Raw genomic sequence first — 130,073 nt, 5'->3', positions numbered from 1 at the left:
GGGCCAAGGGGTCACGTGACTCTCTTGTGTCATGAGGCCGGCTAGAGTGCGGCCCGATAACCAAGCGGCTAGCACAGCGAGGGGAGACATCAGCATTATACCGAGACTGTCCACCATTAGCTGGAACAAAAGAATATCTTGATTATAACCCTAAAGAGTGTGAACGTGGATTGACACCTTTTTAGACAGTCTTTCGATGAGATTGTCTTCCATCAGATAGTAAAACAAATCTTGGAACTTCAGTGATCGTGGAAGTCAAGAATTTTCATAAATGGCTCGTGTTTAGTAATTTGTGTTGGTAATTTAGGTCACTTCAAGAAGTTCGTGTCCAGAGCACACAGTGAGGCTGTAATCAAATAGGCTTCATGCCTGTAATAAGCTGCAAATAGTATAGCAAAACTATGCTAACCCAAATTGGTGTGATTTGACCATCATTCACAAAAACATGTAACGACAGCAATAAAGATTTATTAGAACGGATAGGGGGCAGTATGATGTTGTTTACTTTGATTCACGAGTACATACCGAGACATACTTTTTAGGACAAAGAAATTAGGTTAATGGTCCACTTTATGACCAATGAATAAAACTACGAAAAATAAAATCAGTGGTACAATATTATACATTGAAATAATTAGGAACATAGTTAGCGACATGTACAAACAAACAACATTGCGTGGCCGATGGAAATAAAGATGGTTTACTTTGGGCGTATAAGTTATTATAAGTAACTCTGTACTTCTAAGCTTATAGTAGTAAAACTCGAAATGTTACGAGATTATGAATGACTGTATGAAATAGTAGCTGGTGTTCTATTTTTCTTTGTCCTTGATAGGAAGCACGATTAAAGTAAGTAGTGACAACTGCGGTTTAACAGAATCTTATCTCTGTATTTATATGTATTGGATAATCTGTGAGTGCCTTCACATCTAACTTAAAATTAATAACGTAAAATAATACCAACCTGTTTAGCATTTTGGCTCAACACCCACATGACCAGTGCCCTTGGCACGCCGTACCTATGCACGCGCCGCGTCACATACCTCGTCCCACACAACTCGCACCTGGATTTCCCCGACTCAGTCAACCATCGCTCCAAACATTTCACATGGACCCTACCAACTGTGCCTCGACACGAACACGCAGATATCAAACGGCCAAGTTCGGGCGACAACGCCTCCCCACTGTGACAAATTCGGCACATAGAGTCCAAAGAGTGATTACTGTTTCTCTCTTCAAGTTCATTCGTTTCTATTACAGCAGTAACGTTTTCTGTACTAGATAGTTCGTATTCTGTATCCCAATCTATTGCTGCAGTGGCTGCTGTTCTTCGACAGTTGTCCACGGCTTTGTTCTGCTGTTCTATGATTGCCATCCGGCGTTTGGGACTTCTTACTTTGATGCGGTGTTGACGCGGGTGCTTCTCTCTTCTTAGTGGGGTCCTCTCTCTACTCAGTTGCCTCTCTTCTCTTTTCTTCTGTGTTTCGACCGCTATAGATGTTTTTGATCGGTCAGGGTTTTCTTGTATATCTTCAGCGCTTCTTATTGCGTTCTCAAGAGCGATATTACTTGAACTGGCAGTGACATCTTTGTCTACTGTTGTGCATGATCGCTTTTTGATAGTTGCTACTGATGATGTACTTTCAACTTCAGCAACTATTTCTAAGGTTGAGTTTCTCGAGCTGTTGGCATACACTTTGGGTTTAGCTTTAGCGGATTTTGTTGCGCCAACGTTGGCGGCCACTTTCAATTCGGAATCGGGGTCGGAGTGGCTGAAAAGGGGAAAAATATAGAAATAAAATGTTTGATTGAGAAACCTCGCACCATTTCTACTCGTAAAAAAACAGAGTGAGTTTTTTATAAACCTTTCCAACCGAGTTACTTTTACATTAACAATATTAGTGAGGAAGTAAGGATTTCCGTGTATAAACTTCATAACAATATAAAAAAGCCCTTTTCCCACATTTTTACAAGTAATCCAATATCAATGAGTAACTCTGCTCCATGTTGAAGTAAAAATAGTCATAAATATTTTTATAGTAAAAGGATACACTGGTAAGGCTATAAAGGGATCATGCTCTATACAAAAGATTTTATTATGAAATTCAAAGAAGGTTACATTCTCCTGGCTTTGTACTTTTTGCGGTTTGCCCTTTCCGCATAACTGTCCGGTTGTTCCGCATAGCTATCAATTATTTTTTTCTGCCAAAAGTATTACACTTGGAAAATTTGGTAAGGATCATTATTATGATGTAAATACTCAACTAGGTAGTTTTCATTTTTATTAGGATTTGAGCTTGCATCAGTTTATAAAATATACCTATTGCAGTATTTATCTTTGTATCTAGTGTGACAATTGATGGTAGATTTATTAATTTTATAGTAAGTAAAATTAAAACAAAATTATGCTAAAAAGTACGATAAAGCTTTCAACAGACATTACAAATATAGGTTTAATTTTAGGTTCGAAATCACCTGCGCCACATAACAGGTTTTGTCTACCAGGATATCAGACAGCTGGGATGCCGTGCCTTTTGGAAGGCACAAGGTCAATGACTTTTCAGGTTGATCTCTGTAAGAAATGTAGGTATGTACTTACCTGGGTTGCAATCCATTTTGCAATTTATTTTCTCTATTTGCGATCTCATTTTGTACAGAGAACCTCCGACGCCTCGTATTGGGCATTTCACTGGTAATTTAATCAATTTTTTGAGTTTTTTTAATTTCGAAATTTTTTTTGTTACAATTTTTGACACATCATTTTTGATAACTGTCAGTATAGTTGACATTGTGGTTTATTTTTTACTATTTTATGGTTTTGATTATTGATACGACGCTTTGAAGCTCTATGAAGTTTTAACTCACTTAAAATAAGTCTTTCTTTACGAAATAATTAAAACCTGCAATTACCTAATTTTTAGTGTCTTCTCGGCGAAGTAATGCATGATTATGAAGCTTAGATTCACACAACCAAGTTAATGCTTTATCCATTTTAAGTCAAGTCAAGTCAAGTCAAAATCATTTATTAAAATAGGCTAATACGATTAGCACTTTTTAACGTCAAAATTTTACAATGACAGCACCCCCAAAACGCCCCCCTTTCACCACTTCCTAGTGTTATGGCTGGAAAGAAGAAGCGGTGAAGAACAAACTTCCCAGCAACACAGCTGTCTTTTACAATTTAATTATTATTAATTTATTTTACAATTATACAATTCAATTTTATCAATTATTAATTTAAAACACCGAAAAATACAAAATAAAATAAAGCACTTTTGTTCCACTTCAGAGCTGCCATCTGCGTTTATCTGTGAAATAATCATTAACATTATAATATGCCTTTTTAACAAGAATTTCTTTGATTTTGTTTTTAAAAGAACTGTCCGTTAATTCCAACAGATGAACCGGAATCCTGTTATAAATGCGTACACAAAGCCCCACAAATGAACCGTGCACCTTATGTAGACGATAATTAGGTGCGGTTAACTTATGTTTATTTCTAGTGTTAAAATGATGTACGTCGCTGTTTTTACTATATGAATCTAGGTTTTGCCTTACGTATATTATATTGGCATAAATGTATTGAGACGCCACAGTCAGAATACCAATATCCTTAAACCTTTCCCTAAGGGAGACTCTAGCACCAAGTTTGTATATAGCACGGACAGCACGCTTCTGTAGTACGAAAACATTCTCGATATCGGCAGCATTGCCCCACATAAGAATTCCGTAAGACATGATGCAGTGAAAATAGCTAAAGTACACTAGACGCGCCGTGGCTACATCGGTGAGAGCTCTTACTTTCCTGACAGCGTACGCAGCAGAGCTTAATTTACCCGTGATGCCAGTTATATGCTCACCCCATTGAATTTTGGAGTCTACTGTTATCCCTAGAAAAGTCGTAGCATGTACCGTTTCAAGTTCCTCATTGTTCAAAATTACACCGGGACCGAGATTTTTTACATTAGGCAAAGCAAATTTAATACATTTTGTTTTCTTCCTATTCAAAACTAAATTATTGGCTGTAAACCATTGCGTTACTAGTGAAAGACAAGAATTCACGTCATCAAAATCTACTCTATTCCTATCAACTTTAAAAATTAGAGACGTGTCATCAGCAAACAATACTACATCACACAATGATTTTAAATAATATGGCAAGTCATTAATGTATACAAGAAACAAAAATGGACCTAAAATCGACCCTTGCGGTACGCCCAAACGAACGGGTAGATTGGAAGATTTGACACCATTAACGTCAACACATTGCATTCTACCGCTTAAATATGAGCTAATAACACTAAGTGCGCTGTCTCTAATACCATAGTACTTTAGCTTCTGGGTAAGCGTTTCATGTTGGACGCAGTCGAACGCTTTAGAAAGATCACAGAACACCCCGATAGCATTCTGTGACTTCTCCCACGCACTAAATATATGTTTCAGTAGAGCAACTCCGGCATCCGTTGTGGAGCGACCCTTTGTAAAACCGTATTGTTCCGAATGAAAATTATTGTATGAATTAAAATGCCGGAGGAGTTGATTTAAAATTAGCTTTTCAAAAATTTTGCTCAACGCGGGCAGAATTGAAATCGGTCTAAAGTTGCCTAGATCGTTCTTGCTCCCGGATTTAAAGAGAGGTATAACTTTACTGTATTTCATAAGTTCAGGAAATGTACCTGAGTCAATGCACTCATTAAATATACGAGCTAAATAGGGCGCAATATCGTCAATAATACAGTTTAAGACTTTAACAGAGATACCCCATAAATCACCTCTTTTTTGAATTTAATGACTTGAAGGTTCTTACTATGTCATAAGGTGAAATATAACTAAAGGTAAATGTGACTTCACATTGACTAACACTACTACGTAAAAGTTTTTCGGCGTTGGTGGCAGAGGAGTCTAAGCCGCTAGTGGTCTTGATTGGAATATTAGAGAAGAATGTGTTAAATTCGCGAGCTACATCAGAATCTTTCTCGTAAACTTGATTCTCATTAATGATTTTATACTGATTATCACGCTGTTTGATTTTCCCGGTCTCGCTATTTATAATATTCCACGTCGCTTTTATTATACTCTTACTATTCTTAATTTTATTACTAAAATACATTGATTTTGCCGCATGACAAACTTTTTTAAACAATTTAGAATAATTCCTAACATATCTAATAAAATTTTCATCAAAATTATAATTTTTCATTTCATACAACTCATACAGCTTAGCTCTACTCTTGTAAATGCCGGGGGTAGCCCACTCATTGAAGTTAGCCGTTTCTTTTAGTACGAGCGTTTTGGTTTTAAAACTAGAATTAAATTCGTATTTTATTATATCAAATAGTGCTCCGTACATTAAATGGGGATTGTTTTTATTTAATACTAGCTTCTGCCCGCGACTTCGTACGCGGATCCTGTCCCTTATGCCAGCGACTACGGGGTCAGCAAAATCAAAGATCTGAATAGTCGCAATAGACGTGACCATAGGGATAAAAGTAGAGATTCTAATTAGTCCGCATTTAAGTTGTGTGAGGTAAAAATATTACACGTATTATTACGTAAAAAAAACATGAAATAGATGACAAAGTCGTGGTGACTTAGTGGAATTCGTTGTGGTTTAGTGGGTAGAGAACCAATCTCTCAAGTATGAGCGTGCGTCTTTGATTCCAGGTCTGGCAAGTGCCTGCCAATGCAACTTTTCTAAGTTCGTATGTACTTTCTACGTATATTTTGGATACCAATGACCGTTATTTAGAGGGGATGTTAAACTGTAGGTTCCGACTGTCATTGAACATTCTTGGCAGTCGTTATGGGTAGTCAGAAGCCAGTAAGTCTTACCAAGGGGTGTTGGGTTGAGCGGGTAACCGGGCTGTGGAGGTCAGATGAAATGAAATGAAATGAAATGAAATGAAATGAAATTGTTTATTTTGCAAGTTGGACATTACATCACTTTTACACGTCATTTTAAGAACGCTGAGGCCGGCATTTCCTAACTGACTGATCCCTGAGAAGAAACGCCGAAACAAACTCAAGGGTCATAGTCTCTTTTAAAGTCCAAACATGTTATAAATGAAATAATTATGTGTGAGTGTCACCATGTACGCGGTCTGGAATGGCCTTTTGAGGAAAGAGCCACATCAGGCTGGAGCTGACCAGTCCCAACAGACGGCACGCATGCATCAGTCGTCGTGTAGCTCAACCATATCTTAGGGAGCTCAACGACCTGTCACACGACGATACCAGATCTGCAGAACATTTGCGTAGGCCATTCAAAAATACTCAAACCCGCCAGACAGTATTTATGTTATAAGAATATATAATGTTGCTCGCATACACGATACTCACATTCACAAAAATAATAATAAATTAAAAAAAATAAAATACAATTATAACATATAAATGTCAATAAAAAGAATGTCATTAATAAAATGTTATCAGATGATAATAATATTTAAATGTCAAAAGTAACAATACACAGCATTTAAAAAGATATCACTCACTAAGCGAGCAGCTCATTCCCAAGCTTCTTTATCATTTAAATAATCAGATATTTTGTAATATCCTTTTTTCAAGAGTTTGGATTTTATATGATTTTTAAATTTCTTGATAGGCAAATCACGAACCGCTTTGGGAAGTTTATTGTAAAAGCGTATACATTGACCCATGAACGAGTTGCTTACTCTGTGGAGGCGAGTAGCATGTACAGCAAGATTATGTTTATTCCTAGTATTTATGCTATGAACATCAGACATTTGAACAAAGTTAGAAATGTTTTTAATGTTTAGATAAGCAGTCGCTCCTTGTAAAACACTGGTACTCAGTTGCATCGTGACTGGATGTCGACCCTAACATAATTGGTACAAAGGCTCTTGAGATAATAACGACAATAATAATGAGATATAGGCACCGCAGAACATCTGAGGCTGATGACGGGGAGTAGCGACCCCGCGGGGCTATAATATATACTGAGTTCTCCATGGAGTGGATACTGTCCCCCATCTCCGGCCGGTCGGAGTGGACCATGACGGGGGTAGGTCTCACGCCTCTGGCTTGGCTTGGCCGTCCAGAGTGGAGTCGCTAGAGCAGGATTAGTAGCCCTGCTCGGAGGGTAGGTGCCTCATGGTAAGCACAGGGAGCGCGTAATCTGCGTTTAAAGTCCGCCGAGGTATCCTCACCCTTCAGCCGCTCATGGTTCCCGGGGGCCCAGTAAGTGAGGTGGCGAGTCTTCACCTGCCGTTTTTACATGTACCTAATACATTGTCATCCACTAACATCCCATCACAATAGCCCAATTAGTTTTCGTCCATAGTTAGCAATAGTTTAGCACAGAACCGGTGATTGTCTTTTTTTTAACGACGTCCCTGGGATTGTCCTTGGGTTCATTTCTATAGTGTTAAAAGGGATAATCGTCGGTTTTGTGTCACCATTTCATTAAAGTTGTCTCAAAAGGGCTTCAGCGTGTTGGCTTCGGCCCCACGTTTGCTAAAACGTCATATCTTCATATGCTTCATATAGTCTAGCAGGGCTCCTGGAGTTCCACTTCAGGTATATTAACATCTTCAATTTTTATAAGTCAACAGAGAATGCTTATCAGATTGAACAACTTTTGCTAAAACGTGATACCTCTATATGCTATAGTCTAGCTGGGCCCCTGGAGTTCCACATCAGGTGTTTTAGATCTTCAATTTGTATAAGTCAATAGAAAGTGCTTATCAAATTGAACAACTTTTGCTAAAACGTCATACCTGTATATGGTACAGAGAAGCTGGGCTCTTGGGGTTCCACATCAGGTGTTCCAGATCTTAAAATTTATTATCTCAGCTGAAAATGCTCATCAAATGAAACAATTTTTGCCAAGGCACCATATTTTTATCTCTTATAGTTTTATTGGTCTGTTGGAGTTCTGCACCAGGTCTTCAAGTTTCGAAGATAAATTATAGCCTATATGTTGACCAGGCTTAATACTGATACAACAAAGAAAAAATCATTGAAATCCGTCCAGTAGTTCCGAAGATTAGCGTGTACAAGCAAACAGACATACAGACATACAGACATACAGACAAACAGACAGATTTTTTTTTGGATTTGTGCTCCATTACTGATTCTAAACCCCACCCAATTACTATTTTTTTAATATATTCAATGTACAGACACAGTTTTTTTACAGATTTATTATATGTATATGTCACCGTAAGATTACAAACATCGTTAGATTACAATCTATCTCGAGAGATTGTAAACTGTCGAATTATTGTGAACCGTAACATCTGATTGCAATTTAACGCATTATTTTTCGCTATATTATAATCTATCGATGAGAAATTGTCAAATTGTCAACTGTCCGAAAGCTCTCCCTGATTGGTCAGTCTTTTTGTAAGATCGACCAATCACGACCAGCCGTTCTGTTGCCATGGAGTTCCCGTAGAGTTAGGAATGAATTTGTGTTTGAAGACAAACTACCTAATTATTTTGTTTCTTATAATTTTCCAATTTCATTTAAATAAAACTACTTTTACGGATTTTATCGCGGTCGTTTTTAAACGTCGGGATTAAATAATATAATATAACCGCGATAAAATCCGTAAAAGTAGTTTTATTTAAATGTCTAATATTCGCGTAAGTGTTAGAAATCAATATGTTTCCAATTTCAATTTGTGTTTGAAGAATAAATATTTCGTTACAATTTGTTCTCTCCATATGTCAGGAATATTATTTACATACTCGTACTAAAAAATAAATACTTGAAGAATTTTTGAAGAGCATTTATTTTATTTAACTGACACCTCTACTTCATTCCTAACTCTACGGGAACTCCATGGGAACAGAACGGATTATTGGTCGATCTTACAAAAAGACTGACCAATAAGGGAGAGCTTTCGGACAGTTGACAATTTGACAATTTCTCATCGATAGATTATAATATAGCGAAAAATAATGCGTTAAATTGCAATCAGATGTTACGGTTCACAATAATTCGACAGTTTACAATCTCTCGAGATAGATTGTAATCTAACGATGTTTGTAATCTTACGGTGACATATAGATTTCATTGTCTAGTTTCGCGTTAATATTATTTTTAAAACTATTAAAACGACTGGTTGTTGTAACGTTGTACGTTATATTTTGAATATTTAAAAATACTAGACTTGCTATATCTCAGCCGCGCGCCGCGAGCCGTGCGCCGTTGACGGGTGACGGAAACCGGTTCGGCGAACTATCCCTCCTATGAGGCGACGCGAGCAGAGCCGGCGGTCAATCGCGAGACGGTCACTAGCTCGACACCGCGAGCCGATACAGTACTGGTCTATGTTGGTCTTTAACTCGCTGGTATTTCGCATTTAATTTTATCCTAAATTAACTATTGTGCTTTTAAAATCACTATTAGAGTCAGTGTATACCCCAGATCGGGGTTCAAGTACCTGACTACCTCCAGTCTACTAGTCTAGTCTAGTGACTGTGCCTACCTACGTGCCTGTGCCTACCTACGTGCCTGTGTCTACCTACGTGCCTGTGCCTACCTACGTGCCGCGCCTATCTACGTGTCCTGTATCTACCTGCGCGTCCGGCATCTACTAGCGCGCTGCACACTTACCCCGCCTGACCGCTGCCGAGCTGCCTGACTATACAGGGTAGTAGTGTTCTATAGCAGGCCAGAACTTAACGCGAGCTCGATATTTCTAAACCCACTCCCGGCTCTGCCGATCTTTTTGGAGAATATACTTATATACCATTTACTAAATTTATTTTTTATTTTCTACCTATTAGTCTACCTACCACTACACTAAACGTTACAGTGGCGCCCAATAAAGGTAGAATATATCGAGCCGTGTTTAGTTCTTGTTTGCTAAGCATTTTGTAGTTGTCCTGGTGTTGGTTGTCTGTCAGTTGTGTTGAATTTAATCACAGCCTACCAAATGTGAATCTACCCACATCTTTTTAATATTTTTTTTCTCTCTAATATTTAAATTTAACCGTCCATTTTTACTTGACCTACCGTCAATATTTTTCTACCCCCAATTTTTATTTTTACATTTACCTTCTAAATTAACATACTTAAATATATTTTCACATATGGTTAGACTGACCACAACGTGCTGATTTTGCATCTTTATTTTTTTTGTCTTTATTTTGCAACACACTCCTAACTGCGGTTTTAATTTTCTATAATGTCTTACCCTATTAAGTTTTTATCACTACAAAAAGCTGAACTAGAGTATGAAGTTACTGTTCGTGGTGGTACTGGGGGAGATTCGGTTAGCGAACTTCGGAAACAAATATATAAATTACCTCCTATAGTACAAATAACAAACTTATAATTTTAATCGTAACTATTCTAAACACTATAATCACTACACTAAACCTAAATTTACTTCTAATAGAACCCCACAAGACAGTCACAATTTATACGTTAATAAAATGGTACATAAAGTATTTTAAACTATTAAATTAATTAACTATAAAGTATAACTTAAACTAATTTTATCAGAATGTTACTACGGCTAGGTAAAATAATTAAAATTGTTGATAATTAAACTTCGTTGATTATAGCTAAATATATTTTATTTTAAACAAATTTTTAAAAAATCACCTAAAACTAAATGCACTAATACATAATATAAACTAAACTAAATAATAAAAACTAAACTTAATAATATAAACTAATAAGCTACAAAGAATAAATTATTAGTTCAACTTAAATTCTATAACTGTAATTAAAATTATATAACAAATTTTAAAAAATCAATTAAAACTAAATGCACTAAATATAACTAAAACATATACATAATATAAACTAAACTAAATAATATAAACTAAAAAACTAAATTAAATAATATAAACTAAAAAACTAAACTAAATAACGTAAACTACACCCACTTACGACTACTACCCATAACTATTCCTTTTCTATTTTTCACCTATTGGTTTACCCCAATAGTGTATATGATGGTGGTCTACCCCATACATCGTATTACTATCGTATTAAATATATTATGACTATCGGCCCTACACCGATGGTTATAAACGAAACTTTTGATCGTGGTTCTACCCCATAGATCCCTTCTGTATGCTAAAGGCCCTACACCTTTGGTATTCTACGGAGCGGTGCAACTCCTTAAATAAGCCTTTGCAAGAGCGGTTGATTACTCTATAAGTAAGCCTTAAAATCACAAATATAACTTATGTATTTATCCTTTCTAATATTCAATCTATCAATTAATAGTTATGTGTAGTTAGTAATCGCTCGGTTTCAGCTTTATCCTCTACCAGCCATGACTGAACTGGGTGAGTGTTCTGTGCACTGTAAGCGGAATACTCAGGTCGAAAGGACGCTGACGCACAGATGTCTAGTGTGATGTCGGCTATTTAATGTAAGGAAGAATGAAAGGTGAGGGATGATTACATTATGAATGAAGACGAATGAAAGAGAAACTCAGATCAGTTGTTAGCAAGAGCGAAAGCAGCGGATTTTTCCTAGGAAAAATCCTACGCTAAAAAGGGGGGTACTGTAACGTTGTACGTTATATTTTGAATATTTAAAAATACTAGACTTGCTATATCTCAGCCGCGCGCCGCGAGCCGTGCGCCGTTGACGGGTGACGGAAACCGGTTCGGCGAACTATCCCTCCTATGAGGCGACGCGAGCAGAGCCGGCGGTCAATCGCGAGACGGTCACTAGCTCGACACCGCGAGCCGATACAGTACTGGTCTATGTTGGTCTTTAACTCGCTGGTATTTCGCATTTAATTTTATCCTAAATTAACTATTGTGCTTTTAAAATCACTATTAGAGTCAGTGTATACCCCAGATCGGGGTTCAAGTACCTGACTACCTCCAGTCTACTAGTCTAGTCTAGTGACTGTGCCTACCTACGTGCCTGTGCCTACCTACGTGCCTGTGTCTACCTACGTGCCTGTGCCTACCTACGTGCCGCGCCTATCTACGTGTCCTGTATCTACCTGCGCGTCCGGCATCTACTAGCGCGCTGCACACTTACCCCGCCTGACCGCTGCCGAGCTGCCTGACTATACAGGGTAGTAGTGTTCTATAGCGGGCCAGAACTTAACGCGAGCTCGATATTTCTAAACCCACTCCCGGCTCTGCCGATCTTTTTGGAGAATATACTTATATACCATTTACTAAATTTATTTTTTATTTTCTACCTATTAGTCTGCCTACCACTACACTAAACGTTACATTGTTAAGGGCCGACATGTTATTTCCCGCTTGATTTTATTCTTTTTATCAGGAAACCGCGCCAGTTGACCACAATGATCGGAAGTTAGGCCATTGGTAATCAGAGTCTCTGTGGCGCTACAATTAGTAAATATATTATCTAAACAGGTTGACGAGGTTGCCGTAATTCGTGTTGGTTCTAGAAATAAATTTACTAAGTTAAATGATTTAAATAAGTTTAGCAACCTTGTAGTTAAAGAAGATGATTCTAAAATATTAACATTGAAGTCACCGCAAACTAAAAGTGATTTACTAGTGGAATTAAGTTTAGAGAGAGAATTTTCCATTACTGATTCAAAAGTGTTAAAATCACCTGAAGGAGGCCTGTATACACAAATTATAACAAACTGCTCCAGTTCAACACATGATAATTCTACATTGCGCTCGACTGATAATTTTAATATATCTGAACGTTCCTTACACTTTAAATTATTAGTTACAATTATAAGAGAGCCACCATGGATGGCTTCCTTTCTAACGAATGAACTTTGTACTGTATAATTACTGTTATTAAGGAATATTATTTCACTATTTCTGTGCCAGTGCTCAGTTATGCACATAACTTGTACCATATAATGTTCAATGAATAAACTTAATTCTAAATCCTTGCCGGAAAGGCCCTGAATGTTTTGATGTACAACATTCAGTTGATGTGGCCCACCCTTTGTCGCACCATGTAGTTTAAACTATCAGGTGTATCAATAGTTGTATTAGTAGAACTACTAATATTATTAAAAGAAGAAGTTACCGTAGTAGAACCCGGGTCAATTTGTATATTATTTGCTATCAAAATAGCAATTTGTCGTTTATAATAAAAACTAAGATACATTGTATCATTTGTCACTACAAAATTATTTATAAATTTATTTGTATCAAAGTACATTATTCTATTATTGTATTGCCTAGTTATATTGTACATTAATAGGTTTAAATTAAATATGTACTGATTTTGTTCTATAGTAAAATTTTTAGAATATGGTAAGGCACAGATTATAAACTTGCAATTTGTTGTATTATTTAATTTTATCATTGATTCAACACTTTCTATTATATTTTGTTTTTTGACTGCTAGACTATCTCCAAAAAGCATAATGGCAGTTGAAGTGGTATTAAGGTTTGTCAATTTAATTGTTTCTATTATCTCATGGTAGCTGGCACCGGGTGAACAATTGTTTATTATTTTACTTTTACAATATTGAGAGATTAATTTACCAAAACCAAGACCAAATCTATCAGAAAATATTTGTGATATATTGTTTTGATTTTCCGAATTATTATTATATGAAATGCTTGATGGTGGAATATTGCATTGAACATTGACAACAGGTGGTATTATGTCACTGCTCACTGCTGACTGCATAGTACTAGGCGAAGTTAACTCTGGGTCAGCTTGTACTGCTGGTTGTGAACAAGTACAGTTGGTATATTTATTTTTAAGAGAATCAAGACGGTCCATATTTTCACTACCTAACTGGAGCAGCTCATCGGTAGCCAAAATATGTGCCTTTACTTGATATTGAGCTGTCTCATATTTGTGTGTAATTTTTGTTAATTCGCGTTGCAGTTCAAGCATTTCCTGTTGCAGAACTAGTGTGTCTTGGTCTTACATTAGCCTACTTTGTAAAAGTTGGTTAGTGCACAAATTTAACTGATTTTTTAAGTCAACTTTAGTTTTAAGTAAATTATTTAATTTATGTGTGGATTTATGTTTATGACACACTTTCTTAATTTTTTGTATCAATTTGTTTATTCTTATGTATTTTTTAATCTTTTTGTGACTCAAATTATTAATATGAAGTGGATTTGAAGTAACAAGCTCACTGAAAAGGCGGTGAGTGTCATCACTTTCCTGTTGTTGTTGGGTTTGCTTGAAGCATATTATTGACTTGTGAGCATCATTTAAGCTTGTCTCCAGTACCTTAATGCGACTCAAAGCCCTCTCATGAGCATCACTACATTCACTAAAAGAACCTACAAAATCCTGTAACCTATCCCGCTGATCCAGCACATCCATATATTGGATGTGTAACTCTGCAAGTTGAGACTTCAATCCAGAGTTTTTACTAATTATTTTCTGAATTTCTTCCTCGCTGTCATCACGTTCCCTTAACAGTTGTTGACAGAGCTCTTCGGATGTTTTGAGCTTTTCCAGGGCTAACTTCAGTTTCACCTCCATGTCCTTGGCAGTGGCCTTCCTTGTCATAACGAACATGGTGTCAGGTATTTACTGAAAGCGTGGAGTAAACAAGATGAGAAAGACAGAAAAGAATAGTTTTAGGTAATAGGTTTAGGTGTTGGATTATTTAAAATATGAATTTAGTAGTTTAGTAGTCATTAAAATTGCAAGTAATGTATTCTGTTTATTTTGCTATCACAACAACACGTTGACAAGTTAATCAGTTATACACTGAACACTCCAGACAGACTAACTTTGATTGGACTGTCAAAATAGTCATACCTAATTATATTACTATTGTAGTTTGTAGCTAAACACACAATTATTATTATCAAATCAATTGTATCCACACTAATTATTGAATACTGGGTGATTAGTCTGAAATTAACTCTGTCAATATGTCAATACTGCTTGATGATGTCGAAATATAGGTATTTTTAAACTACAAGCAAGGTAAGGCATAACAAGGAAACTGGGTTCTGTACACGGATAAAATCTCCTCTTTCTCTGTGTTCTGTGTATAATTACTGGGTGTAGGTACATATCTCAACATCTGCCTAGTCTTTTCCCAACTCTGTTGGGGTCGGCTTCCAGTCTATCCGGATGCAGCTGAGTAACAGTGTTTGACAAAGGGGTGACTGCCTATCTGACCTCCTCAATCTAGTTGTCAGCAGCAACGCAGCAGTGCCAAATTTCATTCCAAGTGTTTGAGCCATTTTACCTTCCAAGTATTAAAGGACTCATTATTAAGGATAAGGATTTTGATTTAGATGGTAGTCTAGTTAGTGGCTGAACGAATTAGGATATAACTTGAAGGACTACCCAAAATATGGAAACCTTTTTTAATAATTAAGGTCTGATTTTATTTTATACGTGAATTTGCTACAGTAAATCTTTTAATTGTACCTTCTTCCAAGTACTTATGAAAAGGTAGAAAACTCGACATTGCCTCTATTTCTTCGAATTTATTTTATGTATGAGTAAATACGATTTATACCTCAATCAACATTTATTCCTGAGTATTTTGGTAGAAAATAAAATTATCAACGTTTAGGTCGGATTTCTTTTATATTACTGTCTAGTAATGTGAAATAAATATATGATTCTTATGTCAAAACGTCATCAGCATTACAAGAACATTTTCTTCCCAGCAAGAACACGTAGGAAGTGGTGAAGTGTTGGCGTTTTTGGGGGTTTCTTTTGTAAATTTTGACATTCAAATAGTGCTGTTTTGGAGCCGAGTTTGAGTAAAAGATTTTAAGTTTGGTGTTATTGTGTATCCATAGATTAATGACGATAAGTGAAATCAAACGACAAACAATTTTTTTTTTCGTTTAGAATTAGCCACACGTAAAAACTGAGCTGATTTTCTTTTCAAGTCATGTCAGAACTTTTTGTACTAAAGTTAATCAAAAGTAAATTATAAAACAAAAACAAAACAAAAGCTCTTTGATACAAAATAAATGACTATTACAAATACAAAACAGACACCCATGATCACTAGCGGTTGCAGAGTGGAATATAATTTAGTAATGTAAATGTACTGATGTTCGGATGCGAGCAGCCGAAAATCGATCTCAGTGGCGTGCACTTGGAGAGGCCTATGTCCAGCAGTGGCTGCGATAGGCTGATGATGATGATGAAATGTACTGAAACTTTAGTTAGTATGTCGTTTAATCACACTTTTGTCTGTTTTGTATTTGTATGTTTATTAGAGAAATATGAATTAAGTTGCAGAAAGAGAGGTAGTGTGAGAGATGACTATGATTTACGGTTTGATGATGGAAAAAAATTGGCTTTAAACAATAACCTTTAAAATATCTACGGTTTCACGGAGTCTTTCCCCCATCCTGAGGCAACTTCGCTAATTATTTGTGGAAACTCCTTCAGGTAAGATTTACAATACCTTTATTCTTACTGGATTTCTTCAAAGGCGTTTGAACAGTGAAAAACAAAAAAAAAACAAAGCAGCCAAACATAGCATTTTAAATACTATATACTGACGAATAGGTACATATGTATATTTATTTCTGTGAATCCCTTATATAATAATGTTTTAAGATGCCAACGTAATTCTGGTGTTCAATGGCCCAAACAAAAAGTTCTGAAAAAGTCTAAACTAGTTTCTAAAATGGAATTAAGTTGTATTTTTCAAATTGTCAAACAAAAGAGAACTATTTCAATTAATCAATTGCTTTGCGTAAGTTTCTATTTTAATGTTACAATGAAATTCTTTCTGAGAATTTTAAATTCTCCACAAAAGAATTAAAATCTAAGAGGTGAAGCTTAATTAATTCTTCACTGTTTTAATTTTCTACCATGAAAAGTATGGCATGACCTTTTTTTGAGAAAAATTCAAGGTAACGGTCAAAATGATGGTGGCCTCAGGGATTTCTGGTCGGATATCAAAGAACATTGTAAAGGTTTGTGTACTTATGATTTCCTTCCTGACAGCCTGACGTTCCTTGAAAGATAGTAGGTAAGTGGGAAATTCCACTTAGGTGCTCTACGTTACACTACTAAATACAGGGAAGGAGAATTCTTCCCGTTTCCCGTGAATGGAAAAGTTGGCTTGTGTTGGGCACGCTCCGTGTGGCAAAATTATTAAGCGTGATTATGATACTAAATAGATTAGAAAAAGTCTAAAACTCTAGAACACCCATCGTTTCATAACTTTGACCTAGAATGGAACCCGAAAGAAACTTGAAAGATAGGTTTTTTAACCCCTAGGGCACAAAATCTGACTGATTAATTAACTTTCATTATGGTGACTTTATCATCATCATATCAGCTACCCATCGACACTGCTGAATGCGAGCTTCCCCCAACGATCGCCAATCATCCCTATCATGGTTAGTGACTATTCAAAAATAACCCTTAACTGAACTAAGTAATTTTGATATCTTTATTCAACACAATTTTTCTATTGCATTCTTTCAAAGTTTTAAAGAATAAAATCTTATTAGCATCTTCACAAAACAGCAGCAGACCTCGGCAGACTGTTTGCCAGAAAGCTAGGATAAATGCAAGACTACCTAATTTCAGTAATGCAAGTCTGGCATAACAAGTGCTCAGGGATCTGTTTCGCGAAGAACGTCGTTTCTCTTCTCATTATTATCTCAGTTTTTATATTTCATATTTTCTTGCATTTTTATAAAGTATAAATTCTTTTTAATATAAACACAACCTTATTTTATCAAATATCATGCAAAGATAAATAGCATTTACATGCGAACATGCGAACATTCGAAATATTTTTGAGCTTAAAGCATTACACTCTCAGCAATCGAGTAAAAACCACTAAAGCGTAAATATAAATTGATAGAAAGTATTAATAAAAATAACTGAACATATAAAGTATTGCGTGGGCTTTTGAAAAGCTTCAACATACAGAAAACAAAGCAATTATCACGGCTTAATGAGTCGGATGATAAATGCATGTGATATTAATGAATTCACATTTTATAGACAGGCTGGGAGTAAATTAATAAACAAATTCGATATTTAAAATTTAATATCGGATGCTGTCACTAAGTGTGTTAATGATTGAGAGTTTCTCGGAATGGTTTAACAGTAATGAGTAAATACAGAAGGAACAAACAGTAAAAAAATATGGTGCCCAACGTGGGACATGAACACAACAGCAAAACAAAGAAATGAGTCTTTTAAACTTAAGGTGAGCTACACTATAAAACTTTAACCGAACCATTTTCAGTTCAAATTGCCGAGTTGAAGGGATTGCAAGTATATCTACGGCTACTTACGGTTTGGTTCTCGTTTTAGTTAAATGGTGCAAACAAGGTCTGAGTATCATAACTATAACACTATAGTTAATTCAATAGACTAGGATATTGAGTATGTTAATAAATAGGTAGGTACATCTGGATCAGTCAATGTTAGTTCGCGGTTGTGCTGCGTCACAGTTTCGATTTCCGCCTGCAGAAATTAGTTGTTTCAGTACTGGGTAGTGTGATTGATTAATTATGTTCGGTCTACTTACAGGATGTACTTGACGCAGGCAGGACTTACTTAACTTTAATAGGTAATAAATTGACTTGATTACTACAAATGAAAATCAAAAATTGTAGAGTACTAGATGGGGATGTATTTCTTTCTAAGCAAATTCAAACTAACACAAAGAATCATGTCAAAAATTAACAAGCTTTCAAAACAAAGAACACAAATTGTTCTTGTAGCTAACAAAGTACTCGGTTGAATAATTGGCACCCAACGTGGGACCAATACTCATACACTGTAACTAGCGGAGCAAAGCATCGTAGAAACTAATCAAAAGCTTTACATACACAAAACTAACTACAGCTTAGTTCGCTACTATAATTTTTAAGACTAAAGAAAAAATATAAAAGGTGGATGCACTGCAATAATCGTATAACAGGGTTATAAAAAGTAATCGTGCACCGTTAAACTATTCAACAATGAATATAAGAAACCAACAAAATTAGTTTATTTTATAAACACAACATATAAAAACAAACCAGTCTAACCAATGGGTATCTGGTTGCCCGGGTAACTGGGTTGAGGGGGTCAGAGATGGGCAGTCGCTTCTTGTAAAGCACTGGTACTCAGCTGAATCCGGTTAGACTGGAAGCCGACCCCAACATAGTTTGGGAAAAGGCTCGGAGGATGATGAACATATAAAAACAAACAGAAACGAAAATGCAGATACGAAGGTATTTTCATCTCCTTTTAAACAAGTATACAATAAAATATACTGAAACACTTAACTATGTCCCTAATTTCTCACAAGCATAAAAAATAAAATTAAGCACAATTATGAATGAACAATCATGAAACTCTTAATAAAAATGAGCAATTAACATTATGTTGAATCCGACCATAATAGCTTAACGCCTTACTTTTCTCTTATTCTTAATTAAAGAACGGACAATGATCCATTACAGACGTTAATGAAGTACCGAATTCCATAGAACTTCAAAACTGAATTACAGCGATATTTAATTAGAAATTATCTAATGATTCTGCTTTTCATTAAACGCCAAACTGACTGAAAACGTAATTTAATTACTCACAAATTACTGAAATTCATCAACTGTGAAGTTTGTTGTCGCCATTAGGCACGCAAATTATTTACTATACAAAACATAGACAAAATGTAAAACCTTTTTTTTAAATTTTCAAATGACCATAAAATCTGCAGGAATAGAACGTATCACAAAATCGAAAAACATTTCGATGACATTAAAAAAGTAGGAATTTAAAAAAAGAACATATTACTACGCGCCAATATACAAATATTGAGCAAATATTTCTAATCAGCCATTATCTTGTTTGTATTTTCAAAATAGGAATAGCAGAGGTTTGCCAGGAAAAGGTTCTCGGCGGCCAGTCTGTGCGTTGAGCGTGGAAGGAACGGTTGTCCCGCGAGCGCCTTCCCCAGACGACTTACGATAACTTTGGAACGTTTCGAAATTCGAATACAGTGTTCTATTTACAAAATAAGTATGAATGGCTTGTGTTATTAGTGAAAATATGTATGTTTGACTAAAAAAAATATTTGTTGATTTATTAATCGATTGAAAGTTTGGTTTGAAAACAAAGTTTGGAATTTTTTGGATTAAAAGTAAGTACAAAAATTAAGAATATATTTGTTTGTTGCGTGTTAAGGGTCATTGTTTTTAAATATTCAATGCCATATTTACTGGTTTATTTGATAAAAAAAATATTACAAAAATATTAAAAAATATTGTAATTAAATCGATAAAAACAAACTTATTATTTTACTCATGATCTTATTCAAATAATATAACTTACAAATTTTAAGATTTTCTAAAATATAACTAAAACAGTTTAAGGGAAAGAAGGATTTATAAAAGGGATAAGTAAATTAAACTTTTTTACGTAATATCGTAATTAGGTACCACACAAAAAAGTAATTATTTTGCTAAGACCTTCTACTTGAAAGATATTGTATCCGTTCGATACTTTTGTTTTTTTTACAATACTCCAAAAAAAATCACTAAACAAGCATAAGCATCCGTAAAAATAATTTAATTTATAAAAAAGGTAAACTTATTAATATAACGAAAACCCAATTAGAACGATAATCGTCACAGATTCTGCAAATTTTAAGTAAAGACAAAAAATATGAAATGTATCTAAGTATAGGTATGACTCAAAATTTCACAGAATATCAATTCATTAAACTATTCAAAAATTAAATCCTCTCTAAACTTTACTTAATAACTCACCTGAAATATTATAATTTTACAAGAATTTGTTAAAATAATTGAAGATAAGTTTTCAAATTATTCTGATAACTTAAAACTTTTGTTAATCTACAAGAGCTTTTTGGAAATTGCAAACCTTTCGAATAATTTCATGTCAAAAGGGATGGTAAATAAATCGATTTTCATTTACATCAAATAATTGGATTGAGAATACTTTTATTTTATATATTTATATATAAAATATAAACGGGTATTGATGAATAGGTACACCAAACTAGCTTTCCTTAGTAGTTTCACCTGCATCCCATGAGAAACGAATCAGATAGGCAGACTAAAGCATCGCATAGTGAGCTTAAATGACAATGAGATATCAAACACTGAATAAGAAGCAGATAAACTCTTTATCTAAGTACGAATTAGTGTGAAAGATATGCTGAACGCTCAGTAGGGCCCACCAAGGCCGCCAAGCCTACCGTGGCTGCGGGATTGTCCGAAAGAGTTACCGCGCCCCTTGTACATAAAGAGCTTAAGAAAGAACATGTTGAGTAGTCTGTAAGAATCTGACACTTCCTCACACTGCAGTTACAGCGGGAGGGATCATTTGATGATTTCCACAAACATAAAGATATGCTATACGTAAATATTAATTTAGTGCACCTGCAATAAGCACTTAGTACCAAGAAAGACAACATCAATCCAACAAAAATAATATAAAACCAAAAAAAAGTAAAACACAAAACAACTCAAGATCTGTCGACTATAAAATACAGAAGCTGATGTTTTCATACAAATATTTATGTAAACACGTCAAAACATATACAACCTTCGCGCCGAATTTTGACAAGCAACTCATTTTGACAGCTGCTTGCCAAATACTCGTACATCTTCCTGGTCGCTGGTTTTAGACGAAAACTTTTTGGAATTTCTTGTTCTAGAATGTTCTATGTTTGGTAAAATCTAGTGTTTGAAGTTGGAAGCTGTCCGTTTTAGTTAGGTGAGAAACTTTATTGAACATTTTAGTTCCTAGGAAAGGTTTAAGGAATTTTGTACGCTGGGAATTTAATTGGTGGTTCGTTCTTGAGAATTCGTTTGTTTCGTACTAGGATATTTTCTATACAGTTCCCACTAAATCACTTCACAAATGAGAAACAATGAAAAAGAAGCAAGAGTAGGTATGTACTGAAAACCTTTTGAACAAATATTGTTTTTAAAAAATCATATTTTGTGATTTTACGTTTTATTTCGTAAAGTTTTGCACTCTGTTCACACACTACTTTGTATTCCATATACCTTTTAGAAATGCTTTCATTACGCCATACGTACTACAAATATTCTATATTAAATATAATTTTCTTTTTTTTTATTTTAAGACCAAACAAAAGAAGTGAACTGCATTTGTTTGCCGATTTCTTTTGTTTTGTACATAATACTTATTTGCTAGGCACGTAGTGTAAATCCACAAACTAAATTGAAAACATTTCTTATATATTCAACCTTTAGACACAAAACGTGTAAATTCCGAAGAACAAAAGTGTTTTACGTAAAAAAAAATATTCAAAAAATATTTTTTTCATTCTTTTCCTTCGTACAATGAAAAGAATGTGTGGGTGTTGAACGAAAAATTACAGTACATCGAAATATAATTTTCAAAACGTGATGCTTATAAGGAAAGTTTGGCACCCTTATTTTATGTGGGCGCCATCCATATAGATTTGGAGTGCTATGTATTCTGGTGCGTTCGTAAATATTAAAATATTATATTCTATACTGACATGATTTTATTTTTATATCTTATACAAGAAGGAAGTGTTTTCAAGTATATAAATGTATATTTAGAGCCACAGATACAAGCTGTGCTTAGTTTGTGGCTCAACGGTAACTACCACAATGTAAAGTTGCGTTTTTGACAATAAACATTATTTTATTTTTATTTATATTTTTATCTTTGTGTTATCTTTCTTCTGTCGTCATAGGTGCTAAATAGATGAATCCATTTGCATGGTTCCATAAATATTTTACAAAACAATATGGCCAACAAATTATGAGATGATTAAAAACCGCAAAAAAGACATTTATTATTTTTGCATTTTTCAGGAATTTTTCTACATTACATTTTTTTGATTAGTTTTGGATTTTCATAATTTACTGGATAGGTACATCTCTCTTCATTGCTATGTTAATCACCAGCCTATCTTTTAACGAATATGAATAGAATAATTTCGGTCATTGAACTTTGCTACGACACCTGACGTTAGGTGTGATTGTTTGAATAAATTAACAAGGTTCAGTGAGAGTTCGTATGTTAAAATTCAGCGGTATGTAAATGGCGACATGTCTAAATATATTGAGCATTTATTAAGCCCTAAGTTCACCGAAAATATAATCTTAAGTTTTCTTATAAGGCTCAAGTTACCCGAAAATATAAACGCCAGATTACTTTAAACAACTGTTTTCTGTGCATTTTCAAAGTTGCTTAAAGATAAACAGACGTTTATGATGTGTCAGTGACAATGGGTCAAAATATACCCGAAGAATAGATTATGTATGTGTAGAAATGATTATGAAATGTCATGATTTAAACTTATTATTAAATAACAAAAGAATGTTGCCATTACTTGATAATTATACCCTTGTACCTACTGCTAATGAAGTAATCAACAGTCCGTTTTAATTTCAATCAAAATATGAATGACAATTATGTACAAATGAGGTCGCATACGCCACGAATTATCTGAATTTAACGCGTTGTTTACCAATGTACGTTTTAACTTCACATTAAATTAATTAAATGCCTCTGTAGATTATTAAATTCTTCCATCACTTACATATCTACGTATTTCATTAAACGCATACTTCATTTGAATTATGAATAAATCAGCACTATCAATGTATTTTGCATCATAAAACTGCCAACTCAGTCTTGGCTATGACGTCACAATTGCATATGGTTCTAGGAGAATCACAGGACTTAGGTAGGAACCACGTAAAACGGAATGCAATCAGCGTCAATGTCAGAGACCCCCTGTACCTATGAGATTTATTAGTGCACTGTCGATATGAGGTTTTGCCACGGCATAAGGAAAGGTGAGCGGAGATGCCATAGTGCAGGTAGGACAGGCGCCTCCTTCTAGGTTAAATAAGTACATAGGCATGACCAAAACGGTCACTTAAGAGTAAACTAAGACATTCTATCAGACTTCTGTCAATGATTTTTGGTATTACAAAAAATGATCGGGTCCAAAGAAGGCCTTTATAAAGGCGAAAACAGTAGCGTTCCTCGTCCCCCGCTTACCTGCATTTTGGCGTGCTATTTTCTTAGGCGATTTTCCGTTACGGCACCTCTGTTAGTAATTTGTTCTCCATGGGTTCTATAGACTAAAGGCACTATCGTATACAAATCGAGTTTGAAACTTAGGCATCGACTTGACTTGCCTACGGAATCAATAAGACTACCTTACTCGGAAGAAAGATACGTATCGGTATATTGTGATATTGTTTTGAGTTGAAGTAATATTTTTCGTTTAGACGTAGGCAGTATTAATAAGTAAAGTTAGATGGATATTTGACACGTGCTCAAAATAAAATCGCGTGTGTTTAACACGTATTCCTCGTATTCCCTTTAAACTTAAGGGGAAAATTTACAAGAGTATGGTCAGACCTGCTGTCTTGTATGGATCAGAGTGGTGGCCCACAAAGGCGACGAATGAAAGACAATTGCATGCGGCAGAGATGAGAATGTTAAGAGGTATCTGTGGAGTTACGCGAATGGATAGAGTGAGGAATGAGTATATAAGAGGAAGTTTGAAAGTAGCGCCGGTATCAGAAAAACTGCGTGGAAACCGGCTGTCGTGGTATGGGCATGTGATGCGGAGGAATGAGAGTCATGTTGTGAGGAAGGTGATGAGTATGAACGTGGACGGATATAGTGGAAGAGGAAGACCAAAGAAACGATGGATGGATTGTGTGAAAGTAGATATGGTACCTAAGAAAAAATGTTACTTGTGAGATGACGGCAGATAGAAGTGTATGGAAGAAGAAAACATGCTGCGCCGACCCCAAATAAAATTGGGATAAGGGCAGGAGGATGATGATGATGATGATGTATGTTTAACACGTGTCAAACGTATGTCAAACTTTTTTTAATCACCAAGGAGGCTAACAGACTGTTTGCCTATAAAACTGAAGTGACTGAAGTAATTTATCTATGTAAATAATTTTGTAGATTCATACTATGCAAATATATAATGCAATATGCAAAACAAAGCATTGTAGACTTACGGCCATTCCCAATACCCTTTATACCTGTTGTCTAAGAGATAGGAATTGGACAGTTAGCAAAAGCAAATCAACAGTTGTATAAAATATTGGAGGGTCGTTAGAGACAGTTAACTTATGGAAAAATGACAGTAAAAGATCATACTTAGACCAGCACTCTTGTACGCCATTCAGTTTATCTTATCCCAATAAGTACTCGAGCCATCTGAATTTCGATATTTGAATTTACCTGAAAGGTCGTTTCTCTTCTGTTTTAAAGAAGTATTTTAGTCACGTTTGAAAATCTTAGCTTTTATAGTAATAGTAGCTTTTTATACGTTTTATAGTGCTTTAATGGCTGACTTATTAGACAGCTTACTTTTATTGTCAACCAGCATTGGAATATAGAGGTGTCTTATCTTTTATAGGTACTTGAGGTGTTAGTTTAAATACTATGTTTTAGTACTATAAGGATAGTTCAAGTTAATGCTGAACTGTGACATTATAAAAACAACTATTGTTTATATGGGGACTTAATGTGTTATGCCTTTTAAACGGTCTATGTATTTCTCAGCTATATTTTTAAATTGTGTTGTTTTTGTGGTTTTTGTTGTAATAATATAAGTTTTTTTTTCAATGTGTGTTCTTAAGAGACTTTTAAAAGCGAAGTTAACTGTAATCACAACCAATATTATACCAATGCTTTTTGTATATTTTTTGGGTTGAATAGTTTATTTGAAAGGCTACTTATTGCGTACGCGTAACTCCTTCAAGAATGAAAATTGATAGTCTTGAAAGAAAACAGACTTTTTCAATGGAGTCAATTTCGAAATAGTTTACTGAGATAATAATAGCTTTCTTATCAGAGCATTATCATTACTATCAAGATAAGTACTTAATATAACTAGATAGATATAGGTACATATGAATGTTATATAAACATAGCTAGGTTTATGTACCAAAGACTCTGTAAGGCAAACGTTTTCTAACAATATTCCTCGGTGCGTTTGAGAGCTCGTTAAAACTGTCAACTACGGCTGTCAATAATGTCTGTGACAATCTTTAGTCAGCAATTTTGTTAGTAACGGCTAAGAATTTTATTTTTACTGTTTTTTTTTTCAAGTGCAAATGAAATCGGTGTGTCCGTTTGTAATAACAACATTACTTTTTAAGCGACTTACTTACTACTACTTACTTATGTTCTCAATTCGTCGGAACATTTTATATATATATTTTTTTATTTAAATAGTTTGTAATCAAATATTTTTAATGTCTTATTATCTCATTCTAATTTCTTGAACCAACTTCCCAAAAAGAAGAAGTTAAATTATTTCCATTGCAAACTCCTAAAACTATACAGTGCCCCAGATACCAACTGATTTACCTAAATATTTTCATCCAAAAAATAAGTAAATACATTGACAAGTATTTTATGTAAAACTCGTTAACTAACGAGTAATATTGGCGCGATGTCCAGCTACTCTGACAAACAAAATTAATTTAGCTTTGAATTGAATGAAAGGCGACCACTCTGACACTTTACTCGTGTAATCCATTTGAGAACCGAAATCACTGTTTATTGTTAATTTGTCAATCAGAAAAACTATTGATGGACGTTTTATTTCTGTATGTAGCGACTGTCAATTGTATATTTATATGTATGAACTATGTTATTTCCTGCTTAGTACAGAAACACTTTTAACAAGTTTTTTCTTTGAAACCCCACAGTGATATGGTTACGAATCACAATAAATTTCTTTTTCTCGTAAATTTGCTTACTACACACAAGGATCATGACTTTGAACCACTTCTTTCCTTGCGATATACACAGAAGTAGTTACCCATATATCCAAACATTGACCCAGTAGTACAAAAAGTTGTCACACAGCCGAAAATAATCCTATTAAAATGACATACCTAACGTAATAAAACTGCTTCATAAAAATGCCTAAAGATAGGCAGGTAGCCAACAAAACTTACGAATATTAACCACAATCGCTGTAAGGCTAAACCCGATTTTGTTTGCAGAAAACTTTTGAGTATATGGGTATGAAAAGGGACTTTCATTCCTGTTGAAGCTTTAATCACATCAAAGTTTTCTACAAACAATGAGAACATTTTCTACAAAATTGAGGAACATTTTGGGTTTAAGTTAGGCGTAATTATGGCGAACAAACCTTAGAAGTTTGGATGGTGAGTCAGCATTTTTGAGTACTGAAGTATAAAGTGGTTTCTGGTATGGGAGAAATTACGATCCAGGTCAGTGGAAGTCAGTACGGTCGGTTTATGAGAAATTTGTCTTCCTCGACATGAGACTTTTTGTCGAAGTAATTGTTAAGTTTTATAAGTAGAGAAACCGCTCATCTAAAAACAACGGTAAGTATTCAAATCAGTTCTGCCATTCAGCAGTTACGGTGCCACAGGCTGCATAGGTACATAGCGGTCAAAGTCATGACACCCCTCTTTTTGCATCGCAGGTTAAAATGGTAGATGTTTTTACATAGTTATGTATTTGAAATTGTGAGGTGTTGATCCCACAATCGCCTTTTTTCACCCTTCTGATTTAATTGGGGTCACCTTTCACTTTTAACAAACGAAGCTAGAATTGAGTGGACATTTTCATTCGCCTGTCTGATTTCTGTAACCCAGTTACTGGACAATGCGATATGCTTTAAGACTAACTGTGAGACTTTACTAATCTGTAACCTGAAACATTGTATAAGTAAGGGATTTAGTTTGCAACTGAATATGCAAATGGTGACATATTTATTATATATTTTTATTTTAGTTAGCTATATACTTATCTTTTCTCCCTTCATGTATATAGGTATTATACTTAACTTACTCTCGTCCATAGTAGTATCTAAACCTCGAGGTTACGATTTCCTGCATATTTAAATATAATGTTGTGCAGGAGTGTTTACTATAAGATTTCATCGCCATCCATTCGGCATTTCTGCACAAAACAATTACAAACATAGGTACATCTATACATTTAAAACAATTACAATATTAGTATGATATTAAAATGGTCTACAGCCTAAAGGAAAATAAAATAATAAGAGCCTATAAATGCTAACTTTCCTGAAACTGCTTGCGACGTTTATTCACACCGGCTGGTTATAATGGCTTCAGGTTTCAGCTGAGGTAATAGTCCGCTAGCTTATTAGCTGATATTCCTTTATTTGTTATTTTATATTATTTGCCTTCAGTGACAATATTCGTATAAAAAATATTAAAAATATAACTTATGACCTCAAAGAAAACATAGTGTTTACAAAAACAAAAAAAAAATGTGGCACCTAAATGTTAGTGACAGGCTATTATTTATTTTATTGGGATGATTTGTGTTTGTGATAATATCTTTTATAAAAATGAACTGAAATAAAGCTTACCACATATTTTTCATTCTTATTTCAGTAACAAAAAATTGACAATAGACTTTACACTGAAAAAGTTTATCTAGTACATTTTACTTTTAAAACAAAACAAATATGTCTCCAACACATTGGAACGAAATCATAAAGCTCAGCTGAAAATCAGCTCACACAAAGGTCAGCTGAAAATAAACAAACAAATACAAAAAGTGCCAAAGAGTGATTTAAAGTCCAAATAATATCGCAGCTAGATTGATTCACGTGAAAACGAAAGGCAACTTCATTTACAACGTTCACACCTGACCCTTTTAACAGTTTAATTGGAATCAGAATTTACGAGCTCACGTAACTTTGATGTTCATATTTCACTGAGTTCATGAAATTGCTTGCCTTTTTATTGAGGACTAGTCTTTTCCCGCTATTTCACCTACGTCCGTACCGGGATAAGATATAACTTATGCTACTCAGGAAGAGCTTGCTGCCCAACAGTTACAGAATTTTGCAAATTCGTTAAACAGTTTCGAAGCCTTTTGGATACAAACAAAGAAAATAAAACAAAATCCTTTTAATTTTCTTTGGAGTCACTTTTTGTACGTTTAGAGTACCACCACACTACAACATTTTTGTCGGCTAACAGTTTGATGTAGAATGGCAGTAGACACATGACAGCGATCAGGTATTTAGCCGGTATCTGACCGACTGAAAACTTTGTTGGAATCAATATTTTATTGTATAAAAACATTACTAACTGCCGACTATTTGGTCAGCAGTGTGCAAGTACTCTTAGTGTCGCTTTCCGCACGTTTGATAATGTGGGAAATGCTACGTACGCGGTTCTTGACTGAGAGTGCTAAATTCCGGACCCTTTGTTCTATATGTGAATATAGCTACTCTTTTCTTTTCTTCTGATTTTAGGGGTCATTCATCTTCTTGTTCTGGTGGCCCTCGACAAGAGATTAGCTGTCAGAACAGTGCATATATTTATAGTCCATTTTCGGATGTTCCTCAGCAGCGCCAAATACATCTTTTGTTTACCTTTTATTTTGCCTAATATTATTAATAGCAGTACTCACTCAGTACTTAGACGGGTGTAAAAGTAAGTTAACAATCCCTAATTATAGCATACCTAATTCTGTACCAAAGGTTTCCCATCGTAGCCTAACTCGAAGTTTTCCTTAAAAAGCAAGGTTACCCGAAATCAAATTGTATCTAAACTAGTTAAGTAACCTAATCATTTATCGTGAAAGCGAAACAAACAAACTTTCACATTAATATCATTAAGAAGGTTGAGCGTTAAGTTGCCCTTTCTCGAAAATTGCCCTGTACACCTATGTTCAATTCCTACAACTTATAATACGTAAACAAAGAAACATTGCTACATTATTTATAACTACAAAAGCAAAGGATAATAATGCTTGTTATTTCCTTTAAGACACATTGCATCTTGGAATTGTGTCGCGCTAACGTTACAACGCCTTCATAAAGGCTATGGTACATGACACTCGACACAATATAATGAATCTAATGAGTTCTTAGCAATAGTCTTCGTGGAAGCTGAACTTTAGCTGTCGCAAAACAATGTTAATATAAATATAACTTTCGTAAAGATTAGGTTTCATTGTTTTGTCTCTTGGAATAGTGTTGTTCTGCCTGTGTATTTACGTATCTCTTCTAAGCCAACGTTACTTTGAGATTTGACTGGCCTTTACTTTGTAATAATATGAGCGTTGAAAATAGTATTTTTTGTGAAATAAGCCAATATTAAGGTTCATTTTCAATTCTATCTGCCGACTGCTCTTACAACAATCCCATTGTCACATTGATTTTATTTTTACATTACTTGTTCTGAAAAAAGTTTTCGAAATTGTTCTACCTTTTTGGAAGCAGCGATGCAGAAGCAAATAGAATAATAACTACAATTTTTTTTAAATGCTAAACTGAAAATGCACGACCACAATGAAATCACAAAATATGCGTTACACGTTTATCAGACAGCCTACTCAATAGCGTCATGCCGCGTGAATTTGATAAGCTATTTTTATTTTCTTCACTTAAGCCTTTATCAACATAAAAATAAGCGGTTTAAAAATGTCTCAATAAACAACCTATAAATATCTTCAACAAAAGGTTTTACTGAATATCTTTCCCTGTTGAAAAAAAAATGCAGATCGACAATTGTAAAAGATGTTGGCTTCATACATCCTCCTCATCCTTTGAGCTTTTTTCCCAACTATGTTGTTGTCGGCTTCCAGTCTAACCGGATGTAGCTGAGTACCAGTACTTTACGTTAATAGCATTATATAATTTCAGAATAGGGCTCATCTTTAGCAACAAGTTTCACGCCTGATTGAGTAAAAATCCGTTTAAAGTTGGCTTATACATCGAAATATTATAATATGTAATATAGGCTACTTTTTATCCGGTTGTGTGAAGTATGAAGTTCCCTCGGGACGTGGGTGAAACTATAGGAAATTACTATTTGTTCGATAAGACAGACAGCATTCAAATAAAACAAATTTTAATAGTTATATTTCGATTCATTTAATTACTTGAGAGATCTTACTCCCCGTTCAGGATTTGTAAAAACTGTCCCTGTTTTTCACGAGAAAAAGGTAGATACTTAAAAAATATGCAAAGTTTTAATTCGTGTATGTTAAGTAATTCCCTCTGTAGAAATACCTACTCGAAACCATATCTAGCTTCAAAACAAAATCCATTAATTTAATAAAGAAAAATAATTATCACGCTTGTCTCGCATGTTTATCTAATAGTACGACACACGATACGTTTTACATATTAATAATATTTTCCTTCCATACGTCGGAATAAACTAAACATTACACAAGATACTCTATTACTTTATATTCTGCGTTGCCTAAAGAAATAATTAAACGCGAAATGTAACACAAACATTTCATTCCATATCACGTTATTCCGTGTTCGAATAATTTCGTATAATTATGCGAAACTGAGAACAAATTTTATTACGCAGATATTATGCGTGATTGCGTACTGTTTGTGGTGAAATGAAATAGTTTAAATGCCAATTTTATATAGTAATACTACAAAACATATGCTTTATTATTTACACAAGCATTTATTTACTTATTATTCTTTGGAGATTTGAGGCATTGTTATTGTACTTTCAATATTGAGTAGGGTTTGGACCTTACCCCGCCGGACTGGTCCAGTGGTTGTTGGCGGGTCGCCAGAGCCTCGTTTGTCGAATGCAGGGTGGGCTTAAGTTCCTAGGTTGTTATTGGGACCTTCTTACACCTCACTTTTCTGTGTTGTCTTCCATGTCTTTTAAACAGTAGTCAAAATATAGGTAAAGATATTTTTGTTCGTAAAGATAATACTTATAAGAGATTAGAATATGTATTGTATTTGTAGAATCAGATCTAGTACCTAACGCTACAATTCCGTGTGTAAAAATGTCAAATTCACAATAGATAGTACCGGTGTTGCAATATCGTTTATTTATTAAAAGCATTATCTAATAAAGATTCCGAACCCTTGTCAAAAATATAAATATCACTACACATTATACTACCTATTTATATGTACAGATGAAAAGCTATTTACTAACGATAAAAGTCATGTTATCATTAACGATCCATTCATCTCAAGCTCTCAAATAATCCCAAATGATTGTAAAAATGCCTTTTAAGTTATTTATAGTTGAAAAGAAGCATTAGTGTAATACTGGGATTAAACCTTTCAATTGTTGAGTTTCGAAAGGTTTTAGCTCGTAAGAGACCTAAATCTCTTAAGATTAACTGGTAGATCATTTGCTACATTTTGATGCTTAATGCATATACCTACTAATATTATAAATGCGAAAGTCTGTCTGTCTGTCTGTTACGCTTTCACGTCTAAACCACTGAACTGATTTTAATAAAATTTGGTACAGAGATAGACTTGACCTTGAGAAAGAACATAGGATAGTTTTTGTCCCGGACTTTTGACGAATTCTCATGGAAACGCGATATAACCGAACTCTACGCGGGCGAAGCCGGAGGATGCTAGTATTCCTATAAACAGAAATCCTTAGACTTTATTCTAACTGATCTTTGGACTTTAATCAAATGATGCAGAAGTATGTAAGCTTGTAAGCTTTACAATGATTAATCTTCGCTATATCAATTTGTTTTCAGCAACTTATGCTTTGTTGAACTTATGAATTATTTAGTAGACTAGTCCTAATCCTTTCTTATTATTATAGATGTGAAAGTGACTCTGTCTTTCGGTATGTCGTACTTTCATGCCAAAACTGCAATACCAATTAAAATGAAATTTCTCAAAAGAGCATGGTTAAGTATGAGGTTGAGAAACGAAATCGGCTATTTTGTGTTAAATCCTTCGGGTTGGGGTGAACCGCGTATAACAGCTAGCCTACTATATTTTTTTGTCAAAGCCTTGTTTGCCCCTATAGCACTTTTATCCGAATTAAATATTATATGTATTGTGATATTCTTTCTTGTTTAAATAGCACAGCACACATTGAATTTGGCTACGGAACTGTATTAAAACTGTCCTTTCCTTAAGACTACAAAGTTCAGAAACATTTTATCACTCGAACAATCTTCGTAGCAAATCTTCTTCAACTAAAGTCTGAGTCACAGAAGGCGTTTCCTGGCAACTACAGCTACTACAACACAGCTTTAGGATATCAACTACAATTCATATTTTCGATCTTCATCTTCAACTAAAGTCCAGAATTTCAGAACACAGAAGGCGTTTCCTGCCAACTACAGCTATTATAAACTAGGCGCTTTAGGAAAGCAGAATACAATACACAGACTATGCTAAAGTTTAATTTGGACATTACAGCCGCTACGGTTGGCCGTTTGGATTATATAAGCGTACACTGAAACTGCGAATAATAGGGATTATGGTAGGAACATTGGAGGCCTTTATATTGCGGAATTTTGTAGTCATATTTATACACAAATAGGACTTAATAGCGAAGTATTAGGAAGGTACTGTAAAGGTAGGATATATTTTTCTTTAGCCAAAGTTTCGACCGAAATATACGGCCGACCGCGGTCACGGGAGGACGCGGGTACACACCGATTGAGTTCCGTTTGTGTATAAATATATGCACAAGTCTTGAAAGTTTAAAAACTCTTATGTATATTGAAGCCTAGCCCTAGCCTTGCGTTCTAGATCCTTTTCAAACAATCTTGGAGCCTCAACAGGTTTGCTTACCTACCTGATTATTTTATTGGTCCTTTAGTTAAATTGCTCGCCATCAAACTTTATGAAGACAGGTAAACAAATATATAGTCCGTCAGGTGAGAAGTATACGTTACGCCATCCATTAACGTGTGTAGAAACTAGAGCATCAGATGCTTTGTCGCAGATTGCTGAAATGTCTCTCCTAGTTGTAACAACAAAGACACAAATGACGCTAGCAATCAGTGTGGGTATGTGCACTTGTGTAAGAAGTTTGTTGTGAATAAAATAAGTACACGAAGAGAGAGAGAGAGAAAACTTTGAATACGTAAAACTGAAAAGATATAGAGTGTTATCTTTTTTTATAGAATACCGCGTTCAATCAAAAATATTTTAATTCCTTCTTTCCTTACGGCAGCAACTAAGATTCTACCTACCTACCTTTTATTTTCATTACTAGATATAGGAATTTCACACATCTTGCGTGGGGCAAAATTTTCAAAAACTCAAAAGATAGGTAGAATATTGTTTCCGGCCATTAGTAGTTAATTTCACAGATTTCTATGCAAAAGACCTATGAATTCTCGCAGGAAGATAACCCTTGACCACCCCTCCAAACGACAAAAGGACACGATTAGCTAAGGACCTAATTTCACTAAACAGCTGTTCAGAAAGACCCAACGGACTAAAATGTAGGACATGAAGTTTAGATAGTCTGATAGTGCCCTATTATTATAGTGCTGCTGTGAAATTATCTTCACAAAGGCTAAATGCTGCTGCCGTTTTGCTAAGCAAGGAAGATAAAAATATGAGAGGACTTTATTAAAAGGGAAATGTTTTGCGCAGCTTAGCTTCAAAATGATAGCTTAGAAATATTCTTCAGTTCTATGTTAACTGATAAAATTTTTAAAAGCACAAAAAAAGTTAAAATTATTTATACTAGAAATTATACTTTGTGAGCTCTTAAGAAAAGTCACAATAATTGGACGGTTCCCATACGTTGGTCCAAAAGAACAGGCAAGTTGTAAATATGGATGTAGGTATGTACCTATGTAATTTTTACAGAAACACACACATAAGTATCATTTCTCTATGAGCAGAACTTAATTATTTTAATGTAACAACACAAATGACCCTAAAGACGGAGATTTCCCTAATCTGTAGTACATATACCAAGTCTTTGACAAAGTCTCTTAATTACGTATTAAAATGTTGTACATAGCATATTCAGTAGATTGCATACGTAGTAACTGTTATATGGCTTACCGCGGTACAACTCGCATCCTGACGGAATTTTCGATCTGCATAAATATTTACTCTATAAACCGGGTTTTATCGTGAAAACGTAACAAACAAGCAGTTGATTTCGCATTTATAATATTAATTAGATTAACTACTTTGAATGGTATAGTTATATTATTATGTAGGTATTCAGGATAAGTTTACATTTGAATATTAATTAATCATTTGTTTAAATTATATTACGAAATTGGAGCAATGAATTTGACTCAGCTACAGAATGATTTAATCTAATCATCTTTATTTAACCCGATCTGTTTGACTCTATTAAATAACATCTTACGTGCGAAAAGAAGAATATTTTCTTCAAAGTTAAAGGCGTGATTATCTTGGCCGCCTAATTAGGCGGCCAAGATAATCACGCACACCCTCACCACATTTATACCTACAGTGATAAATTTATCACTGTAGGTATTAAGGTAGGTTTCCAGTATTAAATCTTATCTCTTAGCTACTTACATAATCTCTCATCCAATTCAGGTTTTCAGTATTTAATTTTATGCCAATTACTAACAAATTAATACTCCATTAATTTCAGGTTCAGGGTATAGAAAATTCTAGGAAAAAGTATTTTATGTTATACCAGCTTATAATGTTTTGCATTTGAAACAATTTTGTAATATTTTCCTTTACGTTACTATACAATAAACATGCTCACCACGTAGTTTAAGTGCCTAACAGTAAATGGTCACTTTAATAAAGAAATTGATTCAGTCAACAAAACAAATCACAACTCAAGTTCCTCATAAAGACAATTATTATAAACGAAACAAAATCTTTTATTGTTGTTCTGCCCAACTTTACTAAGGTCAAGAGCACAATTTCTATAATTTATGATTTCCTACAACAACTAGAGTAAAACAAGTTCCTCTAAGGAATTAACTTTATCTAGAGTCAACAAAGCAATAACTAGTGTAAGTTAAAAAGTTTGGATTGTCTTTGATTAGACTTTATTGTAATTACTATTGAATAAGTGATCTTGTCTGTTTGTGTTCTTACTAACAAGGTTAGTATTATGGCAAGCTAAAATGTACTCTGTGGTCCTAATTAATAAGTCCTTTTTGCAATGTGTATGTAGGTAGGTAATTCATGAGAACTTTTTCAGACTCAGTGTTGAAAATACACTAAACCTTAATTTTAACACATATTATGTGATCGAAGAGATTAGAATTTACATTCCTTTACACAAAAATGAATAATTAAAATTCGATATTGGAGACACTTATTGATTTTTCTACTAAATTAATGCGATAGAAATGAGTAGTTTACAAACAATAACCAATAAATACCAAGAAGATTGTTTTGTAATTACAAGACAGACAAAAATAAATACCCTTTCAAACTCCTTACTTTTAATTAATCACTAGATGGTACTTCAAAGAATTTTTTATTTCATTAAGTTGCAATAAAATGTTTTTGAAAACTGCTAAGAGTGGTGGTTCTTATGGAAAATTCCAGTAGAAAATTCAATGATTCAAAACGGTTGACATTTCAAATGTATATTTTTTAATTATTTTATTAATAATTGCTTTCAATATTTCAAATCATTCGTGATGATTTTGAATGATGTTCTTATTTATTTGAATTTCAAATTCCGAATGGGCGGACTTATGGCCAAGAAGTATTTTAATGATTTTTATTTACTTTCCTGATAGCTCTGAACGTTGAAAATAACGTTTTGGAATTATAATAAGTAGTAATTTATATGAACATACTAAAGTCGACCTATTTCGCCGAAGAAATAATCAATTGATATTTATTTATCCGATTATATTCAAGTCTATGAGTGACATAAGATAATGTGTTTTACAAGGTTAGGTTGACTAAAAATATCCATTGTTCTAGACGAAAATGCTTATTATTCTAGACTATGCCGACTATTCTAACTCGTTCACGATTGCAAATTACCTTAAATCATGCGCAAATCAAATTCGGAATTTTACGAAAATCGTAATTTTAGCAAAAAACTAACATTAGCTTCTGCCGAATAATAGCAAAGACCTATATTCATGTTCACAAATAACCATAAAAAAGACTTTTTATGTCAACATCAAGTTGCGTGCTTCACGGTACTATTTTTCGTAAACTAATACTACGGGCGTATATAAAAAAGGGCTTATCTACATATTGAATGTAAAGGATTTAAGACCTTTTTGTCAACTGCGCAGAATATAAAATGCCATGCCATTTTCACGGAATAAGTAGGTAGATGAGCGGAGATGCCATAATGCAGGTAGGTCAGGCGCGTTCTTGTAGGTCACATTCGTACGGCGGGCATGACCAAAATGATAATTTACAAGTGAACTAATAAGGTTTGGGTTCTTTGAGGCATCTGTCAACGACTTTTGGTATTCCAAAAAATGGGCGGGTCCAAAGAAGTTTCATAAGGGCGGAAACAGTAACGTCCCCCGCTCTCGCGCATTTTGGCGATTTTCCGTTGTGGTTCCTCCGCTAGTCATTTTGTTCTCCATGGTCATTTACGTCAGTTGTATAAAAAGGATTTATGGCGTGACGGTCAAGGGAACTTATTTGTCCTAATCCCGGCTGTTAAAAGGATAGCTGCAATTCCGGCCCAAATTAATTCTGATAAGAACAAACAGGTGTAAATTGTAGACGATTAATTTATTCATTAACTTTATCTTTAGGAAAGGAATGTTTCAAAAATAGAATAATTGCTGTTCCGTTTGTAGGAATTCGTACTTTGTGATGACTGAAATAAGGTTGCTTTTCATTTGTTTAAATGTTTGTTTATTTAGGTTGAAGCCTGATGTTGCCCTTGAATTTTACTTCGAGTAGTTTACGGCCTACAACGTAATTTTCGGTTTGTAGAACATGCAACATAGTCTTAGTAAGACTATTTTTTTTAAATTATTAATTAGTGCTATATTTCCTACTAAATAATTATTATAAACGCGTAATTAAATTTTGTGTGACTGTCTAAAGCTTTAAGCTTTAATAAAAGCTTCAAATTCAAATAAAACGTTTTTTTTTACAGTTATGGAGGTTATTAGGTTGTTCATTAAATTAAGACTTGGTTAAAATGTCGGGAAACCTAATTAAGACGTAAATACATAGCTTTTTATTCGAGGAATAACCTTGCTTCAGGTAAATACGTGGGTCTAACGTTTTCCTGGAATGTCTTTCCTACCTACACTTAGATCTTCCTACTTAAGTACTTACATGGGGATAAAACCAGCAGTAGGTATACATGCCTAAGATCTAGACTAAATACAAATCTTTAATCACTCCAGCTTTCTAAGAATACTAAATTTAGAGAGTTTAGAGAGTTTAAGATAGGAAAAGTTTTTCGATTTCTCTAGAAAGATAAAGATTTATAATTTGGTATCTTTGGACTTCGTTAGGTTTAACTAAAATTAATTGCTTGGTGTATCTTCGAGTGGTTATAGCGTTTGATATCATAAGTTTTGAAGACTTGTTAAGGAGAAAATGTTTATTATCTTAGTAAGTCAAAAACATTATAACAGTACTAGCTTCTGCCAGCGGTTTCACCCGCATCCCGTGGAACCCTCTGCATGAACCCGGATAAAAATATATATAGCCTATAGCCTTCCTCGATTAATGGGCTATCTAACACTGAAAGAATTTTTCAAATCGGATCAGTAGTTCCTGAGATTAGCGCGTTCAAGCAAACAAACAAACTCTTCAGCTTTATGATATTAGTATAGATTTATTTATTTAATACTTATTGCCCTACAATGTACAGTAGCAGACTTAACTCCTCAGGCGTTCTTTACCAGTCTACCTTGGGGTAGTGGAGGGAAAGCATTGGTGCCAAGAAATTTAAAATAAACATTATTATAACATATTTAGGTTAAGCAACGTTTGGCGCGGTCAGTCCGTGGATTGGTGGCTCTCTGTCTATTCATGACGAAATTTTCCGTGTTTCGGAAGAGTGGCTCCCGGCTGACATATTTATTTTAAACTAGCTGTTGCCCGCAACTTCGTCTGCGTGGGCAATATAGAATAGTCAAAATACTACTTATCCCGTAGGTGCATTCTTTCACGTGACAGTATAATTAGGATTAGCACTTAGCAGTCGCATAGATTCATTGATCAAGGTTGTATTGTGGATGTGACCATTTATCTAAACAAAAGAAGTAAAGTTTGTGACGTTGTGGAAATCTCTGGATCTAGTCAGCCAATTTGGAAAATTATTACGTAAGTAATTTTCACAGGAAACAGCTATAATCTATGTCTATATGCTTTGAGTCTGACAAAGCTGTCATTTGTACATTTTCTGCAGCTGCTGCGACTAATCAGAAGCCAGAAAGTCTGTCAGTCTTACCAGGGATATCGTCTTGTGTAGTTGACTGGATTGAAGATAGGTAGATAGGTAGTCGCTCCAAGCAAAATATTGGTACTCAAAAAGATTCTATAACTGGAAGCCAACACCAACATAGTTGGGGAATAGCTGGATGGATGATAAAATGAGTCATCTTCATCAGCAGGCGCATAGGGTAGGATAGTTTCACTACTGGGGAGAAACACTTGTATGACTTGGGGATTTTCTGTGCAGACAAAAAACGCACGTGTATGTGTGTGTGGCTGTGTGACAGAAAATTAGGCGTGCGACATTAGGCGTGCGTGATCCTCGGGCGTGTGAGTAGCACGGGCGTCGCGAGCGCGCTGCGTGAACGTCGCGTTTTGTTGCCCTGCGGCATGTGTGAAGCGTGCAAGCGACGCGCAGCAAGTTGCGTTCTCACCCTTCGCCCGCTATCCGCCGCCCGCTCAGCAGTTAAACGCACGTTCGCGACGCGCTGCAAATGCCGCAGGGCAGCAAAACGCGATCACGCGCATGCCTACCGCCGGGACTCCACCGAAATGTTTGCATTAGTTCACGAATAGGCAAAATGTACGTATCTGTGAGAGTCCACTTCATGTGTTCGTACTTGAAACCTGCAGTTTTGCCAAGATTTTCAAAATGTACGCTCGCAATTTGTCATTTCTTGGTGGAGCCAGCAAATCAAAAGAAACATAAGTGTTGTATACTGTGCGTCACTGCCGCACACCGGGAAAATTTCGCTCTTGCGGAGGACGTTTATATACCATATTTTGTGTCACACGTAAACAGGACGACAGTAGTATCCACCGAAACACTTTCAAAGATCTGATGAACGAACAAATCAGACCTGACTTGGTCACCTGGGGCCAATCAGAGCTCTATGAAGCGATAATACGCTTTGGCTCCTACTGTTATTGTGGTTTCTGAAAATTTATTCACCTCATTCAACGATGAATGTAATTCTGATGGTACTATTAAGAACACTTGCTTAGCGCAGAAGCTGACGTTGGCAGGTCAACTCTTTTGACTTCTCGAATAGGATACCATTGGTTTTTGTGCAATGCACACCTGCAATGCATTCTGGATTAGGATAGGATATAGGTGGATAGGATTTGCAACAGAGAACGATTCTGTCTTTGTGATTAAATGACATCAAACGTAGTTTTATATAAAAGGTGTTTTTTTAGACTTGGCTCGGGTCTTACTGAGACTGTTCGTAATCGTGAACAGTGTATTTGCGATCAGAAGTTGAAAGTAAGCATGTCTCTGGTATGCGGCGCGTAATTTGTACGTTTTCAGACGCATAAAGCATTTTACGTGTGTATGGTATTAAATAGAGAAAGCTGCCATTTCTTATCTGCACTTTGTATCTGGGCTTGTTTTTAAAGCTACAGAATCCTACATTACCTACCTCACGCTTAGCAGCGCTTGCGAGAGATAGATCCTCCTTTCTTCTAGGATTAAGTTTACATATTTTGCATCAGAAAAAATAATTAAGGTTTACTTAATACTACTCACTCAAAGTAATTTGTTTTAAGGCCACCACATTAGTGGAAGATAAGCTAAACTATGTTTATGAAAAAATCCTGATATGAACTCCATCTGTAAGTTTAAATGATAATTATTTGTTCCACTAAAGTCATCATTTTTGACATAATGTTCAAAAAATAATTTAGATGGCACCGTTTTAAATTTGGCTGAGAACTATTAATTTTCTTTTCATCAAAGTAATAATTATAATTGGATTTTGATGTGGCACGGCAAACTGACAAACACTATTGAAATGTCTATCGAAAAATTACACTACGTGTTAAAATATGGTGAATTACGGAAAATACACAACTCCATCTGTTGAAATAATAAACCTCTATAAAGAATGTATGGTAATTAATTGCCATTTACCACCTCGCTCCTTTGACAAATTTTATGTATTTTATTTAACACAGATTACCACAGATGGAGCTACTTTAACCTTGGCTAAACAAAATTTTCATATTTTTTTTTTCTTCCGAAGTTACTTATGAAGGTGTGATTTTCTGTGTAAAGGTTAATAATAGGCCGATCAACTAATATAAGTACAACATTCAAATGCTCAGTTTTGACGAACAGATTGCTTGTCGTAATATTTTACATCTTGAATTCACAAAATTAATCATATCTTTTGATAGAGTGAATCGATTTCAATGAAACAAAAACTAAGTAATACCCCAAGTTACGTAGAATTTTTGTATATAAGCATTGTCTGCATTGAATTCGTAGATTTTACGTGAATCCCGAACGAACAAACAGACAAACAGACAAAAATGACAAAAATGATGGAAATGGGTTCTGTTAGTTATCCTTTAACATGCTGGCTATTTTTCTTGTCAATTTCTTCAATGTACAAAAATTACTTTTCTACAGATTTATTATATGTATAGATTAATATACTTTTCCTTCTATTCGTAACAAAAAACATATCTATCCACTAATATAATTAAGTGTAGGTGTAGACAAAAATAAAAAGGCACGTGTAACATTAACAAAATAAATATAATTATATGAGACAGTTAGTAACTAATAAATTAAAATTCCGTTGATATATTCCTAGAAGTTATTGAAACTCATTTTAATATTATTTTGTTTACCTAACAGATTAAATTAAATGTTTCACAGTATTCAATGTAGGTTCTAGCAACGTTTACATAAAAATTCATGAGAGTCAAACCCTAACCTTTTCATGAATTGGAATCGCAGGTTTAGGCTTTATTTACTTGGTCAGTATGATAATGTTATGTAGAACATAATAGGGTGTAACTTTTATTTTGCGTAATATTTGCATTTGAATGTTCTTCTAAATTAACCCTTTCCACCTTATCATAAAACGTGGTCATAAAAAAGTACCGGCTTTAGTTCTAGGTACAAACCATTGCGAACGCCTCAAACAAAGTTAATTCTCTAAACCTAGTACTAAACCCGATAAGTACTTTTCAAGACCACGTTTTAAAATAAGGTGAATCAGATTGATCTTTTTGCTATATAAAATTATTGGCTAGGTTGGGTTCCCTAATATTCTTTACCAACCCATTAATAATTGAATTCTTAATCACCTATACATAAGCACTATATTACAATCATACGCTTGCTTAGCTCAGCCAAGCCTAGCTATAACGTAAGCTTCCAGTAATGGCTGGTTTACGGTGGTTTAGTAACTAAGTGCTTAGTACTTGTCAGAACACTAACCACCAATTTGACGAGTGAAAAGCAACTGTTTACACGTTGGAGCTAGTAGAAGGTATTATTGAACAGAAATTCGAATTGGAGCAACGTCAAAATTATTCGTAATTCAAAATTGCGTGACCTCAGAAGCAGTCAATAGTGACCGTGAGAATCGCTGTTACTTCTTATAGATGCCCTCGAAATACATTTAGAAAGTTACTACCTAATTGCTACCAGCTGCTACCTTCGTGGTTTTGAAAATGACCAGCATCTAAAAGTGATAACCATTCTAATATAGTGGCCCATAATATAGTAACCATACACACACAAGTATGGTGTTCTCGATATCATAACATCTACATTGCATTTAATTTTGTAAAGGATCGATTTTAATTCATTTGCATTATGCACCAGTACGAAAATAGTCTTACAGTTTACACCTTGGAACGTGGTTTCACTAACAAGTAACCTCTTAGCTACTAAGCCCATCTAAACCAACCACGATAGAACTAACTTTGACATTTTATACTCTGAAGGTCACGGTTAGGTATAGATATATTTAGCGTCATCTTTCCTGAGATAAAAGCCAATTAACTAAGGCAAACATTTCAGGGGTCAAGTCCGTTCCTGTGGTATTTTGAGGCCCAGTGAGTGAACATTTTTGTTCCCAGGCAAGTGACGTCATGTGAGCTTAGAAGTTTATTTTCGCAGATTTATTACATAAATAGCTTGTTATGGATAAATAAAGGTTTTATATTTCTTGACCTTATCAAGTTTCTGGTGTTTATTGTTTTGTTACGTTATTGTCTTTATTTTAGGCTTACTAGTAATGTAGATGTTACTTGTTATGATCAAAGGCATAAGCCACGCAAAAGATACTAATTATATTATTAAGCACAGTTCTACGTGGGTAATTTTACTTAGTATTATTTATGCGTATTTAATAATAATTTAGTAACTTTTTAATTAAAATTAACTAAGTCACTGATGGTGGATGCGGATGTAGTTTTCTTGTTTAGATCAACGATAAAGACAAAAAAAGTCATACTATATTTAAAACGAACACATCCTATAAACTACCTTCAAACTATAAGTATGTAATCTAAACACTAAATATATGCATGTATAATTATGTTTTGTCCAAATTACAGACGGCTAGCGTTCGACCGCTCATTATGCGCGCAACCTACGTTTGCCGGCTTAGCCACAAAATATCGGATTTCAATTTGGCTTGCACAGTATATTTTTATTTTCAAAATACTCGCACATACAGTATGATTTGCTAAACAAACTAAGGGTCAGTTGTACTATTTCACTATTACAATAACCAAACCATAACCACTCGAATACTTGCGGCCTATTAGTCAATTTGGCTATTTGACAACTGAAAATTGACGTGTACTTTGCCACCTATTGGTCAAATTAGCGATTTGACAACTGAAAATGGTGCAAGTTACCGTGAGAGTCAAAATTTTTCAAATAAGTAAAGATTTTTTTAGTGTTTTGTTTACCTGCCAAATAACCTTTATGCAAATCAGTAACGCAAATAAACAAACTTAAGTTTCAGTATATAATTTTGAATGATAAATGCATACTTGACCGCTGCAGTCATATTCAACCTTGCATATCGATCGCTCTGCAAAAGCATAGTATTAGGCCCTTTGAAAATGTCATAGATAATTATAGGGTAGACCCATTTATTATTAACATTCTGATCAATATTGAACTGTCTTATGTTTTTTTTAAGTTGAACGTCGGATAATATGACCTAGATTAAGGTACTGCAGAATACTGACTGTTAGCATTTTGAGAATATTCTTTCTCTTTCAAATCATCATCCTCAGAGCCTTTTTGCCAACTATGTTGGGGTAGGCTTCCAGTCTAACCGGATTCATCTGAGTACGAGTGCTTTACAAGAAGCGACTGCCTATCTGACCTTCTCAACCCAGTTACCCGGGCAACCCGATACCCCTTGGTTAGACTGGCGTCAAGACTTACTGGCTTCTGACTATCCTAATATTACTTACTTTCTCTTTTAAATCAATGAAAATAATTATGATTTGTTTTTTATACTGAATTGTAAATTATCTAAAGTTTATTTTCAATTGTTTCAGGTATTGGCCTCAAAGTAAGGTGAAATGGTGTTTCAAAAAGATTTGACATAAATATGTGTAAAATGTGAACATTGTGTTTTTTGTTAAATGTGAATAGTGTTTATAACAATGGAGTGTTTAAATATAGTGCAGAATGGACATTATGTATAATATAAGTTTGGAAAGACAGAAGTTCTACGCTACACACGACTTTAATAGTCAAATTCCTGAATCGAGGGACGTGGAAGTAAGTTTTAGTTTTTTAATCTCTTACTTACTTTTAGCTAAGTTACTGCAAGTATCTACCAAAATAATATGTATGTGCAAGGATATTCTACAAATAATTAAAAAAAAATAAGTATTCAATAAAACTACATTCAAATTGAAAATAAGTTCTTTTTGAGAATTTCATAAAAAATCAAATACCTACGTATTATGCTGAAATTCTCCTATTCTCATTATATTTAAGAAAAAAACTACATACACACCGCCTTTTGCGTTTTAATTATGAAGGTACCTAAACAATATAAACTATGTTTTTTTTTTCACAATTTCTAATCCCTCTTTCGAATGAGATATTATTTTACCCCGCAGGGAGCGCCATGAACATAGTCAAAATAAATGAAATATATTTTAAAGAATAGAATAAAATTTAATCGGCTCACGAAACCTAAATCTTTTCTTATAAGCCGTCTAGTCGACTTGGATTACAATCAATAAAAATACAATTTAAACCGAGTTTTTAAGAAGACTTAGTAGGTAAACTAATACCTAGTTAAAATCAAAAAACTTTTATTTCTTAATAGAAAAACACGGTGTAGAGTGTTATTAGCTGTTTCCCGTGATGGTAAAGTTCACCTGGGAGAACCACTTTCGGCAATCGGGTAAAAAGTAGCCTACCTATATCTTTTCTCAGTAATATAGTTAAGGTAGATAGATTCATACAAATCTAAGTATTGTATCGAAGTAGCAGTCATATTTCTTCAGGAAGACCAACGTAATAGAAAAGCGTCTATATTATCGAAAGGAACAACCGAACAAGAAGTGTTTCTCAAACTTTAAGACTTAAACTATTCAACTTCATTGTAGCCGAACACTGTTAAACATTTCTAACTTCACAGATTAAATTTTGCTAACGTTTCTAAGAAAGCCACTACAAACTTGTACCGTTTGTAGCCTATTGTATAGTAAATCGATAAACTAAGTCTATTATCGGCAGGTAGTTTAAAATTGTATGCGTCTTTTCCTTGACATAAAAATATGGCACAGTTAATAATAGTTGATTGTGGAAAATTATATTTTGATTTGAACAAGGGGAAGCTAACTGGCACCCAACGTGGGACATTTTTTACTTAAGGTATTAGAATTAAACTCTTTACGTGGTGGTGACAAGAAAGTAAATATGGGAATGTTATATTGCGTACCCATCATTTATCCGTCAGTCGTGTTTATAGGGAAAATTATGTAAGTCATTCAATTTCTTCCTTAAAAACACATAAGTATATTATTAGATCGAAACTTCCGATATGAGTTTGTGAAACTACTGTTGTGTTTACGTAATCGGCAATATTGGAAACGTATATCTTAACTTAGGAAAACATTTTTCGCGATCACGCACGTTATTTATGTCTATCGATAATATAGGTTCAGACATCAAAGTTAAGTCAATTTCCTTTGGTAAAACCAATACTTTATAATAAGATAGAAGCCTCATTTTCTTATTTGTTAACTAGGTATTTTCATAGATTTTATTCTTGGATTCTAACATGTAAATACATCTTATTTTCGACCATAAAGTTTTAGTATTATGGCAGTTTTTTTCAACACGTTAGTTTTTATCTTTCTTTTTTGGGTGAAATCAATAAGGAAAATATATGAATTACGCATAATTTTGGGCCGGACTACCTGACCGAGGTAATTTTCATTCAAGGCCATAATTGTGAAACCATTAGCCTTATTAGCTGATATTCAAATAAGCTCATAAATTACTTTTTATTTGCACGCCTGTTATTAATTGAGGAAGATAATATGACATTATTTTATTACACTTTCCCTAATTATAATTTTATATTATTGATGTGATCATATTAGCCAGCTACTAAGTGGGTCTAGATATGGATATAGATTCCAGGTGAATGCTAACTGGTTTTCAAAGCTGCTAGCTATCTTATGTCTAGTACCTATGTATATGCTAAACTTTATTTATTTATTTATTTATTTATTTATATACTTTTTGCACAAACAGTACAATGGCGGACTTAACGCCTTAGGCGTTTTCTCCCAGTCTACCTTTGGGTGGTGGGGAAATAGCAGTGGTAGGTGCAGTTTTTAATATAATCTATGTAAAGAAAAAAAAGAAAGAAATATTTATATATATATATAGACAATATTACATAAACATAATATATACATATATACATACATACATACATATTACATTTGCCATGAGAGACAAAGAAGTAAAAAAGAATCGAAAACAAGCTATGTCATCGATTCTGCCAATTTCTTGTGAATGTGATCGCGTAGTTTCTTTTTAAAGGAATATCGACTGTTAACCATCCTGATTTCCAGAGGAAGCTCATTCCAGAGAAGAATGGATTTAACGAAAAAGGAAGAATGAATGATGTCTGAACGGTGAGTAGGGCAGTGCAGAAGACGATTATTTGAAGAGCGAAGATTTTTGGAATGTTGAGAGCACATATATTGAAAGTGAGGTGTTAAATAAGAAGGTGAAGTGGGAGAAGATAGAAAAGAGAAAAGAGTAGTTAATGCCCTCATCACACGTCGTTGTCTTATCGGTAGCCATTTAAGTTGCGCTCGATACGCTGACACGTGATCGTACTTGCGGAGATTAAAAACGAATCGAATGCAATTGTTGAGAAGCCGGTCGAGTTTATTGAGCAGATCTGCATTCAGGTCATAGTAGCAAACATCACCATAGTCAATTATGGGAAAGATTAAGGTTTGCATAAGCGTCGCCTTAACCTTGAACGGGAGAAAATTTTTCAGGCGATAGAGGAACCGTAGCGTGCAAGTAACTTTTTGACTGACAGCTGCAACCTGTGATTGCCAATTTAGCGTAGAATCAATGTGTAGGCCAAGATTTTTCACAGTGCAGCTGTACGGAATGTGGATACCATTAAAAACTAAAGGTGGTAAGCCAAGACCATCAACCCTGCTCATAGCTCTCGAGCCCCCAATAATAATAGCTTGACACTTGGTAGGGTTAACCTCCACCCCAAACCTGTCAGACCAATTCTTCACCACTTCCAAATCTGCATTAATTTTGTCAAGCGTATCAATCAAGTCAATGGCCTTGGTGTGTCGATAAAGCTGTAAGTCGTCGGCATAGAGATGATACGAACACTGAAGCTCGAGAGTGAGTAGATTTATAAATATCGAGAATAGAAGAGGTGAGAGTATGCCGCCTTGTGGAACACCAGCATTCAAAGTACACCAAGTTGATGAGCCTTTAGTATGTATCTACTATACCTACTACAGCATAGTATACATATAGTGTATAGTGAAGTAATATCATGTTTTCTGGGAACACAGTTTGCATCAGCAAAACAGCTTCTGTCTAGGCATAACACGTGATTAATCCCGCAAAGCCTATAACACCTACTACATCGATTTTCACCAATAATCTAACCCGAAAATCTAGTAGATAATATTATAAAGGCGATCAGATTTTGACCGCTATGTACTAAATATCCATATAAAGCCACAGCTGGTCGAAATAAAGTTAAAGCTGACCACAGCTTTATCGGGAAAAGGCTTAGAAGCGATATAGTACAAAGTTCATTTGTTACACGTGTATGTAAAAGGACTAGGCCGTTGGTATTTTATTCGAGGTGAAAAAATGTGGGTTTATTAATAGCTAAGAGACAAAGGTCGGACACAGATGATTGACTATGGCCGGAGATCACGAACATTAGATCCCTTCACTCCACACGGAAAATATTTGGAGCAATTGTTTTCATTGTCATTTGTTTCCTTGTAAACTTACTGTTACTTGTTCAGAAACTGCCAACAGTGGTTTCGCCCGCATCCCTTGGAAACTTCTCCGCACACAGGGATAAAAGAACCTACAGTATTTCTAGATAAATGGGCTATCTGAAAAGGGGGAAGAATCGAATGAGTCCAGGTGTTCCTGAGATAAACGCTATTTAGCAAAAACAATAAAAGCTTCAGCTTTATAATAGCGTAGACATAAATTTGGATCAAGCTGGGCTGCATTCCTGGTGGATACCATGTGTAAATATGTAAACGCGAATTTGTCCGCATTGATTTTAAAGTTTCAATACTGCAAAACTGCAATGGATCAGCATAAATAAAGCCGTGAATGAAAAAAAGAAAAACTTTTTTATAGTCATACGTTTGCATACGGCAGTGCCAACATTAAAAGTTGTGAAACAAACTGTAAAGTTGGCATTCCGAACGATGTTGGACCGTTTAACTGAGCTAAACATAAAGTATTAACGACTTTTATTGGGTCGCAGGACTTTTTATAGGCTATTTATTTATAAAACTTAACCTTTTGCACTTTTAAATAACAACGCAATAGCATTATTTTTGCCTAAAAGTGCTCTATAAAGAATTGAATGAACTCAGTAACCTTCATTTTCAGTTTAATAATGCAACAGATAGAAGGCACCTACATATTTTGATGTTATAGAAATACACTATAAAATACAATTCATTCATCATTTCGGTCACTGGCGTCATATTGCAAAGGTTTATTATTTAATAAAAGTTAAATATTGAAAGCCAAGATAAATACCTAAAGTTTACGAAAATATTTTAGAAAGTTTAAGTAAATATAGATAGACTACTTAATTCAATAAATTAATAGTTTTATCAAAGTCACTTCTAGTGTAAACTTCTGATAAGTCTTGCAGTAATTGGTGATAGTAACTTAATTTAAACTCTAAGGCAATAAAGATAGAACTGGTATCTCAATAACGGATTAATAAAATAATTCCGAAACTTTACGTGCAAAGTTTAGTGCTTATATTTATAATTGTTGTTTGAATTGCTCTTGTTTTAGATCCCACGCGAATATGCTAGCATTCAGATACGCTGTGGTATTTTATGTAAATGGAGGCTTTAGTTTAGGTTCAAGTTTACCTTTAATTTTATAAGATAACCTCTGAAATAATACTTCAAGTTTAGATAACACACGTATTTTCATATATATCTTCTGAAAATTACTTTGAAATTAAGTAAAATGCAATGTGCAACTAAAGCAAAATCTGAATCTTGAAAACATGTATTTTGCATAATTACATTTGGATCCTTTGAATAGAGATGCATTAAACGATAAGGCCAGAGATAAAAGGACTCATTATAGAGAATCGTAGAATTTGCCAGAAGTAGTTAAAGACAAACGTGCTCAATTAGATATTAAAGTTTATTCCATTATACTTAATGTAGATTGCAATTGTCGGTATCACCGATCATTATATTCCACTGATTTCATATAAACATGGACTTTTTTTATAGGCATATATTAATTTATGTGGGTTACGTCATAGTAAGTATATCGTTAGTAGTTTCGCGTTAGGTAAAGACGTCTACATACACATAAAAAAAAATCATCAACATTATGAATGTAGAATCGTAGGTAGTTAAACTGCAGTATCTTTGCAACTATGAGAAAGTAGGTAACTAGTGGGTAACTAGTAGGTAACTAGTCAAAGTAGGTAATAAAAAATAATTTCGATTTGCTTATTCATTCAGAGTCAGTCAACACTGCATCAATTTTAAAAACCTCCGCAAAACGTAAAATCGTTTCTACCGGATTGCACCTTCATTTCGTTTGAAGAAAAGCTTCGTTTCATCAATTCAGTTCAACGAATTTCATTTAACGTTTCATGCAAATATTGACGGATTTGCTTTTGTTCATTCCAATTTAGTGTTCGATTCCAATTTTGAGGTTTTACCTCGAAGAATACTCTCCTCAAGGGTATTTCTTTTTTTTAATGGAATTAATAACTGTTGGGGTATCACTGAAGTTCATTGAGGTACCACAATTTTATTTTGTGTTCAAATTCTTCCTGATATGGGCATGGGATTTTAACAAATACCTAGTCCTGTTATGACTTTTTGTATGAAGGTGATAAAGTCCATATCGTGACTTGCGTTATAATAATAGTCTGTATGTTAGTATTTAATAATATAATAAATTATAATAAGTCGCCTAATAGCTCGACTAACACTAAAAGTTGTGAACATATACTAAACTTTGTGGATGTTTTAGTTGGAACAATAAATGTTTCAAGAAGTTAGGTAATTTTGCTCGATAAACTCAAGGTATTTACATTGTTTCGGATCTTTGTCTTATACTGAAGCGTAACTGTGACTACTGAAAAAGAACTTGAAACATTGGGGTCAGGAACAAATAAAATCTTATACACTAAAAGCTTGACTTACTTTTTCGGGGCGAATTTCTATGGAGTATTGTTTATGATCTGATAGACAATAATCTATCATGCGTGCTCAAGGTTTTAGTAATAACAGGATAGATTTTTGTTTTTCATGTTTCATTAAAAATTTTGAAGACTGTTTTCAGTATTGAGAAAGTTTTGTAAAATTGCTTACTGCAAACCACAAAAACAAAATTATGGCATAAAAAAAATATGTTTTACCAAACATAAGTTGCAATTTCAAAAAAAAAAAATGTTATGAGTTCGGCAGCTGACCCTAACCAATGAATTTTGATGAGTTGCCAATAACAGTTCGAATGAATATACAGGGTAATAAAAATATTATCTTTAAGCAATGAATGTGTCAGCTCTGAAAGTTGTTCATATATTTTGTCGAAATAAAGTAACGCTCTCTCAGGTATTTTGCAAAGGTATTTAATAAAATTGTTTCAATAATCTCTCTTGGTGATTATCATTACCTAGTGAGGATGTATTTTTTTTATTATAGGTACTTTAAAAAACGATTTTATAATTTAGTGATTCAAAGTCCAGAACATTTTGAAATAACACATGTTAAAATAGAACGTTAAGGGACTTAGTAGAACCAGTTTCTCTTTACACAAAATTATTTCTCCCCCAAGGATTTTAGGTGACGGGCCGGATTGATAAGTGTCTTGTGTCGAATAACATGTCTGGGCTGAGTCTTATTAAAGCTTTTCCATTCTAATGACTTATTATAAGGTGTAATTGAAGATTAGTGACATTTTCATAAACAAAAGACGGCGACAAAGAGATGGCAGTAAAAAAGAAACAGAAAACCTCACAATATCATATTTTGCAATAACCAGGATTAACAAGGCAAGGGGATAAGATCAGCTTACGGAATCGACAAAGCAAACAGATCCAAAACGCGTAACACTCAAAGTCGATTAAAAACCCAATTCCGTCCACATAGATTGAAATGTCACCAGCTCACGAATAAAATGTCGCCAAAAATGAAATACAGGGTGACATTCCTTTGATATGAACTCTCACAATTGATATTACGAGATTTAGGTGCATTTCTGTTACGTATGTGTAACATGGAGCCTGCCCGTATCAGATATTTACCTACTTCATTATATTTGTAGGTATCAATTTGTTGTTATGTCAGAATAATTAAATACTTTTTGAAAATCATCATCATTTGCGTCTTTTCTATGCCACTAGGCTTTTCTCATACATTGAAAGAATGAGCGTTTAAAGCCACGCTGACTCAAAGTCGATTAGCGACTTAAAACTTTTGAATTCAGCTGTTTTTTTTTTTTCACCTTTAATCAGTCTGTCAAGGACTGACTAACTAGTCCTTTGTTAGTCATTACTTCTTACCTCAACTGCGATCGAACTCGCACACTCTTGTATGACCACTAAACCAAAATTACTTTAACTTAACGTCATGACAAAATATTCGAAATAGCCTTCTCACCTCTTCACAAGCAGAGTTACCAAGTATTGAAGTGACAACAACAAATATTTACGTTTACATTTCAGAAAAACCCCAACAAACCTCATGTAGATTGGCATACCTTGATGCGTAAAAGCGACCCTCATCTTTACGTTCCTATATGGAGGGTTTCACATCCTTTTCACCTTTTTGTTGACTTGTCATTAAATTGGAGATCCTATTTACTTGGCATTTGGAAACATCTGAAACCCGGTTGTTTTCATCACATAATTTCTTCTGAAATGTTTGGAATTTCTAAAACATACTTAATCAATTTCTCTTTCCACATCTCTTCTCTTAAAGTAATAAATCTCATTATAAGTACTAACAAGCTTTTAAAACCTAAAGTCAACTTTATTATATTTAACATCTTAAATACCTAAAGATTAATCCCAATGTAGCAAAACACGTCACTCTTGCTATTATCTCGATGAAGTCTGTGCAATGGCCTCCAGCTACTTGGAACTTCAAAGTTACTTAAATCCTAAAGGATTAGAAGTTTGATTCAGTATAGAAAACTGATTGTTATTTGTTGGATTTCATATTAAAAAGTTAAGTTTGATGTTGAAAGAAATAGAGTTAGACTAATATGTTGGTGTACCTGTATTTTTTCGAAAGAACAGAGAAAAGGCTTCTTTCAGTAATTATTATGTTATTATTTTACAGTTATTATAAAGTCAACAGCTGTTTCCAGCGGTTTCATATGCTTTGCGTATCCGAATAAATGTATCTTGAATCACCTGCTATAAATCACTTTAATCATTTTTTAACAATTCTGCAGATCCAAAGAATCCTGAGTACTTAGTTATAACTAATGATCGTCTTTCGTCCACAGGTGGTGTATACATGGAACATGGACTTCAACCGCAGTATCCTCGGCGCGGCCACCATGCTGGTACCCAAAGCCACCGCGTCACCATCGTCCAGCACCATGCCTACTTGGGCGCACAACTCCTGGGTCTGTCTCTTCACGGCAATGCTGGCTGTTGCCATTGGAGGGAACGTTATTGTTATTTGGATTGTTACTGGTAAGGAATCTTCATTAGTCTATCATTATCTACAAGTTTGGTCTTCCTTTTTACGTTTAATCCATTTTTTTAATGGTGGGTAACATCATGTTGGCTCCCTATTCGAACTTCGTTTACATCGATTGAAAAGAGTATTTTACAAGGGCATCGATTGAAAACAGTACTTTACAAGGGCTTTCATATGACATAGGTTTCATAACTTGAGCAATTTCGAAAAGACAGTGTGCATACAAAAGTGGCTATACTCCTTTGGAAGCGAGCTACCGATTGCAACTGTGGACCGCACGTGCAGTGACTGCATGAACTTTGTCGATAGCTGAGAGCGACTGCACATGCTGCTGCCACGGTGATCGATAGCCAAACCAGTGGCTAAAGATTTATATTTGAATATTTTGTTTTTCGAAACGTGAAAAAGACGTGTAGCTGTTTCCTTTTGACCAATTTTGTGTATGAAACAAAATTATCTAGCCCTATTACGAACAATGCTTAAAGCCTAAGAACAAAAGCAAATGGAAATTAAAACAATAATCTAAAACACAGACAGACAAAAGGGTAACATCTGGACTAGCACCCACAGTTCTATTTATATTTGAAATCAAATAACGGGCAATAGAAAATAATATTCACGAGGCACAAAATATTGTGTGTGAACGCTGAAAACATATTTTCAAAGTAAATATCGTTACAGTGCTGCAGAAAACTCGCAAAGCTTGGGTGGAAATATTCAATGTAACATAAATTGGGACAGCATACACACAATTTTCAACGTGCATATTTTATTTGACGAACGTGGTAACTGGTAACACAAAGGCCTCTTTAATAAATGTTAAAGTGGTTTCAAGTACTTGAAAATACTTTACAGAAACATTTTAGGTGCAAGCTTTACAATAGTTGTGTTTTTAATAGCTCTCTGAAGCTCTGTTTTTACATCCACATGTATAAAAACCAGAATTCATAATGAAAACGACAATGTCAAGGTCTTACAACAGGTGAAAATATTTCCGTGTAATCTACACCATATTTTTGCGTCTTAAGTAACTTACCTTGATACGATACCAAACTTTTTGGTTGTAGTTAAAATTCGGCGAAGCATTATCCCTTAAAATCTTATAACTTAACTTAAGTATATTTGCTTAAGAATAGCTATTATGCTTCTAAATCGAACTTATTGTAGGTATTTATTGTAAGGAATTAGATTACAATTTTGAAAGCAATATAAAAATAGATAGGTACTTTAAAAGGACGATAAAATAGCTTTTGCCTTTGAAAAATTAAATCCAGTTAATCATATTATTGTGCTTACAAACTAAGTATAAATCTTAATTTCATACCGAGTAGCTTAAGTGGATTTTGTGAAATGTAATAAAAGTTCATTTTGAAATATGATGAAAATTCGTTTCTAAAAGGGAACTGCTTCTTAATAGCAATAAGTTTTTATTTATTTGTAAGACATACAAATAGAATTAAAAAAGGATTATTTGTAGGTACTTCTTTACAATTTTTGATGATGTTTTGTATAGAGGGGTTGAAAACAGAATATACCTTGTTCACGGTTAGTTAAACATTTTGTTTGAAAGTTGATCACTCATAGATTTGAAGTTTAATTTGGAAAATAGTTCTTGAAGTCTTGAGAAGAAATCTCGAAATAAGTCTATTACTGAAATAGCAGAGATCGTTAGTGAAATTGCTCTCAACCACGCAAAGGTAATCGAATTTGACTCTTATATTAATTAAAAGGCAAATCAGTTCAATGACCTTATCCTTGGAAATTATAACGTGATCCCAGACTAACAAATAGGGCTACAACGTTTTTTTGCTTTCAAAAAGAGCCACAATTTATAGGTCTTTCTATTTTTAGTAGGTCTTATTTATGAGTCTGATATCATTTTTAGAATGAAAGATAAACATTTTGAATCCAAAAACTTGCATTTTTATGACCACGATAATGCTTTGGAGAGGGTAACACCCCAGGCTATTTTACTACTTCTTGAATTTGGACAGGCTTAATAATGTGATGTGAGTTGCATTTGGAAAATTATACAAAAATTTTCTCATATGCTTGGTCCTTTTAGAATAATATGTATTTTCATACAATTTTACACAAGGTTTACCCCAAGGACCTATTTTAGGACCATTTTGTTAATGACGTAACTCCATTTGTATTGAAACTTATTACATAATTAAACATAAACAAAGTCTCTATTATGCTTTTGTTAAAGCCTTCCTTTATTACGTCAGATATTCTACTGGAATCTTCCCTTCTCCTTGTTCAATCAGGCACCGAGTAATTATGGGATGAATAGATGCGAGATTCAATCGAACATGCATCGTGAATACTACGGATTTCTATATCAGCTCCCGACAGATAATTATCGAAGCTCAATAGGATAAATCGGAAGCATGGCTTTGATTTGAAAATCTGTATTCTGGTCACTGGAGAAGTGAGGAACAAAGAATTGAATGAGTCATAGTCTGTACAGCTTAGAAAACATAAAGTCCATTAGTTTTATTACTATGAGCACTATCTTTTATTACAGTATGAGAAAAAAATTGTAGCACAGCAAATTAATATTGTAGGTGCTACTTGTTTATTACATCACTTTCATTTAATATTCACCTAAGTATATTATCAACTTCAGACTCATCAATTTAATATAATATTCCTTGTCAACAGCACATCGGCGTATGAGAACGGTGACCAACTACTTCCTCGTGAATCTCTCCTTTGCTGACCTGATGATGGCATCCTTGAACTGTCTCTTCAACTTTATCTACATGTTACACAGGTTAGTACAAAACAAAAAAAATATTGATGGTTGAAATAATAAAAAAAAAAATCTTTAAATTATGTTCATATTTTGCTAAGATTAAGAAGCCAGTAAGTCTGATACCAGTCTAACCAAGGGGTATTGGGTTGCCCGGTAACTGGGGGTCAGATAAAGCAGTCGCTCCTTGTAAAGCACTGGTACTCAGCTACATCCGGTTAAACTGGAAGCCGACCCAAACATAGTTGGGAAAAAGGCTCGGAGGATGATGATTTTGCTAAGATTAACATAATTTACTCTCAATCCAAATCAACTCCCGTTGACATTGACATACATAATTATGTAAGTACCTTCTTCCTTCTTTTATTTCGCTTAGTTTATGACTCACGTTACAAAAGCGAACCAATTACCATAGAAAGGGCACCAATCTGTACTCTGAACTGGAAATCGGTTATCGTATGTGGAAAAATTCCAAACGAACAGTACTCTGTTATTTGAGAAACAAAAGAAAATATCAAGTGCCACTGGAGTTTACGTAATAACCTCCTTTGCAGGGTCGTAAATATGTCTCCTCCACAGATAAGGAAAGATGAGCGGAGACGCCATAATGAAGGTAGGTCAGGCGCCTTCTTCTAGGTCAAATTCGTTCGGTGGGAATGACCAAAATGACCAGTTACGAGGCATTTGGATTCTTTGAGACAATTTTTGGTTTAGCGAAAAATATTCAGCTCCAAAGATAGGAGGAGTATAAGGCGTCGTCCTAATTGGCAGCGATCGCGCGATGGCGCGATGCGTTTTTCATCTAAGACGTCGTCCTAATTGACAGCGATTGTACGATGACACGATGCGTTCTCGTCGTTCGATGAGTTCAAACATACAGATTTCATCAGAGTGTCCTATTTGAACCTCGCAAGTGAGATAGTGAGATCGTGACATGAAAAACGCATCGCGCCATCGCTCGATCGCTGCCAATTAGGACGACGCCTAAGGGTGAAAACATGACGTTCCTCGTCCCCAGCTAACTTGTATTTTAGCGCGATACTTTCTTAGACGATGTCGGTGCCATAACTGACAGTTATGGCACCTCCATCAGTTATTTTCTTCTCCATGGTCTGCTCTTTATTATAACGCCTTTTTGTAACGGTATCCAGGCTATTATTATTAAATGGTATTTACATCTTTTTGTGTTCCTTCGTACTTCAATCGATCAAATGATCAAAAGGTAGACTAATAAATGGTGTACACTTCAAGTGGGATGATATAAGGGTGATTAATTAGTAGACGTAATTTATAAGGTGGCGTCAGCAGATTATATTAGTAGAAATAGTCCAAAGAATAGTCTAGGATATAATCGTTATGTGCGGAGAAATAGCATTACTTTTAAAAGAACGACGAAGATTAAGATGCTGCTGTGTGCGTAATTCCAAAAGTCGGTTGCGCTAAAACGGCCGTGAAGTCTCCATATTGACAAAATATTAAAATTGGAGTAAAAAACACTGAGCATATGCGTGGGGTCATTATAAAAAAAATATCAAAGAAATATGCTAAAACGGACTACCATACTGAATCAATAAACAAAGGAGTAATTAAAACTGCAGTGGGATGTAATGACAAAGCAGTATTAGAAGCCATTAGGTCAATATAGCCAAACGTTACACCCACAGTGCATCGCCTAATTACAATGAACATCTATTGTTTCACATAACAATATAGATAAATCCTACTAATTAGCTGAGGACGGTGTGGAAAAATAAAGCTTCCTTGAAACTACGGAACAGAAAATATTGTCTTTCGTACTTTCAATAATTGGTACAGAGTGACAAAGAGAAAATTGAACGTGTAGAAGATTGTTCTAATTGCCGAGTTAGAATTGTTACAGATTTTTATTAATTGGTTTCGTAAAAGAGTGTTAAGTGAGGAAGAGGTGACTTAATTAATTTAGGCTTCATTTTTGCAGGTCTTGATTTTTTTGAAGAAAAACGTGGAAAAATAAAATTAAAAATACCTTTGAGTACTATTAAAATAATATCGTTTTTTAATGGAGCAGACACTAAAACTAAACTTAAAGTAAGAAACGAGACGGATAAAACATAATTAGTAGATACTTACAAACTAAGTAATAACCCTATTAACTAGTTTCATGAGACGTAACTAAAAACTTAATTAACCATTTCATTTCCAAATACAGTAAAATTTAACCAACCAAAAATAGGCGTTACTATCGGATTCTATATAATTGAAATACATAAAAGTCGTTCGAAGATTTAGTGGGCTGCAAAATACTGTTCTTCTCGGTTTATCTTTATAGGCCATTCTAACTTCACCTAGTTTTATTCGTCTTACAATTTCATTTTATTTTGTAGAATTCATTGAGGTGCTAAGCATTTAGGCATTAAAGTTAAATAATGTTGTTTTCTGCAGCTGTTACTCTGCTGCTTGTAGAATTATTAATTTACGGTACGTTTCATTTGGGTAGTATTTAAACGCATATCAAAAAATATCCTTTTTCTATGCAATAAGATTCCGAATTCCCATCAAAATTACTGATTGCACAGCAAAATATTCAACTCAAAATATCACTAAACACACTACAATTTATTTTCGCAGCGTACAGCTATTTTTCCTAAAGCAAAAGCTTTTTCATCAATGCACAGCTAATAATCTTAATGCACATTATACATGTTAACTCTTTTTCTTTTAAATATAGCTTCTATTTTTATATTATTTACAGCAGTTTTTCTGAATAAAACAGCTTTTTATTAGTCACAGTCATCTTATTATTTATTAATTACGGCATAATGAGATCAGCAAAAAAATATAAAATTAAATACAAAATTGTAATTTATTGAATTATTAAAGCGCGTCTTGCTTTCGCGGGGCGTACACGCTTCCTTTTTTGCCCAATAGGCAACATTTTTAGCTTCTGCAGGTGGCGCCACGTACTTGAGTCGGATCGCAAGTCCGATGATATGCTTGCACATACATACTATAGTTCTTAAAAAAAATAGGGCTGGTGCATTGTCAGTATTTCCTTTTGGCATACATTTCATATAAGTAGTCATTAAAAGGCTTCTACTATAATATCATATTTCAGAATGTTTATAGTCAGAACCATCTTTTGGCATAGTTTTGGAATTTTTATTTTCCTGTAAGAAGAATGCAAACAAGCATGGCTTCTGTCACGGCTCCGGCGCTTCGTGGCTCCGGCGGTCCCATGCGAGCTTATCGTCGCAGATGATTTTCACGCTCACCACCGCAGCTTCGGCTTACTGGCCGGCAGAGCCGGCCAGCCTCAGCCGCGTTGGCGAGCGTTAAAACTACCTGCTCCTCAGCTCGCAGGCCGCCTCGCCCCTCCGCGCCTACGCGGTTTTGAATTGCACTCTAGGGGTAGGGCAAACAAGACTACGTGGAGTCGGTTTTGCAGCGATCCGTTTTCGTTACTAGCTTCAATTTTTAATACAATGTTTTTTAATTGAACTCTATCTTACTCGCTCGCGTCACTCTTCTTCTCGACCTTTTTCAGTTAATTTGTTCTGTTTTTAGAAATAATGCAATGTGACAGGATTTTTTTGTTATAATAATCATTAAATTTGCCGAGCATGGCTTCTTGAAAATGAAGACAAATATGATGAACAGGTTTTGTTGTACTTACTGGTTAATATGCGACTGGGATAGTTATTTTGCTATGAAATATGGAAAATTTGCTGTGCAGTCAGTATTAATGCTATGTATGTAGTATTTTTGTACAAAAATAAATTTAACTGTATTGCATTGTAATAAAAAAAGCAATGTCATATTGATGTATAATTTCGAATTATCTGCAGTTTGAGTTTTGTTAAACATTTAGTTTATTTGTAGTGAAGTAAGTTATTTGATGTAAAAAAGAATATAAATGATGAGTATTTATTGATAGGCGATTATTTATTTGATATGCAATTTATAATATCCCGTTTCATTTCAACTATTATACAAATTTTTTTTCAACAATGTTAGGACTTGCACTCTAATAAATAGCGCTTTATAAATGTATGTTCTTCTCTCAAAATACGCGAAAAAAAATACAGGCAAAGTGCGAGTTGCCTGTGAGACATTCTTGTTGAAGTTGTAGTCACCGAATTGTTGAGAATAAAATTTCTAGCATCACTTATGTCTAAACCTCTTCCATTAGATTTAAATCGTATCTTGCAGACAGATAAAGATTAAGTTTTTCAAAAAAATCCTCAAAATCGAAATTATAAAATCACTAGCAGACGAGCATTTCAATTTGAATAAATTAAATGTCTAATGCATTCGAATTTCATATTGGACAAGACTGAGTATGAGTACATGTGAGGAAAAGTGCCCGTTGCCGATAAAAAATAAGGCTAGACCGAAAAAAGATGGATGGTGTACGAGAAAAAATACTAGCTTAGGAAAAGTAAGCCCTAGGTGAAAGTGACGGATGATGCAAGGGAAAATACTTGAAGCTTCGATCCCAAATAAATTAGGATAAGGTTGAAAGTTTCTCAAGATATGATATAGATGTTATCATGTTACTGAATATTAATCTTATCTTCAACATACAAATATGATTTTTTGGAAGATATAGTGAAATAAATAAATATTTGTTACAGTGAAGTCCTGTTATAGGGATTTTTTATTATGTTGAAAAGCTTCCATAAAATGTGAATCTTGATTATTATCATGAAATTCAAACCAAAAAACAGTTTCGGAATAATCTCAATCTCAATTCGAAATAATATTTAAGCAGTAAAGTGCAAAAAATCTCTTTGGGACAAAAATGGGAAGTTTTGAGTAAAATATCTTTTAAAATCTTACTTCCATTACGAAACAATTTCACAGAGAAACATTTTAGCGTAATTAATTGGAAGAATAAACTTTCTGCAACCTTGGTCACTTTAGTAAATTGGTTAATTTTTCATAAGGATGATTTAAATAGTAATAAAGGTGTACATTTTAATTCATGAACAGATTTCTAACAGTGGCAAATGTATGCAAAGTCACAAAATCACACTGAACATAAATATTTTATTTACGCAGGTGTGCGAACAAAAATAATATTGTTAACTCAAAAACAGACCTAATTAAGCGCCTATTTAATTTTTCACTCTCAATTTCAACTGACATACACAATGACACCCTTCATTTGTATGTCACTTGAAAACGACGCCCTTCGGTTTGTATGTCACTTGAAATTACTCGTGCGTACAGTCAACTTCAGGTCAGTGGTAACAGTTTTATAGGAAAATCGTACTTATTACTATTGATTAAGGTGCATGACAGTTACCACTGATGTGCAGTCTACCGTACAAAAATTATACTAAAACTATTGTAGGAGCCCTAACGGGACTTCATAAATAAAACTGTGTGCGGACTGTATTACATAGGCTTTTAATGCCGTTAAAATTACAAAACAAGAAAACAGGTAAGTGCCCGTGGTCAAGCGCGTCGCGGAGAGAAGTGAAGGGAGCGCGGCCGCGGGCTCGCCAGCCGGGGCAGCCCCCGCCCCGGCCTCCGCAGCACTCCCTTCGGTCGCCATCGCGGTTGCTCGCTGAGGTGCGCCGACATACTCCCCGGGTTGAAGGATGCTCTTCAAAAGTCTTCGATAGGAAGCGGGCAGATGCAGTTGAAGGCACGGCGAATGGTGCCCCTCCTCGTCTTCAGCTCAGCCACCCGCGTGACCCCGTCGACGCCGGGATAGGTCTTAGTGACCCGACCCAGGGACCAGAGCAGCGGTGGCGTCGTCTTGTCCTTGATCAGGACTAAGGACCCTGGTTTCACCTCGCCTCTGGAATTTAACCACTTTGACTTGGCCTGCAGCAGAGAAGTGTACTCATTATGGAAGCGTCCCCAGAAGTGCTGTCTGATGTACTGGATCCTCTTCCAGCGATCCAGGCTCGTGATGTTGGCATCAGTCACCTGAGAGCATGGTACAGATAAGAGTGGTCGTCCAATTAGGAAATGAGATGGTGTGAGTGCTGAATAATCGTTAGGGTCCGAAGAAAGAGGTGTAAGAGGGCGTGAATTCAACACTGCCTCTATGTGAGTGAGACAAGTCGACAGTTCCTCAAAAGTGAAGTGTGTAAGACTAAGCAATCTTTTCAGGTGGTGCTTACAAGATTTAACAGCAGCTTCAGCAAGTGAATTAAAATGAGGGCTGTATGCAGGCGTGAAAATAAATTCGATTCCCTCCTGCGCCATTTCCGATGCAACCTTTGATGCGTTAAGAAATTTGGTCATTTCATTAGACGCGCCTACGAAGTTAGTCCCGTTATCGGACGTGATGCTTCGGGGCTTGCCTCGACGCGCCACGAAACGATTTAGAGCGGCCATGTAAGCCTCCGTGGTGAGGTCTGTGACGAGCTCCAAATGTACTGCTTTTACTGCCGAACAAACAAAGATGCACATGTAGGCCTTTGTTAGTTTGCAACCACGTCCTTTGCGGTCGGCTATCAATACAGGCCCGGCATAGTCAACATAAGAATTTAAAAAAGGAAACTCAAAATTTGTTCTAGATGATGGTAGTTGACCCATCACAGGCTGCACATTTTGAGCTTTATGCCTGTAACATTTAAGACATTTACTCACAATAAATCTAGACAAGCTTCTACCACCTAGCGGCCAATAAGATTGTCGAATGTGCGACAGTAACAGCTGTGGACCAGCATGAGCAAGCTTTAAATGTTGCATTTGAAAAATAAGTTTGGTAAGAATGTGCTTACTACATAAAAGAATGGGGTGCCTCACGTTGAAGTCATAGGGGGAGTTATCAAGCCTCCCGCCTACGCGAATAAGTCCGTGATTATCAATGAAAGGCGTCAAAGGAAGTAATCTACTTTTGCGTGGCAATTTTTGTTTAATTTTTAAAAGTTTATATTCTTCAGGGAACATTTGTTGCTGTGAGAATTTAATAATTGCATTTAATGAATTTTCTAGTTCTAACAATGAAAGATTGCCACACAACTTATTGTTTTTGTGTTTTAAATTGTAAATAAACCTTTGTATATATGTAAATATTCTTTGAATTTTAGTTAGGCTAGAATACTTCAATAGCAAGTTATGAATGAAGGATGAATGAGAGGTTACGTCTGTGTGATGAACATTATGTGAATGATCGTTACTATTAACATTAAAATGAGTCACTACTTCCGGCAAATCATGCTTCTCAGTGTTTGGCTTTGTGGGCCATTCACTTTCATTATGTAATAAAAAAGAAGGTCCGGACCACCACAGAGGTGTTTCCTTAATAATATCGGCCCGGAGACCACGAGAAACAAGATCAGCCGGGTTGTCCTTCGACGGTACGTAGCTCCAGGTATGACCACATGTGCTCTCTTGTATCTCATTTACTCTATTTCTAACAAAAGGTTTTAACTGGTTAGAAGGAGTAGAGAGCCAACCCAAAACTATAGTGGAGTCACACCAGAATCTACACTTGGAAATGGGGATGGTAAGAGATTCCTGAACCCTAGTACACAGCCTTGCACCCAACAACGCTCCACAAAGTTCAAGCCTCGGGATGGTCGTAGGTTTAATGGGCGCAACACGGTTTCTGGAAACTAGAAGTTGTACACCTGTGGCTCCAACACTATTACATGACCGAATGTACACACAAGCGCCGTATGCCTTTTCGGATGCGTCGGTAAAAACATGTACTTCGTGTGCAATGGAGTCTTCATGCAAAACGCAACGAGGAATCTTTAAATAATTTAACGCCGTTATTGTGCTCTCAAACAAAGACCAAGCGTCCCTTACCTCGAACGATACTGCATCATCCCAGTCGTATTTATTCAGCCAAAGACGCTGCATTAATATTTTCGCCTCGACAACGCACGGACCTACGAGGCCCAGTGGGTCGAAAATCTGACTGATAACAGAGAGGATGTGACGTTTAGTGACTTTATTAGCAGACGTTATATTTATTGTGTAAGTGAGTGAATCAGAGTCACAAACCCAATTAAGCCCTAGGGTTTTAGATGGAGCTGGATTGAGACCATGCTCAGAAAATTGAAGAGTGTTATTATTATTGTTATTTACAACTTCTGGATTAATTTGTTTTAAAATTTCTACGTTATTTGATCGCCATTTGCGTAAATTAAATTTAGCCGATGAAAGAACTGATCTTACTGCTTTTGTTATATCTACAGTGTCAGATATGGTGCTCCCGCCACTTAAATAATCGTCGACGTAGAAGTCGCGCTGTATGGCTCTCTTTACCCGATTATCCTCAATGTTATCGGCCAAACTTACCAAACATTTGGTGGCTAAGTAGGGAGCAGACGCAGTACCGTAGGTCACTGTATTTAATGTGTAAGATCTGAGAGGTTCTGATGGATCAAAACGAAAAACAATTTTTTGAAGAGAGCGCTGGTCTGGACTGAGCTGGATACCTCTATACATCTTCTCTACGTCACCTGAGACCACGTACTTGTGCTGACGAAAACGTGTTAAAATGGAAAACAGATCGTCTTGCACTACCGGACCGACCATCTGAATGTCGTTAAGCGACACTCCCGTACTTGTAGGGGCTGATGCGTCGAAGACTACGCGTAGTTTAGTAGTGGTGCTAGAATCCCTAATGACTCCATGATGTGGAATGAAATATTTTGTCTTGGAATTTTCAGGTGAAGGAGTACAGCCCGTGTCTAATGTCATATGACCTAAGCGCTCGTACTCACGCAAGAAATCATTATATTTACTGTGAAAGGAAGGATCATGCTTAAATCGCCGCTCAAGGGAAAGGAAACGATTCCTAGCATTAACATAAGAATGTCCTAGCGAGCTTGGATCTTCCTTAAAAGGCATTTTTACAACAAACGCGCCATCACTATTACGGACGGTGGTTTCTGCAAAATGTTGTTCACACATTCTCTCTTCAAGAGAGAGCGAATGCTTAGATGAGACTTGGTCAAGCTCCCAAAATTGAGTTAAGTCGGGAGTGACGCTGGAATGATGGCAAAAGTGAGTAGACGCAGAGGAAAGAAAACTAGATTGATGCGAAATACTACCAGATACAAGCCATCCAAATTTAGTTTCGCACAATTTAGGTAGATTTTTTCCTAAGTCTATCGTGTTTGAACCTATGACATTCCAAAATACTTCAGCCCCTACTAGAATGTCGACAGCCGACGGAACGTTAAAGTTCGGGTCTGCCAATGTAAGGCCTGAAGGTATGGATAAATGTTTAACATTTACAAACGACGATGGTAGGACCTTTGTGATCTCAGGTAGAACGTGGCAATCGATGTCTACAGTAAAGGCACAGCATAAAGACTCTATAGAAAGGTGACAAGACTGTGTACTGGTGGAAACATGATTGTTAACACCCGTTACCTTGGTGCTCATACCGCGTTGTGACAAACCCAGTTGCTCCGCTAAACTCTGCGTGATAAAGTTGGCCGTACTGCCGTTGTCCAGCAGTAGGCGCGCAGTGAACTTCTTACCCGTCGCACTGGTCACGTTCACCAAAGCTGTGGACAGGAAAACATGCGAAGAAGTAGCAAGCTGCATCGAATTAGCTGAAAGCGCAACATCTGAAGTAGTTGGCGATACAGAAAGAAGTGCAGAAGGCAGAGGATTAGAAAGTGGTTTGGGTTCACTAGCTTCTAAATGCAAAAGCGTATTGTGCTTAAGTTTGCAGTATCTGCAATTTGAAAACTTACAGCTATTAGCAGAATGCCCAATACGTAAGCAGTTGAGACAAACAGTTAAGTCTTTTGCCTTTTGTATGCGATTTTCTATAGATAAGCTTCTAAAAGATTCACATTTATATAAAGTATGTACTTGGGAGCAAAGTGGACATTTATTATTGTTTTTATGAGAATTATTATTTGATTTATTTGAGTGTTTTTGTTTAGATGAATTATTATTATGTTTGTTTAAATTAGTGTTACTATTCAAGGCCACAATATTACTATCTTGAAAGTTACATTCCACAGATTCCAACCAGTCTGCTTTCCTGTTTAAAAAAGAACAAAATTGAGTAGTTGTTGGATAACCTACTATATTGTTATTCCTGTATTCCTCCCATTCACGACTTGTGATTAAATCTAGCTTTTTGACCATGACAAAAATGATGATGTCATCCCAATGCTGAGTAGGCCTTTTTAAATTTGCTAGTGCCCGAATATTTTTATTAATAACGTCAACAAGATTTCTAATGGAAACACTAGACTCCTTATTTATTGACTTAACATCAAAGAATAAAGCTTGCAAATGATTGGCCACAAGCAGGTACTCATTGTTGTACCGCTCACACAACAAGTCCCAAGCAATCTTATAATGATCACTACTAAATTCTATATTTTTAATTAAAGAGGCTGCAGTACCTTGTAAAGAAGCACGCAAGTAATGGAACTTATTTATGTTGCTTATGCTAGCGTTATTGTGAATCAATGACGTAAACGTGTCCCGGAACTCGAGCCAGCATTGGTAGTTCCCGTCAAAGTGAGGCAAATCAATTTTTGGCAAACGAACAAAGCTATTAGAAACATGTGCACCTGAGTCAGCATCTTTGAAGCCCGCCTCAGAACACGCACCGTTGACCGAAGAACCGAGCAGGCTGCGCGTGAGTGCCACCAGATTGAAGAACTGGCGGTCAAACTCCTCACGCTCCACGAACGCAGTCTCAGCATCATCGGCAAGCATTTCGATTTCTGTCTGCAATTCATCAAATTGGCTATGTAAGGAATCGAACTTATTAAAACGTTCCTGCAGGTCTAATCGTTGCATCTCAGATATATGTGCACTACTTTTAACTAAATTTAGATAGTTGCTGTAAATCGTAAGCTTTGATTTTAATGAACTACGTTTTCTAAGTAAAGTCTTTAAAGCGTCTGCCATTTTGAAGTGCAATTAACAAAGCAAAAAACCACGTGTTTAACTGCAGTAAGGTGATAGATACCACTAATGAGCTTCTTATAGAAAAAACAGCTGCGCGCAAACAAAAGGGACCGGTTCTAATAACTGAGATCGGTCAAGGTTACGTTAACACCTGTGTGGCGTGAGTTGCGTGCGCGCACAAGTGTTACTACAAATTATGCAATTATGAAGAAGCGTCAAAATAAACACTACGTTAAAGCACTATTGACAATAAATCACTTGTGAATGGGGAAATGTACTTGCTCAACGAAATAAATGGGAAAAAACGATTATTCACCAAGAAAAAATTGGAAAAAAATAACTAAATTGGAACGACTCACTCAAATAAGTAGTTTATACTCCCAGTAAATGACTTCAGCTCCTTATAAGGCGAAGCACGCTGCACGGGTACGACTTCTTTGTCTTCGTGTTCGGTGGCCACGTTGAAGTTCCACGCGGCATCGGCGATGACCGTTGACCGTTGAAAATGACGATGCAGAATCGACGAATTTTAACGACACGACTGGCGTTAATTTATAGCGAAGGACCAAACTGTAGGAGCCCTAACGGGACTTCATAAATAAAACTGTGTGCGGACTGTATTACATAGGCTTTTAATGCCGTTAAAATTACAAAACAAGAAAACAGGTAAGTGCCCGTGGTCAAGCGCGTCGCGGAGAGAAGTGAAGGGAGCGCGGCCGCGGGCTCGCCAGCCGGGGCAGCCCCCGCCCCGGCCTCCGCAGCACTCCCTTCGGTCGCCATCGCGGTTGCTCGCTGAGGTGCGCCGACACTATTCTCCGTGGAGTACCTCTTGAAGTAATTGAAGTAATTAGAACTTAATTACTCGATCTTCACACAGATGTTTAGTGTCTGCCTCCGCGAATAATGGTCACTACTTACTGTGATGAAAGGTATTTATTAAAAGATTTGTGAAATACACTGGTTTAGCAAAGGGACGATGCTTTTATGTTTTTTTAACGGGAGTTTCAATAATCTATCTATGGATTCGCTGATAAGAGATATGAATTTGACATTACGTGTATGGGGTTAATGTTTGCTATTGGCTATTGAAATACGCATTTCAGGAATTATGGTTTAGTAACCGATAGATCGATGAAGATTAGGTTATGCTTGGTCAGGCTATATTGGCTTAAATGCGAATCTATAACAACCTATAAATACTCAGAAACTATAACAACCCTCAAACTTGTATCTACAACTGTATCACTGAATGCATTTAAGTTTGTGCTAAGTTATATCTACAGTGGAATTTAGACTTAACAATTAGACCTGGAAAGATCATTTAATTTCCTTAGATTTGCTAAATTTTTGAGGTTTGTTTTACTTGATTCTTATCATTTTTGTTATTGGGTGCATTTTTTTTCTTAATTTGAGAAAAAAAATACATTTAAAAGTGAATATTTGTTGTACTGACTTTCGTAATACTAGGTTTTTAAAATACTTTAGCTATCATTACTAGGTTTACAATCTTTATAACTTGACTTTTTTTTCTTTTAAATATGTGAAGAAAATACGTTCCATTCCTGTACTTAAAAACATGTCTCAAAATCAGTCTTTAGTAAGGTTAACTTGAAAATTGTACTTCGTCGCCATTTCTAGGTCACTAAAGATCAATCGTGATAGATACCAAGAACTTCAGAATTATTAAACTTATCTTTCATGAAGCTCGATTTTAGATCAGTGTTTCCCAAAGTGGGCGATAACGCCCCCTTGTGGGCGCTGCAGGTCTCAAGGGGGGCGGTAAGAGTCCCAGAAAGAAAATGGGGGCGTTGTGTAGAGGCCTGGGGGGTGATTTGTAATTTTATTTAGCTAGGAGGCCTCTTAAACAACGACTTGTGAACATCAACTAATATGAATTACAAGATTGCGCTCGCTGCACTCGCGCCTTTCACTTAATAGTGACTATTTTCTAATTTCTTTAGGTATCATTGCGTCCCAAAAATCAAAAATTTTGCGCTCGGTACGCTCGCGGCTTCTTCTCTTTGCAGTGTTTTTTTTTTCCACAAAAGTTAAGGTACTTTTGTGCCCCAGAACTAAACAATTTGCGCGGTTTTTTATAACTCTTTTTGGTACTTTACTGTTCCAAAACTCAAAAATTTCGCGCTCGCTGCGCTCGCGGCTTTTTCACTTGTCGCTGGTTTTTATAAAACATGTTTGGGTTCTATTATGTCCCAAAACTCAAAAATTACGGGCTCGCTTCGCTAGCGCTTTACAAGTTTGCAGTGATCTGTCTCCGGTTTCTTTATGTTAAACCAGGCAAAAAGCACCATGAATGATTTCTACAGAATTTTTAATTACCTACTTTAATTAACAATTTTATTCCGTGATTATATTTTGTCATTTTTTTGGGGGGTGCTCAATAGGTAGTCCGCCCAGGGTGCCACCCGATGCTACGACCCCCCCTGTAAGAGTTAACTTAAGACCTAAGCGCCGCGGTATGTTACCTACCTGCGCTCAGGTTTCAAGTTGCGGGATATAGTAAAAGTTTCGTTTAGAATTCCCCGTTAATAAACATATATAGGTCACAATAATTCATTAATTTAATTTGAAGTTATAGTGGTTTTTAAATAGGTAAAAAAATGGGGGGCGCTAAAAAAATTTTTTTTCTCAAAGTGGGCAGTAGACAAAATAAGTTTGGGAACCACTGTTTTAGATAAAGACATTTCATAATTATACCTAGACATTTATAGTGGGCTAGTGGAAACTTTGGTTATTATGAAATAAGGTTCCGACCTCGAAATTCTTCTTGTATAAAATACGATTAAGACTTAAGACTTATTATTAAGACTTAAGACTACTATTACTATTAAGACTTAAGACCGTGTAGATTTTAGTGTAACAAACAAATTCAAACTAGGTAAAGTCTGAACATTTTAATTTGAACTTTAGAACATAGGTACTTTACCTTGAATAATATGTTATTTACTAAAATTAATTATTGTAGCTGAAACTCAAACAAACCACATTTTGCTTACTCTGTAGTCTGAATATTAACAATGATTCATGAACTTTAATAATGTAGTATGAAATTATTGTATTCGTGTCTCACAATATGGTCCATAGTTTTGTATATGGTATCATTATAGTATGCCTGTAACAAACTTTGTCTTTGCTAGTGACTTTTCTGTCCTTAACTTTTGAGGTCACTGAAGGCAGTTTGTAAACGTTTTTGAATGAAATTGATTAAAATAAACTGGTGGTGTTGTCTAAAATTGTGATTCAAATTTCATACAATACATAGTCTTAAGATTTTGATACATAATCCAAGGGACAATAGAACTTGAAACGGCTTGACTTATCTTTTAGACAGCTCATTTATTGTAGAAGGCTGATATTTAATTCGAGTGTGCGGAGTAGGTCCCACAGATAAAATCGCTGCTGGTAGCTTAAATTTCTCATGTCATTTATCTGTCCACACGATCCATAATGCTACATTTAATTTTGATACCGATAAATCAAAATTGACTATCTATTCGTGCTATCACATAATTCTGAAGCCGTAATGTGATTTTCATGTCGCTCCTATTAATGCTCTAGTTCCATTTAACAGTTGATTGAAGCTCGCAGGTGTGCGGTAGCCGAATATCTGCGGATTAGAGTACGCGTTTGTTTACGTTCGTAATAGTACCTACTCCTGGTTGATTATGATGCCCTGGTACTTTTGTTTAGAGTAAGTGTTTTATGACAAACGTTTTGGTGGTAGCAAATTCTTATAAAATATTATATAGTAGTTTTTAGAATAGCAATCATTTTACATACATATGTATACTCTAAACATACACAGACATGTGCATAAAGAAATTCAAAAGTATCACTAATTGTTCCATCAGTTCCATTTAACAGTTGATTGAAGCTTGCAGGTGTGCGGTAGCCGAATATCTGTGGATTAGGCTACGCGTTTGTTTACGTTTGTAATGGCACTCCTGTTAGGTTATGATGCCCTGGTACTTTTGTTTGGAGTTAGTGTGTAGCTTTTGTAATGGATTTTTTTAATGTTCTGATCCCTATGATTCCTCTCGTGACTCAAGGGAACGTTTCGAACCCAAATAAAAAGTAGCTTATGGTTCTTCCTAGTCTTTGAGCTATTTGTGTAATAATTGAATTGAATCATATTCAAATTACAGGTAAAGAACCTAGTATTGGAAACTGCTAACCTACATAAGTATATCCTAAACATACACAGATATGTGTATAAACAAATTCAAAAGTATCACTATTTGTTCCATCAGTTCCATTGAACAGTTGATTTAAGCTTACAGGTTTGCGGTAGGTGCGAATATCTGCGGATTAGCGGAACAGTTTGTTTACGTTTGTAATCGTACTCCTGTCTGGTTATGATGCCCTGGTACTTTTGTTTGCATTACAGTTTTTTGTGGTATTTTATTACTCCATGATTATTTTCTATATACTGTTAGAACCTTCCAGAAATAATTGTTTGACAAAAAGTATATGTTTGTTGTCCATAACGGTATTGTTGGAGACCCATTGATCAGAACAAAATGCAAATAAGAGTATTGTTAGTAGTTTAGGTCTTAAATCGTATTATTTTGTTTAAATGAACAAAGCAAAGTGACCTTCATGAAGGCCTTTATATGTTCACGTGTTTGATTCAAGGTCACAATGAATAAGTTGTCAAGCTCTGATTCATGCTCATATTGCAAAACCGAAATAAAAAAAAAAACTTTTAGTATATCTATGACACTAAATACCACTTACAAGTGTCATATAAAATGATTGGCAGTTATAACAAGGGTTCTTTATGTATAGCAATATCAATGTGTCTAGACCGTTATTGATCTGTCGTCCTTTATGTGTGTCAAGAGAAAATAGGTGCTATTGTAAAGTTACTATAAATAGGTGTCTATGAAAAATTTAAACAAGTAATAGTTAAACTAAAACTTTTTGGAGATGTTTTTTTTTATGAATGAAACTTAGACAACGTATTAAATGTCTCATTTTACATCGACCTTTATAATATGATCTAATAACTTATTAGGTCCCTGAATACAGCTGCTTAATAAATAATAGGTCAAAGCTGTTTACGCTACTATCGAGTAACATTATTTTAATTTTAAATTTTCTATATTATGTAGCTGAAGATAACACGTCATTTTGTTTATCCCAGTTATCTCTATTAGTAAAACTTTATGATAATTTTTTTACAATACAACAAATAAAAAATGCAACTAAAATCAATTAAAAATGCACAACAATATTAATTGCACTTGGAGAATATCATACACAACTCACTTTGTGTTTGGAGAATATCATAAACAACTCATTTTATTGTTTCAGCGACTGGGTGTTTGGCGTCCGGTATTGTCAACTGAGCAACTTTATAGCGAATGTGACGGTAGCCGCTAGCGTGTTTACGCTCACTGGGATATCTTTTGACAGGTAATATTTATTTTATTTGGAAGCTTTTAACATGTGCTTGTTTGTGATAGCAGATATTGTTGTGCTATTTTATGTACTTTGACAATGAGCTAAAATTGTAGTTGTATTTATTTCAGTTGTGTGTCAGGTTAATTTATATAGAATATTGAATTCTAAGAAAATTCTGAGAAAATATTATTTCCTTAAATCGTATCGTTGTTTCCTGAAAAGTTTGTTGATAAAAACACTGAAAAGCAAAAAAAAAAACTATTCTTAGGTGCATCGGCCTAGAAGTCAGTGTCTAATGGATGTAACAAAGTTTATAACGCCACCGACTTCTAGGCCGATGCACCTAAGAATAGTTTTTTTTGCTTTTCAGTGTTTTTGGGAGTCGGTTTTATTTTTTTGTATTTTTTTTTTATTTTTAGCTTTTCAGTGACAAGCATAGTTGTCACTATCCGCATGTCATATCCACAGTGGAAAGTTCTCATCAATACGAACAATATAAGCCCAAACACGAGGTAGTTTACATATTCAATTGTCGAGTTCCCTCGACGTTCGCTGTTCTCCATCATCAGGTCAGCTTCAAACCTTCACTGTTGCAAAGGTCTCGTCAATACAAACAAAATAAGCCCAAACACGAGGTAGTTTACACATTCATTGTTCAAGTTCCCTCGACCTTCTCTGGTCTTCATCATCAGGTCAGCTCCAAACCTTCACCATTGCATAGTGTTATCAGACATACGTCTTACTGTTAAGTTTTTACCCTACGTATGCCTACAATTTTTGAAAGTTGCCCTCGATTTCTCAGGGTTTCCATCATCAGATCCTTACCTGGTGACTATGGGACCACCTGGGAGGTAAACCCTATCAAACAAAAAAAAATAGCAAATCGGTCCAGGCGTCTTCGAGTAATCGGTGAACATACATTAAAAAAAAAGATCCCGACGAATTGAGAACCTCCTCCTTTTTGGGAAGTCGGTTAAAAATAATATATTATTATTGAAGACAGTAAGACTACATATATAGAAAACTAGCTGGTGCCCGCGACTTCGTCTGCGCAGGTTTAGTATTTCGAACAATATGTTTACAAATTGTAGCCTTTGTGTTATTCTGATGTATAAGCTATATTATTGTAAAGTTTCATTAAAATCCATTCAGTAGTTTTTGCGTGAAAGAGTAACAAACATCCGTTTCCGTGACGGTCCCGGATCAGAATAGGTCGTCCCCATCTCTCTCCCGTGGGTGTCGTAAGAGGCGACTAAAGGGAACCTAAAGGCCAGTGCATAACATCTGTACTTTGGGCCACCCGCACGGTGACGGGTAATTCACCACAATAGCATTCCCAAAGAGGGTTGGTGTCAGGCAGGCGGCCGACCATAAAACTTTAGCCAAAACTTCTGCAGTATGAAGAAAGTAAATAAAGTTATGAGCGATAGGGCTAGGGCGTACCCCACAGGCGACGCGCAGGAGCAGCACCCGGCTCCTGTGGGAAATGGACAAGGGTTGTCGCACCAAAACGGGCGGGTGCGACGTAAGAGGCAAGCTCAAAGTGTGAGAGAATTGAGATTGAGGTATGCGAGTTGGAATGTAGGAACGATGACTGGAAGAGGAAGAGAGCTAGCAGATGTTTTGAAAAGGCGACGAATAAATGTAGCGTGCCTGCAAGAGACAAAATGGAAGGGTGCAAGGGCTAGAGAGATAGGTGAAGGATATAAGTTTTTCTATTGTGGAAGTGACGGCAAGAAAAATGGTGTGGGTATAGTTTTGGACAACAGGCTGAAAGATTGTGTAGTAGATGTTAAAAGAATGAATGATAGACTAATAGCGGTTAAATTAATTGTGGACGGCAAGGCCATAAACGTGATAAGTGTTTATGCGCCGCAGTCAGGCTGCGAGGAGAGTGTAAAGGAGAAGTTTTGGGAGGACTTTGACTGCTTGATGATGAATGTACAGGATAGTGAGGAAGTCTATGTGGGTGGGGATTTTAATGGTCACGTAGGAAGACTGAGCGATGGATATGAGAGAGTGCACGGTGGTAGGGGTTTTGGAACCCGGAATGCAAGCGGCGAGACATTACTTCAAGCTGCCAGTGCCTTCGACCTGGCCATAACAAACACGTGGTTCAATAAACGAGAGGAGCACCTCGTGACATATAAGAGCGGCCACCACGCGACACAGATAGATTACTTCCTAGTGAAGCGGAGTAGTCTATGCTGTGTCAAAAACTGCAAAGTGCTGCCAGGCGAAGCATTAGTCACTCAGCACCGACTTGTGATTCTGGATGTCAAAGTGACTGTCTTGCCCAAAAGCAACAAAGATCGGCCCCCTCCAAGGATTAGGTGGCGTATGCTAGAGAAGGAAGAATGTGCTGAGGTATTTAGGAGTCAGGTTGTGGACAAAATTTCAGAAATGAAGGAGATGGAAGGTAGATGTGTGAATGAATGTTGGAGTGAAATGGCAAGCCATATAAGGGAAGTCGCAAAAGACGTGTGCGGAGAGTCGAGAGGAAAAGGTTTGATAGATAGAGATACATGGTGGTGGAATGATGAAGTACAAAAGGTTTTGAAAGAAAAGAAAGTAGCATTCAAAGAGTGGCAGAATGTTGAAATAGTGAATGCAAGTCTGAAGGATGACAGAAAGAGAATCTACTTGGAATGGAAGAGGAAAGCAAAGAAGGCGGTAGCAGTTGCCAGAGCTAAGGCGCAGGAGAGGTTGTACAACTCCCTGGACAGTCCAAGAGGCCAAAAAGAGCTCTACCGTATTACGAAAGAGAGAGAAAGACGATCGAGGGACATAACCCACATAAAATGCATGAAAGATGAATCTGGCAAGGTTTTATGTAAAGATGAGGAAATAAAAGAGAGATGGAAGATTTATTTTGAAAAGCTTATGAATGAAGAGAATGTTTGGAATGGAATTCTCCAAGAGGCACAAGTAAATAAGGGATTGGTAAGAGAAATTAGCATGGATGAGGTTGAAAGAGCGCTTGGAAGTATGAAAAATGGAAAGGCCTTGGGCCCTGATGATATACCAGCTGAAGTATGGAAGGTATTAAAGAGGAACGGATGTATGTGGCTGACTTTATTCTTCAATAAGTTGCTGCATGAAGAAGTCATCCCGCAAGAATGGTGCAGTAGTTCGCTAGTGCCCATCTTCAAGAATAAAGGGGATGTGCAAGATTGCGGCAACTATAGAGGGATAAAGCTCATGTCGCATACTATGAAGGTATGGGAGAAAGTGATAGAGAAAAGTGCGAGAAGAGAGTGAAATTACCCAAAACCAATTTGGGTTTATGCCAGGTCGAGGGACAATGGACGCCATCTTCGCACTTCGCCAATTGTGCGAGAAGTACAGACGTGTGCACAGGAATCTGCACATGGTGTTCATTGACCTTGAGAAAGCGTATGATAGGGTGCCTCGGGAAGTGTTGTGGTGGGCCATGAAAGAGAAAGGTGTGCCTGGGAAGTATGTGGAGTTAGTTCGTGCGATGTACAGGCAGTCCTGTACGTATGTCCGATCGTCGGCCGGCAATACTGACCAGTTCAGTGTGGCTGTGGGCCTGCACCAAGGGTCTGCTTTAAGCCCTTACCTCTTCCTGCTTATTATGGACGCCTTGACGGCGGACATACAGGAGGAGGCACCCTGGTGCATGCTGTTTGCCGACGACATCGTCCTGGTTAGTGAAGACGGACCTGAGATCCAGAGCAGATTGGGGAGTTGGCAACAGAGACTGGAGAATGTTGGCTTAAAATCAGCAGAACCAAGACCGAATACATGTTCTGCGATTTCGGCGGTCTCTCCAGTCCTGAAGCCATAGCGCTTGATAACGCACTTCTTCCAGTCTGCTCCGATTTCCGGTACCTCGGTTCGCTTATTCAGGGCGATGGCGAAATAGATCGGACAGTTACGCACAGAATTAACGCAGGATGGATGAAATGGCGGCAGGTAACGGGAACAACTTGTGACCCTCGTATTCCCCTTAAACTTAAGGGGAAAATTTACAAGAGTATGGTCAGACCTGCTGTCTTGTATGGATCAGAGTGCTGGCCCACAAAAGCGACGAATGAAAGACATTTGCATGCGGCAGAGATGAGAATGTTAAGAGGTATGTGTGGGGTTACGCGAATGGATAGAGTGAGGAATGAGTATATAAGAGGAAGTTTGAAAGTGGCGCCGGTAACAGAAAAACTGCGTGGAAACCGGCTGTCGTGGTATGGGCATGTGATGCGGAGGAATGAGAGTCATGTTGTGAGGAAGGTGATGAGTATGAACGTGGACGGATATAGTGGAAGAGGAAGACCAAAAAAACGATGGATGGATTGTGTGAAAGTAGATATGGTAAGAAAGAATGTTACTTGTGAGATGACGGCAGATAGAGAAGTATGGAAGAAGAAAACATGCTGCGCCGACCCCAAATGAAATTGGGATAAGGGCAGGAGGATGATGAGTAACAAACATCCATACATCCATACATACAAACTTTCGCGTTTATAATAATAGTAGGATATTCTGGATATTAATCGAGTGTAAATTAATTTTAAATTCATTATATCCAGAATCTATAAAACCATCTTAACCGCTGTGTAAATGTTCCTCATAATTGAATTAACTTCTTCATACAGCTTTTAAACTATCTTTATTTGATATTTAAAACTACGTTACTATTTTAAGAATTCTTCACAAAGGTAACACTGAATACGTTTTACATTACTTCGTAGAAAGCCGCATCGCACTAAAATCTCTAACAGAATCAAAAAACATAAAACCTTTTCTAGGGTAGATATCGATATTATGTATGAGCACAGAACATTTACTCACAAATTACATATTTTATTCCACGAAATGTGAAGGACATTTAGGATCGCGTTTCCCGTACACTCGTATTGGTAAATAAATTGTCCACTTAACATGGGCCTCTGCTAGCTATATTTCATTCGACTAATAGGGTCAAACGGGTCGCTTACAGTGGTCACAGGCTTTACTTGAGTCCTTAAACTCGTCCGACGTTTGGGCCCCAAACTGGAGAAGGCAGGTGCTGCATTCAAGCGGCTCCTGCCCAACCTGGGAGGCCCAAACGCCCCCTGCCGTAAACTCTACGCGGGGGTCATGCGGTCCATGGCCCTTTACGGGGCCCCGGTATGGGCACGTTCGGTACGGCCGCGGGCTGTACACTACCTGAACGTGCCCCAAAGGGTGATAGCCATTAGGCTAATCCGGGGGTACCGCACGATCTCCCGCGAAGCAGCTGGCCTACTTGCTGGACTGCCACCGTGGGATCTGGAGGCGAGGGTCTTCTTGCGCCTGTACGACTGGCGCGAAGAGGCTCAGCGCCGGGGGGAAACTCCGCTGCCGCGGCAAGTAGTCGCGCAGCGGGCGGAGCTCCGGCGCGATCTCATGGTGGCCTAGAGGGAGCGACTGTCGCAACCCAGTGCAGGGCACGCCACGATCGAGATGTCAGCAACCCCAGCGGGGCCCAGCAGGGCCAAGGCCTGCCGGGGCTGCGGGTTGTTCGAAAGAGATACCGCGGCCCTGGTACATAAAAGGCCTATGACGGAACACGACTGTTTTTAGTCAGTAAGAGTCTGACACTCCCTCACCGTTGCTAACCCACAGCGGGAGGGGTCATTTGATGATTTTTGACGTCGGAAAAAAAAGTCCTAAATTATTTGACGTAAAAACGGCTACGCTTAGAATTTATTTCGTGGCTTCTCAACAGATGGGGCGTCGCAAAAACGTTCGTAAGAAGTGACAAAATTGAATTATAAATGAAACAGAAATCCTAGAATTTGAAATGGGTACGCTTCTTATTTATTTTTAGGTCTTAAGGTGACATCTTGGTTAAATAAAATCTAAAATAAATTGTTAAAAGATTTTTTTACTTTGATTGTAGGTTAAGTGATAATGTCATCGATATACAGAATCAATATTTTTTATGTCCTATAAATAGCAATAGTAATTATCATAGTGGAAAAAAATTGTAAACAATATTAGGTAAAATCCATTGTAGTTTTGATTTGATTGATTACAAGATTACCGATTGATTGCCAGACAATATGGATTAGTCTTTTTTCCAATGTTGAAATGCTGAAAGGTTTTTTCTCTTCCTACGTTTCTTGCCATTCGCACACATTTCACAAGTTGCTGACGGAGTGTTCCACGACGATGGCAGACTTTTGCTGAATCGGAACAATTTGGTTTGTACACTCATACGTTTGCTCTCGGAAATGGCATTTATACCATTTGGGTTACATTTTGGATATTCGTTACGTTTTGACACGTTTGCATCCTAGCGTTAGTGTCCAGCTATTAAAAGAAAATTGGACCAAAAGAAGGACTTACAAATTCCAAGTAAAACACTACAAGCTTAGATAGTTAAGTTTCTTATATTTCTATCACTTTTTTTCTTAGTTTTGTATCACTAATAATCTGCTTTCTGTTATGACTGCGCATAGTTACCTTCTAATCTAAAGGTATCTTCTAGATACTGCTATTTCTTAGTAGCATACGGCGAAGTATTATACGTATCTCGTATTCTGGTGTTCAGTTATATGTCGGTACCTAGAAGGCATATTACGATTGTGTATTGTGTATGCTTACCTTGTCACAATATGATAAATATATGAGGATTGTATCTCTTTGTTGTTACCGTTATGCAAAAAAGTCTTTGAGAATACTACACCTAATAGAAATGTTTTGTATTCTCCGGGGGGATTCATATGATATTGTGACACATATCATATGATATGTCTTGATATATCAAGCTGCGATAACCGTGGTCAGGTAGGCAATGAAAGTCCATTAACGCGATTAAAACTACAAAGTTCCAAGACACTAATATCTCAATGGATGTCCTTGGCGGATAAAGGTCTTTGTGTTCAGCGACTTTTGTTACTCTCTAACGTCCAGACTTTTGTTAGTCTGACAGGTTCTTGTACAGTCAACTTCAGGTCAGTGAGAACAGTTTTATAGGAAAATCGTACTTATTACTATTGAGTTAAGGTGCATGACAGTTACCGCTGATGTGCAGTCTACTGTACTTTAATGATCAGGTATTTTGTAATCTTCATTGTGTTAATAGATTTTTGTTGTTGACTGTTCTTCAGTGATAGTTTTCTCAACAAACTGAAGCCCATCCGCGTCCATGCTTCTGCAAACACGTAGAGCCGTATGTGTTACGGCTAATGTCTCCCTGGTCGTGACAGATGTCATACTATCGGAGTATGAGATTGCACCTGTTCCTGCAAAGTTGTGTATACTGAAGCTTAGTTGTTACTTAGCTTACTTTGAGTTTAAAAAAGTAAATGTAGGTATATATAATTTTGCTACAATTTCACTCAAAAAAATCTTGGTAAAGTAGGCTCTCAGACTAAACAGAATTCATTCATTAAATCCCACTTTTATAATTTTGTTTGTGTGTTAGTACTCCAATTTACATTTGGAAACCAAATATTTTTCTATCTGGCTGTTTTGGAATAAGATCGTCTTTTGTTAATACTTTTGTCTGATACTTAGGCTTTATTTATCTCTTTTGAATTTCGAAGTTTGATATTGAAAGTCTCTTTGAATTTGAACAATGAAGGTGCCTAAATCAGGTTTATTGTTAGAAGTCATTTCAGAATAAGCTAGATTAAATTGAGTTATTTTGTCCCATTCTTACGTAATAGAGAGTATTCTATTTCTTTTGTAAGAAGACAAACTTTTCATTAGGGCTTTGAGAAAAATAAAGGTACATTACTGTAATTATTGGGTCCTGTAACTTTTAGTTCATGTTTTTTAATAATCTGGGCATTAAAAAATTTTAAAATTTTTACATTCGTGGCTTAAAGTGTTGTTGTATGTTTTGCTGTAGGACTTCAATTTCCCAATTTCATCAAATTATTTTATACTTTCATAGACCTTTTTCGACATACTTATCTGGCTCTAGGTACTAACTTATTTTTATCGACGCGTAATCTAGCGTTACAACAAAAGTTGACCAAGTACGTCAGCTGTGTTTTATAAAAGAAATTTTGCGCAGAAAGTACTTGCGTATTCTGCCTAACAGTACCCGTATGATCGATCAACATTCTTCTTTAATAAAACAAAATACGCGTACCTACTGCTTTCTTGACCATTTTTTGTTGTAGTTAACAAGAGGGTTATCCTAACGGAACGCTAAGAAGTAGATTATTAAACGCCGTTGTAATCTTTTTCTAATTCGAATTTTATTTTTAATCAGTAGCGTGTTCATCATCAGACTTTTTGTCGTCCCACTGCCGGGCATAGTACTCATCTCACACAGAGAAGCATTGAGCGTTAATAATCAAAATACCTATATTTTCAAGCTACATTGACCCATAGATATAAAGACTAGCATATATATTATTTTAAACTCAATTTTTACTACTACATTATTCTAATTTATTTCAGTTTTACTTATTCACAATATTTTTTATTCTTGTACAGGTACCAAGCCATCGTCAGACCAATGAGGCCGAGGATGTCGAAGACCTGTTCCCTGGTGATGATAGCCTGCATCTGGATCAGTGGTATGCTGCTAGCAATACCCTGCTTACTGTACTCAACAACTAAGGAATATAGGTGAGACCTTGTTATATTTCTAGTTTATTTTAAAGTCTCCTCAACTTGCTCAGGGGTTTGGGCCTTGAGATTGAGGGGTATGTGTATTGACTAAAGTATGGATCAGCTTACTGGTCACGGAAAGCATCAAGTCATTAAATAAACAGAACCTAGGCATTTCGACCCTAATACTAAAATCTATTTTCTAAGGTATCATGATTTAAACACAAAATTGTGTTCTTGAGATTTTATTTGCGCATATACAAAAATAATCTTGATTAAACTAAAAAAAAAACATCAACGATAAAAAGTCATCCGAATCTCTTTTTGACTTGTTCGCGCCCAAAAAACTGTGTACTTAAAAAATATTACCACATCGGAAATATTATGATAAACATTACATAGATATATATTATGATATTGGTTTGATAAACCATTTCAGAGATTTGTGGCCAGCTATAGTCCGATACCCGAACCCTGTGCGGTATTGCATGAACGCACTAATGAGTTTTGTATCCAAGCTTTTGCACGGTTCATGTGCACTACCTACGTAGTAGTAGTAGGGTTAAAGCGAGGCGAAAATTACTATTGTAATTTTCCTATAAATCCTTGAAAACCTTTCCTAAAACCGACGTCATTTTTTCAATGTAAATATTTAAAATATTACCAATGTTTAATGAGGAATGATTAAATTTCATTTTTCTTTCAGTCAATTTTTACCATGACACGCATAAAAATAATGACCTATACTAGATTATTTCGTCACAAAAATATTTAAATCCAATATTATTTAAAACACATTAAAAAGACACATTTCGTGAGTAATTGGGAAAGGTAAGTGAATTTTAGCAACAAGTAAACAAATGAAAGTATATCAGCATAATAGTACTACAAATTGACAACACATTGTTGCAAAATTGAATAATAAACAAAAAAGCAGTGTCAAAGTGACATTGTAATATTAGCGAAAGTCTAGTCTCGTATATAAGAGCCTACGTGATAAGGCTGGAGTATCGAATAATATTTTCAACTTTGAAGAAACTTTCAAGGTATTATCTAGAATCATCATCCTCCTGACCTTGTCCCAATTCTTTTTGGGGTCGGCGCAGCGTGTTTTCTCCTTCCATACTCTTTTATCTGCCGTTCTATCGCACCGGTAACTTCTTAACGGGTTCTTTCTAACCACATCGACTTTGACATCGACACACAATCCATCCATCCTTTCTTTGGTCATCTCCTTCTACTATAGGTATCCATCCACGTTCATACTCATCACTTTCCTTACTACATGACTTTAGTGCCAATACCATGACAGCCGGTTTCCACGCCGCTTTTCTGTTTACGAAGGCACTTTCAAACTTCCTCTTATATACTCTTTTCTTACTTTATCCAGTCGCGTTTTCTGGAATATACCAGCAAATATTCCTATGTTCGTCGTAGTAATAGAAGTGCATTTTGTGGAAGAAAATGGCTAATATAAAAGTAACACATGTTACAATAAAATGCAGCATTTAAAAAGATGGTATGTGCTGCAGATAATGCTGAGAAAATGTATTTCTATGTTTTCTAGTACCTATTATACTTTCAAGTACTACAATTTCGAGCATAAAATACGTATCCTTTAACGATAATTGGAGTATGAGTGTAGAGTATAAGAAGAATTCTTGATGAAGACAAGTGTCTACTTATGAACAGTCTGATGGGCCTACGATGGATTGCTATCTGTTGATTTTTACTAGAAATAAGAATTTGATTTTACCTACTTGTACATGAGGCTAATGTTAAAATTTTATTTCTAGCAGGCAAATCTACAGATGTATAGGGTATTGATATTCGTCGTTATTGATTACCGGCCAAGTAGATCAATGGCAAAGAACCGGACGCACTTCGACCACTTTGCGGAGCGTCTAAGTTTTTTTTAGATGGCTTAAAAAAGGTAAACGCTTCTAAAACCTTTCCGAGATAGATTACTTTGCGAGTATTTTCAATAATAACTATATTCCTTAGTATCTTGATTTTATTTGTGAAAGTATATGTAGGTTAGGAGAATAATATTATAATTTATTCCACACATTTCCGAGATATTGATGATTGTTCGCATTTATATATTTCTGAGCCACTGTTACAATAGCGGAATATCCGTAACCAAATACACAGTTTGTTTTAAATAAAAAATGTTATATATACTTGTTTTATTTGTTTACATTATTAATTGCAACGTTATTCTGTACGCAATTCCACATACCAGCAAATTGGTCGACTTTTGTTTTTCCAATCAACACCCCGATTGTCTGTTATTTTTTAAATTGCTAGCTGTTGATAAAAAATACCATTACATGGTGTTTTGGGAATTTTCAATTAAAAGTTTATTGAAAAAAATCTTGAATAAATAAAATAAATAAAGGCAAATAAATACCTCCCTGGTGTGTGTTAAAAGTGTTTGACATTTCGATATTTTTTTAAGGACATAAATAGCACACACCATTATAAACCTATATGTTAAATCCTGAAAATACCAAAATATCTGCCAAGGTCTGTATAAATAGAATAATTTTCCCTGTTTGACCATAGCTAAGAAACAAAAAAAAAAAACAAATTAAAAATGAATAAAAAGAACCTCATTTAGACTCACTTAGCCTTATTTGAACAAATATGTACTTAACCTACATACAACTGAAACTCTCTAAGGTAATTAGACAATTTAAAGTTAACAAGTTTGTACAAACATCATCATCCTCCGAGGCTTTTTCCCAATTATTTTGGGGTCGGCTTCCAGTCTAACCGGATGTAGCAAGTTGGTACAAACATAAGCAATTATAAAGACAGACATATGAGTTGTTTTTTATTGTTTACAGAGTGAAGTTAAAAATCATAGCAATACAACACTAAATAGAAGTGGAAAGATTAGGCATTTAAGTAGACCCTTTATCATACTCACCAAATCGTAATTTAAAAAAGTTTTAACTAAAAACGGATTTTTTATTTCTTACGCTTATAAATATATTAGACATATAAATAAAAATACTTTTATGGGTTTTATCTCGGTTAAATTAATATTTTTTAATCCCGACGTTTCGTAAGTAAGGTGTTGGTCGTCTTGATGTTATAGTATTAAATAATATTAATATAACCGTGACAAAAGCCGTAAAATTAGTTTTATATAAAAACTGATCGGCTATACAATATTTCATACAAATACCTTCATGAAACGCGTGTATTAAAAATTCCCAAAATGCCTTTGTCACCTCAAGCTGTGCACTGCAGTGTGCTGTGCAAAATTTTAATTAAAACGTCTGGTTTCCATCTGTGCAGGTCGAAAGGTATCCTCAAAACTGCATGCTTGCTGTCGTGGCCTGACGGACTGCCAGACGTCTCGTATATGGATTTTGTGTGAGTATTCAAATTTTGAATTGTAGATAGATAGACCTATACAATAGGTCTACTGAATGTTTGTGCAGTTAGCAGATGTCAATTTTCAAGGAATGTCGGTAGTTTTTGTACTGCCTTTAGAATTGTCAACTGCACAAAACATTCAGTCCCCTTTATACATTGTTTTTTATTTAGTAGATGTTTCTGTTGTTGCTTATTTTACTTTTGGAACACTGATTCTGATTTGTAGTAATGAATTGGAGGAGGTGTAATTTTCAATCGAACTATTTAATTTTAGCTCGCTTTGGGATATGCATACCTACTTGTCATTTAAGTTATTTAAAAAACCGTTGGTAATTTCGAATTTCAATCAGTTCAGCTCGTAGTTTAAATCAATTATAACATTAAGAGTTCAGTAACATTTCCTTTAAACACGTCGTTTTAAGAACTCAACAACAACTTAGACGATAAAGAGTACTACAGTCTGAAGTTTACCGGCAACAAAACACATGTTCTCACAGAGACTTAATTTCATAACTTACCTACCATTTAAAACTTTACTAAAGCAAGTTTGTAAACGAAGTTTTTAATAACCAGACAAACATGTTCCACGTGCACTCCAATCTGAAGTTCCTCTAGTTTCTAGATCTTCGAGAATTAAATTAGAACCGAGTTTATAATAGAGGAAAGTTATTTCAATGGTTTAACTTAACTCTAACTCTGTTGGTTAATAGTGAAATCTCGTAATAGAATTTTAACTTACTCTCACTATCCTTGGGTAATTTAGAGGTTAGAAAAATGTGTGTATTTCTAGTAAAAGATCTCGTATAATATCGATGCTGACGAACACTAAATCAAGTTTGTAATAGACTACATATAATGGCTTACATTGTTTTCTTGGTCAGCAGTTTTGTAATTTTGGAGAATTGCTTGATAAACAGAAACATGTGGTAAAGTAATTTATATTTATTTTTATAAAACTTTCCCGAAAGAAAAAGGTTCGGATTTTGAAATTCGCTGAAGCGCCGATATTTGACTTTCGGTTTCTTCACTATTTGTATACTTTCTTAATGTAGTAATTTATTATTTGTATTTTCAACTAGGTACCTACATAATCATGAAAGTCTTGCAATACCATGTCATTTTAAATACATATTTTTACCAATAGTAAATTACTAGTGAATTCCATGTAAACAAATTAGTTAGAAGATTTCCTCGAGGTATGCTCGAGCTTTCTCAAATAGAGGTGAACTATGCTCGAGTTGCTCGTAGTCAGTTAGGCGGTAATAACTTTATTAATTCGATTGCAATGCAGACAAGATTCCCTTGCGTTCTATTTGTTTTGAATGATCTCTTAATAAGTTTAGTATTATGTAAAATGATAATGCTTTTTTGATGGCAACTATTGACTCGATTCAGTACTACTACTTCCCAATTATCGATAGGTAAGTATACCAATGTAGCTGATACTATTAATTAGCCGTTATAACCCAGTCCCGAGGAAGCTATTCCAGTAACCAGATAAAAAGTAGCCTATGTCTTTTCTCAGACTCTAGACTTTCTACCTTTCAGATAAATCTGTTCAGCAGTATTATTAGCAGACAGAAAGATATATAATATAGACAGACCGACTCCCTTTCTATTTTTTTCGCATTTGTTATATATATATATAAGTAAGCATAATGCGAAGCCCATGTATATAATTCTGCCCTAAATACCTCGAATTATCGAAAGCTCACATATCCTTCCTAGAAAAGGGATATTCGGCTTGTTATACAACTAGGTACTTCAACGATGATTGTGTGTATCGCTCATTTACCTTTATAGCAATAAAGGCTTTATACCATTCAATACACAGGGATTACAAAACGAGATAATAGGTTGTTTTCCAAGAACCGGCTTTTCCTTTCTGGGAAATCAGACATCATTTTCTGCTAAAAGCTCTTGAATAAATTTATTAAAATTTTATATTATATTAATTTCAAAGAAAGAAATAATACTTTTTCAATTATCTTGTCACCTCTTGACAAGGTTTTTAAACGCAATTTCCGTTTCAGTGTCGTCAAGTTAAGGAACGTGTAAACTTCCTCTGTACTAACTTTACCCAATAATTGAATATTTAAAACACACACGTAGTCTGGCATTTATAATTATCACAGACCAAAATAAGTTGCATTGTATTTTGTATGTTGAACCAAAGAAGTAAACAAAATAAGTCCAATTCAAGACACGTTTTCAATTAGCTAAAAATATGTATCCTTATTTATGTCTTAGTCTTAGACAACAATAAATGAGTAATGATGAAGGAAAACAAAAATATTGATCATCCTTGGCAGTCGTTACGGGTAGTCAGAAGCCAGTAAGTCTGACACCAGTCTAACCAAGGTGTATTGGGTTGCCAGGGTAACTGGATTGAGGGGGTCAGATAGTCGCTCCTTCTAGCTACCTGGAAGCCGACCCCAACATAGTTGGAAAAAAGGCTCGGAGGATGAAGATGAAGGAAAACATTTTGAAGAAACCTGGACTTTAAAGACTGAAATCCCCAAACAAACATGGATATTAATGTTCATGCCTTCTATGAATGAGAAGAGGTTACGTGATAATGAAGCTGAAGCTGGGTACCCAATTCTACAAACGTTATAAACCTGAAATTTTTCATGAATGAATGGATGTTCGTTCCTTCCTCCTTTTACGCAATAACTACTTGACAGATTCTAACGAAACTTGGTAGTAATAAAGCTTACATATCAAAATAAAATATAGGTATAGAGTGTGTTAAGATATAATAGCGGATTAAACCGACGGAATCTAGTCCGAAACATTCAATTATTCAAAGGCGATTTCTATCAATCCCTCAATACATTTCGCTCAATCTATTAAATCCGAACTAAGCAATACCTATTGTAATACAATTTACATTTCAATGAGCAAGTAACACTATTGTTTTAGCCATTTGTGGCTAATACGTGTTAGATAAGTAACAGCCCTTGTTTCTTGCCATTTCTCATTGTATTGGCAAATAATGACATGGCCGAAATGGGTATTCATTTGTTTTGTATTATTATGGTGAAGTGTGTTTTTGTATAGTGTAGAAAAGTCGTGATGGCCTAAGGGGTAAAGAGCCAACATCTTGAGAATGAGGGCGTGGATTCGATTCCAGATTAGGCAAGTACAAATGCAACTTTTATAAGTTTTTATGTACTTTCTCAGTAGATCTTAGACACCAATCGGGTTGCCCGGGTAACTGGGTTGAGGAGGTCAGACAGGCAGTCGCTTCTTGTAAAGCACTGGTACTCAGCTGAATCCGGGTAGACTGGAAGCCGACCACAACATAGTTCAAAACCCCAAAAAGGCTCGGGAGATGAGATGATAGTGTTTGTGTATTAAATAATTACTACAAATAAGACCGAAGGCAAATACATAAGTAATACTTGTGAGATGTCATGTAATTTTGAATTCAATTTAGGGAATCCTGTGAGGTTATAAGCATACTTAAAGATTGCTTAGTAACCAATTCAGAAAAGAAGTCGAACAAGACAAATAAAATAATAGAAAATAGTTTGTGTTCAGTCATATGAATATTGTTTAGTTGTGTAAATAAAATGAATAGTAAAGTAAATAACAATCATTTGTTTTATAGTGACAAATCGAATCGTATTTATTACGTACTGAGTGGATTTTCTATCGAGTAAGGACACACTGAACAGTAATACTTTATTCTTCTAATATATTGCAGTCAGCAAGTTGCCTTCTCAAGCTGTGCACAACGATAAGTTTAAAATATATCGCCATATATCAGACACTTATGAATTCTGTGAATAAAATATTAAACACTGACTGTTTCCCTTAGTTTCACCCACGTCCCATGGGAACTACTGCTCAAACCCGGACAAAATATAGCCTATGCAATCCGATACGACCGGAAAGAGATCAGGCCATCGGGCTATGAGAGTTAAGGAATAGTGAGTGCACCTGTGTCAGTGCAAATGCTTGTGCACTATAATATGTCCTGCGCAGCTGGCTGATCTCCTGATATGAGAACAGATACCATTTCCTCTTTATAAAATCAGTAAACATGAAAATAGGAGATAGAATATTTATTTCAATAAATTCAACTAAACCTCGATAAACAAAGGGACTGCCAGATAATATTAGTCGTTTATATCGTCTAGACATATGATAGCGAACCCTTTGCTAGATAACAATGAGCGTCCGATTTCTGAAGCTACTCTAAGAGACGGAGAGCTCTTATCATGCGCGGTTTAGTAAGGTTGGTGTTACACTACTTAAATGTATCTGGGACCACATTTACTTAATACTAGCTCGTGCCAGCGGTTTCACCCGCATCCCGTGGATAACCTCGGCACGAACCCGGATAAAAAGTAGCCTATAGCCTTCCTCGATAAATAGGCTATCTAATACTGAAAGAATTTTTCAAATCGGACCAGTAGTTCCTGAGATTAGCGCGTTCAAACAAACAAACAAACAAACTCTTCAGCTTTATAATATTAGTATAGATTGAAAACTTTATCAAATAATGGCGTTCACGGGTGATTTCGGCCACGGCGGCTGTTCTCATATAAGCATCAGCCGCAGGACATATTACAGTGCACGAGCATTTGCGCAGACACAGGTGCACTCCTTATTCCTTCACTCTCATAACCCGATGGGACGGCAATCCGACACGACCGACTGAGATTAGGCGCAGGCACGACATTAACGTGCTCTCCGATGCACGGGTGAATCAATCACCAACTTCCAGACTACGGGCTGCTTTGTGCAAGATTTAGAAAACCCACAAAGCGATTTCGTTAAATACACTAGAAATGACGAGTTTTTTTTTAAATGTCTGCAAGAAATATTTTGTGCGCAATTCTGAAGGCTAAAGGGGTTTTTAATATCGTGCCGACTTCATTACGTACAGAATACCTCACATTATGAGGAGTTTTTACCAAAATTGTTTACCCTCATTACTTTGCTTGCGAAAAAATGGCTAAGCATGGGTACACATTTAAGTTTGGACAACATGTGTTTGCATTTTTCCTGTTTTCGAGAGAGAAATAGCCAGAAGAAATACATATTTGTTACGACCCCTAATTATAAAGATACTTTCAATTGTCATAGGTATGGGGCAATCACATATGCGTTTTGTAATCCACAAGATCTTAGAAACACTACTTATGTAATAACTGTTTACTGTTTACTTGTTTAGCTGTAAGTTCTTCATAGTGTACTAAATAAATAAATGCGTATTACAAAAACATAATAGTGTAACACCACCCTAAGGTTAAGGGATAATGGTAATGATTTGTGTAGTTATTCGTGAGAGAAGATAATGTATTATGATACGAATACTACGAATAGAATTAGACAAGAATGGAACGGATTTGATATCATAATTTGATTGGTTTGTGATTTAGAACAATTTGTGTTTTTGTCCTGAAAATAGATTGCGTGATTGGAAATACACAACATAGACTATTTTAATGTAAAAGATAGAAATGTTTGATTTCTTAAATAATGCCGATAAATTATTGATGTTGGTGAATACATGTTTTTGAGATAATCAGAGATGAGATTATTATGAAATCACTCTTGATTTGAATTGCTTTATTTAATAACATCTCTAACCTTGCAAACTTTTTATGAGAGAAACTAAATACCTAATGTTCTATTTATATCAAAATAATTTGACGGTTTAATATGCTCATTGAGCTCTAATTTCTTTCTATTAAAACAATTAACTTAGGTCAGAAAATTAATTATTCAAGTCTATTCTAAGATCCGCCCACTAACAAAAAGTCTCAAAATACATGAGATTGCTCGAAGCATATTATTCCGATTGAAGCGATTAGTATTCCGTGCACAAAATCCCTAGAGTGGTTACTGGTAATCTGAGCACAGTTCCCTATAATACTTACTTTTGTGTTCACGCCGACTAATGAGAGATGGAAATCTTGTTATTCTGGATAACTCTTATTATTCTAACTTATTTCGATCCCTTCGATTCTCTTAGGACACGGAGATGGATAGGTAATCTCAAGAATGGAACTTATAAAAATATGCTGGTGGATTAGTTGAATACAAAGCCTTTTTACAAAGTCCAATAATTTAGTCGATAGAAGAAGTGGGATCATTACCAATTTGTGTTCGTAGGTACAAATGAATAAGGGTTATAGATAACAGATAAAGGCGGAAGAAAATTGAGATACAAATAAAGAAAAGCCAATGTTGTTATGACCAGTCTAGCTTCTCTAAATATAATAAGACCAAATTAACAATTAACAACCACTTTTTCAATAAAATAGCCAAGTATTTATGGACGTACAAAAGCCTCTAAAAAGCTCAATTTAGCCCCACTAAATAACATTATAAAAGACGGGAAAGCGGATAAAAATATTCTCCAATTTATTTGAAGGAGCAGAGCGCTAGTAATATTTTCCGCCGTATCAAATTGAATTTCGTGAATCGCCCCAGACGAGTTTCATAGCAGAAACTATTTTAGCGTCACGTTCACGGCTATAGTCTTGGTTTATTTTCAAACTGGTACTTTCTTGATAATGTAATAGTATGTATTATTACATTATCTACTACTACTAGTATATTATATTAATAGGGCAACTTTTGAGGGTGAAAAGTCAACTTAAATAGATAGATTTACTTTTTTAGGTACAACAATTTTTACACTTTTGATCGTAGAATGAATTGAAGTAGGTGACATAATGGGCGAACTTTTGGCTAAGAGCGATCTCTTCTAGACAACCTTACCTTAACCGTAAATACATGTAACATTATTAGAAGTTCAGTTATTTAAAGTGAATCGCCGTACTTCGTGATTGTTTTAAACATAAGTAATTATTATATAGGTAAATTGTTTTAATTTTTGTATATTTCCGAATGTCCCAATTTACACAGAATCAAACCCTGTTATTATCCTTAGCTTAGTAACGAAAGGGTAACAAAATGATAGACGCACTTTATTTCTACCATGTTTGACTTCAGTCTACAGAGCTAGTTTCTTGTTTGTTAGGACAATATTGTTAAATTAATGTTTGGTCCCGAACAAGACAAATAGTTTCGTTTCTGAGTTTATTTTTAATTGTCTCTCTTTTATTTGCTTTTGAAAACTGTATTTCATTTTTCAATTTGTTCGAACTTACACTTGAAATGTTATTTGATTTCTTTAAAATTGGTATCTTGCCAGAATTGTATCTAAGTATTCTAAGTATTCTATTCTACTGATGATATTTTAATTTTATTCAGGTTCGTACATAGTAACCAAAAATTTTATTTCCATCCCTATCTTGCAGAGTTCAGGAATAATTTAAGAAATACTAGCTTCCACCAGCGGTTTCATCCGCGTCCCGTGGGTACTCCGTGCACCCAGATAAAAATGTATCAAACAGCCTTCATCAATGTATGGGTTAAAACACTAAAAATATTTTTTAAATGGGACCCACCAAATATTTTTGAATTTGAATATTTTTTTAAGTAGTCCCTGGGATTAGCGCTTTCAATACAAACGCCAGCTTTATAATATTAGTATTTACTTTACACTGTGTGAACTGAGAGCTGTGAGCTTGTGGCAAATTTTAATTAAACATAACATTTTACTTGTGTTATTTATTTCAATAACACTAGTTTCGTGGTTGTTCTACATTATTATGTTCACACCAAAATGTTTAGCCTTGAGAAGGATTGGGATGTGTTAGTTTCGTTATGTTTTGAAAGAAATTCGTAGAAAATTAAGGACGAGTGGTAAAGCTACCACAAAAACCTTGAAACCTCTCCTTTTGATCGACTTTTATGTCAGTCCTTTTTAAAAAGGAGGTTTTTAGTTTAACCAGTATCGGCGTGATTATTCTACGTTTGGGTGAACCGATTTAGATGATTTAGGGGTTTTCAGCATAGTATTTGTCTGACAAATAAGACTAAAAGTCGGTTTTTCGGAAAGTCAGTTGATAAACATATGTGATCTATACAAACGGATTCGCTGATCATCACGGCTCACTATTTTTGCGATCACTTCACTTAGCATAATAATAGGTCTGTCACATTAAAGTCTAAAAGATCTCAAAATAATGTTCTTTTTTATTCCATCCCAGGTACCAGGTGCTATTCTTCGTGGTAACATACGCGATTCCAATGCTGGGGATGACGTTTTTTTACTCAGCGATGGGCAAGGTGCTATGGGGATCCGGCTCTATCGGCGAGCTGACGCAGCGACAGGTCGACTCGATACGGTCGAAACGGAAGGTATGTAGAAGAAAAATAATATGTATAAAAAATCATTAGCCTAGCTTTTTTCCAACTGTTCGAGGTTGACTTCGAATCTAACTGGATGCAGCTGAGTGCTTATGTTATGCGTGGAGCGACTGCCTACCCGACCAGACTCAGTCAGTAAGACTGTTTGTTAGACTTTCTGGCCTTTTTTTGGACTTTCTGGCCACAGATATTCAATAATTGTCAGTGCTACTCACTTTTAGATTTTTTTACTAGTGAAATATCTAAACAACGACTTCTCTTAGGGTGGATTTTCTAGAAGTGTCACTCATCTACCCATAATTTAGTAACTGGCTTCTCTCAGTATAGGCGGAACTCGGGTAATAATCAGACATTATCTGAATATCCCTTTTTTCTTTATATTCGGAAGGCACGGCAACTCTTCCGAATAATCACGTAGACCTTCCAGGCATGCTTATCAGCTTAAGATTTCTAGCTTCTTAGTAACACACGATACGCATATTTTAACGTTAATATCCGCTTCATGTATGTAACATTGCCGAAATATTATCTTAGTATCACAAGGGTGTTTCCAAATCTTCTTAGAATTTCAATTTCATACTTGTAACTAAAATGTTTAAAAAATCATTTTGAACCAAGCTTTTATTAAAATGCTCTGCAATAAATTGAGTAAAGCAAAACTTTAAATTATTATATAACTTAAAACGTTGTCGCTACAAAATGCTTAAAATTGCTTTCTTCAAGGTAGTCTGCTTTTAAATACCTATCTATTGTTACGTAATTGAAATCCCTTACTTTAGTAAGTTTAACTACAAAGCAACTTATTCAGACCACGAGTTGTTCAAAATCGGGTTTTAAGTAGTTATATTTTAGTTTATTTACATAGATATTTACAATACATAAAAAATATCCTAGTAAAACAATAAAAAAACACTATAATTATCGAAAACGCGTCAAAAAATTCATCTCCATCGCTGTCAACTGGGAGCGTACCCAAGAGGCTGGCAGCATTAGGTACCAACGGGTTGCAAGATTTGTACCAACCTGAAACATAGCAAGTTGCAGTCTTATAAAAACAAATACCTATCGTCGGTCTTCTCCGAAAATTGTCGATACTCCACGTAACAACGATGCAGAGTTGCCAAACCAATGTTTTATTCAATTTAGTTTCGCTCACGTTGTGTTTGTTCACGTTCGGACTGCTAAAGTGGAGACAATGAGGTTCTACTGGCAATGTGCCAGTGGGACAGTCGGAAAATCGCTGGTTTTACTGTTGGTGCTTTTTTTGAAAGTTTCTGAATGAATGGTGTACCTTTTAGAGTTGTGCCAGCTTCTTATGATTGTCTGGTTCTGTTAAAAGTTGAAAATATTAATAAAGGACTAGCCGTTTTCCTCCTATTTCGTTGGATGTAATACCCGTATTGAGATAAAATATAGCCTATGTCTCAGTTGACAAAATATTTCGTCATTATCGTATTAGTATAGATGTTCCAAATCTTATAGTAACGGTTTATTTTATTACAAGAACATCCTACTACCTGTTTAAATTCGAAGACCCCTACAAATTACCCTATGTCCCCACGTAGCTGGCAATTTCCATACAAACAGCTGCACCCATCCAGACATTTAATGGCTGCCACAAATGTTCAGTTTTCACTGAGCGATAAAACTACAAAGTACTGTTTACTACTATGAAACACACACACAGTTAAGAACTATGAAACTAGAATTTGTCACTACAGTTCAACTGTTGATCGTATAAACTGAATATGAGTGGCGCATATAACTATGAAACTTGTATGATCATACGCTTTTGAACATCGGGAAGAGCTCATGGTAGGTCAAAGCCGCGCGGATCGATCGATCATAAGGTTAAGCAACACTCAGCGCGGTTGGTGACATCTTTTCATGACAAGTTCACGGAAAGCACGATAAACTGGTATGCTCTGATTATAATTTGGACACCTTTGGTAATTGTTATTGGTAAACAGATACTAGTCGCAGTAAGTCTGACAACCATTCTTACCAAGAGGTATCAGTCTTTCCGGGTAACAGAGTTGAGGAGATCAAATGGGTAGTCATTCCACGTAAAACACTGGTACTCAGCCACATCTAGTAAAATTGGAAGCCGACTCCATAGTTGGGAAAAGGTTAATCAGATGAGGCAAATGATAAGTGGAACCCATAACTTTGAAGGTTTTACTGTCTTACATTTTTGAACATCATTAATTTTGTCCACAGGTTGTGAAAATGTTCATCCTAGTGATAGTAATCTTCGGTATTTGCTGGCTGCCTTACCACTCGTACTTCATCTACACACACTTCAACCCGTCAATATTGTATATGAAGTATGTTCAGCATATGTACCTCGGCTTCTATTGGTTAGCCATGGCAAATGCTATGGTCAACCCCATTATTTACTACTGGATGAATGCCAAGTAAGTTTCAATATTTTTTTTTTTTATTTAGATCTAAGGTTCTTCAAATTATACAGGCAGAATTGTGGCTGGGGAGTTTGCTCCACCACTTCTTCCCAGAAAAAAAATACATAGGAAGTAGTGAAGGGCGGGCGTTTTGGGGACTGTCTTTGGTAAATTTCACCTTCAAAATAGTGTTGATTTTTAGCCTACTTTGAAAAAATAAGTTTTTATCTAGATTTATTACTGGCACACTTTTTATTGCTTCATAATTTTTACATAATCAGAAGGCCTAAAACGAGGGTGATGTCTAATTATTTGTACAGGCGTAATCCTGCCTTGATTTAGCCAATTTGTTTCAAAAGAAAATTCATTTGGTTGTAAATCAATCCTTAGGCTAGACAATAGACCGCAATAGGATTTGAAAAAGCGATAGAAATAAGCACTACATACTAGTATAGGCTAAATATACATGAATTGTTTGTTAATAAACCTTTTAGTATTATGAGGATTACAAAATAATTAGTGAACATTAATTAAATATGGGTAACAATACCAAAACTTCATTGTTAAGACCCATTGAAAAGTTATTTTGGTCCCCAAAATGGGATCATAATCGGTCCCTCAGAACTATTAACCATTCGAAAACCGTATATTAATTCTTGGAATGATAGGTTTATGTAGTTCCAATTGAAAATTGACTAGTGACGTGTAAACCAATTGTTTTGTATCGATAAAATAACCGAATGAATAGTGTGGGTTCCGAATAGGTATGTCAATGGTTTTCAGAAAATTAATCATATGGATATTTGTAAGTAAACACAGGGTTTTGTTATTTAGTGATCAGTACTAATTCTGTGTAACAATTTTCTTGTTTAGCATTGGGTAATTTACTTTTTACGTAACTGTTTTTCATAATGATTTGGCCCAATAATTAGAACAAGAAAAAAATACAAAAACGCAAATACCGAAGCCCATTCTATGTAATATGTAATATGAACAGAACTGTAGCATATTAGTATCATACTATATTACAGAACAGTTTTATAGGAAACATTCTTATTATTACTTTTAAACTAATCCATCCCAAAAACTCACGAGACTACCTGTCCTTAAACACCTTAAAAACAAAATGAACAAACTTACTAAATATAGGTGCATTTTTAATAACCTATCGCCAACGTGCACAAGAAAGTCATTAAGGCAGTCGCTGGAAGATTATATTATAAATTATGGCTCAAGCACGTGCGAGAGACGCTAACGGCCCGATGTGGTAGATCAAAATCTACATAATTAAATGGTAGAATAAACTTAACTAAATTAGCATTTTTTTTATTCAGGATTTTTGGTTTTTCTCGTACCTGGGGACACGAATAATTAGGAAAACTGTTCGTTTTCTGTTTACTAAATGAGTAGGTATTTTAATTTTTTGTGTTTAGGGTTACCTTTGATCTCTTGTGTACAAATAGGTACTTAGTTTTAAAATTAAATATACTTTTTATACCCACTGGCGATGCAGTTTTTCAGATGCATTTAAAATTGCTTACATTTTTTACCATGTAAATATTTAAATAACTATGCAAATTCATGTTAACCAATACCTACTCATAAAAGAACAAAGTAAACAAAAATCTACAAAACGCATTCAAGTATAAAAAAAACAGAAGTAACATAGGTATCTTCAAAGGAATTTTTAAGATAACTTTAAACGATATGCTCATAAAAGAAAATAACCTTTTACTTTTACATGAAAAATATAAAATTTTAAAAATGCATCCAATTTTCAAAAAGCAATTTGCAGGTACCTACTTATCTCGAAAGAACGTGGGTTGTTACGAACGTTACCTCATTTCGTTCTCTGTTGACAATCAATTGGTTACCAACTTCATTGGAACAAAGACGCGTTGGACCGAGATATTGTACCACTATTGTCCGAACCCGAGCTCTATCCTGCATCGGAGTACCTACAGTGAAAAGCATTTCAAGCGAACTTATATTGATGGCTAGAGGGCTTAATCTTTGTATTGAATCTTTGAGACGTATTTTGTAGCGTGTATATTTTTTAGGAATTCACCAATATAAAAAAAGGATCATACTTCTAGTACCTTTTCCGCATTTTAAAGATTATATTTTGTAAAAAATGCGTATTGAAAAAGTGCTGTAAAACAATCTTTAGATGATTGTTATTGATGATGACAGATGTTGGTAGATCTTAAATAAATAAATATATGGTTTTAAAATTATAAAACGCACATAAGTGTAAACGAAACCAAAGGTTTCTATAGAATAAGCACTGTATACAGACTCCATTGGACTGTGAAATACACTTGCAGGCAATGCAAGCAAGCCCGTATTGCTGGCCTGCGGGTCTAAACTTTGTATCGAATCTTCGAGATGTATAGCTAAGTTGACACTTACGTAACAGTCTTGTTTAATTTTGTTGTTAAGGAAATAACTATTTAACTATGACAGTCTACAGGAAACTGAAAAACGAATTGATCTGGTGTGAATTTATCTAGAAAAGCGAGTGAAAAATATCCTTTGTTCAAAACTTAGTGCCTTTTCCCTTTTGTTAGAAGAAAGACACTTTTAAAATTAATATTACACTTTGTTTAGTATATTTTGGACACTTATATATTTTTTTTATTTGAAGACTAATTATAATTAGTCTTATCTACTCAGCCTGCAAATTTTTATTATGTAGGTAGAAGCACTTTGTTGCTTTGCCTCAATGGCTTTGAAAAAACTATATTAAATGCTTTCCTAGAAGATAAAATCTGTAAAAGGCTTTCTTTGAATAGCGCTGTAGGATTTTAAACCCGAAAATTCACCCGTAGTTAGTCAGAAAAGTCCGTGGTAGTACGTGGTATTAAAATATTATCCTGCGTTTGTCAGATAATGGGCCTCAGGGCAATGTTCACTGTCATACTTTTTAGTTACATGCAGTCTTTGTACATAAATTGTGAACAATAGTCAACAAGGGAACAATCGCTTTGTGACGTAATTCACTGTTTCAGGGGACAAAGTTTTCAAAAATATGTACAATGGGGTTTTATTTACTTGCTGTACTTTTCAACATAGATTTAATTACACATACTCACCATACATTTTTATTATCTAAATTCTAGAAAATTTTAATTTACATAACTGCAATTTTTAGTTGGCTGACGGCCAGTTTCTTCATCAAAAGTTAAAGTAATGTCTAAAGTAAAAAAAGTAAAGTAAAAGTTCAGGTATCGGCTCGGTATCAGACCGAGTAAAAAGTTTGATTGCATTCATGATTAGTTCCATAACAAACTGTCACACGAACATTGGGCCAACTATTGGCTGAAAGTTCGTCTACAGTGCGTGGGCTCGCAAAGTATTTTTTGATTGGCAAATAGATTAAGATACAATTTCTTAAAGTTATTTCGTATATTTTACAACTGAAAATGTTTTTTGTAAAAATCCAACGATTATAGCTGTTATGTAAATTCAATTTAATTTCTTTGTTCAGCAAAACCTAATTGAATGAATTAGCTTCGTTTACTGCCCAATTTTCTGCTTTACCAGACACTAATAGTTATTTAAAAGATAGTTCAAGAAAAAAGAAATAAAAGCTGTTTTTATTTTACTTATCATCGTAACTTACGAGCTACGCATATAAATCTTTGAAAAAGAGAACAATATTCCTTTATTTATGCGAATTGTTTATATTCTTAGCCAAAAAACTGTCAGACAAACATACAAGTATCAAAATAATGATAAACGTTTTGATATTGGACGACATTGGAATCAAACCACATGCCTGCTCCCGTAATTCCATTTCATTTCTATTACACTTACGACCATCAACCCTGATTACATAAGGATATTTCGCATTATGTCTGGATGCAGACACACTAGTTAAGGGTCGGCTATATATGTAACATAAGGAACTAATGAGCGATAGAGCAAAATATCTCATAGAGACCACAAACTAGCCAGTGAGTGCAAGAGGGCTACCGAAGAGGTGATTAGATAATAATCTGAAAAAATAATTGATAAGCGCGGGCTGCGTGTTTTTCGGGCTCGGAAATCAATGGATAGGCTTACTGCTCAGCAGTGTAGACGTTCTCCGGTTGAAGGATAATGATATTTCGAAGTATTCTATTTTTCTTTTTATGCAAGTCATTGATAATTCTCTTGTCCCCAGGTTCAGGACGTACTTCAGGACAGCGATCCTGTGCCGCTGGCGAGACATCCTGCGCAGACGCAAGCGGCCGCTCCCCGAATCCCCGCCGGACTGTGTCTCGCAGTCCGGCAGTCGATCCCGATCAGGTTTTTACTCGTTAACGTAATTATTAAAGTGATCTTTGGTATCATTCATTTTTAGTCAGCAGTCATTTGTGTGTTTTGAAAATATTTTTCGAAAAAAAAAAAATAAGTATGTGGTAGTCGATAGGCTGTGTATGTCTTTTAGTGTAATTTGGAAATAGTTCACGTTTTAGTGTAGATTAGTTTAGCAATATATTTTTAGGTAATTTTGACCGAAATATAGAGGTTTTTCAGTAGTCGAATAGAAAGCAATTCACTTTTATGTGTGTACTTAAAAGTAATGAATATGTTAAGTAGGTACATTTAACGTAATGCTGAAAACCTCACTGCACGCCAAAATAATCACTTATTTAACTTCAAAAGCATAAACTCACTTATACAAATTACGCCCAAAATACCTTTTGGAGAGCAAAAAAATATTAAAAAAAAACTAATTCACTTTACCTGAACTAGTGAAAATGTGAAAGTAGAGGGAAAAATTCAGGGATTTCAAACCACATGACTTTAATGTCATTAGGCACCAGCACACTACAAACTTTTAGTTGGCCGATAGTTTGTTTGGGCTCGTAAATCAGTATGAAGATGAATGGTAGTACGCACATTACAAAGATCAGGTATTTAGCCGGTATCAGACCGACAGTATGTTTTGATTAGAATCAAGATTTTCTTCAACTCTCGTCTGACTGTTTAGTCGGCAGTTTGCAGTTGCTCTTAAGCGAGTATATTAATTTATTGCACTCGAACAGGCAAACCCAAGGTCTAAAACATAACTCGATATTTTTAATCATGTTAGTATCAAATACGTCGGCGATAGCTATCATGTGTTAAATGATATTACTGTGTAGTGGAATAAAAATAAACTCTTTTGCAAAAAAAGCGGGCACTTATGCGAAATCTTAGTTTTAAGGACTTTATGTGTATTTCAAAGGGTTTTAATGATTGTAGTATGTTTCTAGCATCAAAAGGGTTAGCTAAGCATGCGTGAGAGTGGATTTTAAATTTGAATATTGTACAATTGCTAAGAAATTGGTTAAACCTTGTTCTGGACTAATTGATGGCAGAATGTTCGTCGGGGTTTTGAAAAGTTTTTGAAGTGATTTTCAGAAGAATGATAATGCAGTTTTAATTAACGATTAATGTACCTTTTTGTTAGATCAAAACATTTTTGAAAAACTATGCGTATTTGTTAAAATTTTCACCTGCTCTAAATGGGCTATACTGATGATTGATGGCAATGTTAAGAGTTTCGGTATTTTGGTGTGAAGCATTCTATTGTTTAGATATTGTACCCACCTGTTTTAAAATATCGCTTTTTCATAATTAAACACTATTTAGAGGAGTATCAGTACTTTGGGCTGCGACAAAACCAATTTAAAGTAAGCAGTGCTGATCACAACTCGTCTCCTATCAGACTTTGACATTTTTAAAAGTCTTGAAATTCTACAAAATACAGAAAATAGCGCATAGGCTGTGAGCACGAGGTCTTAAGGTCTCGTAATCACAGATTTTTAAACAACCTCGGCTCTTGGGAAACTCCGTGGACCTCTGAAGATCTATGATTCTGAGCGTTCAAATAGCGTGTTTTCATCCTACGGACATTTTATTAAATAAACTTGCCTGCACCGAGATTTTCTGGCATCCACAACACTTTCCTGCTTAAATTATAACAATAATTGGCTATCTACTCATTTCTTAACAAACATACGTTTGGCCAATAATTTTGAATTCTTGACTCGATTTCAGCCAAATCATCATTTAGTAACCCGATACCTATGGAGTTATCGAGAGCTTCAACGCGGCAATAATTAGACTTTTTAGATAGCTTTAACCCTCCTCAACATTTTTCATGTGGTTAATTTTAACATTTATCACAAAATTTAGTATTTTTTAAATGTCAAAGTCCGATAGGAGACGAGTTGTGATCGGCACTGCTTACTTTAAATCGGTTTTGTCGCAACCCAAGGTACTGATACTCCTCTAAATAGTGTTTAATTATGAAAAATCGATATTTTAAAACACGTGGGTACAATATCTAAACAATAGAATGCTTCACATCAAAATACCGAAACTCTTAACATTGCCATCAATCATCAGTATAGCCCATTTAGAGCAGGAGAAAATTTTAACAAATACGCATAGTTTTTCAAAAATGTTTGGATCTAACAAAAAGGTACATTAATCATTAATTAAAACTGCATTATCATTTTTCTGAAAATCACTTTAAAAACTTTTCAAAACACCGACGAACATTCTGCCAGCAATTAGTCCAAAACAAGGTTTAACCAATTTCTTAGCAATTGTACAATATTCAAATTTAAAATCCACTCTCACGCATGCTTAGATAACCCTTTTGATGCTAGAAACATACTCCAATCATTAAAACCCTTTGAAATACACATAAAGTCCTAAAAACTAAGATTTCGCATAAGTGCCCGTTTTTTTTGCAAAAGAGTGTAGTTAGAGTAGTAATTATACGAAGGAAAAGGTTAACCTATATGGGATACAGAGTAATTTTCTCTGATTTTAATTACGTTTCAGAGCTAATAGTACTCGGTAAGGATAATTGACTTATAGGTATAGAGTAAACTGATCTGTTGGGGATGTTTTTATTTTTTATAGTATGAATAACTGTTTCCTAGTTTATATAACGGTTTATTGGATAAAAAGAAGACGATGTCCTTTCTCAGGTTTTTGGGTACCTATGTAGATTGTACAAAGCATGTTTCAAAATCATAACAAAATTGCTTCGAAAGCTTTGGCGTGAAAGGCCGACATTCAGTCAGAGTTACACAAGCATTATATAGGGATAACATTCAGTCATTTTTGATATGAGAGACCCTTAATTCCGTTAAAGCAATCTCCAATTCATATATTTTTATGTCACTCTCTAACCTCGTTATCACTCTCATCACAAGCCCTTCGTGAAACCAAAACTGACTTATCTATCGTAACGCAGATATTTTATGTACATACCTACTTTATAGGTCGGTTTTGCCTTAGATAGGCACTCTTCATTGGTTAATACACTTCAGGCTTTCCTTTATAAACTAAAAGCTCGGGAATACTCACGCTCAGAAGTGTTAACGCGTATGAACTAAATTGGTCAAAAGCAGTCACGCCTGGCTGGTTGTACGCAAATTCCCGCATTCAATCGAATATTGGGTACTCTTCCGTGGTAGGTATAAAGGTATTTTTCTATAACCACGTGATTATGAAAGTGTAGATGAGTATGTATTTATTGTCAGGTTTAAATTGTAGTGTTACAAGCCATTAAATCTCGTCAGAATTTACAGAGCGTATGTCGAGTGTCGTTTATATGTATAAGTGAACTCATTTGTTGGTTCAATGGTTCATAATGCTCTCGCTTTTATTTAATAAAGTATACGTTTATTTATATATTTTTTTAACAATATGAATGTGCAATATAAAAGTTCAAGACTTACAGCCAGTTTCTTCATCAAAAGTTAAAGCCAAAGTAATGTCTAAAGTTAAAGTAACGGTTAAATTAATTTTTTCTATGAATTTTGCTGTCATTTTAGCCTTGAAAAAACGAATTTGACCGTTACTTTTACTTTGGACATTACTTTAACTTTAACTTTTGATGAAGAAACTGGCCGTTAAAAGACTAAAAATCACTCATTATTAACATTTTAATAAAACAATTTTTGATATGGTTTATTTAATACATGTTTACATAAAAATTAAACAGAATAAATAAATGTGGAGTAGGTTAGTGTGTCACCACATATTACATAGCTTGATTACGACCTTCACGTATAAGATTTAAGATAATTTATTACAGCTATATATAAACGAAGGTTTCATATAGCAGACAAGATACTGATAAATATGATGAGGGTCGGAAACCCTTACCCTTATTATTATTATATATAAGTATATGAATATTTTTAAGATTAACTTCATAATGAAATTGTTGCTCACCCACTTTTTATGCAAGTCTGTGTAAACTTGCACGGTACTAAATTATGCTCCAGATGTTCATGACATGAAAACTTCTTTAATATAGAAGGTTAGACCATAACATTTAATAAATACATTGGCTAGTTGTTTTAAAATATAATATTATATACAACATGTAACTTAATTAACGCACATCCTGAAATTAGTTTGTTCAGAATCGTTTACTGAATCGATTTATATCATTTTTAATATAGGTAATTTTTTTTCCAAAAAATAATTAAAACTACGGAAATTATTGTCATATTAACCCTGTACAGTCAAAACAAATTCAAATAGACCGTAACTCAAAGTAGTAAGACTTCGTGTATTGTCGCCTTTTTCCGTAGTTTCGTTATGTTGTGTCGAGTCGAGCGGCGCGCAGCGCGATATTTGCGTGCGTAGTAGTATGACCAAAAAGTTCTCCGAGAATTGGTATAACTAATTTAGTAAATAACAATGCATATACATGTTTAATTAAAAATTCAGTTTGTGTATTATGATCATAACATAATATTCTAATTAGGGTGTTTGAGGGTGTGCGTTAATTATGTTACATGTTGTATATAGGATCACGATTAGTTCTGATTTACGCCTTATCTTTTATAGTAGTTTTAACAGTGCTTTTTATAAGGAAAATTTTTATTAGTATGTAACCGAAACCAATTTTAACAGTTTAATTTTACCAAAAAGAGATTAATTTATTTACAAGTTGAATGATATTTACGGTTTATTTCTCAAAGCTAAACTTAGACTAATGATCTCTAAAGTAGGTTTTATTAAATTAAATTAATATTTTGTATGAGTTTTCGTTTTGTCTTCAAGAAATGCAGGTGCAGATTTTATTTAAATGTAAATATTCATTACGAGGTTTTAGCTTTGACTAAAGAACGTAGTAAAATCATTCTTGTGGAAGCTAAAAGATAGAATGACTTCTTAGTTTTCTTAGGTACCTAATTATATTAGACAAAAATAGGTAAACGCTGTTTTGATATCAACTATGTACAGTAAACTGCACATTAGTGGTAACTGTCATGCACCTTAACTCAATAGTAATAAGTACCTTTGATTTTCCTATAAAACTATTGCCACTGACCTGAAGTTGACTGTACATTGGCAAAATGTTTTACGATTTTATAGGCATGCTACATTGTGACATAGTCGAAAATTCCTTCAAAATAACATTAAAATGAATGAAAGTTACATAGCTTACATAATAGAAAGTCTTAGCCCCTTAGGCTAAATCCGTGTTGATACTAGAAAAAAAAAGGTATACTTTTTGATAAAAATCTTTAATGGTATTATAAATGTGAAAATATGTCTGTCTGTTGCTCTTTCACGCCAAATCTACTGAAACGATTTAGGTAAAGCTACACAGATAATCTGAAGCTTGAGAAAGGACATAAGCTACTTTTAATAATGTCTGCGCAGAGTAGTTCTCAAGGGACGTGGGTGAAATCTCTGACGGAAGCTAATGTTAGAAATTTTTATCCTAACATCAAAGGTAGACTCCACAAAAATAGGTCCAGAATTTCATTTTGATCTTTTTATTGAGAGTCGGCGTGAATTCTTAGACGTCTATTGAGAAGTTTCATGACTGTTCCGATTCTGCCAACAACTTTGGAACACTTTTCATTCAATACGAGATAAAAATAGGCAACACTGTAGAGAGATTTATTTTAGATTTAGTCCACTTCAGAAGTGGTAGTTTTCAATACAATGGCAATGAACTTTAGAAAGGTTGTATTTGAATTTCTTTTTTGTTAGGGATCACGTCACAGCTGAACTACTGCATATCGATGTAATGAAGGTTTACTTTTGTTCTTATCTCAGTTTACAACTAAAACCGCGGGTGACAGCTAGTAGTAATTCCACCCTATTTTGACTACGTTACTTCGTCAATAATCCCCTTGAAGTATACGTCTCTACAGGTATCGAGGAACTCAGAAATTCAAGAGGAAGTGCAGTAAGCGAATGGCAGCGCTCGTCGTATCGGACCTACAACGCCCCCCAATCGCAGAGACCGCATTTGCTTGCTAGCTGCCCTAAGTGCCCTCATGGAATCTTTTATGATGGTGAGATACCTTGAAATAACTCTGTTTTATGGTATTGTGAAGATTTTGTTATCTGAACATTTGTGGCAGACGTTACTGATAGTCAGAAGTCAAAAAGTGTAATGTACAACAGGCTTAGTAAAGAGGGGCCCGGGTTGAAGAGGTCAGATAGGCAGTCGCTTCACAGATGCCCTGATACTTAGCTCCATCCTGGAGTTTCAGAGTTAGACTGCAAGCCGACCACAACACAGTTGGAAAAAGGCAGATGCTGAATATGGTGTTGTAAAGGTTTTCATACGCCAACATATTTTTAGTTTTAGCGCTTATATAGTTTGAGCATGCAAATTTTGACGATGCGCCATCGTATAACAGTTTTGTGTACAAGTCTGTAGTTCCTTCGTTTGAAGGTATCCATCCGGACGGTCCAAATATTTATTGTTTTTTGATATTCACACACACAGTTGATACGTCGAAATGAATAATTTAAACCTAGTCTTATAAAAGGCGTAGTTTACGACGGCACAAATAAAATTGATAATCATGCAACAAAGAAAGTTTAGTACGAGTGATAAAATAGTCCAGTGTGCGAAATAAAAACGCGATAAATAAGTTCCTTATTAACAAACTTGCACCCATTTATCATACAGAAGTCATGGAACCATGACAAGCAAAGCAAAGGAAAATATACCATAGTACACGAGTATAAGGTTCAATATTTCAGGAAGGATATAAGTTACAAGTTGGTATAATAATATTAATACCACACTGTTGGACGGACACTAAATGGACTGTCATATTCATGCAATGTTGCAACCACAGTACTTAAATCATAAGTACTTTTATACTACACTATTTTTACACTTTTGACAAATTAGTTTGGATAGTTTGAAACGCAAAGTTAGCTTAATAAAAAAAGTAGTAGAAACAGGAATCCGCTTCTAGTTAAATAAAGGTTAAATTACAGTAGTGGTTATTTTATGACTTATGTAGCTGCACCACAGTGCTATTCAACCGTGTCCTATATTTTTAATTGGAATACTGTTCCAGAGCCAAATATTGTTGCCGTACTAGCTAAAAATAGTACATGCAACCGTAAATCTTTTTTCATTTTCAGTACAGAGCTTGATTAAATTACGGTACAATTGTATCATACCACCAAAATTGTTGGCGTACAAAAAAATTGTACATTAGCAAGAGTGCACGCTCAAAGGTTGCAATTTCGCGAATTTATTAAATTAGTGATGGTCGCACGCAGTTTTTAACCGATTTCCCACAAAGGAGATAATTCCCAATTTGTTGGAATCTTTTATTTTGCGGCTGTTTACTAGAGCCAGTAGATCAACAGAAACATTTATATAATAATACATAGGTGTGTTACACTGCTGCCCACCAGTAACATCTTGCCTTATTATATTGGGTGACGTAGACCTTATTGAAAGGTGTCATAGAACATCTATACTAATATTATAAAGAGGAAAACTTTGTTTGTTTGCTTGGTTGTAATGAATAAACTCAAAAACAACTGGACCGATTTTAAATATTCTTTCACCATTTGAAAGCCAAATATTATCTGCGAGTAACATAGGCTATATTTTATCCCGGTACGGGCAGTAGCTCCCACGGGACGCGGGTGAAACCGCTGGAAAACGGCTAGTATGAAATAAAAAAACATCTCTCAGAATGATGAAACCGCAGTAAAAGCTAACTAACGCATCTCATAACATTGAAACAAATAACTAAATGTGGACGGCTATTGGACGTTTTTAGGTCACGTTTAATATTGCAACTTGGTATCAAAAGTTTCAAAACCGACGCATTCCCAACTGACATACATACGTAATAATTATGTGTACAAAATTCGTGCAATTACTGTGTTTGTTTTGGGTCTAGCTAAATAACATCGTTGTTAGTATGGTAACTAGGCACATAGTTATGCGGTATGATGTATCAAATGGGCGGTACATTTTGCGATATTTTTATGATGGAAGAAAAATTGTTTGAATTACTGTGAGAAGTTAATGTTATATGTAATTGTGTTCTTAATTAGTGCAAATAACCTGCGGCTGTCCTAATTAAGGAAATGAAATAAATAAAAGAATATGAAGCTGAAGAGTTTGATTCTTATGGTTTGTTAGAACGCACTAATCTCAGGTACCCATAATTCTTTTTTTTTATATTACGATCTGTCATACTTAGTAATTAAACTAAGTATATTCACCTAAATTGAAATCTAAGCAAAGATATATTTCAATGGCAGTAAGTACGTAAGTTTTCTAGCTCTGAAAGTCGCAGGTAGTATGAATAAATTGAACAGACCTGCCATCAACAGTAGAACCTCTATTTCTTTAAGTTTAATTTCCTACGCTCAAGCAATTCAATCTAACTCCGGAAATTTTTCATTTCAAGTAGTTTTACAACATCTTATTCATATATTTTTTGTTTAGTAAATGAAATAAGTCAGAAGCATTTAATAAAACTAATTTTAATTTTAAATTATGTTTTAAAACCAACCCGTGGTAGAGAAACATTATATTATTTGTTGTTAATCTTGATTCAATAAGTTTAGACACAAAAAGGCTTATGTATTTACGTTATCCCAAAAAATAGCAACTAAGCAACACTACACTTCGGATAATCGCAAAACATCGTTATGCAATTAGTATCTTTATAAAATAACGAAAAAATATAATTAGACTAAATTATAAGAGTTTGTGCGAAGACGCTAAACTTAGGAAGTCTTAAACCAATTTGAAAAAAAATTGAGGAAGGTCATGGTGTACCTTTTAATACGGGTAGCCCTTGAGGTAAACAGCTAGTAACTTAAAAGCTTGAAAATACCTACATTTTACAATTTACTTTGTAAAATAATAGAAAGCAAATATTCTCTATATTAGTTCTTAACTTTGTAACTATCTTTATGATTGGCTCAACCTCTTTCATAGAAATATAAAATTTCAATCGGAACTATATAAAACTATGACGTTGGTGAACTCGACAAAATTGCGACGGTAATAAAATTGTTCAGGGAGAACATTGTCGAACTTTGTAGTCGAACTGAAATGTACCTAATGAAAATAGTTTCCATTGTCTTTTTAACAATGAGACTTTGAAAGTATTTTTTAAAACTCGTAGAACTTAGTTCTGTGGTATTAAGTTATAAAATAATATCATTAGGTACTTACAAATAATACGTAGCTATTTTTTATTTGAAACTCATCCAAAATGTATTTCCCAGACCGGGGAAAAGTAGTCTGTACCCAACATGAGGTTTTCTGTAAAACAGACATTAAAATCGGATCAATAGCTTTAGGTATGAAAGATCGATAGACAGACAGAGTATTTTCAATATTAAAGTAAGGATTATTAAGTCTAAAATGTCAAGATTCCAATCGCCTTCAATTTATCGCGGTCGCCCCGACATTTTATTATCTGACACTCGCCTAATTGCCTCTTCCGATAGTCCTTTGTTTGAAAATAAAAATATATTTTCTCCCTTGAAAATCTTAGTAAAACTCTCGAGTATTTTGTAAACTTATGCCAAGTTTGTGAGGAAAAAATCTTTGTTGTTAACTTACTTAAGCGTAATCTTCCAAGCCTCTTAAGTTCATATTTTGGAATATTTTTAGCTTATCCATTAATCATTTTGTAAAGTCTAAACTCTTATAACACCGAATGGTTACGTGTCCGTAATAAAAAAATGTCCAATGTGCCCAAAATCTCTCAATGTCAAAGAGATTACATACGGATTTAGGAATATAGATGGTCTAGTTCGAATTTAATGTCTCTTTTTTCTAAGAAGCTTATCTTCGCCTTTTTCAAATTGTTTCAGATGACCCTAAATCTTTAGATTAAAGAAATCGCTGTGACATTACCTATAATATTTCGATGAGAATAATTGAAAAGCGTTTTAAGTGTCACATTCAATGGTTTTAGTCCGTATATCAATTAGTTTATCTCTGCCCCAATATTTTTCTAATAACAATGTCAAACAATCTTTTTTCCTTGTGTTATCAGCGAGATAAACTATAGTCTAAAATTTAAATCGATGACTTAATCTTTTATTCAATCAGAAATATCTTATGGTTTATACTGTTAGTTCCACCTCAAAATACTGACTCGTTGTTTAACTTCAAGTTTTACTTAAAAAGTCTTTCTGTGTCAGTAGGTACTTAGCATTAGTGTTACTGTGTTAGAATTATTTTGAGTAGCACTTAAAAGTGAGTGACATTTCAGTACTTAGCTGCTAGTCTTTTAAGCATTTTTAAAATAAAACAAAAATTTATTCATTATAAGAAAACATAGGTAGATCTTGGATGATTTCAATTAATTGAATAAAATGTAGCTACAGAGTTTTATTCAATACTGGCTTTTACCAGCATTTTTACCTAAATTCCGTAGGAACTTCTACATGAACCCGGATAAAAAAACCTATAATAGCCTTACTTGATAAATGGGCTATCTCACACTGAAAGTTTTTTTTTAATGGGATAACCGGTTCCTGAGATTAGCGCGTAAAAGCAAACAAACAAACTCTGCAGCTTTATAAAATTATAATAAAAATATAGAATTTAGGTCTAGTACGTGTTACTTTCTTTCAAATTAATTCAGTAACGAATCCCTAGACGTGAGTTCTAGGATTTCATTAACTTTGGTTGAGTAGTTTTGGAACTAAACAGCTAAACCAGTTAGTGAACTAAACTAACTTAGTAAAACTAATATGCAGTATTGAATTTAATTAAGGTCACTGTTTGTTTTGGTTGTGGCTTTCGAAATATCATTGCGGCATTGATAAACAACATTTATATTTGAATTAAATTTAAAATCGGTAGATTGCAAAATATTACTTTAAAGAAATCGATGAAAACTTTCTCAAACACAGAATATCGGCCAAAATTATGATAAGCCAAATAAATGATGATCATTTTAAAGCTGATTTTCTTACCAAATTTTCAGATAAAGAAAACATTTTCCGATAACATTGGTTGTATGAAAGGTGAATAATAATTTATCAGTCTGCTAATTAGATAATTAGTAACTATTTGGCTAATAAATGGATTACACAAATCTCTAAACCACATTGAGGAAGCTTGGAGCATGAATTGAGGCTTGTGCAAGCATTGTGCAGTCTTTTGTTAGAAAGGTTCATGATGTGATGTCCTCTTAGCCGATTATCCGCTACGGTGGCTGTTTTCATGTAAGGAGATAAGCTCGGCTGCGCAGGACATATTATAGTGCACAAGCATTTGGGCAGACACAGGTGCACTCAGTATTCCTTCACTCTCATAGCCCGATGGGACAGCAATCCGGCAATATCGGAGAGACATCAGGCTCAGGGCCGACATGTACGTGCTCTGCGATGCACGGGTGTATCAATCACCAAGTTCCAGGCTACTTTGTGAAAGTTGTCTAAAACCCATAAAGCGATTTCGGCCCGACTCGGGAATCGGACCCGAGACCTCGTGCTCAGCAGAAGCACTTGCGACAGCTAGACCTACGAGGCAGTTAAAAAAAGGTTCATAATATTGAAACGAAGATGTTTTATGACTTGGTATAAAGTGAGGGTGAATCCGCAAAGACTGCCAGTTATATGGACAAAGGTCTCGAAAGTTTACAAAGGTCTTTCAACTTTCAGAACTTTAATCAACTTGTTACATTAACTATTTAATTTCATATAACTAAATACTTGAAGTTATTTTTCTTTATTATGTTTATAGAATAGTTATATTTTTCAATTAAAACTTTATTTCTTATTATATTTATAATATTACTTTATTCAGTTACTTTAAATAAACCGATATCTGAAAAACATGGTTATAAGCTGCGATATCTATTTACCTTTATTGGTTTTTAACAATTTCATAAATATTTGAAATACTTAAAAAATAAAAGTGTAATTTTAAAATGTTTATTTATTTTTTATACCTAATATAAAATTGTATTACTTTGTTAATTTATTCCAAATATGTAAATAACTTTTGATGTTTTTTATAACTTAGTTCATTTTGAAGTTTTTTATAAAGATTTTCAATAGGTACAAAAAACAATAGCAATGTTAATATCTATTGTTTGATTACTGCACCTTTTCAGATCCACCTTTGTAAATACATAAAAATAAGCGAGCCAAACTTTTTCGTAAATCCATTGAAATTGAAACGCACAAACAAAACCGACTTTCTATTGTTTCAATGTGGTTTAATGAAAGACTTTTGATTGAAAAAACTTTTTTTTCAGTCCCTATCTACTGACGCATTACAGCATACAAATTATGTACTTTATAAGCTTTTGTACAAAAAGATTAATGCCCATTTTCACCAACAAATACCTAAATTTAGGGATCCCCTAAGAGCATTTAGGGAACACTTAGTACGAATTTCGTTTTCACCAAAGTTTAAGTGTCCCTTATAACCTTTATTATTGGGGGAGCCCTTATTCTAAGTGACACTTAGGTAGGGAAACGTTAAGAGATTGTTGGTGAAAACGGGCATAAGGCTTTAATCCAAAGCCCTCATTACTATTAAAAAAGTGAATTTGGTTCTATCTGTATTAAAATATTCTTGCTACGGTGCTACGAATAAAATTGCTACGCGTACTACGCGCTACGAAAGTTGTAGTAGTCAGTTATTTATGTATTATGTAGTAATCAGTTTGTATGATATTGTTCAACTAAGTTTCATCTCATTAATATTATTATGTAAGTATGCAAGGCCGCGTAAAACCAAAAGTTTCAATAAAATATTGCAGTTTGGCTACAGTGTAAAGCGTTGCGTTTGAATATAAACTGTGTAGAGTTAACTTTATGCAGTCTATAACGTTCATACAATTTTAGCCTTCATTTAATAAACTATATTTATTACACTTGAATAAAACACCTTTAAACAAGTATTTCACTTTTGACTTTTCACAGGATTTGATTTCAACTTGTCATCACTGTTTGTCAGAACTCGATTTTGTGTTTTTACATGACAAAGGTATCCACCAAAAACATTTTGTTTTCGTATCGCATACGAAGTACAAATCAATTTGTTATTTTAAAATACAATGGAGTTGGTTTACTTCAAACTACTGGGTACAGTCAGCTTCAAAAGTAGCAGAATAAATCTGAATTTTCAGAACTTTTAAATATTTTGTTGTCGAACACTTACCAGTGTATTCATCTTTTTTTTTAAGTTTAGGATGTTAACAGCCAGTTTCTTCATCAAAAGTTAAAGCCAAAGTAAAAGTCAAAGTAATGTCTTAAGTTAAAGTAACGGTCAAATTCAATTTTTCTATTAGTTTTGCTGTCACTTTAGCCTTGAAAAAACGTATTTGACCGTAACTTTTACTTTAGACATTACTTTAACTTTAACTTTTGATGAAGAAACTGGCCGTAAGTAAATTTTGGCATTTGTGTTGTTAAGAAATTGACAATTATGAACTTCCGTTGACTTTCTTCTTTAAACGTCTGTTGAACACCTGTCTAAAAAAATGACAGACGTCAAAATAAGGTCCGTTTTGTAGCCACATTTTTTTTGACACGTGTTCGTCAGATTTTTTAAGTTTTAGTAATAAGGCTGTTTACGTTTTACTCACTTGAAATTTTTAAGTTGTTCCGCTTCTGACGCTGACCATATAATGTACATATACGCAGTGAATAATATACGCTCTCTTTGTTTCAGCCTACATTCACGGAAGGAAAGTGTAAATATTTGACGGTAACAATGACTTTTGAAGTGACTTGTGTCGTCGACTGTACTTTAGTGTATATTGTAAATAATTTTTAATTAATGTGCCGTGTATTATAAACGAATAATGTATTGATAGTATCACGTGGTATGTGAAAATTCAGGACTGTCTTACTAAAGAAATGCGTGAAGTAAAACTCATAGCAGATTTAGTGTGATCTTATGTTTATGAATGATTTGAAAACAGTGTAAAATTATAATTTTATTTTTATTTGATTTGGGCTTTTAATGCAAACCATCTGAAATATTATTTGCTAGATATACAATTATAAAACATTATAGTCTTCGATCTGTTTCAATATGAAATGTTTAAGCATGATTTTTAAGGGGAAGAAAACACACACGTATTAATAAAAAAAAATATTCAATGCCGTTAATCTGAAGATCCGAAAATGCTGTTAAATAGACATTATTTTAGAATCTCTCATATTCACTAAGTTATTTTCAAGCATAAGTTTCTTATCGAAGAAACTTAAGCTCGCCGTCAGCAAGAAAATTATTGAGAAATTTTGCTGAATTCACAAAATAAATTCATCCTCTATGGATAATATTCCTGTTATCTTAAGATTCAAGATTCTAGTCTAAAGTCATTTTTATGATGAATTTTGTTACCTCAAATGATATATTTAAAAGTGCTTAAAAAAGCTATTTATATTTTAATTTATGTTTTCTCATTCTCTCTTTCAGGGACGTGAAAATCAATATATTGAGGTATCTGTACTGTTGTATAAGTATTTTTTATGTTTAATTTTCTCAAAGCATCTCACATTAAATTTTATATCAACTACTATTTGCAAGTCATATTTAACTTATGAAACTTCAAATTATCACAACATAAAATTTTACTTTAGAGATTTGATTAAAAAATACCTGAATATCCAATCATGATTTTTTTATATAACAAGTCTTCATAAAACTTGAAGAAGGTTTATTTAATTTCAACGATTTATTATTTAAATATATCTCAAGTACTTGACATTTATAGAACGATTAGCATATTATGAGTGTTTGTACAGTATCGAGAATGAATCGAATGTTGATCAACGATATAGTTATACATAATATACATGTATATGTGTAATGTCACCTGTTGTGTACATTCAGCACTTGTAATTATTATTGGGTAGATAGGCAAGTATGTACAGTACATAAATAACTAATATCTATGAAAGAATACATTGGTCTCTTGTCTTTTATCAATTTTTGTCATCTGTATATCGTCATAATTATTTTATAATTATATTTTATGGTACCCAGTAAGTTTAATAATGTATAAATACTCAAAACGTACATACAGACTTATAAATGTATTTGCTATGAAGATGAATTGAACGCGGATCTGAAATGTCGTCGTTCTTAACATAACAGTCAAGTTGTACTTTATTAAACCTACAAATATCGTTTATTGTTTTCATTCATAAATAAAATACCTCTGTCTGTTCATATTAATGTTTATCCAGGAAAATTTTTATTTTTGAGTATTTATTTTTGAGGTAAGTATTAACCAAAGAATTTTTGTTTTCTTGAAATTCTGTCTTACCAATAAAGGAAATTCATGATTGTAATGGAATGTAATATGCAGATTTAGTTCTATGTAAAATAAATAAAACTATAGTAACTTTGACACCGTTCATATACACTGGTTCATCTACAAATTATCTCATTGAATACTATAGATTTTTTATTTAATGTACATGATATTTATGAATTTCAAATCATTAATTCTTGATGTCTTGTATAAACCTAAATAAAAATTCAAAATATTTTCATAATTATGTTTTTTATTTCAATGTGCAATAAGATATCAACTAATTAGATAGTGATACAATTTATCATATTTTTAGATTATGAATGTAAATTATTATTAAGAAAATATGAGCTCAGTATTGAAGTTTTTCAATGTTCAATTATTATAATAATAATATTTATTTATTGATAACATCTATGAATATAATTATATTATATTTATATAAAAATTATAATATGGAATACTGGATGTTGATATTATCGTAAATATATAATATTTATGAGATTTTATAACAGCCCTCACGTATTTGGTGGCCAAGAAGTTATGGACAATATTAAAAAAAGGCTCAAATTAATCATATAACTTAAATGAATCCTTTGGATTTTTTTAACACAAATATAAAAATAACTTTAACATTTTGGAATTATAAATAGCTCTTGAATTACAGTTACTTTTGTTCAATCAATTTTTTTATGGGGACAATCAAAAATATATGTTTATATGTTACCGGCCGAACCCGATTTTAGGACAAACCAGTTTTGCCTAGGCTCAACTAGTTCTTCCTATATGCGTTAGGATTAACTAGTATAGCCTAGTCCAAACTAATTTGTCCTAAGCCCGATAGGACGGACCAGTTTAGGCTAGGCAAAACTAGTTGAGCCTAATATCAATACGCACACTCTAGGATAAACTGGTATGGCCTAGTCTAAACAATAAACAAATGTAGCGAGGTCGGAAAGTAACTGAACAAACATGTCAGGACATGTTTCTATTTTTCTCAATTACTTATCTATCTTTCTAGATCATTAATGATATTTTAAAGTAACTAATATGTTTTTTTTTTAGATCAGAATTCGGCATTTGTAGTCAAATTTTTTTAGAGGTAGCAAATGTAAACCAAGACTCTGAAATATCGTTGAGAACTGCAGCTACGAAACATTCTGTTGGATCAGGCCAAGGTTTTGTGAGATGCAGCTGCAACAAGAACTGTTCCACAAACAGATGCCAGTGCAAGAAGGCAATGATACTCTGCAATTCTAAGTGCCACCAAAGTAAACCGTGTTAAAATAAATAACAATTTTAATAAGTAACATAATACTCGTATGATTATTGCTTCTTAAAAAAAAAACAGTGTTATTTGTTATAGTGTGATTGTTTGTATTACCAATTATTATCCATAACTTTTAACGACAACAATTTTAATTTGAGATTTGATTTTTTGATTTTTTATTGCTTCTATAAAAAAAAAATACTTACCTATTATTTGTTAGTTTGCTACATATATGTAGTATGATTGTTCGTATTATCAATTTATCCATAACGACGAGTCATTATAGTTTAATAAAGATGATTATTTTTCTAAACACGTAGTAGTTTATTTAGTTCATCAATTTATTTAGACTTTTAGATATGTATATGTTTTGACTAGGCTATACCAGTTTATCCTAGAGTGTATGTACTTCTATCCGGATCAACTAGTTTTGCCTAGCCTAAACTGGTCCGTCCTATCGGTCTTAGGACAAATTAGTTTGGACTAGGCTATACTAGTTAATCCTAACGCGTATAGGAAGAACTAGTTGAGCCTAGGCAAAACTGGTTTGTCCTAAAATCGGGTTCGGCCGGTAACATATATACTATGCCTCATAAAATTTGTCCATTGGTCGTTAATATTGCAGTCTGATAATACTGTATATTGGATAATTATGGCCTACTAATTGATGAGGGTGTTCATTGTATTTGAATATATGTAATAATAATATTGGCAACAATAGAATTACATGTATAGTTCATATATTAACATCAAGAAAATTAAAAGGTTTATAAAATCAATATATAGTTTGAATTTTATTGTTTTTTACTCTTTGGCACAAGTATAACGAGTGTTCAATTTTGAAATATTCTATCGATGCCAATATTACTAAAAATATTTTTGTAAATAAATTAAGAAACTCTAAATGTAAGTATTGTTCGCTTTAATGTCAGAAAATGGTATTTTTCGACCAATTAAAATCCGAATTCCTTAAATGTTGTTATTTATTTACACAATACCCCTCAATTTGGTCAAGTGCGGTTGACCATTATTACCAGTTACCCATTAAAAGGTGATCACGGTCAGAAAATCAACACATATTTCCTTTGAAGAGGGTTGACAGAGAGTAAGTATTTTAAGCTTATTTAACGTCGTTTTAGTGACAGGTTAATTGAATCAATCTTACTTCCGTTGGCTCTTAAAGCCTTTGTGGGTCTTGGTCTCCTCTACAATCTTCCTTCAGCTTTGCTGTCTTTCTTCAGTTGGTAGACTTTCCTATCTTCCTTAGGTCTTCTTTGACGCAGTCTTTCCGATGTTACTTAGGCCTTTTTGTTGCCCTTGTATCCAGCAATATTTCAAGGTAACCCCCCTGATTTATATCAAACTGTTTTTTATTATTATTTCAAATAGGCTTGTTGAAGCTCATTTGAAACATTAAGTAAGTAGTACGATTCTAAAAGTAGGTCTTGAATAAGACGGCAAGACTCCATAGACCAGCAAGACTCCATAGATATATTTTTCAAAATAAAAAATACTGGCAGCTTCTTGACTGGAAAAGGCACTTTCATTGAATGGATTTTTATGAAGCGTAATTCATTTTTAACTATAGTGATGCAGTATTGTATTTTCTGGGTCAATTCCCAGAAAATAATGAACTGCATGTCTTTTATACACGGTTTACTTCTCAGAAAGGTGGTATATTTACAGGCTTATTTTCACGGAAGATAAAGAAACAGTTCAATATTTCTGATAACAAAAGCATTTGGAGTCCTTCAATAATGCAATTGTTGACGTCAAAATTTTTTTTCGAAAAAATATCAAAAGCCCATACAAAAGTTTCGAGGATATTGTCACGTCTTTTGCAGTACAATGAATCTTTTTCTCTAACATCTATTGTAGGAAGTAAATCTTTATTAATTTTCTTTTCAGTATAAGAGCGTCTGAAATTCAATAGGATGAAACGGAATGAAACGAATGGTTCCGCGTGGTAAGACTTCTGTCTTCTGGAAGTATTAAGAAGTTACTTTAACTGTTTATTTTGAAAATAATAATGAAGTAAAAATTAAAGAGATAAAAATTAAAATAATAATTACATTTTTATATTTTTTAATATTTTTTTATTTTTATATTTAATATTTAAAAATGTAATCAATGGCATTTTTAACTCCAACCTTTTTTATGGAAATCATTGAATGACCTCTCCAGCGTGAGGTAATATAGACACTATTACCGACTAAAACCCACCATGTTCCTTCTTAAGCCCTTATTTACCAGGGTCGCGGTAACTCTTTTGAACAATCAATTTAACTTTTTTAGCGGCACGATATCAATGTAGATTTTTCATATTTTCGTAGCAAAGTTGAAACCATAGTATAAAGGTTCATCCAAAATTCAGCTCATTTTCAAGAATTACAAAAACCAGATAATACCTAAAATAATGGCTGATATTGTACGATCCATTTAATTTGTTTGAAACAGAATTTTGATCTGTTCTTGGGATTATTTGAGTTCTGAGACCATCATAAATTACACTTAATTTTAACGAGAGATCGTTCTAATCTGTAGTAATATTATAAAGCTGAAATCCATTGCTTTTTGCTTGAAATAACAAATCGCAGAAACTACTAGATCAATTTGAAAAATTCTTTCAGTGTAAAAAAGCCCACTTTTTGTCCGGTTGCGGGATGTACTTCTACTGAAACCTGGATGAAACTGGAGGGGACAGTAAGTAGTACAATTCTTAAAATTTCACTTTCAATAAATATTGATTAAGGCATAGAATTAGGTAAACTAAGAAATAACAAACATTAAGGTACTATTGCCAACTTAGAATAGTTGTAAGTTATTTTAAAGTTTATATTGGAAACTAACTTTAACTTAGGTATAATAGTGTATTCGTAGGTGTAAAGTAAGTTGTCGAATGCTTACATTGATTTGATAAAGTTACCTAAGTATACCTTGCATAAGTTTTGGCCGTTTAAAATGGGGTTTTTGACCTTAGAAACCTTAAGTCAATCATTCCTTCTTTCTCTAGTAAATTCCCTACAATGTACATAGTTAATCCAGGAGCAATACTACTATTTGAAAATAGTATCCTTATATAAAAGGTATTAACGACGTCAAAATCATCAAATGTCCCCCTCCGCTGTGAGTTAGCACCGGTGAGGGAGTGTCAAAACTCTTACTGACTAAAAACCGTCGCGTTCCGTCGTAGGCCTTTTATGTACCAGGGCCGCGGTAACTCTTTCGAACAACCCTCAGCCCCCTACAAAGAAAGTTAAAAAATGAGAGTTAAAAAATCAACGTCCTTTTTAATGCAATTCGAAATCTGAAAACCTCGGTTCTCAGATTTGCAAAATGAAATGGTGTATGAAAATGATATCTATTGTCCAGGATTTCTGACCGACAGCAACTTTTGGAAAATCAAGAAGGATTTTTCAATATCGGACTGCATTGCCATTCTGTTTGAAGAAGAAAGATCGGAATCTTTTCAGCTGTGAACTCTCTGAAATACGATTTCAATATATTTTACGCTCAACGTAGTTTCTCGTTTCAATTTAAAACTCATCTAGTAGTGATGTTCACGGTTTAAACGATACAAAATCTTTTGTTTTACCTAACAACGCTTTAGTATAATAATAACACATTTTTAGTTACAAGAAAATGTTATTAATTTAACATTCTTTAGTTACATAAAGAATGGGATATTTAATTTTTATGCTTTCTGTGTTTTCATTATATCCAATCCAAATAGCATTTCCTAAAGATCATGTTCTATAATCGTTGACCCAAAAAACATCGAACTATCTTTTATATAAATAAATAATATATTTAAATAATATATGGAAGGCGACCGAGAGGGAGACCAAGGAAACGCTGGAGGGAAGACTTGGACAGCTTCCTCTCGGACTGGCCTCAAGCAGCGAGGGATAGAGAAAAGTGGAAGGCTTTGGGGGAGGCCTTTGCCCAGCAGTGGGACAGCATAGGCTAATTAAAAAATATATTCTTAGAGGTCAGATCAGAAGTGGTACTTGAAAATGAATAACACACGTCTACAGACATTTAACCTGGTAAGGTTTATTTCTTACAAAGGATTTAGCAGAAGCCAACTTTGAATAGCAACTACAATATCGATAATTAATTATAAGATCACGATGTGACATCTTCAATGTCCGTCATGCTACTATCCGTCATAATTTCTTCTTCTATACCAGCCCGGTCAGTCCAGGTTGGTAGCAAGGAGGATTCATATCTAACACGGCCGTTCCTGACCCTGCGGCGTCCTCGCCAGCAGTATTATTCGACTCTTCAGCATCAGATCAAATCCCCATAAGCTGATCACCGACATGTTGCTCATGATCTGAAACATGTTAAGCAAGGTATAAGTAATTTACTCGTAGTAGTCGTTTTTGTGTATAAGTCTGAAGCGTGTAATATGTTGAGAAAAGGAAGGGTAACATAAAAAAGGTTTCCATATTTACTTCTACTTGTATGTAAATCATACTATGGGCGCAAGTGTGCACTCAAGCGCCCACAGGCAAAGGCATATTGAAAGGTGTTATGGTAGTAACCAGCTTCAGACTAAACACGAATAAAAAAAAAGTGCATCGTGAATGACAGAATCCGGACTTCCACCACTCGCCATACACCGCCAGGGGACAGAGGCTCCCAGTTTGCATGTCATTTTACGCATTCATAGCATAGGCACGCATTTAAGCTATAGGTTGCTTACTATGACGACGTGAAATAGAGACACATACCGTCGTATGTTCTCCCAGTGGTCTAAACAATAGTCCCACTCAGAAACAGAGACCCATGCCGTCGCATGTTCTCAATGACAGAGGCTCCCAGTTTGCTTGTCATTACACACGCTCATAGCATAGGCACGCGTTTAAGCTATAGGTAGCATACTATGAAGACGTGGAACAGAGACCCATACCGTCGTATGTTCTCTCAGCGGCCTCCAAAGTAACACCGCCACGGTATAAAGAGAGACCCATACATTCATACGTTCTCAAAGTGGTCTAGACAACTAGCACCACCAGTATAAAAAACCAAAGAGCCGTAATCTCGTACGGTATGGTAGGGTATGTCAAAGTCAAAATCAAAGAAAAGTCCATTTCCAAGCTAAAATTACAGTCAAGGTCAAAATCAGTGATTGAAAGTAGGCCAATTAGATTAACACTTTTTCACATCAATATTCATGCATCCTTCAATTAGATTAACCCTTTTTCACATCAATATTCATACATCCTTTCACGGCACGCACACAGAGACTCATGTACATTCGAACGTCTTCAAAGTCCTTGTCCTTGTCAAATTGCCTCGCAGCTCTCAAAGAAAGATGAGGAGGTGTCCACTTGCTTCGTCACAGCGGGAGTAGTGGCGTTCTAATAAACTTTTGTAAGTGGCACTACATTATGTCGACGAGTACATCTACTTGGGCCAGTTAGTTTCTTTCGATAACAGGCAAGAGAAGGAAATAGATCGCCGACTCGAGAATGCCTGGAAAAGCTACTGGTCCATGAAACAATACATGAAAGGGGACCTTCCCCTTTCACTCAAGCGAAAGTTAGTCGACACGTGTATCTTGCCCGTCCTAACTTACGGTGCGCAAACCTGGTCTCTCACCGAGTGTCAGAAGTCCAAGCTCAAGGTTTGCCAAAGGGCAATAGAACGTAGCCTTTTAGGCATTAAACGGACTGATCGCATACGGAATACCGTAATACGTTCCAGAACAGGAGTCGCTGATGTAGGCCAAAAGGCGGCGACATTAAAATGGAACTGGGCCGGACACGTCAGCCGAATGCATCCGGAGAGATGGGCCACTATTATTACCCAGTGGACACCTCAGGATGGACACCGCAGGCGGGATAGGCCCCGGAAGAGATGGCGTGACGAACTAGACGCCTATCGTCCGGATTGGTGGACACGGTCGAAAGATCGGGAAGAGTGGAAGCGAGATGGGGAGGCCTTTGCCCAGCAGTGGGACACTACAGGCTAGATATAATAATAAAAGTGGCACCAAGACACAATCGGCCAGCAACATTGGCACCACTAGCGTGCTCTCAACTTTCAATAAGGCTGAGCAGACCACAGCGTCCACTCGACTCGGCAGCAACTCCACCACCAGAGTTGTCTTCTTTCAATTCCACATTGATGTCATCATGGCAAGCTACGACAGCAATCTGCCAGCAGCACCGGCACAGCAACCCTCGTGCCGCAACCAGTAGCATCGGCTCAGCAGTGCTCGTGCCGCCACCAGCAGCACCGGCTCAGCAGCGCTCGTGCCGCCACCAGCAGCACCGGCTCAGCAGCGCTCGTGCCGCCACCAGCAGCACCGGCTCAGCAGCGCTCGTGCCGCAACCAGCAGCACCGGCTCAGCAGCGCTCGTGGCGTTGTTATCAGCAGTACTGGTACGTTGCTATCAGCAGCATTGGCACAAGAACATTGCTCACTGCAACGCAGCCTCGTGTACCTCTGCTTATTACACGTCTTCGTGTACAATTCTGTGAACAAACATTCAAGCACAGTATACATTTCGCTCGGCCACTGCTGACCATTCATTTGAAGGATCTAAGTTTTCAAAGAAATGAATCCATGACTAAATTATAACTTTGACACACAAAATCAAAATAGTGATCCAGTTAATATCCGAAATATCATCATGACTAATCATGTGCCAACAAAGCTCATAATACAACAGCCATTACGTAATGGTTACGTTTAGCTCATGCTACTTCTTCTTTTTTTTCTACAGTGCAATACTTTTAAGCAAACATAAGTGATCAACGGTTGAAATTGACGTAGGTATGCAGTGTTAATCATCTATAAATGGCAAAGGTCACGATGGTGATTCAATTGACGTGACAACGTCACCATGACGACTACAAACAAGGAACTAGCCAGCAATATTGGGCCGCGCTGTGGGCCGACACGGCCATCCTGCGCCTTACACGTCCTCGTGTAAGTGCACTGTAACAGAAATAATACCAAGGAACATCTTTTCGTTCGGTCACTTCTGACCATAAATTTAAAAAATCGATGTTCTTAAATAAATTATATCCAATTAATCTTTAACAAACAATCAAATTCGCCCGACCCGAGGATTGAACCCGAAACTGCACAGCAGTCGTGCTATGCGTCTGCCAGATCAATGAGGAGAATGCGAACTCAACTTGAGAACCACATGAAAAATAAAACAGATCACCTGATCGCCTGAATGCATGATATACCAGGCATACCGTCCACTCGCTCTCATCATTCGAGCAATGTCGCGCGATGTGCTGACCGGCGGCACTCCGCGCAGCATGCAGCAATAAAGCAAGCGCAAGAAGTGTGGAACTTCAGCACATACGTCGTCAAATTATGTGCTTCTTACGTAGTAAATCTCGTTGTGTTTTCTGGTTTCAGTTTATCTCCGATATCTGTAGTTAGAAGGTTAAGGAAGTAGGCTTTGGGCTAGATTCAGGCATCTGAGTGTTTAAACATTTAATTGACGAACTCTCATGCATTATTAGTAAGGAGTATAAGTGAACATAATCATTTTAATAAAAAAGCGAAAACTAAGCTGTACCTAATTGTTAGTCAGGCTTGCAGATTGTTAAGAATCATTGCCATTACTAGGAGTATTCATTTCAATTAATACCTTCCACTAAACAAATCTTACATTAACGCTGCCTTCCATGCCTGAGCTATAAGTCAGTGTACGTCATAACTAATAGGTAAGCTATTGCTCAAAACTGGTAAGCAATTGGCTAAAACAACGTAGTTATACAATGGTAGAAGCAAACTGATATTTCTGTGTTTAGTAGAAAGTGTCATTAATGGGGTAGTATATGAAGCAAGTTCATTGAGCTCTGTCTAGTCCAGCTTGCAAGCAAGTAAGAACATTTTGTTAGATGTGATAAGCCAAAACGTTTCAAAAGCAGATAGAAGATGTATTTCTTTGCTTCTACTATTTAGCCATCACTATTGCAGTTTTCACTGTCATGCAAATACTTTTGCGAACTTCGAAACATAGGTTTTGTATTAAAATCGAGTATTTCAGGCGCATTTCGAGAATCGAACCCGAGTCGTCGCGCACCGCAAACCAATAAACCAATAAGAGGATTTATCATAGTTGCGTATGACTGAATTTCTTAATTATTTATAACAGATAAGATACATAAGAACTGGATTGATCTCACCAGGCATTATCACTCCGTGCTTCTTGTAATATCTCTGCAAACAAACATCATGCATGACTCATGTTTGGTGGCGCCAAGCCTTTGCGCGTATAATAACAGCAAGGAGTCACACTATGTGCTAGCTATCGGCTGGCAGTGCTCGTGGACACGAAGAGAATGAGGTGGATATTTGCTAGGACCGTGGTCGGTCCTACTGCTAGTGGTCTCCTTCCACACGAAGCATATGAGCGGCCTCGCGATAGCTTGAAGAGTCAGCATGTAGTATTATTCTCGCCACAAAACGAATTATCACATGAAACAGAATAATAAGTCAATTAATTCTAATGCAATCATGTAAATACAATATGACATGTCACCATAGCAACCGCTTATGTATTTGTAACCACGACAAGACTTGTTATTTTAAAATTTATGTAATGTTCCACTATTTCTTTATGATTTATCGAAGAATGAAGAACTCCACGTCGATACTATTCTCTCAGCTAACTGAACACAAAATCGTCATTATGCAATTACTCTTCAAAATTATTTTTAGTATAACAAATCATATATCACACTGAACATTCAAATAGTTTTAACAATTGGTAATCTAAGGCTTCACTTTTATATAGTTGTCTGCCGACGTGATGAAAAGTAGCGTCATGATGTACAGCACTTCTTTCTCAACGCTAGACTTATTTATACCTCTTACTACAACAAGATATATTCCTGAGTTTTAGAGGTAGATGCACTATCCGCACCATTCATAATCTAAACATCGGATAGATGATGGTCATAAATGTGTAACTTGTGACTTCAACATGGCTGTTCATGGTCACTTAATTCGATATTCGATATTCTGTGTAAGAAATCGAAATGATTGAAAATAAATCCAAGGGGTTAACACTAAAGCACTAATCTGCCATTGTAAGGAATCTTCGTAATATCGCTCTGATAGAGTTCCAGCTGGTGGACAGTCTTCAGTGTTTCCAGGATCCGATCGCTTTTTGTTTTACAAACAAGCTACGGTGGCTGTCACTTTTCTTCTCGCAATTTTTATCCAAGACTTGAATTGCGTGACCAATTCATCCGCATATCCTGGGCCTCTGCGTACTAGTATGTTGTAGGATATGACACCCAGCGCATGAGGAGCATTCACATTGTCGCGGCGCGATTCGTGAGATTATAACTGTTTCGTCGTTTTTCACGAGAATGCCCTCGAATGTAAGAAATAAGACTTACTTACAGTTGACGTGAAATTTCATGAACAAAATAAATAATTATTGGATTCAGATGGCAAAGGGTAAAGAACGCGTGGCGATCCCACTTCTGATCTTAGAGGTCAGATCAGAAGTGGTACTTGAAAATGAATAACACACGTCTACAGACATTTAACCTGGTAAGGTTTATTTCTTACAAAGGATTTAGCAGAAGCCAACTTTGAATAGCAACTACAATATCGATAATTAATTATAAGATCACGATGTGACATCTTCAATGTCCGTCAGTCCAGGTTGGTAGCAAGGAGGATTCATATCTAACAATATATATATTTACACACGTATAAACTGTATGTGAAGTATATCTTAAATCGAAAATTGCAAATATCCAAATTGAATCATAAATAAATAATTTATTTTGCTTGAAATATGGTTTTACATAAGGTGTTAACAATTATGTAAGTTGTAGTGTACAAAACATATTTCACCCGTATTACGGGTATGCAAAATATGGTTCTTTAAAGCTAATAGAATTATACAATTATCTGTTTAATTAATATATTAATCAATTAAATTAATTTTTAAATTAAATTATTGGTTAAAAAAAAGGTACGGCATTTAGTGGGCACCAAATCGACATGTACTTTTGTTGAGAAACTCTTTAACACTATAAAAACTCTCCTGGATTAGCCACTTTCGAAGGGCAGTACAGAACTTGTTGTACGGCAAGTCAGTCATTCCCTTAGGCAGAGAATTATAAATTAATGGAGCCATATAGGCACAGTTTTTCCTAAAAAGCTCCAGCTTAGGGACGGGCATTTTTAAGGGAAGGCGATTAATTTTGCGTCTAAATGTGTTATCATTAGATATAAAAAGATAACCGTGGTTTTTAACAAATTTAGAAACTTCATATATGTATATGCAAGGTACGGTTAAGAGACTATGTGCCTTGAAGATAGGTTTACATGATTCTGTCCAGCTCATTCCGAACAGTGCTCGAATGCACTTTTTCTGTGCTATAAATAATCTAGCAATGTCGCAAGAATTCCCCCATATCACGATGCCGTATCGAATTATAGAACATACGTAGGCATGGTATACCATAATCGAGGTATGGCGGCTCGTCACGTCTTTCACTTTTCTAAGTGCGAATACGAACTTGTTAATTTTTACACATAAACTATTAACATGATCTTTCCATGAGAGATGTGTGTCAAGAATAATACCCAAAAATTTTGCACTATTTATTTGTTTGATATCTGTATTTTTGTAGCTAATGTTTAGTTCAGTGTTTTTACCCTTATAAGTTTTAAAATTAATTAGTTTTGTTTTGTCTATATTTATTTTTAATTTGTTTATTTCTAGCCATTTTACTACATCTTCTAGTGTTTTATATATTTCTTCTTTGAAGGTGTCTACGTTTTTACAGTCCAAGATTATGGTGGTATCGTCTGCAAATTGGACACAGTTATGTTTGAGGGCACGTGGAAGGTCATTCACATATATAAGAAAGAGTAGAGGCCCTAGAATGCTCCCCTGCGGCACCCCAGAACAATTAGCTCTTTGATACGAATCAAATTGCACCACATTATTTGTTCCGGTATCAAATTTTGTAATCCTGGCAAATTGTTTCCTGTTTGTAAACGCAACATCTTTATGCCGTATTGAAATAATGCTTGCACAGACAAAGATAACACCCATTGCACTACCCATATTAAAATAGATACTGAAACAATATCAGAGCTTCTTTATTATTATTAATACTGAGTGAAAAGTCGTACGTAATATACTAAGTAGACTAAGAGCATGAAGCAATGTTATATTACCAAACTGGCTTCGTTAGTTCGAAGAGCAACGCTTTAGAAGGTTTCCATTACATAAAGCTTTTTATCTTTTCTATTCCAGTTCATTATGAGAGGAAAATATGAGAATATTTTAGATGCATTTTTATGCACTGCTACGAAGGGTTTTTAGTTTTTATAGTGGAGGGAGTCAAAAGCTTTGTTGACCTTGATTGCTCATTCGCTAATGCATTCTGGTTTTATAAGTTTTTTTTCCTGAATATATTCTACAGAATTTTCCAGTAGTTACATAATTTTATAAAAACAAGCAAAGGAAAGCAATTTTAATGGTTTGGAGTAACTAGAAAGGCGTAGTTATAGATTTTTTATTATTCTGTATATCGAGTTCATCAATCAGTACATTAAATCATGCAACAATCAGGCGTAAAATGGATGAAGTAACTTGTTTTTTCTTCAATAAAGCTACGATAAAAATAAAGTAAGTACTTATTATGACGTAAATTCTCGTATTTCTATTAAAACTATTTCTCACAACACCACGTTGAAAATTAACTTCCCCAAAGGTATCGTAAAACATTAAAGTACGCAGTTAACCTCCCCACTCGCCAATAATGTCTGTTCTCATTTGTAGAACAACAAAAAACAATTCATGAAGAACTCGTACCCAGTTAAAAGAGCTCTCAACCATGGAGAACAAACTTATAAGCAGAGATGACATCAAGAAAAATCTCCTAAGAAAGTAGCGTCGCCAAAATGCAGGTGTTCGGGGGACGAGAAACTTATTAGCTCCACCCTCATACGACTTCTTCCGAACCAACCAATAATGTTAACAGATGTTTCAAAGAACACGAACTTCGTTAGTTCACTCATAAGTGATCATACTCGCAACGTATGTATTTGACCTACAAGAAGGCGCCTGACCTATCTGCCTTATGCATTCTTCCTCTCATCTTTCCTTCCTCCATGGTCTTAACATTGTTGAAACTGCCATAAAGCAACAGATGTGAAAAGTTTTAAATTGAGCCGTGAAATAAGGTTCGGATATAAAAGTTTGAGCTATACGCCAATTGGTAGAAGACTTTTGCAGACTTTTAATGTCTAAAAGTAGTTTCAACAGGTTACAGCAACCAACACATCTAAAATCACCTTTTGAGGATTCTAGTCTCCTTATTTATTAAATTGCTATTGCTATTGAGATTTTTGCTAAAACCAGACAAAGTTAGATTGGTTATCTATAAGTAGGTGTATGAAATCATCAAAAAAGTTAATATAGAAGTGAAGTTATAACGAATCTTCAGCATAGACATTTTAAATTGACATGAAGTAAAAACGTGCAAAAAATACATTCACACAATATCTTGAAGCCTTAATAACAATTCATTTTCTCTTTTATCAGAAGTAGGTACACGATTTTTCAGTGGGGTGTCATTGACCTCGCGTATCTGGGGAAACGCGTACAACTTTGCCTAAACATTCCTTATTCAGTCTGCGTATTTTTCATCAAGTTTTTTACGATCCAGAAAAGTCAGACTACATCGGAATGGAATAATTCGACAATCACGTAGACTATTAAGATTATACATAGATTATATGCTAATATGTTTGTATAGTTCTGAAATTGTTTTTCTGTCTGAAAGGATAGCAAGTAAAATATTTTTCAAATGTATAGTACAGTACTACGTTTTATTTATTTATTCTTTATTGCTCTTCTTTCTCCTGCCCTGTTCCTCATAACAATAAATATATAAAGAATTAAGACATTTTATGAACAACGGCGAGCTTAACCCAGAATTGGTTCTACATACCTCTATGGCAATCCTTAGTGATTTCACGTGAAGTCAAACCCTCTACTATTAAATTAAGTCTTTAACTGTCTATCAGAAGACATTAAATAGCAATAATTTAACAATAAAATATTGGCGCCCAGATGGGACTTGCTTGCTCCGACTTAAGCCGTGTTTTCGATTGGAAATATTTCCCTGCAGTAATAAATAAGCCAACAGTTGACATCTCAAGCTATGCAGAGCACGTTCAAGGATTTAATATTTCCAATTTTTCCGTTATCGATTCTACCATCGTTATTTACGAGGTTAATACCGAGCTAATTTATTAAACCAGAACCGTATAAGAGTAAACGGACACGAGTAACTTTTAGTCGGCCGACAGTGTGTTTGGGCTCATAAATCATAACATAACATTAGGGTCGGCTTTCAGTCTAACCGGATTCAGCTGAGTTCCAGTGTTTTACAAGGGGCCACGGACTATCTGACCTCCTCAACCCAGTTACCCGGGCAAACCAGCACCCGGCTTGGTTAGACTAGTGTCAGACTTACTGGCTTCTGACTACCCGTAAATCACTACGGAAATGACTGGTGGCACGCACATAAGAACGATCAGGTATTTGGTCGCTATCAGACCGATTAAAAACTTTGATTGAATTTACGAGTTACTTAAAAACACCTGTCGGCCAACTGTTTAGTCTGATGTCTGCGACTACTCTTAAGGAGTATTTTGATCACGTAAAGGAGTATTTTCAAGGATTTTTGATGAAAATTGGGGATGTTTTTGTGGCCTACTGACCTTTAGATTTTGGTGCTTTTACAAAATTAGCATTTGACAAAATTCTTAGTTGTCTTTCCTTATTGAGATCAGAATTTTAATGGGTGTTTTCGCTATGGTCGCTTTCATCCGTTATGATGGCGCAAGACGTCACTATTTTACTGTGATAGTACCTACACAAACACACACATGTTGCTTAAAATGTCCTTGTAATATTTAGGTACATAACGTTGAAGAATTGTTGTTTGGAGGAGCTACCAAATGGTTCCTATTTGAAAATCATTTCACTTTTATCCATTACCCATTTATATGTTTATTACCCATCGAGGAAAATGGAATCTACGTAAAAATATGACAAATATAATTTTAATGCATTTATTTTTTTATAAATCACACATTAAAAAGAAACTTGTGATTGAACGATAGATATTTATTTACTTTTCAATAATTTAAACTAAAAGGGGCAATTTATTTGAAAACAGTTTATTCAGTCCATGTAAAATATTTTCAATATTTGCTGTTGAATACTCATCGGGGTTTCAATGATATCCAATCGCCCGCATATTTTAATAAACGATATGGATAGCTTTGGAATTGAAAATGAATTGCTGAATAACTATTCCTAACATTTGATTGACTGTTAACACTAAT

General features: G+C 35.1%; 3 protein-coding genes across 14 annotated transcripts in view; 1 reads left to right on the top strand and 2 right to left on the bottom strand.

The window, feature by feature from the left end:
* Positions 1-2,796, bottom strand: part of LOC110378143 (uncharacterized) — a 4,012-nt gene extending 1,216 nt beyond the window's left edge. For 2 of the 4 annotated variants that reach the window (XM_021337279.3, XM_064037308.1), the window contains exons 1-3: positions 2,600-2,796; positions 965-1,772; positions 1-120 (exon numbers count right to left, since the gene is read on the bottom strand). The exon at positions 1-120 is cut by the window's left edge and continues 36 nt beyond it. In XM_021337279.3, coding sequence (XP_021192954.3) covers positions 1-120; positions 965-1,772; positions 2,600-2,685 — 1,014 coding nt within the window. In that variant the 5' untranslated portion in view covers positions 2,686-2,796. The remainder of the gene's footprint in view (positions 121-964; positions 1,773-2,599) is intronic. The other 2 variants (XM_021337280.3, XM_021337281.3) reach the window with 2 other exon arrangements.
* Positions 2,797-44,344: 41,548 nt separating this feature from the next.
* On the top strand, positions 44,345-112,984 carry LOC110378152 (tachykinin-like peptides receptor 86C). Of its 4 annotated transcripts, none has more exons than XM_064037152.1 (11): positions 44,345-44,562; positions 53,062-53,254; positions 55,929-56,040; positions 72,196-72,297; positions 80,725-80,859; positions 84,151-84,228; positions 92,313-92,463; positions 94,693-94,889; positions 99,043-99,167; positions 105,053-105,196; positions 112,831-112,984. In XM_064037152.1, exons 1-11 carry the CDS (start codon positions 44,470-44,472, stop codon positions 112,854-112,856), a joined length of 1,356 nt encoding a protein of 451 aa, XP_063893222.1. In that variant the 5' UTR covers positions 44,345-44,469; the 3' UTR covers positions 112,857-112,984. The 4 variants fall into 4 exon arrangements, with proteins under 4 accessions (XP_063893222.1, XP_063893221.1, XP_063893224.1 ...); XM_064037151.1 differs by having other exon boundaries at positions 105,038-105,196; positions 112,831-112,983; XM_064037154.1 differs by having other exon boundaries at positions 99,043-99,183; positions 112,831-112,975.
* On the bottom strand, positions 61,392-67,670 carry LOC126056604 (uncharacterized). Of its 6 annotated transcripts, XM_064037150.1 has the most exons (3): positions 67,221-67,670; positions 65,353-66,678; positions 61,392-61,938 (listed from the first exon to the last, which is right to left on the bottom strand). In XM_064037150.1, the coding sequence occupies exons 2-3, from the start codon at positions 66,664-66,666 to the stop codon at positions 61,612-61,614; spliced, it is 1,641 nt and encodes a 546-aa protein (XP_063893220.1). In that variant the 5' UTR covers positions 66,667-66,678; positions 67,221-67,670; the 3' UTR covers positions 61,392-61,611. The 6 variants fall into 6 exon arrangements, 3 of the variants coding, with proteins under 3 accessions (XP_063893220.1, XP_063893218.1, XP_063893219.1); XM_064037148.1 differs by having other exon boundaries at positions 65,353-67,670; XM_064037149.1 differs by having other exon boundaries at positions 61,392-61,833; positions 65,353-67,670.
* Positions 112,985-130,073: the final 17,089 nt, after the last annotated feature.

Source organism: Helicoverpa armigera, chromosome 12, assembly GCF_030705265.1.
Source record: "Helicoverpa armigera isolate CAAS_96S chromosome 12, ASM3070526v1, whole genome shotgun sequence".
In the NCBI taxonomy this organism is placed as follows: domain Eukaryota; kingdom Metazoa; phylum Arthropoda; class Insecta; order Lepidoptera; family Noctuidae; genus Helicoverpa; species Helicoverpa armigera.
The sequence above is the reverse complement of the archived record's forward strand: the minus strand, read 5'-3'. Positions and strand labels throughout refer to the sequence as shown.

What these genes read in the sequence shown, in the direction of transcription:
- LOC110378152 (XM_064037151.1), top strand. Translation starts at nt 44,470, where the DNA reads ATGGACATTATGTATAATATAAGTTTGGAAAGACAGAAGTTCTACGCT. An exon ending in CTGAATCGAGGGACGTGGAA is followed by an intron (nt 44,563 to 53,061) that starts GTAAGTTTTAGT and finishes TTTCGTCCACAG; the next exon opens with GTGGTGTATACATGGAACAT. An exon ending in GTCTCGTATATGGATTTTGT is followed by an intron (nt 84,229 to 92,312) that starts GTGAGTATTCAA and finishes ATTCCATCCCAG; the next exon opens with GTACCAGGTGCTATTCTTCG.
- LOC126056604 (XM_064037148.1), bottom strand. Translation starts at nt 66,861, where the DNA reads ATGGCAGACGCTTTAAAGACTTTACTTAGAAAACGTAGTTCATTAAAA. An exon ending in AACGCGGTATGAGCACCAAG is followed by an intron (nt 61,939 to 65,352) that starts GTAACGGGTGTT and finishes CCATGCTCTCAG; the next exon opens with GTGACTGATGCCAACATCAC.